Source organism: Portunus trituberculatus, chromosome 46 (assembly GCF_017591435.1).
Source record: "Portunus trituberculatus isolate SZX2019 chromosome 46, ASM1759143v1, whole genome shotgun sequence".
Taxonomy (NCBI): domain Eukaryota; kingdom Metazoa; phylum Arthropoda; class Malacostraca; order Decapoda; family Portunidae; genus Portunus; species Portunus trituberculatus.
The window spans coordinates 1157947-1293717 of record NC_059300.1 but is presented as its reverse complement, the minus strand read 5'-3'; the positions used below and the strand labels follow the sequence as shown (position 1 = coordinate 1293717).

The following is a 135771-nucleotide window of genomic DNA, read 5'->3' as shown; positions in this document are numbered from 1 at the left end:
ATATATATATATGTTTATATATAAACAATAATAAGTTATAATAATATTAATAATAATAATGACAACAATAATAATAATAATAATAATAATAATAATAATAATAATAATAATAATAATAATAATAACAATGATAGTAATAGAATAAAGGCAACTGTAAAATAGAAGAAACAATTAATCTACTTGCGGATTAAAGTGACATGTACCGTTTCGGGGGAGTTGAGGTTCCCCAAAAAGAAAGGTATGAAGAAATGTACATGGTACCTATTCATTAATTTATTCTTCTCAATATTTGCCTGAAGGACTGTGAGAGGGAGTGGACCCAGATCCAGTAAGGAAAACTATAAAAAAAAAAGAAGTATCTGTGGATCGAATTCATATTGTCAATTAACATTGAGAGGAACTGCATGCTTGAATTTTTTATTGATGATAAACACAAAAGCTTGAGAGAGATAGAAAATCAGGATATCAATGCTGTAGACCTATAGTCTGATCAAGTGGAAACGGTTTTCCTATAAAAAAAAAAATTGGCATGTTGAAGAACAAATTTGGCATGATTTCGAAAATATTGGCTATGAATTTCAAGATATGGAAACTGAGGTACCGCTAAGGTTCACTCTTCTACTCGTATGTTGGATAATACGAAAATAGGATAAGTTATGTCAAGATTCATTAGCTTTGTTATTATTAATTAAAGAAAGTGCATTGAATGTATGATTGCATATCGTCGCAACAGACAATCAACTATGTCATGTGCTCTGCTTAAAGAGATAGACCCTTGACATGAAAATAATAGTAATTCCAGGAAAAATCAAGACAGCACCATATCAGGTCTTTCTATCTGGCAGAAACGTAATGCTAGTAACATTTTTGAATATCTAAATGTACTAGCTACATAAGTAGCTTTGATTTGGTTTGAGAATAAGTAAGATAGCAGGGAAAAGAAAGAAGTTCAAGAATGGGAGAAGTGCAGTGGTTCTACATATCTAAACTCAAATTTAATATCGTTAGAGGAGTAATCACGATACCTAGAGCTAAGATGTACTGAACAGGTTGGGTTGAGGCCATCATCCTTCCAGATAGATAATAATAGTAACAACAACAACTACTACTACTACTACTACTACTACTACTACTACTACTACTGCTGCTGCTGCTGCTGCTGCTACTGGTGCTGCTGCTGCTGCTGCTACTGCTGCTGCTGCTGCTGCTGCTGCTGCTGCTGCTGCTGGTACAACTATTACTACTACTACTACAGCTACTACTACTAGTAGTAGCAGTATTAGTAGTAGTAGTAGTAACAGCAACATTAACAACAACAATAACAACAACAACAGCAACAATGCCATAACCGTGATGGTCATCAATATCATTATAGCTTCACCATCATCATTTCTTTTTTCTTGCAACCATGATAAATCAACTTCTACATATCTTTCTACATAACATAATGACAAATCTACAACAAACTTTTACTAATACAAAGTTCAAACGCACACACACACACACACACACACACACAAACACCGCGTAGTGTAGTGGTTAGCACGCTCGACTCACAGTCGAGAGGGCCGGGTTCGAGTCCCGGTAAGCGGCGAGGCAAATGGGCAAGCCTCTTAATGTGTGGCCCCTGTTCACCTAGCAGTAAATAGGTACGGGATGTAACTCGAGGGGTTGTGGCCTCGCTTTCCCGGTGTTTGGCCAAGCGCACATTGAGATATAGGGCAGAGCAGAGCAGAGTAGACACAGGGTAGGGTAGGGCAGGACAGCACAGGGCAGCATTGATGTGGTGCGCACATTGAGAAGCAGTCTGTCGTCCTGTGCTATAGTGTTCATCATGGCAACAGAAAACCTAGTCTCCAAGTCGTATTTGCAGTTTTCATACAACAATAGCCTATCAACAGAAAACCTAATCTCCAAGTCCTATTTGCAATTTTCACACAGCAATATCCCATACTCACCATCTTTTAATTGTAGAATGCATGCAATGTGAGCCCATAGTACTCGTCCTTATACGTTCCTCTCATGTAATCAGGATGACTAGTGTCATAGTGTCATACAGCACTCAAAGTGCTGTATGACACTATGAGTTGCTCCGTGGACGACATTGTGAGTACTAACAGAGTGAGTTGCTGTCATTTTTTTTTTTTTTTTTTTGCTATGCCGCACGTGACACAGGAAACTGTGTTCGAACGACTGCGTCGCGCAGGCCGACACAGGTCTGCATTTGTGCTGTGCTGTCCTGCGTGTCAATATGCGTGTTTAGGTTTAAACCAGTGAGATGCAGTTTTCTGCCCTGCTCTGTGCTGTGTCGCCTATGTTGCCTGCGTCTCAATGTGCGCCCGGCCTGTGTTGTGTGTTGATGTGGTCTCAGTCCTACCCGAAGATTGGTCTATGAGCTCTGAGCTCGCTCCGTAATGGGAAAGACTGGCTGGGTGACCAGCAGACGACCGAGGTGAACTACACATATGCCTAGCCGCTCCCGGTTCGAGTCCCAGGCCCGTATTCTGAAATACTGTTGACTTCACATCCACTATTTTCAAAAGGCCCTCGTTGAAGCTACATTGATTTTCACATGTGTTTTTGAAATTCTAGAGGTAGATTGACAAGATTTTTACACTATAAATTGGCGGAACGCTTTTGAGAACTCAGCTGACGATCTTTGTGGCCTTTGATAGACAGTCGTGGTGAGAGAGCAAAGTATTTCTGAATACGGGCCCCAGGAGCGGCGAGGCAAATGGGCGACCCTCTTAAAGTCTAGCGCCTGACCACCTTGCAATAAATAGGCATGGGATGTAAATCTGTGGGTTGTGGCCTCGTTGTCCCGGTGTGTGCTGTGTTGTGTGTGGTGTGGTCTCAGTCATAACCGAAGATCGGTCAGTATGAGCTCTAAGCTCGGTTCCGTAATGAGGAAAACTGGCTAGGCGACCAGTAGGCGACCGGTGAATTAAGAATGAATCGGAATCCATTCCTGCACATGAGGTTATTAGAACGTAGAAGACATGCCCAAATCGATCACACGGGATCTGATGTATAAGTATATCTGTGTCTTTCCTTACGAACTTTAGTACTGTACATCATAATAACATCTCGCGGAGGTTTTTTAGGAACTCGCAGCGTTCCGAGGGAGTGCATCTATAAAAATTTCCATTTTAGCCTAACATGCGTAACCCTTCTTGTTTGCTTTGCAGATATTTCTAGGTAGGTTCTCATCACAGCGTCCATCCATTCCTCACATGTAATTCAGTTATCCATTTTTAGTAAAAGCTCGAGATCTTCATCTATCCTCTCAACTATAGGCCTAGATACTCATAATCATGATACTTCTTGCTTTCCTTGATCACTCAACTTTTTCTGTTTTCATTAATTTTTTTTCCTACACCTCATTATCTCATGTTTTCTATATATTTTTTTTCTACGGCAACTCATTTCCGATATGTTCGGTATTCTCTTCTTTTCTTGATTTCATGTTTAATGTTACGTTTCGTTATGTCCAATTTAATGTTCTCCCTACGTCTCAGACTATAAAAAAAACAATACATAAGAACAAATCTAAAGTACAAAAACAACTCGTAGTTTTATATACAACGACTGATTCCATCACAACGTATTCTTACACCTAATACTTCTTGTGATATTTCTTTTCACAGCTTCTCGAGGAGGCGCATTTCTCCTTCATGTGCGGTAACCAGACCGTCTTCAGTCAGGACACTCTGACATGTACCGCGCCGGAGGAGGCCTATCCATGCAACCAGGCAGAGAGTCTTTATGATCTTTCCAATGCTGACTTTGGTCGCATCCCAGAAATCCCGGAAGAGAATAATCTTGATTCCGAACAGTAATTTATGAACTCCATGCTGCTATCTTAACCACTCCACATTTTCCATTTCTTATTGTTATTTTCAGCTCAGAGAAAGGGTTATTATATATATATATATATATATATATATATATATATATATATATATATATATATATATATATATATATATATGATTGGTTAAGTGGTTNCCCCATGCTGTTATACTGTCATGTTTCCAAATTTTCTATTTCACTCACTGGTCTTGTAGCCACAATTAAACCTACAGCAGCTCAGATTAGGCTAGTAAATGATCGACCGGGCTGTCAAGTTCGCCCTACCAAGTTACCAAGTAATGCACTATGTAAAGCTGCTGTCTCCCATCTTAATAAAATACGAATTTCAGAATTTTGTATGTCATCTTTTCCATTGTTCTACCTCCTCTGAGTTTTCAGAATTGTGCACCATATTACTAGGAACGACACAATTATCCTTTCGCTTGATTTGTGTGTGTTGTGTATATTTCTCTCAACTATGTAGAATTCCATATCTCATTATTGTTAATGTTATTGGTAGTAGTAATATTTTCTGTTTAGTCCAGAGCTGGGCAAGCGCTCTCAGTATTAAGTTCCGCCCAAACTCCTCCGCTCTTTCAGGCTAGAGACCCTTACGCTATCACTCATCTGCTGATTCATGGGGAATTACCAAAGCGCTCGCGCTTGCACTCTCACTTCCACTCAAGCTTCCCCTCTCCACTCCCAGTTCCGCTCTCCGCTCTCACTTGCTCTCTTTGCGCGCACTGGCACTCTCCGCTCATAGTCACGCTGTCCCGTGATATAGTGTGGCTGTGACAGTGTTTAGATGCGTCTTCTGCGCATGTGCGGCCCGGGAGTAGACGCCGCTGCAGCCTGTTGTGACAAAGTGTGGCATGGAAGCATTCAACGGGATTATGGAGAAGGTATGTGTGTTTAGTATGTACATTTACGAACAATTATATATCTGAGTGTTGTATATTCAATAAAGAATATTGTGTATTGAGAAAAGTACGAGGCTCTAATCTTTCTACTGACACACATTTCAAGGCTCAAGTCTTGTGCATTATTGAAAAATTACATACGTACATTAAATCACTTTGTTTTGACTCACACACTTTTTTTTAGCAACCCATATGATACAGAGTGTGATTTTCTACTTTATAGTTATCTTTTTCATGCTATGAGGCAATAATCTTTCCTATGATACATATTTCAAGGCTTAAGTCCTTTGTATTGTTGAAAAATGAGCTACATAAACACTATTTTGACCCACACTGTTTAGGCCACCCATATGATACAGAGTGTGATATTTCTGCCTTATACTTGTGTGTATTATATAACGAGGCACCAAACTGTCCACTGACATACATTTCAAGGCCCATTTCTCGCGTATCATTGAAAAATTAGCTATATTAACACTGTTTTTAGTCACAGCATATTTTAGGCCACCCATATCAAACAAATAGTGATATTTCTGCTCTTTGGTTCTTTTTCTAACGTAGTGAGGCACTAGTCAAGATGATGCTCCATATTAATGAGATAGCGAGTGCAGGGGCAGTCGTGAAGGACAAGAGGCAGACACAGGAACTAACCCGACTTGATTCGCTCCTGGATGGCTGAACGTTTCCTCGAAATGTAGATGAAGCGAGAGGTGAGAGCAGCCATCTTGACATCTGCTGCGTCCCGCTGGAGGTGGAAAACCTTGGTGACAGCCAACAGCCAGCGGAATTTAATTTCAATATATGGGTTTCCACTGAAAGCGAGCTTGACGTAGCTCTCATGGGGGAGCAAACGCTGGAAAGGTAGGCGAGGGTCGAGAGGAGGCAATGGGAGAAGCACCAGAAACAGACGGAGTAGAAGGTTAACTATGTACCTACAGTTGAAGTACCCGTAGCGGACTTGGCAGAGGGAGGCAGACACTCCCCAGTACCAGAAGCAGCTACGGGAGTCATCAGCAGGCTGCTTAGCAGAGGAGAGTGAAGTGACCAACTGGCAGGCCCTATGCTGAGAAACCGGTGGAAGGTGATGAAGAGACGGCGCAGGACGAGGAATAGTTCCGGCCAGTGGTTCACAACAACAGAGTTGTCGGTGTCGGACAACGCCAAGTCTTCCTCCAAGACAGAGGCTGCATCGCATCAAGAGCACTCCATGGAGGAGGGCACGGTCGGCCCCAGGAAAGGCAAGCAAACCAGACATCCAGTAAACTGCAGTAGCTAGTGAAGAGGCGAGCGCAGAGTCAAAAACGTCCGCCGCAGTGAACAGCATCGGAAGCAGTGCACTGAGGCAGACAGAGGTGAGACTGTACAGAGCGCAGAGCAAGCCACGTCCTGTCTCAATGAAAGCCGCGGCAAGAGAGAGAGAGAGAGAGAGAGAGAGAGAGAGAGAGAGAGAGAGAGAGAGAGAGACATGAGAAAAATGGGGAGGAGGGATACGGAGGGAGGTGTGAGTGGGGAAAAGGAGGAGGCATAGATCAGAGGCAGAGGGATAATAGATGTCACTGTTGTTTGAATTATAGGTAGGAAAATGTTTCGTCAAGTAGGGCGTTGACTGTACATATGTAGTACGTAGTACCTTTATGTAGGATATTTTTATGGTGGCTACTGGCATCTGGGGAGGCGATAGCATCAGTTAGACCTTGATCCGCCAGTCACCCAGTCGCGCGACCTAGTACTTTTTCAATATAGGCAGACAACGGCATCTTGAGTATCTTCTACCTGGCCCTCTTACATGGCGTAGTGACCTTGAACCTACTCTTCAACATGCTGCTCCAACGTCGCTCTGGTCTAACTCCACAGCGCTGCCCGGCAAGCTCGGCAAGCCGGCTCTCCTCGTCCCTGGTCTCCCAAGCTCAGTCTGCCTTCATGGCACAGCAAGAGGCCATCGCATCACTGCAAGCTAGCCTGGCGTCGTTGTCCACCGCCAACCTGCAGTGTCCCCCAGGAAGGGCCCCTGCTGGAGCTGCACTCGAGAAATGTCTGCTGGAGATGTCTTCGGCAGGCTTTAAGACGTGGTGACGCTCTGTGGAAACATGACTGTCCCTCTCAAGATGGCCGGTTCAAGAAGCCGTGCTCCACATTCGCCTGCTGTGTGTTGCTGATCTGCAGCGAGCCCTGGATGTCAAGTTCACCATAGTTCAGTGGGAGGCCATGTCCACGAAGGATACACATTGCACAGATGCGATCAGGAGGATTGTGTTGCGGGCATCGAATCAGGCAGTGCGCTGGTCTGACTTTGGTGTTTGTCAGGCCATCGATGAGCCTGTTGGTTCTTTCTTTGTGCGGTGTGCCCAACACGCTATGGAATGCGATTTCCAGTGTCCGAATTGTGAATGTAACCTCTCAGAGTACATGCTGCTGCGTAAAGTGTTGGTAAGTTTGCGTGACTCGGCCCTGAAACAAGAAGTGTTTCGACAGTGTCATACATTTGGTAATGTGAAGAATCTTAGATCATTCTGTGATTCGTTTGAAGCGACACAGCATAACTCTTCCTCCACTCGGCGGGAAAAAATGCGCGCGAATACGAGTCGGCGGGCACTGACGTCATGCTTGATGACGTCAGCGATGATGATGTCGCCTCCTGCCAGCCTACAGTTGCCGCCTCGCGCCACAGTGCTCTTGACACCCACCAATCGTGTTACAATTGTGGGTATAAGCATGCTCCCGACAAAGGCTCCTGTCCCGCGCAGCATGCTACCTGTGTAGCATGCGGGAAACCTGGTCACTTCAAGAAGAGATGCAGGAGCTCCAGGAAACGCGAGGCTGGCAAGACCATAAACAGTGTGACCGTCGGCGCCGCCGGGATCGCCCCAGAGCCGCTCTTGCAGATGCAGCTCGCGTCGCAAGTGGGTGGTAAGTCGTGCATCACCAAAGCGGTGGCCGACACGGGGGCCCAGGTGTGCGTGACTGGCTCACCCCTGATGTCACCGATGGGTCTCCGGCCTGCGCTGTTCCAGCATCGGGCTGGCCTCAGAGACCTAGCCAAGATACTGTTGGCCAACCTTGAAGCGGCACCCTGCCGCATCAGCATCTCAGGACGCTTAACACTGCAAGAGGCGCACTTTGTAGAGTCAGTGGAGCGCCTCTATCTCTCGTGCACCACCTGTAAGGACTTGAGACTGGTACACAGCGGCTTCCCACTCCCACAGGCGTCTGTTGCTGCAGCGGAGATGATAGAAGATGGTCCCGCGTGCCCGACAACCAGGCCTCCCTCGCTGCCATTGCCGCTGCTGGAGGAAAATATCCCACGGCTAGAGGAATGGTTACTGGGGCAGTTCTCGTCCACAACATTCAACATTGACAGGAACCCGCTGCCTGTTATGGAGGGGGCGCCGCATCACATCCACCTGCTGGATGGCGCACAGCCCCACGCCTGCCACACCCCCGCTTCTGTCCCGAAGCATTGGAGGGCTGAGGTTAAGCGGCAGCTCGACGACGATGTCAGAAGAGGTGTGATTTGCCTAGTCCCAACTTGTGAGGCCACGAAATGGTGTCCACTCATGGTGATTGTGGCGAAAAAGTTGAGCAAGCAACGCAGGACTGTCAACTTTCAGAAGCTGAATGCACGGTGTCGCCGAGAAACACACTACACGCCGGCGCCCTTCGACATGGTGTCCGATATCCCTCCACACTCCTACAAAACAGTGTTGGATGCTCACTGTGGGTTACACCAAGTCGAGCTTGATGAAGAGAGTAGGCGCCTGACAACCTTCATTACCCCATGGGGTTACTTCCAGTACTGCAGAACACCTGGTCAGCAACAGATGTGTACATGAAGAGATTCGACGACGCCATCAAGGACTTCTTCCGGAAATATAAATGCATTGACGATACTCTGCTCTATGATGCCAGCTTCGAGGAGTCTTTCTGGCACACTTTTGACTTCATTGAGTTGTGTGCCAGAAAGGGCATCACTCTGAAGCCAGAGAAGTTCCGGTTTTGCCGTCGCGAAGCCGAGTTCATTGGCTTCCACCTCGACTGGGACACCTACAGGCCTGTGGATGATCGTCTAGCTGCAGTCAAGAAGTTCCCATGCCCGAGCAGCCCGAATTCCTCTCGAGATACCCCGCACTCAAGGCGCCATCTGATGGGCAGAATGAAGAGCAGGTGGAACAATTGACGGGTGCGATGGCTGCAGCCACAGTGGCAGCCCTGAACTTCGACGACTGTCACACCCTTGACAAGGAATGGGTCCTCCAAACATCACACCAGGACCCAGTATATCAGCTGTTGGTGGCCAAGGTGCTGGCAGGCAACTGGCATCCCCACAGAGCCCAGGAGATTGAATGCCTGCGGCCGTTCTTCAGCGTCAGGGACAGGCTGTCGGTGTCACGTGGCCTGGTGACCTACACATACGACCAGGGACACGTGCATCTAGTTATTCTTGAGGGGCTTTGCCATCAAGTGGCAGCAAACCTGCATGCAAGCCACCAGGGCCTGGATTCCATGCTGAGAAGGACCAGGCAGATGGTGCACTGGCCAGGCCTGGAAGGGGACTTACAGTACCACCAGTCTTCCTGCGACGTTTGCAACGCCCACACACCATCACAGCCCCCTGAGCCACTGATCCTCACGCCAGCCCCTGAGTATCCTTTCCATCAGACAGTGGTGTATGTCTTCCAGCTGGACGGGTGCTCGTACTTGGCTTATACTGACAGGTTGACTGGTTGGGTAGAGGTAGCGCAGCTGCCCAGTAGTACAACCTCGAACAAGATTATGAGCCAGCTGAGGCTCTACTTCGTGAGATGGGGCGCGCCAGAGCAGGTATCAACAGATGGCAGGACCAATTTGGTGAGTGAGGAGATGACGGAGTTCTTCAAGAGATGGGGTGTCACTGTACATCCTTCCTCAGCTCACTACCTGCAAAGCAACGGGCGTGCAGTACCATTATCATGCCCCTGCACAATCTCCGAGGGAGGGAAATTGTAGGATATTCTTATGGTGGCTGCTGGCATCTTGGGAGGTGGTAGCGTCAGTTAGACCTTGACCCCCCAAGGTCCAGATATACAAGGTCTTCCATCCACGCATCCACGGTCACGTGTCTATATGACTCATTTGGGCCCCAGGTCGGTGTGATGCAGGGCCCAGCTCGCCAGTCAGACCCAGACCTCTGCCTGTGTCATACGCGCCCAAGCAACCGTGCGCCAAGCCATAATCTGACCTCGCCATCTTAAGACCAATTTTTATTTTCTCTTAATAATGCCCAATAGTTGTGCTGTGCGTTGCTGCCATAATACTAAAAGAAAGACAAAACAATATCTACATTGCACTTTTCCATACACTCATATAACTCATCCAGAATTAGCTCAAAGTAGTTATTTTGGTTCATACGGAAATTCTTAGGTAAAAACACTGATTTTCCAAGACCATAGTAAGAAAAACAACCTCACACCATCAAAGAATGTGGGTGCTTTACTAAGTGTGTTGTGTAGCAAGTCTATTGGTTAGGTGAGCATTAAGGAAGTAAGGTTTTGAAACTGCACGATAACTCCGGTATCCCAAGGTTCACATATCTTCGCACAGTCCTTTCACTCACTCTAGCCAGTAAAGCAGTGTTCCTGGCCTTAAGTCTCTTGCTGTGTATGTGAGGGTTGGCCTTAAGCTGTCTTCGAATAATGTTCAGAGTTCTCTGGGTCACACTGCACTTACGCCCTTGTGAGTTGGTGGCGAAGCGTTTCTTCCTCCCTCACGATAAATTTTGGTCCAACGTTGAACAGTTCTGAGAGCTATACCAGTGTTTAGGGCAATTTCTTGATTTGATTTATTCTCCCTCACAAAGGCACAAATTACTGAGATTTGGGTCTTACCAATTAGTTTTCTAGGTCCCATAATAAGTAGTAACAGGGCAGAATGGTAACCTCACGCATCCACAAAAAAGGGCCGTGAGGGGGAGTGAAAGAAAATTCAAATTCAAGTACACGAGCGACAGGCGAACGTTGACTGGAGCTCACGTGATGTATATGCGCGGCCGAGACCAAAATAAGCCAACTGGATGGAAGACTACCTTAAGAGATTCATAAATCAGTCATAATTAGTTACTCTCGCCGTTTTCCCAAGCAAATGAGAAAACAAACGGGAGCACTACCCTCCGAAGAGGACGATGGGGGAGCAGCCTAAAACTTAAGCCGGTGTCACACTAGCACTTTTTCCGTCGATTAATGCGATTTCCGTCTAGTTTTCAACGTTCCGCATGAACTTATCGCATGAATTTGTCAGACGATAGGGATCGTTTCCGTCTGCAAATTTTCCGCCTTTGTTTACATACCAAGACCAAGACCACAAGACTTGCCGCGTCTCCTCAACCTGCTTCTACGTGCATTGGTTCTACCACTAACCATGAACGCATCCATGCACGCTTTTTGGCTTGTTTAGCTCGTCTAAGTTCCGTAATACACAGTATTACGTTCAGAGCAGTGTATCTTTGCCGCAGCGTGGCCTCCATGTTTGTTTACATTGTCGGTCTGTGTTGGCGGGAAGTGATGACGAAACACCGTTTGTGTGTGACAGGCCGCAGCCAAAATATTGTCGATTTTCTGAAAAACGAAGGAAAAGGTGCTATTATAGTGTGGCACCGCCTTTACTCTCTCATGGACACCCCCATTTAAGGGGGCACGACCGAGGAGAGGCCTATCTCGAGGGGATTTGATACCCAAAGGGATTCGGAGATGGGGACGCCAACCTCTCTCCGGCGGCCTGGCTACCCAGCATTAGGGCCCACCGCTATGAACTACTTGTATTCGCAAGGATGATGCTCCCTGCTAAGCACCTCCAAGAGTGCACACCGCTGGCAGGTCAACAATCACCAGCGGTAGCACATCCCGGGGGGGATTGGGACCTCCTCCACCCGTGTACCCTCTTAAACTTAAGGCCATGCACCCATGGCGTGCATATGGATGGGATAACCACTACCCAACACACCAAGGACCGCCATCCCGGTAGCGCCGACACAGACTACTGAAAGCCGGAAGTAGTGGGTTGCAACCAGCAACCAGCAAATCTGGTCAATGGCCCCCGGCATACAGGGATATGGGACCACAGCATGCCGGGAGACACCGGATCAATGAAGCTGTTAAGGGTATCTGCCTAGGCACACCCCATTGCTGTATGAGTGCCATACGGAAAGGGACAGTGGATAAGTAGCCACAGCCCTTGGCCCCGACACTCTGGGACTGTATTTGGCTGAGCTAATCTCATTACCAACGGGAACCACGTGGAGGTAACAGCCCCGTAACTATGCTTTAAGGTACTTTTGCACTAGGTACTGCTGGCTGCAGTAAACGTAGGATACCTTAAGAGAGTCATAGTTACTCCCTTGTATATCTGGACAGTGGACCCGCCAGTCACCTAGACGCGCGCGACCTCGTACTTTTTCAATAAAGGCAGACAACGGCATCCTGAGTATAGGCGTTTTCAGTAGCGTCACCGCAAGGCCAAACATGTTTGACTTCACGCTGAACAGGACAGTGCTGAGGACACCGTCGGTGGTGCCAGACGACCGTGTCACTGTGATCTCAATCCCTGGGAGAAGTTATCGTACACATCAGTCCCCTGCTCCAGCACTGTGGTCAAGACGTAAACACAGCAGCATAGTGGAAGAGTTTGGAGATTTATTCCTTGATGGGGAGTATTATAGGTCACCAGTGTTTCATCATTTGTATATGCCGAGGGCCGAGCAGCGCAATACTCATAAAAAACAACAGGTCTTCAGTCCTGGAAGTGGTTTGATCTACGCGGGCTTGTTTTGAAGGTGTTCCATTGTAGATGTATGGCTGCGGTTTTCTGACGCCTATATAATTGAATTACGTCAATAATTAGCAGATAATGTATTTTACCATCATTCATTACTTTATGATATAAGAATTTGCAAAAATATTATCATTTTTCACCTAATAATAGAAAAGTAACTCCATTATTGTATCGAAGTCACGACTAGAAGTATGGAATCGGACAACACCCACAAGAAGGACGGATAGATGCGACATGTCACGAGCTACCACCAGCTCCTTAATTTATTTCACGCCGTATTTTTTATATCGGTTCTCTCCAGTATGCCGCACAATATGTAAACGTAAATCTACATCTACAGTACCCACTTCTATGGCATAACATACATCTAACTATTCAGTTTTATTCGAAATGTAACTCTTTCTTGATCTCATTCCATGAGGTTGATGGGGTTGCTCCACGCTGATTGGCTAAAAAGCGTTTGCCAAACGCGAGCAAATGCTTTGGAAAGGCGTTTGCTCGCGTTTGCGAAAACTTGCCTCCATTTGACTCCGTTTGCCCGCAGCCGCGCCACTACTGAAAACGCCTTATCTTCTACCTGGCCCTCTTACACTTTATAACGGTGGTCTGATGAGCTAATGCAAGGGTTCTCCTTCTTTTTCTCGTTAAGAACCATCAACCCAAACCTCCAGTAATCTGACATCGAACAGAATGTTAATTTAGTGATTGACAGAACTCCATATGCAGTGGTACTGCAAAGGATATAATTTGACCAGCCATCCATGTACCCATGGAAAATCTTGTGGACTCCTGGGGGTTCGCGAATCCCAAATTGAGAACCACTGAGCTAATGGGTTAACTAATTCGAGTGAAGCAATCAAGTGCCTGTTTGAGGTTCGTTTTATGTAGCGATCATTTCCACCTGCATCGGATCGAATTGATCCCCAAATGAAGATCCGCCATGGCAACTGTAGAAGGGGTAGCGAATCTTGTTATCGCTCTCCTCGCTTATATTACGGCGGGTTCACACGTGTCAATATACGACTGAATTTGAAAGTCGCTAGAAATATCGTCTGAGTCCTTCTAGTCGGAATACGTTCACACATAGCGATTGGAAGTATCGGCTGGTTGGTGGGAAGTGAGTGTAAACAAACAACTACTCAACAAGGTGTTTTTCTCTGGTGTCGATGACGATTGCGGTCAAATTAAATCCTGACAAATATTCAATCCTTACCTCCAACAACACCCTGCAGATAGGGAAACAGTTCTTGGAGAGTGGCAGCTATCTCGTACGTCAATTTGCGCAGTACGTGGCGTCGCCTGACTCCGGGCAGACACATGTACGGAAGTATAGGGGGTTCTTCTTGAAAAAAAAAAAAAAAAAAAAAACTATGTGCTTTCTTTAGCCTTGTGGTGACTTCAAAATGTATCAAAACTAATTGTATCATAATGATAGATACAGGATGATGCACGTATAGATAACATATGGATGAAAGCAAAAAAAAAAAAAAAATAAAATAAAATAAATAAATAAATAAATGAATAAAATAAATAAATAAATAAATAAATATTTTGACTGAAGCGAAGTCATATTCCCCATCTGTAAACTACAACTTCTTTTTTCTTTGGTGGCTCGTTAAAATACATTTCAGTGTTATATTTCTTTTTAAGTTGAATTATTCGGGGCTAAAGAAAAGCCCCAGTGGGCTCAGCCACGGCCCCGTGAAGCCCGCAATGTCTTCAGTCCCTGGATTTGCGTTTTTTTTTTTTTTTTTTTGCTGTATGATTCATTTTCAGGGTCTCAGATGTGCTCTTTTTGCCTCATCAACTTCAACATCTTCTCTACATCTAGACACCACACATCTTCAAACCTTTCTCTGTGACGTTACAGCGTAAACAAAGTCGCAAATAAACTGAACAAGACCAACATGTAGGTTTTTATTTTGCGACTGGTTTTTCCAGTCGCTAGGCATCAATATTCAATCGGAAACCACTGATTTGCAATTTCAGTCGTATATTGACACATGAACTCGCCTTTAGGAGTACAGAAATAGTAGATGAATTTAGTTTTGCTCTACTTTCTCTCTCTCTCTCTCTCTCTCTCTCTCTCTCTCTCTCTCTGAGATTGCCTGTGTGTGTGTCTAGAGAGAGAGAGAGAGAGAGAGACAAAAATAGAAAAAAACGAGGTTGTCCGCAAGAGGAAGAAGAAGAGCGCCACGAGTCGAATCAAAACAAAGTTGACGGAGAGCCACGAAGGGACGATGAAGGGTGACGATATTGTGTATTTGAGTTTATTGGCAGCCTCTATAGGGTTTGGCCAAGTGTACAGGAGGATAGAGGACATAGAAACAAAGAAGTGGATAGGCACTGTAGTGGGGATAATAGTGACAGTGGTGGTGTCCGGCTGGCATACATTGCACCCACTATTTCTCACTGCTGCTAACATTTTGATTCTTATCTACGTCTCTAAAAGGTAAGAAAAAGTGTGGTAGGTGTCAAAATAGTTGAAATACATACGATCCTCGTTTTGTGAAGATAATGACCATAAAGTGAACCGATGCGGTAAACAATTTATTGCAATATGCTGTAAGTCAATATTACAAGTAAGGTTTGTACAGTATGTAACACCTGAATGCATATTATTCCAGAATTACTACTAAATAATTTTGGCACTGTCCCCAAGAAGCCATCCCGCGCGCTCGCCTCGATTCCCGGCTCCCCCTCCGCAGCTCCTCCACCCAGCTGATTTGACGTCACATTAAATGAGAAATATATGGTATATAAATTTGTTTTTGCATAGGGGTTCCTTGAGACGTGATGTATCTGAAGGGTTACGCAAGGGTAAAAAGGTTGAGAAACGCTGCCTTATTCATTGCCATATTTTCTCTCTCTCTCTCTCTCTCTCTCTCTCTCTCTCTCTCTCTCTCTCTCTCTCTCTCCCTTTTCGTTTTCACATTCTTTCTCCTTATTCGTTATCATTCTCTCTCTCTCTCTCTCTCTCCTTATTCGTTTTCACATTCTCTCTCCTTATTCGTTATCATTCTCTCTCTCTCTCTCTCTCTCTCTCTCTCTCTCTCTCTCTCTCTCTCTCTCTCTCTCTCTCTCTCTCTCTCTCTCTCTCTCTCTCTCTCTCTCTCTCTCTCTCTCTCCTTATTCGTTTCACATTCTCTCTCCTTATTCGTTATCATTCTCTCTCTCTCTCTCTCTTCTCTCCTTATTTGTTTTCATATTCTCACTCTCCTTATTCATTTCATACTCTCTCTATCTCTCTCTCTCATTCGTTTTCATATTCTCTCTCTCTCTCCTTATTCGTTTTCATATTCTCTCTCTCTCCTTATTCGTTTTCATATCTCTCTCTCTCTCTCTCTCTCTCTCTCTCTCTCTCTCTCTCTCTCTCTCTCTCTCACTGACCAATAGCGTGGCTTCATATATGTGACGTCAAATCAGCTGGGTGGAGGAGCTGCGAAGTGTGAGCCGGGAATCGAGGTGAGCGCGCGGGACAGCTTCTCGGGGACAGTGTCATAATTTTTACTTTCATGATGTGTCTCATAGGCTAGAGCTCCTCGTGATGAATATTTAAACACCATATATGAGTGTCGCAAATTTATACTAACACAGCCATTTTTTTTTATTCATTGGGTTTCTTTTTGATGTGTTATTGTTAGGTTAGTATAGATTGGGTTAGGTTAGGTTTGGCTTGGTTCGTTTAGGTTATGTTAGATATGGTTTTGTTTCCTTATGTTAGATAATGCCAGCAGTGATTTTGTAGCTTCTTCAGGGAAATATGGAGACAACCTAAGCCTCTTCTCCCAAGGTTAAGAATTACATTTCTGATAAAATTAAGGTAAAATATCATAAAATATTTATTTATTTTTATTGCATAAAAAGAAATGAAAAAACATGGTAAAAGGTTGGTAAATATTAAGAAAAGATGTATGGCCCTGTTGTTCTTGTTGTGATGGTAGCCATCTTTTTTAGCTTTATATTACTGTTAGCAACCTAACCTAACTAATCCTAACCAAACAAGGAGCTTCAGGCTCTTTCTCACTGCTGGAATGTTGCATTTCTTGCTATCTTCTGTTATTTTCATGCTAACTGCTCGTCTGATCTTGCTAACTGCAGGCCTCTCCTCCTGTGGCTTTGCTGCACAAGGCTTTCCTCTTCCTCTCTCACCCCTACTCTGTCCAACTCTAATGCAAGAGTTAACCAGTACTCTCAATCAGTTATACCATTCTCTAGTAAACTCTGGATCACCATACCTTAATTTAAGACATTCCTTTGAAGACATTTATCCTTTTTTTTTTTAATGACTCTCTCTCAGACCTGCAAGGGGACTGGCAATCTAGTAGGCCTTTTTTTTTTTTCATTTTATGTTGCCCTTGGGCAGCTTTCCCCACTTATATTAAAAGTTAAGTTTTAATAAGGTAAGGTTATTCACAATATGATTAAGATAAAGAACATGACAATCATTAGCTACAGCAAGAATAGCAGGACTGTGAAACTCTTTATAATATTTACCAACATTTCAACTAGTTTTTTATCAATCTAGGGAGAAGAGGCTAAGGTTATCTCCATATCTTCCTTTTTTCACTTCTTTATTGGGAGTACTGTTGTAACTGGTCTAAAGTATTTTATGCACAGTGTTGATGAGGCTACTAATTGTATTTGCAAGGACATACATAATTATTTTTCTCTTGGTAGTTGTGATGCATTTTCACTAAGTTGTAATAAGTTTTTTTTGTTATGAATTACTGTTCCTTATGGTAATGAGTGGCATGGGAGGCAGAGATAAAATCAGAGTGATTTACAACAGAGTCAGAAAGCAACATATCTAAACTTAACAGAAAAATAGTTCAATCTTGCATACAAGGTTTGTTAGGAAACTAGAAATTTACTAATGCAGGCAGTGTATATATATATATATATATATATATATATATATATATATATATATATATATATATATATATATATATATATATATATATATATATATATATATATATATATATATATATATATATATATATATATATATATATATATATATATATATATATATATATATATATATATATATATATATATATATATATATATATATATATATATATATATATATATATATATATATATGTATATACAGTGGACCTGCAGACTTAGAACACATCTGACTTGGAACAGAAATTTCAATAATTCTTACCCTTGGAATTGGAACAAACTTGGGTGGCAGTAGTGCCGTTGGCAGGAGGTAAAAATCAATTCCTGCTTTGTTTTGATTCCATGTTATCACCTTGTTCTTGTTCCCAGCTAGGGTCAGGACATTTGACCAGAGTCACTTAACCAGGTAGGATGATTGAGTAATATTTCATATAATTACACTGATCTCGTAACTAAGAAAAATATTTCTTAACTAGCGCAGTGACAAGGTGTAACAGACATGAAAGAAAAGAATCGACGTAGAACTAACTGACTATGCTAATGGTAGTGCTGCCACTACCCAGTATATTCTTAATACCTGGTTAAGTGACACTTGTCGTGAAGCTCTCTATGAAAAGGTAGGCATATAAGACGCACGGGCATATAAGGCACACCCCAATTTCAAGAGGACAAATTCAGTAAAAAAAGATCTTTAGTATATTTAAGCATATACTGTTGAAAACAATCTAGCAGCACATTACACAAGCAGAAAGCAATATCATCCTCAAGTTCTGGTCAATGTTAGGCTGGGCAATGAAGATTATATTTACCTTTCCTTGCACTCTTCATTTGGTCTTCTTGCTGCTGTTTTATTGTCGTGCTCCTTGATATATCATTTGTAGTTTATAGGCAATTGTGTAGCTCGATCTTTTTCTCCGTCATCAATAATAGTGAGGGTGTTGATGTATTTTATTATGATCAAATCAGATTGGATGTAGAGTCGGGAGATAGCCTTTGCAATGGCTCCTCTGATGCTGTTTTCTCACTTTTGTTGATGTTGGTTTATCTATTTTCTCCTTTTTTCACAATCAACTTTTTTTTTTTCTTTTCTTTCTCTATCAACTTTATGATCATGAATTTGGTGCAACTCCTCACTGTCAGATGGCATCGAGTCAGTGTTCTGATCAGCTGATATTTAGAAACATGGGTCACAGCCTCACAGGTTAGATTGCTTTCATTTTTATGATAATTGATTTTTAGTGTAATAATACTGGTAGTGATGATAATACCAGCAATGAAATAATGATGCGTGCATTTAGGGTAGGGTAGAGGTACTGATCTTGAGCTAGGTTAGTGACTGTTATGGAGAAGATTAACATACAGAAGGTTTCAACATTGCATATTAGACGCAAGGTGATTGTTTGAGCCAAAATTTTAGGAAAAAGGTGTGTCCTATATGCCATCAAAAACTGTAAATGATATAATGATTTTACATAGTTCAATTCTTATTTATTTAGATAAAAATTTGGGGTCTTGGAATGGATTAGAATGATTGCATCGTTTCCTATTGGGAAAACGGTTTGGGACTTCAAACAATTTGGACATGGAACATCCTTCTGGAATTAATCATATTCGAAGTCCGAGGATCCACTTTATTTATGTATATGTATATATATTTATTTTTCTGAGGTGCCTTTCTGCTATTATCCCAGAAGAGTCTCGGTTGAAAGGAAGGGAAAGTAGAATTATGATTCCTCTCCTTGTTGCTTCTTTCACAAAATTTTCACACTGCAGGTGTCATTCATCATACAGTTCATCAAACTCTGTATACATCTTGTACAACAATTTTACAGTCAGTTCCATATTGACAGCCCTTGTGTTGGGGGAGTCCAATAAAGTAGACACTTGCCATCCTATACAACTCTCTTTTCTATTTATCTATGAAAGTACAAAAATCCGTAACATTTTGTCCTAACAAAAGCACAACTAAACTGAAGATAGGTGAATTTGATTAGTGTTATAGGTACCCAACTTCCATTTTATTCTAACACCATTGCTTTTCTTTAATTAAGGCTCAATACATCTCCACTACACCACATCTGTAATGCTGCCCCCTGTGTAAAAGTGAATACCCTCGGTCATCAAACACAACTTTCAAACCCTGAATTCACAGCATGTTTATTTCAGACATCACTATTCCTCAGAACATAGTCTTAAGTCCACAAAAGTGCCTATTGATTTCTATGTGGTTTAGGATCTCCTATAATCTGTCCGTTTTGATTATCTTAGAGCAAACCGTGTGTTCGGTTGGCAGCCCTGCCTCACCTCTGCTCTCGCTCAGCCCTGCTGAGACGCAGATTCATTAACAAACATTTATATTTATTCACTTTACTCCGTGGCGTGTAACGTGTTACTGAGTAAAGTGAATAAATATAAATGTTTGTTAATGAATGCCTCAGCGGCTGAGTGAGAGCAGAGGTGAGGCAGGGCTGCCAACCGAACACACAGTTTGCTCTGAGATAATCAAAACGGACAGACTATAGTATTTCACTTAATGTGCAGGGGATTCCTCCAGGGTGCACTCCATGTTTCTGTTCAGCAACAGGGTACCAAGCAAAACTGGCCTAGGCTCAAACAATTCCTCAGGAGTGTAGTCCTCCTCCTCTTCTCCCCATCTTCATTCAGCCTCTCTTACTGAAACAACTTCCATAAAGTTTGATATTCTGTGTTGCCTATCAATTTTTTCTTTTCCTCATAGATGCTAACTCTACATAGGAGGCTTATTTGGTTTTGTAAAGAATATATGAGGGTATCTTCTTTCACATTCTTTCAAAGGAAGCCAAATTCAGAAAACATTTTACCTCTAACTCATATTCCATTACAGTTTTGTATCTCATGATATCTTTTGCTACTACATGTATTTCTAATGTTACTGCACTTCTAACTTTGTTACAGTAAAACCTCGCTTGACGAACGTCTCTAAGGAGGAACAATTTGGGAGACGACCAAAAAATTTGTCAATATATTGACCCAGAGGACGAACGATATTTCGGGGGATGAACGCGGTTAAACGGCGAGCCGTTTGTGTGATAGCCGGGTTGGCTATCACACAACAACAAAACAAAACATAAGCACAAAAGAAAATAGATACAGGAACATACGAAAAAATATTACATAACATAATCTCCGTGCCACCACGATTTTCTCCTGTTTTTCCTGTGCATGGTGATGTTACCGGCACGCTCTACTGTAGCTTCCTCGGCGTTATCCTCTCTGCTATAATGGGGCCCCACACAGCGGCACTGACTTGTGACGCTACACACCTGTTGTGTTGCTGTGGCACGCTGCGCACATCCAAAGTCCTCTCTCATGACTGTCTTCTCGGATCTTGTCTGTCTTCCTTCCCATCCTCCTCTCCTCCATTCCATCATGCCATCAACGTCCAGTCTCTCAAGTAAATAACCTTTTCTTTTTTATTCATTTTATTATAATTTTGATAGCATTTAGGTAAGTAAAACAATTTAGGCTTTTTATAATTATTTTGTTCATGTTATGCATACATTAAAGGTCTATTTTGAATGGGTTTTATGGACAAAAGTATGATTTTTTGGAGGGCTGGAATGGATTAATGGTATTTGAATACATTCTTATGGGAAAAATTGATTCAGGGGACGAACAAATCGGGTGACAAACAGGATTTAGGAACGAATTATGGTCGTGAGCTGAGGTTTTACTGTATTTGTTTATGTCTCTCCTGGTCTCTGTGGTCTTCCTGATCAAGACATTCTTTTAACACTATGCATTGTCTATTTTATTAATCCCATCTTTCTAGATATGCATATTTAGATATGCATATCTAGAAAGTGGGGTACCTCCTATCTCAAAGCCCACCCGTTAGGAAACCCTTGCTCCGAGTGAGGAAGCCCAACCTACACTTGGACCGTGGACAGGATTCGAACCCTTGTGCTTGGAGACCCCTCGGACTCCAAAGCACGCATGATTCCACTGTACCACGGCGGCTTTTAGAGTCAATATTTACCATACATATTAAGCATCAGTTATTATGACTAATTGATTGTATGATGAAGTAATATTAAGTGTACTGCAGTATAATGAATCCTATAAATCAAGTAAAAAAAATAGTATCCTTGAAATCTCAGTCTCCATTTTGAGTGTACCACATAATTAGTCAGGACATTTTACATGTACACTACTGTGATCCTTTGTAGGTGGTGTCCATTATATGGCAGTCTGTCAGCAAAAGACTGTATTACTGTAATATGAGTATTTTTGGTTTTATGAATTTCTAACAACACTGTGAACCTGAAAAGTAATGAAAATATACATTCCTAGTATTTACTTTAATGATTTTTTCTGTACCTTTTTATAAGATCAAGTTTAGAAATATGCAAATGAGCAGGTAACTTGTAGGAAAGAATAACTCAGTGTTTTCAGTTGTGTTATCATCACAAAATACTTTTTTCCCACAGCTTGTGTCACATTGTGAGCTTTTGGTTCAGCTTCGGATATTTGTTGTTCTTCCGACTAAGTCATTATGTTGGTTTGGATATGGTTCCATCTCACACAAATGCTGTCCAGATGATGATTACTCTTAAGGTAAGCAATTTACTTAAGTATTTAGTTTGTTGTTTAAGTATTTATTTGTTACTTGAGTATTTATTTGTTATTTATTTACTTTTGTTATTTTTTGCAACATTAAAAAAGAAAAGGAAAAAATAATGGAACATGCTTATGTATATCGCATGACATAGTAACTTAACTAACACGAAAATAGGAAAAAGTGACTTCACATGAGTGAAAATATAGTGGAGATTATTTTGTTATGAAATATTAAACTAAATATGACTCAGTAAACACACACACACACACACACACACACACACACACACACACACACACACACACACACACACACACACATACACACACTGCGTAGTGTAGTGGTTAGCACGCTTGACTCACAATCGAGAGGGCCGGGTTCGAATCCCAGCGCAGTGAGGCAAATGGGCAAGCCTCTTAATGTGTAGCCCCTGTTCACCTAGCAGTAAATAGGTACGGGATGTAACTCGAGGGGTTGTGGCCTCGCTTTCCCAGTGTGTGGAGTGTGTTGTGGTCTCAGTCCTACCCTAAGATCGGTCTATGAGCTCTGAGCTCGCTCCGTAATGAGGAAGACTGGCTGGGTGACCAGCAGGCGACCGAGGTGAATATCACACACATGGAGACAGGACACTATGAGCCCCGTTCAAACCCTGTATAATACAACTAGGTAAATACACACACATGGACACACTTTTTTTTCATACAGGAGGGGCAACTGGCCAAGGGCAACAAAAAAATGGAAAAAAAGGCCCACTGGGTTGCCAGTTCTCTTAAAGGTCAAGTGAGTTATCCAAAATTCATGGACATATGTCTTGAAACTTGTGTTATGTATATGAAGAAAGGCAGAATGGGTTGGATGTGACATCATTAGAAGAAAAAAGAGGCATGATAACAGTATGTAGAGCAATAGCAGGAATGGGATGAATTGACAAAAAAAGACTGCTTGTTAATATAATGTAAGAGGATGTGATAATGTGCATAAGAAAACAAGCTATATAAAAAAACAAAGAGATACAGTTTTGTTGATAATTGTATTGATAGATGGATGCAGTTGGGATAAGGAGATCATGAATGCAAAGAATATTTGTGTTTAAAGTAAAGATCAACCAAATGAGATTTGAAAGTTGAGCTTCATTACTAAATTTACAAAAGTTCATGCACCCCTCCACACACACACACACACACACACACACACACACACACACACACACACACACACACACACACACACACACACACACACACACGCCGTCGCCGAGAGAGGACAGCTCGTCTCTGGCTGTGGACGGGAAGAGGAGAAACTACCTATGGTGTTACAGGGCCCGGGTATCTCTGTGTTAATGTCCTATCAATGTCCTACTGTCGCATAGTGTACAAAGTGGGCCATTTTCAAGCGGGATATGGAGAGTGGTCCCTGAGTGGAGAGTGTGGGCGGTGATTGTTTTGGCCGTAATCAGCTGACGATAACAATCATGGCGTCCACGCCTAGACAAGCCCGGGACTTTGAAGGGTTCGTAACTACTCCAAGAGGATTGGAGAAATTAGATATGGATGCAAGAATTCAGGCATTAGAAAGTAAGTTCCTAAACATTTTATCAATAGAAGAAAAACTGGATAGAGTCATAGCGAGAACGATTCCTTCAAAAAAGAGATCTATTTGTTAACGATAGAGAACAAAGAGCTATTGAGGGAAAAAGTAGAAATGGAGAAAGAAAACCAACAACTAAGGAAACAATGTGAAGAGATGAAGGCTAAACTCATGGAAATGGAGAAGAAAATATCCGAAAGGGACTTGAGGAAGGAGGAATGCCTTAACCTAATTGATGCCAGGATGAAAGAAGTGAACCATGAACATCAGGAGGTACAAAGGTCCTTTAGGGAGATAGTGAAAAAGCAGGAAGAGGAAAATAAAGTGATTACGCAGAGTGAAATGGTAAAGGCACTAAAGGAAAATGAGTATGTGGTGAGAGATATTGCTGAAAAGAAAAAATGCGTGATCATAACAGGATTGAGGGAGGAAACTAACAGGAACTGGCAGGATAGGAGGGATAAGGAAAATGACAGGATTAAGTCTTTACTGAATAAGATCTCAGTAGAGGAAGAGGACCTATATGCTGAGGTAGAAGAAAGTGTGAGATTAGGAGCTTTTGAGGAAGGCAAGAATAGACCATTAAAATTGAAATTAAAGTCTCAGGTGGCAGCTGAGGCCTTGCTGAGGAGGGCTTGGAAACTTAAGGACTCTGAGGAAACCAAAACAATTTACATAAGAAGAAATATGTCACAGGATGAACGAATGAAAATGAAAGAGCTTGTAACTGAAGTGAGAGAGAGGAATGACGAAAGAACAGAGGAGGAAAAGACCAAGTTTTTGGAGGATGAGAAATGGGAGGCTAAAGAAGTGGTGGATAAAACAGACGGAATAGGCATTACATGGAAGAATGAGACTAGGAATGGAATACAAGTGACTTACATGAATATAGATGGATTTCTGTCTAAGAGGCTAGAATGTATGGATTACCTAAGAAATAATGAACCGGACATAATGTGTGTGGAAACAAAGCTAAGGCCGAAATAAAGCTAGATTGGTTTGTTGTAAAACACTACAAAGTATGGAGAAATGATAGAAAAAATAAAGGAGGTGGTGGTATAATGGTTCTTACTAAGGAAGATCTGATAGTGAAGGAGGTGAACTATAGTAAGAGAAATGAGGAAGTGATAAGTATGCTTATAACAGATGGCAAGAGGGACATTAATATTATAACAGTATACATACCACCCAGAACCAGTGCTTGGGAATATGAACAGTATCAAATGGTGATGAGAAATACTCTAGACAGAATGAAGCAAGAACTCATCAGAAAGGATAGAGTGATGATAGTCGGGACTTTAATTGTAAAGAAATAGTGTGGGAAGACTACAAAGTGGTGAACGGTGGTGAGTGGGCAGAGGAATTGTTAAAGGTAGCAACAAATAACTTGATGACACAGTGGGTGAGATCACCAACAAGGTGCAGGGGACAAGATGTTGCAGCAAGGTTGGATTTGGTATTTACCAGGGGCATCTCTCTAAAGAGGAAATTGAACATGAATGTCCCTTGGGGAAAAGCGATCATGATGTCCTAAGCTTTGAGCTGGATACGGAATTAAGCACGAATAAGATTGTGGAACGCAGGGAGGAAAAATTAAATTATATTAGGGCAAATTATAACCATATAAGGGAGTTCTTTAATGAAATTGACTGGTCCGTGGTATACCAGGAAAGGGATATGCAATTGAAATACGATAAATTTATGGATTTGTATAACTCTGCTGTGAAAAAGTTTGTGCCATATCACAGAAAGAGGACTTTAAATAATAAACAGTGGTTTAATAGAAATTGTGAAGAAGCAAAAAAGAACAAAGAAAAGGCATGGAAGAAACTTAAGAAAAACAGTGATGTATTATCAAGAGAAGTTTACAAAACAGCAAGGAATAGATATGTTGAAGTAAGGAGAACAGCACAAAAGGAATATGAACAGAGGGTGGTGGAAAACTGTGATAGTGACCCAAAATGTTTTACAAATTCATAAATGGAAAACTAAATATAAGGAGGCAATAGAAAAGGTAAAAATGGGAAGAAGTATATGAGGATGCTAGAGATATAGCTGAAATTTTGAATGACAACTCTTGCAAAGTGTTTACAAAAGAGGAGCATTTTATAGGAGAAAGGCCTAGGGAAATAAACCAAATGCAGGACATCATGGTTACTAAGGAAGATGTAAGGAAAATTATAAGTAATTTGGATATTAATAAATCAGTGGGGCCTGATGGCATATCTGGGAGGTTGCTAAATGAATGTAAGGATCAATTGTTGAACCCCGTATTTCATATTGTGGAAACCTCCATACGAACAGGATTAGTCCCGAAAGAGTGGAAAAGAGCTGACATTGTGCCTATATATAAGAATGGTAGTAGAATGGAACCGCTAAATTATAGACCAGTATCGTTGACTAGTATATTGTGCAAGGTATGTGAAGAAGTAATTAAAGCTAAGTGGAGTGAGTATCTAGAAAGTGAAAACATTCTGAGTGAAAGACAGTTTGGTTTCAGAAAAGGAAGATCGTGCGTATCCAATTTATTATGTTTTTATTCAAGAGTGACTGACATACTACAACATAGAGAGGGATGGGTGGATGCTATCTACCTGGACTTGAGAAAGGCCTTTGATAAAGTACCACACAATAGACTGATGTGGAAACTAAAGAAGATTGGAGGAGTAAATGATAAACTAGCAAAATGGATGGAAAATTACTTAGTGGGAAGAGAAATGAGAACAGTGGTGAGAGGAAGGAAGTCCGAGTGGAAGAAGGTAACCAGTGGAGTTCCACAAGGGTCAGTGCTTGGTCCCATCATGTTTTTGATTTATGTTAATGATATGCCAGTAGGAATTGACAGTTACATGAACATGTTTGCGGACGATACTAAAATTATGAGGAGAGTAAAGAATGTGGAAGATTGTAACAAGTTACAGGAAGATCTTGATAAAATATATGAGTGGAGTAAAGAGTGGCAGATGGAATTTAATATAGACAAGACCCATGTTATGAAAATGGGAAGAAGTAGATACAGACCAAACTGGGATTACAGGCTGGGTGATGAGAAAATTAAAGAGACCAATGAGGAGAAAGACTTAGGAGTAACCGTGCAAAACACTTTGTCACCGGAGAAACACATTAACAAGATATTTGGAAAACATATAACATGCTTCAAAATATTGGCCTTGCATTCCACTACCTAGATGAAGGAATGATGAAGAAGATATTATGTACCTTAATAAGACCCCAGTTAGAATATGCAGCTTGTGTCTGGTCACCGCATATGAAGAAAAATGTGAAGAAGGTGGAAAGGGTACAGAGGCTGGCAACAAGGATGGTACCAGGACTCAGGGAGTTAGACTATGAGGAAAGACTGAGGAAGCTGGGGCTGACCACATTAGAAGAGAGAAGAACAAGAGGAGACATGATAACTATGTATAAATTGGTGAACAAGATTGACATATTGGACAGAGAGTTGATAAAGGTGACCACAAGTAATCATCTTCGGGGACATGGAAAAAAATTAATAAAAGACATCTGTCTGAATGACGTGAGAAAATACAGTTTTCCGCATCGTAGTATTGATAAGTGGAATAAACTGAGCAGTGATGTCGTTTACGCAGTGTGTGTCAATCAGATGAAAGAGAGATATCACAAGAGTGGACAAAGACACAAGACACAGAGAACTTAGCTCGGGCCCTGTAATACACAAATAGGTAAATACAAATAGGTAAATACACACACACACACACACACACGCACACACACACACACACACACACACACACACACACACACACACACACACACACACACACACACACACACACCCGGTAGCTCAGTGGTTAGAGTGCTGGCTTCACAAGCCAGAGGACCGGGGTTCGATTCCCCAGCTGGGTGGAGATATTTGGGTGTGTCTCCTTTCACGTGTAGCTCCTGTTCACCTAGCAGTGAGTAGGTACGGGATGTAAATCGAGGAGTTGTGACCTTGTTGTCCCGGTGTGTGGTGTGTGCCTGGTCTCAGGCCTATTCGAAGATCGGAAATAATGAGCTCTGAGCTCATTCTGTAGGGTAACGTCTGGCTGTCTCGTCAGAGACTGCAGCAGATCAAACAGTGAAACACACACACACACACACACACACACACACACACACACACACACACACACACACACACACACACACACACACACACACAAAGATGTGTTGAGACTTGGAACAGTTTGAGTGAGGAAGTGGTATCAGCAAAGAGTGTACATAGTTTTAAAGAAAAATTGGATAAGTGTAGATATGGAGACGGGACCACACGAGCATAAAGCCCAGGCCCTGTAAAACTACAACTAGGTAAATACAACTAGGTAAATACACACACACACACACACACACACACACACACACACACATTTGCATATGATATGTTTAATTTATCATAGTTGTGTATGTAGAAATTTCTCTTGCAGTTGATTGGAATTTGCTTTGAGGTTCATGACACTTGGAGAAAACAGGGAGAACTCAAGAAGGAAGATGATAAAGACAAAAAAATTAAGCTACAACTGGAACTGCAGCATGAGGAAGTTCACCCATCATCCATGGACATTTTCCATTATGCATTTTGCTATATTGGTGTTCTCACAGGTCAGTTTCTTTCACTCTTTGTTTTGTTTGTAGAGTTAAAGGTGAATAATATGTTTTTTTTTCACAATTTTTCTTTGTGACTATACCCCTTGATAGGATTACTGTTATTCTCAGTTTGGTGAAATCTCTTTATATCTTTCATTGTCTTAGTCTGACATCAGAGGAAATTGCACATTAGCTAATGAAAGAATAAAAGAAGTCAATAGAAGGGAAAGATGTAGGGGTAATTATGACATAAGTTATCATGAGAGAAACACAAACAAAATAACTGGAGAAATATATAATAACTTGTTCAGAAATATGAGAACACCCCTCACACACCTGTATGGAAGATATGGTCTAGGGTTAATGAGTTTGATTCTAAATGTAAGCAACCACTTTACTCACAAGCGAGAATCAAGATGGCGTATGTGCCATCAATACAGTGCACCACAGCTGATTTCCCTGGAATAAGTGGTGAAGATTAAAATATCTGCCTGATGAATAGAAGACTGGAAAGTAGAAGAAGATTATGTAAGATTGAGAGAGGTGATGAGATAAGTGACTGGTGCAGTGAGAAACTGGAAGTCTGACAGAAATGGGATGATATGAAGAGTATTTTAAGATAATTGAAGGCTATTAGGATAAGAGAAGAGAGGGAAAGTGAAAATAAGAAATTGAGGAAAGAGGTACAAACACTTGTGCTCCAGATTAATGAAAATAAGGCCAAGATTTCAGCTCTAAAGAGAGTAAATGACCAATTGAAAAATAGACTGGAAAGAGAAAATAAAGAAAGTGAGAATGTCTTGAGAGGTAAAGTGCAAGGTATGATGATACAGAAAGCCTACAAATGGAAAGGAGAGGAAAAAAACAAAAGATTGATATGTAGGAAATGTTGAGCAGAGCTAGCTGTGACTTAATTTTTTTTAAGTGTGACTTTGCTGGCAAATGTGGTGCAACTGCAACTTTGCTGTTGAATCTGGTCCAACTGTGACTTCGTGACTATTTTTGGACCCCCAGTGTTACTTGCAACTTTATGAGTTTGACTTTTATTCCTTTATTTTAAAAGAAAGTCGTCTTTGTTTCTGTTCAAAATCACAGAAAGTGGTGGTGCAACTTTGCTTAGTCTGACCTTTTCAAAATCTTTTGCAACTTTGAAATTCATTGTGTGACCAAGTTGCAGAGTCGCAAAATCACAACTTGGTGCCATAACGCCTACCTGTGATATTGAAGCAACGAAAGGAGGAACGAGATGAGCAAATTGAAAGAAAAGTGGTTCGGATATTAAAGGAAAAGGAGTTAATAGTAAGGCATGCAGTACCTAAGATAATGTGTGTTATGATATTTGGAAATAAAGAAAAGAAATTATCCATTAAGACTATAAGAGAAAGAGGAGCTTAAGAGAGCAAAGGAGATAATAGTGGCAGCAGTAGTGAGTGATGAAGGGGAACAAATAATGGAGCAAATAAATGAAATATAGAGACAGTGGAAATATGTTGGCATTGATGTGAGACCTCTAAGAATTAGATTTAGAACTTAAAAAGCAGTGGAAACTGTAATTGCGTGGACATGGAAAATGTCAAAAAGAGATCCAGTCAACTCTTGATTAATGCAAGTTTGAATAATGCAATTTTGATTTAATGCAACATGATATTTAAGGAGATATAATTAAATAACGCGATTTATTCACTTTAAAGTGGGTTAACTTGACTTAATGATCTCATGTGCAGCCATGCTGCTTCTGGAAGGGGAACCACCTGAGATGCTCTTGGAAGGGATTCTTAAACAATACCTTCCACCTATGTCAGTTGAAGGATACTGTCCGGGAGAAATCGGTTTTCTAAAGGGAAAAATTCGGTGGATTTGATAAAAAATTCTTGAAAATATAATATTTGGCATCTGACATTGTTTCTCTCATCCTGAGTTGTGGCAAGTGTTTGGCAGGCACAAGATGCATTTCTCACCTGGTTATGGTGGTTTAAAGGGCCAGACCTTTAAATGGCTGAGCTCCTGCTCTCTTAGGCTTTCATTTTCTTGCATTTTATCTTTTTAACTTTTTTTTTTATTTGTCTTCTGATGAAGCAGTATGATAGTTTGGAGGAGCTTGTGATTTGAACGGAAACCCAGTAGTGTTGCCATGTTCACTCCCCAGGCCCACAGTGCTCCATCAATTTGGTGCACATTTTTTTTTTTCCCTTCTAAAATTGACAATGCTACGCGTAAGTGCTAAAAGAAAGGTAAAGTGTGAAATAAGTCAGCAGAGTGCCTTGAAAAGGTGGAGGACTGAGGAGACATGTGATTCAGCTGCTTCGTCTTCCTCCAATCTCCACATAAAAAAAAAAAAAAAAAGTCTGGAGCAAGCTACAGGCATAGCATATTACCACAGGAGGAGAGACTGGCCTACCAAAAGAGTGATGATGGTTCTCTGGTAATGATATTGGAAAGGTTACAAAAATTGGTCAATCTTATGAAGTATGAGTGTGGAAAGAGTTACCTCAGAAATGATGAGTAATAACTTCAAAATAGGTTCTACCTTGCCACAGTGAGGTGGGTTGGCATCAGTAACACCCATAGAATATGTTATTTTCATAATGGATATATATCAATTATATATTATTCAGTTATATTAATATAATAAAAACAGGACCAGGAGGTAGAAGCTTACCAGACAAGGGAGAACTCACCTTGTGTAGGTATTTTTTTATATGGTATACATGGCCTCATACTATCAGTACAACCACTACCAACCTCCAAGAAGATCTCAAAGGATTATGTGAATAAATATTTGTATTTGGTATGTGTTGGAGGGAGTTATATGGGTGTACTGAGGATGTTCACAGAAAAATGCGTTTCTCCAAACTTTCTCTTTTTGTGCATATATTGTTGAATAACTTTTTCAGTAATTCACCAATTTAGAATTTTTTTGAAGCAAAATGATCATCATCCACATAATTATAAACATGACCATGGCCATGATCAAATTCCTTTAAGTAAATTCAAGGCAGATTTTTAAACTCAAAATATTGAATTAAAAAAAAAAGTATTATTTTGTAGTGTGCGGAAATTGTTATAACTTAGTTTATGTGTACACTGAAAATCACATTTGTTGGTTGTTATGTCTATTACCTAGGATCAAGAGGATATTGCCATACTACAATTAGTTATGATTTTATTTCGTGATTTTGAAAATCTTTTTTCATTGCCAAAAAATAGTTTTTGCCCAAAAAGTAGTTGAGGTATCTATATCACATTTACGATATAAAAGCAATGCATATTAATACACATTGTGTATGAATATTATTCAATTAGGTGAAAAATAAGGATAGGAGAGCCAAAAACCGATACTGCATCACGAGAACCGAGTTTCTCCCTTAAGAGCGTATGCTGCCTTCCCACACCTTGGGAAGGCAATGATCAGGCAGGATTTACCTTCACCATGAAGGTGAACCAAAACCCTTTCCACAAATTTTGCCGAAATACCTGTTATTATTAGTTTTTCATGAACTACCGTATATATATATATATATATATATATATATATATATATATATATATATATATATATATATATATATTTCTTTATACATAGGGAAGAGGGCTTTTTTTTTTTTACATAGGGAAGAGGGCCAGCCAAGTGCAAAAAAAAAAGAAGAAAAAAAAATCCCACTTGAGTGCTGGCTCTCTAAAAAAGTGTAAAAGCGTCAGCCAAGCAAATGCCTCGATACCTCCCTCTTAAAAGAAGACAAGTCACAGGAATTCGGAAATACAGATGCAGGGAGAGAGTTCCAGAGTTTACCAGTGAAAGGGATGAATGACTGAGAGTACTGGTTAACTCTTGCATTAGAAAGTTGGACAGAATAGGGATGAGAGGAAGAAGAAGGCCTTGTGCAGCGAGGCTGCAGGAGGAGGGGAGGCATGCAGTTAGCAAGATCAGTAGAACAGTTAGCATGAAAATAGTGATAAAAGATAGAAAGAGAAGCAACATTCCGGCGGTGAGAAAGAGGCTGAAGACAGTTAGTCGGAGGAGGGGAGTTGATGAGACGAACAGCTTTTGATTCCATCCTATCTAGTAAAACATGCGAAGAGTACTCCATACAGGGATGGATAAAGCCCTTATACAGAATAAGCAGTTGGAGGGCCGAGAAAAACTGGCGGAGACGCCTCAGACCACCTAACTTCATAGAAGCTGTTTTAGCAAGAGATGAGATGTGAAGTTTCCAGTTAAGATTATGAGCAAAGGACAGACCGAGGATATTCATTGTGGAAGAGGGAGACAGTTGAGTGTCATTGAAGAAGAGGGGATAGTTGTCTGGAAGATTGTGTTGAGTTGATAGATGGAGGAATTGAGTTTTTGAGGCATTGAAAACTAGTATATTTTCTCTGCCCCAATCGGAAATCTTAGAAAGATCAGAAATCAGGCGTTCTGTGGCGTCCCTGCGTGATCTGTTGATTTCCTGAAGGGTTGGTCATCTCTGAAAGGACGTGGAAAGATTTAGGGTGGTATCATCAGCGTAGGAGTGGAAAGGGCAAGAAGTTTGGTTAAGAAGGTCATTAATGAATAATAGAAAGAGAGTGGGTGACAGGACAGAACCCTGAGGAACACCACTATTAATAGATTTAGGAGAAGAACAGTAGCCATCTACCACAGCAGCAATAGAGCGGTCGGAAAGGAAACATGAGATAAAGTTGCAGAGAGAAGGATAGCAGCCGTAGGAGGGGAGTTTTGAAATCAATGCTTTGTGCCAGACTCTATCAAAAGCTTTTGATATGTCTAACACTACAGCAAAAGTTTCACCAAAATCTCTAAAAGAGGATGACCAAGACTCAGTAAGGAAAGCCAGAAGATCACCAGTAGAGTGACCTTGATGGAAGCCATACTGGCGATTAGACAGAAGATTGTAAAATGACAGATGTTTGAGAATCCTCCTATTCAGGATAGATTCAAAAACTTTAGACAAGCAAGAGATTAAAGCTATAGGACGGTAGTTTGAGGGGTTAGAACGGTCACCCTTTTTAGGAACAGGCTGAATGTAGGCGAACTTCCAGCAGGAAGGAAGGGTAGAAGTCGATAGACAAAGTTGGAAGAGTTTGGCCAGGCAAGGTGCAAGCATGGAAGCACTGTTTTTGAGGACAATAGGAGGTACCCCATCAGGACCATAAGTCTTCTGAGGGTTTAGGCCAGCGAGGGCATGGAAAACATTGTTATGAAGAATTAAAATTGTAGACATGAAATAATCAGAGGGAGGAGGAGAGGGAGGGACAAGCCCAGAATCGTCCAAAGTGGAGTTGTGAGCAAAGGTTTGAGAAAGAGTTCAGCTTTTACAGACAGAAGAGATGGCAGTGGTGCCATCTGGATGAAATATAGGAGGGAAAGATGAAGAAATGAAGTTATTTGAGATGTTTTTGGCTAGATGCCAGAAGTCTCGAGGGGAGTTTGAGTTTGAAAGATTTTGACATTTTCTACTTATGAAGGAGTGTTTGGTAAATTGAAGAACAGACTTGGCATGATTCTGGGCAGAGATATAAAGTGCATGAGATTCAGGAGATGGAAGACTCAAGTAGCTTTTGTGGGCAACCTCTCTATCATGTATAGCACGAGAACAGGCTGAGTTAAACCAAGGTTTAGAAGGTTTAGGTTGACATAAAGAATGAGGAATGTATGCCTCCATGACAGACACTATCACCTCTGTTATGCATTCAGCACAAAGAGATGGGTCTCTGACATAGAAGCAGTAATCATTCCAGGGAAAATTAACATAATACCTGATTAGGTCCCCCCAGCTGGCAGAGGCAAGATGTCAGAGGCACCTTTGCTTTGGGGGATCCTGTGGAGAGATTGGAGAAATAGGACAGGATATAGAAATGAGATTGTGATCGGAGGAGCCCAACAGAGATGAAAGGGTGACAGCATAAGCAGAAGGATTAGAGGTGAGGAAGAGATCAAGAATGTTGGGCGTGTCTCCAAGACGGTCAGGAATACGAGTAGGGTGTTGCACCAATTGCTCTAGGTCATGGAGGATTGCAAAGTTGAAGACTAGTTCACCAGGATGGTCAGTGAAGGGAGATGAAAGCCAAAGCTGGTGGTGAACATTGAAATCTCCAAGAATGGAAATCTCTGTGAAAGGGTAGAGGGACAGAATGTGCTCCACTTTGGAAGTTAAGTAGTCGAAGAATTTACTATAGTCAGAAGAGTTAGGGGAGAGATAAACAGCACAGATGAATTTAGTTTGAGCGTGACTGTTAAGTCAAAGCCAGATGGTGGAAAACTCAGAAGACTCAAGAGCGTGGGCACGAGAGTAAGTTAAGTCGTTGCGCACATAGACGCAACATCCAGCTTTGGAATGAAAATGAGAATAGAGAAAGTAGGAGGGAACAGAGAAGGGGCTACTGTCAGTTGCCTCAGACAGTTGTGTTTCGGTGAGGAAAAGAAGATGAGGTTTAGCAGAGGAGAGGTGGTGTTCTACAGATTGAAAATTAGATCTAAGACTGCGAATGTTTCAGAAGTTAATGTATAAAAAGTTGAGGGAGGTGTCAAGGAACTTGGGGTCATTATCAAGAGAGGCGTCCGACCTGGGGACATTTTTTATCCCCTCCCCAGAAGGGGACTCCGAGGCGTTATTATAATGAGTTCCCATTTTTCTTTTAAATTTTTATTTTCAAGAGAAGGGTGTATGTGTGGTAAGTGCATGTAGTTTTGTGTGAAGAAGGAGAGTTGTCTTTAGAGGGTAGGCTGTGACTGCCCCCTTGAGTTGTGAGACACAAAGGGAAACGTTCAGCGAGATCACAACTACACTTAACCCTCGGCTATCGTGCCCAATTGGGGCCGAAATAGCCGCTATAGCCAGCGATAGCGAATTGAACAACTAATGGTGAAAATTGTTATTGGGACTGCAACCACAAATTTTACTCCTAATATCCCTCATTTTTACTTCTTTTTAAATTACTGTATAATCCATTGGTACCAATTAAAACATGTCAAGGTTATAACATAAAAAAAAATTACATCAGCTCATTGTATGTACCGATGCATCGGTATCGGTATCGAATCGTGATCGGCCCATTTTTGGGTATCGGTATCGGCTTATTTTATGCCGATACTTACGATACCTAAAAGGAATTTACTACTTAGTGATATATTCGATATAAGATATTGATTACTGAGTAATTTACCTTTGCAAATGGCTTCAAAAATCTTCTAGAATTGCTCCTATTTCACAAATGTTCTCAGAAGGACTTACAGCATCCTCCAAAACAAAGCCTCCCATCTGATAACGATCGCCGTCCACCAATTCATCCTGGTGTCCAGTGCAGTAATCACTATAAGTAGTAGTATCGGTATCGGTGGTATTGGTATCGATAGTAGTATCGGTATCTGCCCAATTAGGTGGTATCGATATCGGAATCGGCCAAAATTCTGGTATCGGTTTTGGCCAATTAGCGCTCAGATACCCCATGACGTCATGGCTGGGCGCGCGATAGCAGGCATCTGAGGTCGCGATAATGAAATTTTAGCAGCTTTTCATGGGTGCGTGATAGCAATAAAACGCGATAGCTGAAGTCGCGATAGCCGAGGGTTGACTGTAGCTTTAATGGAAGGTTCACAGCACCCCCTGAACTAGTGCTATTAGATCTCACTGGGAGTAAGATAATGTTTCGGTAGGTGTCTACTACTACCTCCCTGTATTTGATGGCTCATAAGACACATGGGCTAATAATAATAAGATGCATCCAGTTTGGCAGACATTGAACTGAAAATAGATAAATTAGCAGATTTAAGCTCTGAATATGAAGTGAAGGATTTCACCTGAGATTTAAAGACTCTCACATGCATTTAGATCATTATTAGATCCCAATATTTTGTATTTTAAAACTTTAATATATGCCAGTAGCCTACATACCAATCCTGTTGTGAGGTGTAAACATTACCATTGTTTTCTATGGGAAAATTAGAAAATATACGAGACTTACCTCCGGTTAGTTGAATTATGCTTAGAATTTTATGAGTCAAATCACCTCTGCCGTAGTGGAGATTTCACATGAGATATTGCTGCCACTCACCAGCTGTCAGACTTTGTAGTAACGAACACCCACATGACACTAACTAACAAAAACTGATCATAATACATCAATTAAAAAAGGGTGGGAAGTGGAGGGCATGTGAAATCTCCACTACGGCAGAGGTGATTTGACTCATAAAATTCTAAGCATACTTCAACTAACCGGAGGTAAGTCTCGTATACTTTTTAATTTTACCTCGTCAAATCACCCTCTGCCACGTTGAGCATTTCACATGAGGCTTTAAAGCCATGTGGGTGTCATGCCTATATCAATTGACCCCACATAAGAACTGTAAGAAGGGATCATAAAACTATGATTTCACAACTGTAATCTGCATTGAACATATAGATGGATAGATCACATGATGCATAATTGCCATAACAGCATAACCTTTCCCCAACATTGCATATAATGCATAATAATCAAACTCAAAATTTAATTCACATATGCATAACTCTGCATAATGGCAGTGAGTTCCTGTCCATATCCACACTGTGTCCTAACCATTTGACATCCCAAAGTAAGTAAAGAACAGTATCAAAATTGTGTTACAGGAGCTACATGAGCACGGCCTCCTGAAACGGGTCCACTTCTGGCACAATGTGCTTGTCATAAATTTTTTTGCAAATGTACTATCCTGTGTCCACCCTGCTTTAGACATAATAAAAGCAATAGGTACTGACATAGCCTTGGCCTTTGATACTGCCGCTGACCTAACACTACCCGCTGTAAACTTGGTTGTGTCTACTCCCGACCTTTGAAGCATTGCCTTAACCCACCGGGCAATGGTGTCCTTAGTGACAGACTTGTGTGGCCTAATGTAGCTGAGGAGTAATCCATCATCCTCTTGGGAAAGCCCGTGTCTGAGCTCCTCCGTTCTTGCTAGGTAATGCTGTAATGTAACACATACACATAAACTCGTGTCCCTGGAATAGGCTTAAAACTTAACTGAATGGAAGTGGGCCTGCACTGCTTAACGTTACCCCTTAACTGAACTGAAATAGAATCTTGTTCTATGTGAATGCCATTTTTAACCAAAAGATGTAAAGTTTGAACTCTTGCAGGTTGGGTCAATGCCATTAACATAAGTTTAAATGTCAAATCCCTAAGGGTTAGTGTGTGCAACGGGTACATAGATTTCAATTCCCTCAGAACTGGTTGAACGTCCCATATTTCCGTGTATCTAGGTAAGGGTAGTCGCAAATTAAACACTCCTTTCATGAACCTGAGGACCAAGGGATGATTACCCGCTCTGCAGCCATTCACCACAATGCCTAATGACGAGAGAGCACTTCTTGCTGTGTTGATGGTTTCATAACCCACTTTCCTGTTAAAAGTTTCAGACAAAAAATGTATAATGTTTGAGACAGTGGGATTAAAGGGACTAACGTTCCATTTATCACAAAATTGTGTCTATCTCTTAAGGTGTGGTCGGTATTGTTTCTCGGTACCTGGTTTCCAAGAGGCCAAGATGATGTCTGTACCCGCTTCTGAAATTCCTCGGTCTCGCAAGTCCTCCCAGAAAGTAAGCACGCCATCAGTTGTGTGTGGCGCATGATCAGGTGCTCCTCCCCTGATGACGGGTGTACGAGCACCGCTTTCCTCTGCGTAATGAAGCGAAGGTAATTGATGAGCATCCTGAGCAATGTGCCCATCCATGGTTGTGATAGCCACAAGAGAACAACCATCCACACTCTCGCTCCTTCTACTTTCAACTTCTGCAGGCACCTAGCAATTAATGAAAATGGTGGAAATATGTAAGAGAGCTTGAATCGTGCCCAATTTAAGAACGCATCCAAATGTGTTGCCCCTGGGTCTGGTTTCCAGGAGCAATAAGAAGGTACTTGCTTATTAACCGCTTCGCGCCGGATGTTAAAAAAGCCCGCCTGTATGATATACGGGTGGTAGTGCCTTGCCCCGCGCGGGAAACTCGTGCAAGCTTGTCATACTTGTCGTCTTTGTGTATTATGCTGCTATTTTTTAGTCACTATATCGCCTTCGAAGAGGAAAGTGGGCGCTTCTCTCTTGGAGAAAGAGAGAGAGAGAGAGAGAGAGAGAGAGAGAGTGTGGCATTTGCTAATATTTTAGACACAAGCGGGCGCATGTAGCTTATCTTCGAGAGGAAGAGGGGAGGGAGGGAGAGGGAGGGAGGAGAGAGAGAGAGAGAGAGAGAGAGAGAGAGAGAGAGAGAGAGAGAGAGAGAGAGAGAGAGAGAGAGAGATGGGAACAGTCTATGCCATTGGGTAATTTTAGACACAAGGAGGGACGCATGTAGCTTATCTTTAGTGATTGGTGGAGACAAGGATGGTGGGAGGAGCACTAGGATTTCAAAGACAGCATACGGCGTGTGTAGTTGGTATCCAACACACTATACGGGACAACTGAACTGAAGAAAGCTCAGAAAAGAAATATGACGCTTACGTAGGTGTCACCATATTTGCTACTGGGGCTTCATGACGCCTACATAGGCGTCACCGTATTGAAGGGGTTAAGCCTAGAAGCAAACAAGTCAATAACTGGTGTACCAAACACTTAACACAACTGTTGAAAAATATGTTCATCAAGTTTCCATTCATGCCTGTTGTTAACCAAGCGTGACACCATGTCTGCCAGAGTGTTAACCTTACCTGGTATATGTGAACATGTGATCCAAGCATTTGAATTTAGGCACCATTCCCAGATTTCGGTAGCAATCTCATTGCAAATTAAAGACTGTACCATCCATTTAATTCACATACATCATTGTAGTGGTGTTATCACAGTAAACTTTAATGTGTTTTCCTGTAAGTGTTGGTGTAAATCCTTGCAACACCAATAAAATGGCTTTAAGCTCCAAAGCATTAATGTGCAATAACTTTTCTGCTACTGACCAACTACCAGAAATAGACTGACGATTCACGTGGCCCACCCAACCTGTGGTGGAAGCATCAGTGTAGATGTCAATGTCAGTGCCAGGACGAAAAATTTTCCTATCTTGTGTTGAGATGTTGTCGATCCACCATTGAAGGTCTGTTTTCATTCCTTCTGTAATTTCCATATAACTATTAAAGTTACCTTGTTCACACTGCGGGGCGTAGGGCTGGAACTGCGCTGCATGGCTCCGAAATGTGGTTTTACCTAAGAAGCTTCTGGGTCTGCCACTGGTGGATTTTCACGGGAAAGGAGTCTTCTTGGTAGTAATCTTGTTTTTCAGTTTTCAGTTTCCTTGATCTGCTTGGCTGATTGAGACATCATCACCAAACAAAAACCAGGTCATAGGAACTTTGTCCGAACACAAATGGGCATATTTCTGGTTAATCTCACGCTTCATAACGAAGTGCCTCGCCAGGTTGGTCCTATGGTTAGCATGACCCAGTAGCGCCAAGGCACCATTAATCTTGCCCACTTCCTGTGCAACCACTGGGTTCCCATTCTGTGCCACCTTATCCAGCACTAAGAGGGACTTGGTGATAATAGAACCTGCAGAAATAATGTCAGCACTTACTTCCTTCAGTTTGGAGTCGGCTTTCCTTGTTTCAGAGTTCGTTGCAAGTTGCAATTGCGCTATCTTAGGTGAAGACTTATTCTTACCGTAGGTAATATATCATACTGTTTTGCATTTTCTAATTTTAATTCAACTAGAATTAAATACACCACTTCTCAATGCTTCCAATAATGTCTCACCACTTCAATCAATATCCTTAGAAATGTCTAGGCTTATCTCCATAAATCCTTCACCAATATTAATCACATAACACTAGAAATTCCACGAATTCATCACGTGCCAATTTCACAGCTGATGCATCCAAATATCAAAGCAATGCTTGAACTCAACTCACATATATATATATATATATATATATATATATATATATATATATATATATATATATATATATATATATACATATACAGTATATACCACAATATGTCATATGTAAACAACTCCTCAATATGAAATAATGCATCAACTGTCAAAATTGCACTACACATACATAAAATCTTAATACAACATCCTAGTAAATACACATCCTATATTTGTTTCCTCCTTTCACTTAAATAACACATACAATGTCTTAGACTGCATTATCAACTATAGAGCTCTACTCACTAATACAAGGAAGAGTCTGTCCATGACTCAATGGTTCCTCTCCTCTCGTGACTAGAACCGCAGCCTCTCGGCTTCTGTCTCTCGCTCTCTTCTCTCATCTGCCGAACTTCTTCTTTCTTGTAGGTCCAGCCTATTTTATACCCAATGTCTCACACTTTTTTCTTCCACGCCTAGTTTACCATCCACCATTCAGAGATCCCTCCACGTGGGGGTCCACGTATGAACAACATAAGGACGAAAACACATACAAAATACCATCAAATAATTCTTAAACATAGTACAGCTCCAGAAATACGACATCATCCTATTGGCGTTTCAGAAGTTCATGTTTTCCTTACAACAATAGCAAGTTCCTTATTGGTCTAACTATGATATTCAGGTTGTTTATTGGTCATATTTATGTACCAATCATGGGTCACTCCACGTGGTGTATATACCTACTAAGATGGCCAATTTCTTATTGGTCTGATCAGGATAACCAGGTTGCTTATTGGCCAGTTAAGTTCACCATCCATGTTTAACTCCACGTGGGGAACCATGTGTGACTTACACTACTCCCCAAGGTCATATACTACTCCCCAAGGTCGTTTAAAAGTCATTTGGTCTTGGACATCTGCCTGGGTCAGCTCCTGGTTTGAAATCTGATCCACGGCAGCCTATTCTCTTGTTAGTGGTTTCTTGACCCACAGCATCTTGACCCAGCTGGCTTCTATTTATAGCAGGGTCAATGTCACAATTCTCCCGTAGATATGTTTGTTTTTTCATGTGTTGCTTCTGCTGCTGCATCAGGTTATGACACTTGCATCCGTCTTCAAGGCTCCCAGGATCTGTGGGTTGCACTCCACTGGTGCAAGTGCAGGACAATTGTTAGGACGTCTGGTGACCGGGTCCTCCGCAATCGCCTTGTAGTCCTCCTCCTGCAGACCTTTATCAAAGTAGAAGTTAACCATAGCAGCCACCTGCAGGTCAATATCCTCTGAGACACTGTCAAGGGGCCCAAAAGCCTTGGCAGCCTGCAGCAAAACACTGCTGCCCGGTGAAAACTCCTTAACCTCCCGTCCTCACTACTGGAGTCCACAAAGCCCGAAAAAGCAGCGGGCAAAACTGAGGGCTGTAGTCTTGAAGTGTTCGCCTGGAAATTCATTTGTTGAAGTTGTGGAGAAGGAGCCCTGTTAGCAGTCAGTTTTGTAACATCACTTTTCAAACATGCCAATTCGTCCAACACCACTTGCCAGGATGGTACAGGCAAACCGTCCCGTGTAGGGGATGCCTGGGGCCGAGCATGCTCCATGCGCTGACGTGGGTTGTTCACACTGTGGCGGCGACTGTGACCCGCCTGCCACCTCGTCGGGGATTCACTGGAGCTACCGCTACCAGCATGGGAATCTGCCCTTACTGGTGGTACTCCTCCTACTAATGCTATAGCAGGGAACCTCAGGTGGAAGGAATGCGCGGTGCTCTGAACCAGACATGGCTGCTGACCTGCACCAAAACAAGCCGAAAGCCGAAAGCCAATGAATTGTAGCAAATTGGCAGGCTCATCCAATATCAATGCCCTATGGCAGGCCCAACCCATACCATAGATCCAACCTGAGTATAAGGCAACGTACCTGTGAGAGAATTGCCAAGTCCGGTGAATCACATGCTGAACACGGTGAAAAATGTCCAAACAGCACGAGAACGTTCCAGCGACTGACAGCTGGTGAGTGGCAGCGATATCTCATTTGAAATGTTCCACCTGGCAGAGGGTGATTTGACGAGGTAAAATTATGTTTGAATAATGTGATTATGAATAACATGACATCTCCAGGGACATATCCCTTGTGTTAATGAAGAATATATGGATAAGAAGAGGTTTAAGTGACAATAAGAGGAATAGTTTGAGAGGAATGAGGGAAGTGGTTAAAGCACCCAAAGTCAAGTGAAAAAAATTTGTATGGAAAGGTGGTGGTTGAAGAGTGCGAGAGAAAAGGAACAACAATGGAGAGGAAATATAGCAGCTGCAGTATTGAGAAGAAATGTAATATACTGAAGGTTATGTACATAAATATAGATGGGGTTGGATTCAGTATATTGAAATTAAGAGATACAGTAAAACCTCACTTGACGAACGTCTCTAAGGACGAACAATTCGAGAGACGACCAAAAAATTTGTCAATATATCGACCCAGGGGACGAACGATATTTCGGGGGACGAACGCGGGCCGTTTGTGTGATTGCTAACCTGGCTATCACACAACAACAAAACAAAACATAAGCACAAAAGAAAATAGAAACAGGAACATACAAAAAATATTATATAACATAATCTCCGTGCCACCACGATTTTCTCCTGTTTTTCCTGTGCATGGTGATGTTACCGGCGCGCTCTACTGTAGCTTCCTCGGCGTTATCCTCTCTGCTATAACGGGGCCCCACACAGCGGCACTGACTTGTGACGCTACACACCTGTTGTGTAGCTGTGGCACGTTGCGCACATCCAAAGTCCTATCTCATGACTGTCTTCTCGGATCTTGTCTGTCTTCCTCCCGATCTTCCTCTCCTCCATTCCATCATGCCATCAATGTCCAGTCTCTCAAGTAAATAACCTTTTTGTTTTTTATTCATTTTATTATCATTTTGATAGCATTTAGGTAAGTAAAACAATTTAGGCTTTTTATAATTATTTCGTTCATGTCATGCATACATTAAAGGTCTATTTTGAATGGGTTTTATGGACAAAAGTATGATCTTTTTTTGGTCTGGAACAGATTAATGGTATTTGAATACATTCTTATGGGAAAAATTAATTCAGGGGACGAAAAAATCAGGTGATGAACAGGATTTAGGAACGAATTATAGTCGTGAGCTGAGGTTTTACTGTATTCTAAGAGATAACAAGCCTGATATTGTATGTTTAATAGAGACCAAATTAAAAGTGGAAATACCAATGAAATTTGAAGAGAAAAGAAACAATATTTGGAGAAGACATGAAAAGGTAAAGGTGGGGGGGAGGAGTGTTGATATTGGTGAAGGAGAAAGATTTTTGTTGAGGAGGTGGAATATGGGGATGGGATGGCAAAAATTAATGATGGTTAAAAGAAAAAGAGAGATTATTGTCACACTTATACCACCCAAGACATATGCATAGAAGACAAATTAGCATAAGAAGATGCAAGAAGAGTCTGCAAGTGCTTGGAGAATACACTAACCCCTACATAAGTCGGAACAATTTTGGGGAAGGCCAATCCGAGTTATTCAAGTTACCCAGGGAATTTTTTCTTTCATATTTTACATGTCTGCTACCACTAACAGTTGAAATGTCCTGTGTAATGTACAGGGATTTCTTGGTTTATATGAGGGATGTGTTCCTGAAGGGGTTTTGTAATTTAAAAAATAACATTAAATGAACATGATTACTGAACTAAACTGTATACTGTTCGAGATTCCAATATACAGTAATACTCCGCTTAACGAACGTTCACCTAACGAATTTCCGGTTTAACGTACTATATAAAGTTAGACCAAAAAGTCCGCATAACGTACAACCACATGCGTTTTAGCAAATTTTCTGGGTTTGAATTTGCCAGGTGAGGGACCGAACGCGGTAGCTTCGCTGTGATTGGCTGGCTCCCCGCCTCTGTCTCTAGTGCTCCTGCCAGATGTGCATTTATGTTCACAAAACAACATTTCTATTAGCTTTTTACAAACTTTGCCCCCAAGAAAGGATTACCGTACTTTGTAATGCATAAAGTGAAATCTTACATGGAATACCAAAAAATAAAGCAGAGATGAGATCAGCCACAGACGAAGTGGGAGACTCGCGGCCACTCGGCCGCTTCTTCTTCTTCTTGTGACCCTTTTGCTTGCGTATTACTTTCATCATGATGTTTATGTTTTCACTCCTCTATTGCCTGCTATAATGGATATCATATCTTAGTATTCATATACGCTCATGCCATGAGGATAACCTTGACTCCGTGGCACTGAGTGATAATGAATTACTAATGAAATACCGCAGTATTTCATTAATAATTCACTATCACTCAGTGCCACGGAGTCGAGGTTATTCTCATGGCATGAGCGTATATGAATAAGAAGAGAGAGGACAGAGCTTTGTATACGACCAAATGTGCGGCTGTTTGATAGCCAGATATTTTCATAACTAATAAACCTTTGGTGTTAATGCAAGGTTATAAATTAAAAACTACAGACAAAATGCACAAGAATGTTATTCTGATGACTGCGGTAGCACAACTGATGGAGGGTGGGGAGGGAGGGTCCAGGGAGCCTTTGTTTACAACCACGTGTATGGTCGTTTGACTATCAGATATTTTTTTTAATATTAAATTGAACTTTTGTGTTCGAATATTGTAAAGTTCAAGTATTGAGTCTCCACTGTATTGTTTATTTGACAGAACATTGGAATACATTCTCCTCTACTCTTAGTAAGCATTTTTTCTTTATTTCAGGTCCTTACTATAAGTACAGAGTATACAGTGATATGCTGCGAGGTACTCCTGAGAAAAATGGCCTGGATTGTCTACATGCAATGGTTAATAGAATCTGGGTTGTGCCATTGTATGCCATTGCCTTCCTTGTGTCTGACTACTACTTCCCACTCTCAGTAAGTAATTGATACATTGATTTGGAATAAATTTTTTAACTAAGTCAACTAATCTTAATTATATACCATGAAAATAGGTCTTATAAAGGCACATAAACTTCAACCAGGACAATGTAATGTATTCTTTGTTTGCAGGCATGGATGTATTTAGACAAAGGCATGTTTGCAATAGACCACTGTTCAGTATGTCATTTTAAGGTATAGAAGCATGATTATCACATCACTTGTGACATGTCACAAAGTATGATTTTGAATCTTGCATTTTATTCTTCTGCCAAGGGAAAACATTGCATTAGAAATGTGATGTAGATCAAAATTATCTGTTTTACTCTGGAACATGTCCTGCGCACATTATGAAAATTACTTTAAAGATCTATATAATTGTGTACTCTATTTCACAATATGAAAAATACTGCAAGTTTTGAGAATTGGCCTTTATACAAGAAAATACTTGTTTTATGTTTAAACATCTTTCCCACTCAAAGTAGTCATCTTGATCTGTGATGAAGCATTCTCAGTGCCAGTGCTACTGTAAAAAAGCTTTCAAGAAATCTTGTTCTCAAAGTGTTATGAGCACTGCCTGTATGCACTAAATCTCATTAGTGCCAGACAGAAGGGCTACTCTCTGTTAGTCCTGTATGTGGTTGATCTAATCATCATTTCAAGGCTCATCACAGTGGATTAAACTTGAGTTTATAGCTACAAGTGGAAACTATGCGACAATCATTACTGTGAAATAGTCCAGCATCTCCACAACAAAGAAAGGTGAGGCAGGTCTATGACCAAGAGCATACTCACAAACTGCTTTGACATTTGCCTAAGTTGTTTACTATGAATTTGTTCCTCAGGGCCAGACTGTCAATGCCCAGTTTTATTATAATTTCTTAGGACACCAGAGAAAGAAAGAGAAGTTTAGTACCCTGAAATGTGGTGTGAGGCTAATTAGATTCTTCATGATCACAATACACCCTCTCCCTGAGCTCTTGTAGCAATGGAGTTTCTTGGTTGCAACAGTAGAATATGTTAAAGAGGATGGTGCTAAAACTAAAAAAGATAAATTATCTTGTACATTGCTGTACTCTCAGAACTTAATACTATCTTGTTTATGCATTTTACAAACACTGCTTAGACTGCAAAAGAAATCTGGAGATATGTAATAACTGTGCCATGATTTGGGCTTACTCCAAACACTGTTTGTAATAATTCAATAAAGACAGTAAGTTAACATAGATTTACAGAGAGTGAAAGTAAATTCTCAATTTGAAGGGAGACAAAATTCTCAAGGATCTCATCATCTTCCATCCTCTAACAGATTGCCATAAATTTGATATTTCTTTGTTCTTGCACATCACATAACACTTATGTTCAGTATATACTGTCACAGAGGGCCAGTATTGTGTACAGTGGTACCTTGAGGTATAAGTTTAATTCATTCTGTGACGGAGCTCATATCTCAAAATGCTCGGATCTCAAAACAAATTTTCCCATTAAAATGTATTGAAATGCCATTAAACTATTCCAGCCTCCCCAAAAAGAACATTACAATTTTTGTTTAACTTCTTTTTAGGTAAGAAAAAGATATTTATAAGTAATAATTATTGTATAGAAACATAATAAAACATTTCAAAAGAGAATATAAATAGATAAACTACTTTTATAAAGTATATTGATCTCAGAGGAGTGCATTCCATAGGACGTTACCCTATCGCATCCCCACTCACACTTTCAGGGCTGGGTGGTGTAGTTGGTTAAGTCGGCTCGTGTTCGGGCCTCTGATCTAGGCGGCCCAGGTTTGAATCCTTGCCAAACCTAGTTGCCTGGTGGGAGATGCAGTGTACTCCCATTAACACTATGCCATATGACCTAAGCTGTTGCAGCGCCTAATGGAGTTATTTCCATTTCCCACTCACTTGCATCTGTTGATCAGCTGGAGTGTACAAGTATAGCCACCCAGAGAAGACTGGCTACACTAATAATCACAGAAGAGCTTGTTGGCAGCCCTGTAAACATTATTCATAGAAAAGATGAAGTTTTAAGTAGGCAAGAGAGAGAGAGAGAGAGAGAGAGAGAGAGAGAGAGAGAGAGAGAGAGAGAGAGAGAGAGAGAGAGAGAGGCCATGCCACTGCTGCCACAGAGGTTTGTTTATGTTGTTCCCCCCCTTGGTGATAAGCGTCGGTGGAGGAGGTAGGTGGAGATGGGAGAAGTTTGATTTGCCTTTCAGTTACATACATATGTATACTTTATCAATCCATGAAAATATAGAAAATAAGAGCAAAAGTTTATTTAGTGTTCTTACCTTGGAGACAGAAGTTTTCAGCTAGTTTTGGTGAATGGCAGAGCAGGAAGGAGGGAGGGAGGAAGGAATGCAGGCACCATTTACACATAAACATTAAACATAAAACTGAAGTAAGTAAATAGCGTGAAAGTGATGAAAGAACAATCATAGTGCATGAGATTTGCGTGAAACACATAGATACTAACTCAGCTGAGGCTGGACCAATGCGCCGAGCTGCTGAATATAGCGGCAACATTCCCAAGCATGATTCATATCTCAAAATTTAGCTCGTATCTCAAAAAATTAAATGAAATAAATAACTGAATAAATAAAATAAAAACAAAACAAAACAAAAAAACAAAGATAAATAAAAAATAAGATATATGTAAAAAAGGACCAAATCATAGCTCATATCTAAAAAAAACTTGTATCTCAGGTAACTTGTTTCTCAAGGTACCACTGTACCAGGATTGTGGTATTTGCATCCTTGATTATTGTGGGATTTTCTTAAGTCTATAAATCACTGTCTTCATGTTCTACCTTCAGTCTGCATTTCATAATCTATTGAAAATTTCTTGAAGATTAGTGTTCGGTGTTCAAAAGATTCCTATTCTTTTATCTAAATTATTAAGTGTGGTATGTTAATGCATGTACATACAGTCAGGTCACTGTTAATGTGGAATTAAGGTTCCACAAACATTCCACATTAGACTTAATTTATGTTTGTTTTAATGAAAGCAATGGCAGAAAATTATTACGGTCCTGACTTGGCTGAGATAGACTTCCTAAAAGTTAAGATGAAATATTTCCTCACTACCTGCACCCAATTCTTATAGATATAACTGAAGAAAACAAATACATAGGAATTGATAAAAACATTAAGAGTAAAGTACAGTATAGTGACAGTCATTAAAAACCTGTGTCAGGCCATTGTTTACGCACATACACACACACACACACACACTAAAAGAAAAAAAATATAAAATATAGACCAAGAAGAGAAAAAGAAGAAATGAAATAAGTCAAAGACTTACTAAAAAATCTAAACGATGAAGATAGGCAGAACTTAGAAGAGGAAGTAGAAGAAATAAACAGAATGGGACGAAGGAACAACGAGACCAATTAAGGTACTACTAAAATCACGAAGCAGCAACAGAAGAAATGTTATATAGAACAACAAAACTCAGAGAAACAGAAGGCTGCAAGGATATCTTTATAAAGAAAAATAGAAATGAGGAAGAAAGGAAGAGATACAACAAACTGGCGGCAGCAGTAAGGGAAAAAAATAATGAAAGGTCAGAAGAGGAAAAAAAGGCATTTTTTTTTGGAGAATTCTAGGAGACAGGATAAGGAAATGGTATATAAATGAGAAGGAAGAGAAAAAAGTGGAACAAGTTTAACTAAAAATGATAAAGGCAAGAGACTAAAAATTATGTAAACGAACATAGACGGGGTTTTATCAAGTAAATTAGAATTAAGAGATTACATAAAGAAAGAAAACCAAGATATTGTATGCCTGGAACAAAACTAAATGAGGCAATCAAAATAGACTTGGATAATATGTATAATGTATGGAGAAGAGACAGAAGGGGTAAAGGAGGAGGAGTCGTGATAATGTTAAGGAAGGAGATGGTGATAAACCAAGTGGAATGTGGGGAAGGAAAAGCAGAAGTACTGTATGTTAAGATGCATATTAATCAAAAAGAGTTAACTATCATTGGAACATATGTGCCACCAAAACAAATTCATGGACCAATCAAGAATATAAAGACATGATAGATGACACAATAAGGAGTCTAACGAGAATCGTTAAAGAAAGGAGAAAAGTGATATTAGTAGGAGATTTCAACTGTAAAGAAGTGGACTGGGAAAATTATGAAAGTGGTATGGGGAAGAAGCCTGGGAGAAAGATTCCTGAACCTAATGATAGAAAATATGATGGACCAGAGAGTAAAGGAATGCACAACATTCAGAGGAAACGACGAGCGAGATTGGACCTAGTTTTACAAGGGTATGCAAATGAACGATGATATAAGATATAAATGCCTATTAGGAAAGAGTGACCATGTAATATTAGAAATGGATATAGAAGAGGGAAAGAAGATAGAGACGATTCATACAAAGGAGACCAATTAAATTACAGAAAGGCTGATATTGAGAACCTCAAGAACTATTTTAAAAACATAAACCGGGAGGAGATGGAAAACTCAGAGATGATGCAAGAGAAGTATAACTTAATTTTGGAAATATACAAAACAGGAGTCAGGGAATATGTCCAAAAATATAGACCTAAAGAAGAAGGAAAGAAAGATTGGTTTAATGCAAAGTGTGCCAGGGCAAAGGAGAAAAGAGATGGAGCATGGAAAAGGTGGAGGAGAAATAGAAATCCAGTAAATAAGGAAAACTTCAAGACAGCGAGAAATGAATATGTTCAGGTTAGGAAGGAAGAGGAAAAGAACTTTGAAAAGGACATTGTCGAAAAATGTAAGGAGCAACCAAAATTGTTCTACAGATTCATAAATGGAAAAATTAGGCAAAAAGAAACAATAGAAAGGTTAAAAGGTGAGAACGGGATGGTGGAAGACCCCATAAGTATGGCAGAACTATTAAATAATAAATTCCTGGAGGTCTTTACTAAGGAATCCAAATTTGAAAGACCACAGGGTAATAGAGAGACAGTCTATATGAAAGAGGTTAAAGTAACCAAGCTTGAAATAAAAGAGTTAATGAAGGAACTGGATGAAGGGAAGGCATTGGGACTGGATGAAGTCTCAGGCAGAATACTGAAAGAATGTAGGGAAGAACTAGCAAGTCCTATATACAACATCATGAAATGCTCAATAGAAAATGGAACATTACCAGTAGAATGGAAAAGAGCTGAGGTGGTTCCCATATATAAGAGCAGAAGAAAGGAAGAACCTTTAAATTACAGACTGGTATCACTAACTAGTGTAATATGCAAGATGTGCAAAAGAATAATAAAGAAACAATGGATCGAGTTCCTTGAAGACAACAAATTAATATCAGATAGCCAATTTGGTTTTAGAAAAATACGGTCGTGTGTAACTAATTTATTGAGTTTCTATTCTAGAATAGTTGATAGAGTACAAGAGAGAGAGGGATGGGTTGACTGTATTTATTTGGATTTAAAAAAGGCATTTGACAAAGTGCCACATGCAAGATTACTATGGAAGTTAGAGGAGAAGGGTGGCTTAAAAGGAAGCACATTGAGATGGATAGAAAATTATTTGAGGGGGAGAGAAATAAAGATGGTAGTTAAAGATATGAGGTCCAAGTGGAGAGCAGTAGAAAACGGAGTGCCGCAGGGATCAGTATTGGCACCAATACTTTTCCTAATTTATGTTAACGACATGCCAGAAGGAGTGAACAGTTACATAAATCTGTTTGCAGATGATACCAAACTGTGCAGAGTTATAAAGCAAAAAGAGGATTGTGAAATACTGCAAGAAGACCTAAATAAGATCTGGGAATGAAGTAAAAAGTGGAAATGGAATTCAATGTGAACAAAAGCCATGTCTTGGAAATGGGAAAGAGTGAAAGACGACCCGTGGGAATCTATAAGATGGGAGATGGAGTAGAACTGGAGGAAGTAAAAAAGGAAAAGGACTTAAGAGTGACAATGGAAGAAAACAATCAACTGGTAAGCCATATTGATAGAATTTTTAGAGAGACATATAATTTGCTAAGGAATATTGGAATACCATTTCACTACATGGACAAAGAAATGATGAAGAAATTGATAAGTACTATAATAAGACCCAGATTGGAATATGCAGGAGCAGTGTGGACCCCTCATAAAAAGAAACGCATAAGGAACTTGGAGAGACTACAAAAATGGCTACAAGAATGGTTCTGGAATTTGAAGGGATGACATATGAGGAGAGACTAAAGTCTATGGATCTACCAACCCTGGAACAAAGAAGGGAAAGAGGGGAACTGATACAAGTTTACAAATTGATCAACGGAATGGACCAAGTGGATAATGAGAAACTGATCCTGAGAGATGAATATGACATTTGAACCACAAGATCGCATAGTAAAAAGCTGAGAAAAGGAAGATGTCTGAGAGATGTTAAAAATATAGTTTCCATAAAGATGTATTGAGACATGTAACAGTTTAAATGAAGAAGTAGTGTCTGCAACGAATGTGCATACTTTTAAAGTAAGATTGGATAAGTGTAGATATGGAGATGGGGCCACACGAGCATAAAGCCCAGGCCCTGTAAAACTACATTTAGGTAAATACAACAACTATAGTCCTGCTCCTCCAACAATGTGGATTGGGTTACACTGTGTTGAACTCACAGTGGTGCTGCATGTCTCATAGCCAGCGATGCAGCAGAGTTCTAATATTAGTAAAACTTTAGCAAATATGGTCAGCAAATATACATATGCATTTAACCTTAGTATTACAACGTATGAGAGAACAGTAAACTTATTATTAATAATATATTCATAAGCCTGGCAAGAAACGTGGCATACATATTTTACAGTGTTGCTAAAAATAAATAACATACTTATAAAGAGGTTTCCTTGCGGTTTGGAATGGGTAAATAGTTCCATAGTTATAATTAGATTATATCGTGAAGGAAAGTACTTTAAAATAAGCTGATATAAGTAAGAAAAAAAACTACATTCAAATCCTCAGGAAACACCAATCAGATCCATACAGGTGATGGGAGGTCAGCTGGTGTCCTTGACCAGGAAGAAAGAGAAGGAGGAATTAGAGAGAGGGAGGAAGAGGGAGAGGGGGAGTAGCCAACGAGGGATTAAAGATATGGCAATGCTGTACTGCTATTTATGGAGTGAAATCCACATTGTTAGACGAGCAGGACTATATAGGTAAATACACACATAAGCCATATAGATAAAATCTTCAGAGAGACATATAATTTGCTAAGGAATATTGAATTAGCATTTCATTACATGGACAAAGAAATGATGAAGAAATTGGTAAGTACTATAATAAGACCCAGATTGGAATATGCAGGGGTAGTGTGGACCCCCCATAAAAAGAAACACATAAAGAAGCTGGAGACTACAAAAAATGACTACAAGAATGGTTCCAGAATTTGAAGGGATGACATATGAGGAGAGACTAAAGGCTATGGATCTACCAACTCTGGAACAGAGAAGGGAGAGAGGGGATCTGATACAAGTTTATAAGTTGATCAACGGAATGGACCAAGTGGATAATGAGAAACTGATCCTGAGAGAAGAATGTGACAGTTGAAGCACAAGATCACATAGTAAAAAACTGAGGAAAGGAAGATGTCTAAGAGATATAAAAAAAATACAGTTTCCCGCAAAGATGTGTTGAGACTTGGAACAGTCTGAGTGAAGAAGTGGTGACAGCAACGAGTGTGCATAGTTTTAAAGAAAAATTGGATAAGTGTAGATATGGAGACGGGGCCACAGAAAGCCCAGACCCTGTAAAGCTACAACTAGGTAAATACAACTAGGTAAAATACACACACACACACACACACACACCAGTGGGAATCTATAAGATGGGAGATGGAGTAGAACTAGAAAAAGTAAAAAAGGAAAAGAACTTGGGAGTGACAATGGAAGAAAATAATCAAGTTAGCCATATTGATAGAATTTTCAGAGACATATAATTTGCTAAGGAATATTGGAGTAGCATTTCACTATATGGACAAGGAAATGATGAAGAAATTGATAAGTACTAAAATAAGACCTAGATTGGAATATGCAGGAGTTGTGTGGACTCATAAAAAGAAACACATAAGAAAATTAGAGACTACAAAAATGGCTACAAGAATGGTTCCAGAATTTAAAGGGATGGCATATGAGGAGAGACTAAAGGCAATGGATCTACCAACCTTGGAGCAGAGAAGAGAGAGGGATCTGATACAAGTTTATAAATTGATTAACGGAATGGATGAAGTGGATAATGAGAAACTGATCCTGAGAGAAGAATATGACTTTAGAAGCACAAGATCGCATAGTAAGAAACTAAGGAAGGGACGATGTCTGAGAGATGTTAAAAATTTAGTTTCCAAAGATGTGTTGAGACTTGGAACAGTTTGAGTGAGGAAGTGGTATCAGCAAAGAGTGTACATAGTTTTAAAGAAAAATTGGATAAGTGTAGATATGGAGACGGGACCACACCAGCATAAAGCCCAGGCCCTGTAAAACTACAACTAGGTAAATACACACACACACACACACACACACACACACACACACACACACACACACACACACACACATCGTCGATGGCGGAGGTGGTCGCTGAGCTCAGAGCAATCATCTCTAATTCTACAGTTACCATTGCCTAAGAGTAACCAAGAGGTAAATTGAAAAGCTGTTTGAAAAGTATGGGTGCCTGGAAACGAGTTATGACAATGTAATGAAAGAAAGACTGTGCCGATATGAAGAAGGAAAATGAAGCACTGAAAGAGGAAGTTAAGCTAATTAAAGTGAATTGCGAAAATGTGGAGAATCTCTAGGAAAAGTGATGGAGAAGCAGGCTGAATGGAAAAAAGTCAGGAAGTGGAAAGAAAGGAGGTAAATTACAAAGTTGCAAGTCTGGAAAAGGAAATCAAAGAGTCTGGGAGAAAACTTTGGGCCTTGCTGAAATTATAGATCAACAGATCATAGAAGAGAAGATTGCTGAGAAAGTGGTGAAGGTTATTAAATCAAATGAGACATTGGTGAGGGAAACTGTAGACAAAAGAGATGTGTGGTGATATTTGGTGTGGAGGAGGATAAGACACCGAGTAAAATGGAGAGAGAAAAACATAAAAAGGTGATAAATAATATCATTAATGTGGTGCAGGAGGAGGAAAAGACCTAGTACAAGAAATAGAGGACTTCCATAGAATTGGAAAGTTCACAAGAGAAGGTATGAGGCCAATAAGAATCAAACTTAAGTCACAAAAGGATGTAGATGAATTGGTGGAGAAGTCATGGAGGCTAGCCCAGCAGGAAACAACAAGGAAGATTTGGTTGAGAAGAGATCTCGGTGAAAAGGAAAGAGAAATGTTAAATGAGTTGAGAAAGGAGGCTTTGAAAAAAATGAAGAGAGGACAGAAGAGGAGAAGAAAGAGTTTTTCTGGAGAATCTTGGATATGAGACTGAGGAAGTGGTTCATAACCCAGAAAAGTACAGCAAGAAAGGACTAAAGAAACTTACATATGAGCGAAATGTAATGTATTCCAACATAAATGGAGTGATATCGGGATTTTAGAACTCAACGATTACTTGAGGGACAAGAACCCAGATATTGTGGGTCTTACTGAAACAAAACTGAGAGAGGAGAAGACCTGATGATGGTTGGAGAAGGAAATATAATGTTTGGAAAAGAAATAGAGTAGGTAAGATGGGAGGAGGAGTGATGTTGCTGGTTAAAAAGATATAAAGGTGGATCAAGTGAAAGAAGGTATGGGAAAGGCAGAAGTGCTAAAGATCAGAGCAGAAACTAATGAAGGAAAAAGAGGCACTACATAGTGGTGTACGTACCACCTAAGACAAATGCATGGTCAGTACAGGAATATGAAGAAATGATAAGTGATACAGGAACATGTCTGGAAGAAATGTTGGGTGGCTGTGAACGAACTATAATGATGGGAGATTTTAATTGTAAAGAGGTGTGTTGGGAGGACTGGTCAATGGAAGGATCAGAGACAACATGGGAAATACACTATTGACACTGGCAATGGAAAATGTGTTAACTCAGTGGGTCAAAGAAGATACTAGGTTTGGAGGAGAGGGAGCATCGTCAAGACTGGACTTGGTCTTTAGTACAGAGCCAATGGTCATTGAGGAGATGAGGGTGGAGTGCCCTTTAGCAAAGAGTGATCATGCAGTTTTGGAGTTCAAGGTGATAGATGAAGAGAAATCTAGAAGAAATGAAGAATATAAAGTGGGAAGATGGAATTATGCCAAGACAGATTTTGGAAACCTAAAGAAATTCTTTCAAGAGACAAATTGGATGAAATTCAAGAGTGCTAAGGAGCAAATGAAAAGTGGAAGGAATTTATAAAAATATACAAAGAAGGTGAGAAAAATTTGTACCAATAAGACAACATAGAGAAGTTGGAAAGCAGGACTGGTTTAACGATAGATGTGAAAAGGCTAGAACAAGAAAAGAGGATGCATGGAAGAGGTGGAGAAGGAAAAGACGGATTAAGCAGTGGGAAAGTTACAAAAGAGCAAGAAATGAATATGTGTTGATTAGAAGAGAAGAAAGAAAGAAACAAGAAAAGGATATAATTGATAAATGTAAAGACCAACCAAGGCTTTTTACAGACATGTGAACAACAACATCAAAAATAGAGAAAGTATTGAAAGTTTAGAAGTAAATGGAGTATGCAGTGAAGATCCCAGGAAATGGCAGAGGCTATGAATGGATGCTTTCGGAAGGTATTCACAAAGGAGACTGCTTTTGACAAACCACTGGTAATGGAACAGAAAGGGATTATGAAGGAGTTTCAAGTAACTGTGGAGGAGATCAAGAATATGATGGGGAGTTTAGAAGTGAGAAAAGCTGTGGGACCTGATGGGGTATCAGGATGGATTTTAAGAGAATGCAGGGAGCAACTGGCAGAAAAAGTTTGTGAAGTAATTGATGCCTCATTAAGGGAAGGTGTAGTGCCCCAAGACTGGAAAAGAGCTAACATTGTCCCAATCTATAAATCAGGTAACAAGAGAGACCCATTGAACTATAGACCAGTGTCACTTACAAGTGTGGTAGCTAAGATGTGTGAGAGGGTGGTGAAGAATAGATGGACAGACTTCTTGGAGAAAATGACATACTTTGTGAGTGTCAATTTGGTTTTAGAAAAGGGCGTTCATGCACGACAAACCTGATATGTTACTATTCGAGGGTGATAGATGTAATACAGGAAAGAGATGGTTGGGCTGATGGAATATATCTGGATTTAAAAAAGGCCTTTGATAAGGTACCACACCGGAGACTGATCTGGAAACTTGAAATGGTAGGAGGAGTGCATGGCAGTTTACTAAAATGGATGGAAGACTTTTGGTAGGAAGAGAAATGAGAACAATAATTAAGGACAGACCATCAGAATGGGGCTTGGTGGAGAGTGGAGTTCCACAGGGATCAGTGTTGGCACCAGTAATGTTCGCGGTCTACATAAATGACATGGTGGATGGGGTGTCCAGTTATGTGAGCCTATTTGCAGACGATGCAAAATTGTTAAGAAAAGTGAGATGTGACAAAGATTGCGAACTACTCCAGGAAGACTTGGACAGAATATGGAAATGGAGCTGTACATGGCAAATGGAGTTCAACACGACAAAATGCAAGAAAATAGAGTTTGGCAAGAGTGAAAGAAGAATCAGGAGTATGTACAAGATAGGAAATGAAGACATAAAACCAGTCATGAAGAAAAGACCTTGGGGTGACAATTACCAATGACCTATCGCCAGAGAGACATATAAACAAAATAATTGGAGAAGTATTGAACTTATTGAGGAACATAAGAGTGGCGTTCGTATATTTAGATGAAGAAATGATGAAGAAAATAATTACTGCAATGATAAGACCGAGGCTTGAATATGCAACAATACAGTGGGCTCGAACTTAAAGAAACACATAAGGAAACTAGAGAAAGTACAGAGGGCTGCAACAAAAATGGTGCCTGACTTAAGAGATTTGACTTATGAAGACAGACTGAAAAGAATGCAACTTCCAACCCTGGAAAACAGAAGAGAAAGGGAGACCTGATAGCAATATACAGAGTGATGATTGGCATGGAAAAAATGGATAGGGAAGATCTGTGTATGTGGAATGAAAGAATGTCGAGAGGGCATGGGAAAAAACTAAAATGGCCACTTATAGGAGAGATGTGAAAAATATAGCTTCCCTCATAGAAGGGTGGAAGCATGGAATAGTTTAGACGTGGAAGTGGTCAACGCAAGGAATATTCATGATTTTAAGAAAAAGCTGGACATTAATAGATATGGAGACGGGACAACACGAGCATAGCTCTTTTCCCGTATGTTACAATTAGGTAAATACAATTAGGTAAATACACACACCGAGCATAGCTCTTTTCCCGTATGTTACAATTAGGTAAATACAATTAGGTAAATACACACACACACACACACACACACACACACTTGAAAAAGATATTGTAGACAAGAGTAAGGAACATCCAAAATTGTTTTACAGGTTCATAAATGGTAAACTTAAAAAGAGAGAGTCCATTGAAAGGTTAAAAGGAGAGCAAGGGATAGTAGATGACCCTAAAAATATCGCGGAATTGCTAAATAATAGGTTTCAACAAGTATTTACTAAAGAAACAATGTTTGTAAAGCCTCAGAATGTAGAAGGAAATGTGCACATGGATGACATTAAGATACCTAAAAAGGAGTTATATAAAATGTTGGAGGAACTTAAAGATGATAAAGCGATGGGACCAGATGAAGTTTCAGGCAAATTATTGAAGGAATGTAGAGAAGAATTGATAGATCCATTATATGATATTGTAAGGTGCTCATTAGAAACCAGGAAGTACCGGTAGAGTGGAAAAGAGCTGAAGTGGTGCCCATTTATAAGGGAGGCAGTAAGGAAGAGCCTCTTAACTATAGACCTGTGTCTTTAACAAGTGTGGTCGGTAAGATTTGTGAGAGGGTGATAAAGAAATATTGGATACGGTTCCTGGAGGATCATAAGTTATTATCGGATCATCAATTTGGCTTTAGGAAAGGGAGGTCATGTGTAACAAATCTACTGAGCTTTTATTCAAGAGTGGTTGACAAAATACAAGAGAGAGGGGGATGGATGGACTGTGTATATTTGGATTTGAAAAAGGCTTTTGACAAGGTACCTCACATGAGACTGCTATGGAAATTAGAGATTTATGGAGGACTGAAGGAAAAGTGTTAAAGTGGATGGAAAACTACTTGAGATGGAGGAGATGAGAACGGTAATAAGGGATGCAAAGTCGGACTGGTTGGTGGTGGAGAGTGGAGTCCCACAAGGTTCAGTGCTGGCACCAATACTTTTCCTTGTCTATATTAATGATATGCCAGAGGAGTAAACAGTTATATTAATTTGTTTGCGGATGATGCGAAGTTGTGTAGGTGTGTGAAGAGTGAAGAAGATTGTGAAATTTTACAGGCAGATCTGGATATGATTTGGGAGTGGAGCAAGAGGTGGGAGATGGAATTTAATCTGAGCAAAAGTCATGTAATGGAGATGGGGAAGAGTGGAAGACGGCCAAGAGGGTCATATAAGATGGGTGAAGGAGTAGTGTTGAAAAAGGTGGAAAAGGAAAAGGATTTGGGAGTGATAATACAAGACCATGGGCAGTTTGAGGCTCATATTGACAAGATGTTTGGAGAAACATATAATTTGATTAGAAATATTGGATTAGCCTTTCATTATATGGATAAAGATATGATGAAGAAATTAATTAGTACGGTAATTAGACCAAGATTGGAATTTGCTGGGGTGGTTTGGTCCCCTTATAAAAAGAAGCATATAAGGAAGTTGGAGAGATTGCAGAGAATGGCAACAAAAATGGTTCGGAATTGGCAGAAATGACCTATGAGGAGAGATTAAAAGAAATGAATTTGCTTACCTTGGAACAAAGAAGAGAAAGAGGAGATTTAATACAGGTTTATAAACTCTTGAATGGTTTGGATGAAGTGGATAATGAACAAATGATGTTGAGAGAGGAAATTTTAAATAGAACTACGAGATCGCATAGTAAAAAGATAGCCAAGGGAATATGCTTGAAGGATGTGAAGAAATATAGTTTCCCACAGAGATGTGTGGAGGTGTGGAATAGTTTGAGTGAGGAGGTGGTGTCAGCGAGGAGTGTGCATAGTTTTAAAGGAAAGTTGGATGTGTGTAGATATGGAGACGGGGCCACACTAGTATGATGCCCAGGTCCTGTAAAATTACAACTAGGTGAATACACACACACACACACACACACACACACACACACACACACACACACACACACACACACACACACACACACACACACACACACACACACACACACACACATAGTTGGGGCAGTGGTAGCAGCTCATTCCCTTTCCTCAATCAGTCACTAAACTGGTATCACTGTGGACAATGGCAGTGGAATCTGCCCAGTGTCTCATGTGACATTGTTACCCTACTTTGCATTTACAGACTTGTCAGCAACTTGCTTTGGCCCATCCCCACATTCACGTTTTGAATTTTATGTGTTTCAGCATCATTGGGAGGTAGATTGATTCTCATATTGGATGCAGTTTGTGTTAGCGTATTGCATGTTAGCAGTGATTTGACTGTAAATCTAAATTGGGAGATGCTCAGTATATTTGGATGTATGCATGCAATGTCTATGGGCAAAATTTTCTTGGATTTCCTTTTGCAAAATATTATTTGATTCTTGGTTTCATTGTTTAATTTTTATAAACCTCATGTATGTGTTAATGTGAAGTTAAAAGTTAAACTTGACTCAGTAGTAGTAGAGTTTGGCACACTATCACACTATCTCTGAAATAGTTATTCTTAGAGTAGAGTCTCTTTGTTACATCAGGAACTACAAAGATTATATTCCATAATTAAATGTTTGGGAAAAAAAAAACTTAGCTATGCTACTAATATAGTATGTCCTTGTAATATTCCTTGGAGTATTTTTTTTCTGACAATGGTTGGGCTCTCCTTAGTAAGGATAGATGCCTTATACCAAACTTTTTTTTTCAAGATTGCAGCTGGGCTGATGACCTGCCTACCCTTATCCATTGTTCCTCTTTTCCAAATATTGATAGAGATTTACAGATACAGTGTATATTTACCCCTTAGGCTTTACTGGGCTTCTGTGGATAAGTGTCATTTGTCATGGGCCATAACTCAATTGTTGATATGTTCAGCTATGGAGTGCACTCATTTGTCTGACTGGTGTGGTATTTTTGTACAGGATTATGAGGCCTTGTTCACACAGGGTGGTTTGCACCGCACGGTGGGAAACATGCAGTAGCATTTTCAGTGATAGCCTATGGAGTCGTTCACACTCAGTGGTTTGGAAACGCAGCTGTTTCCAAACCGCTGGAAGATTTTCCTCGCCACCGCATGGCTTGCCAGCGTGTCGAAATACACACAAACATATTACATCGTTCACGCAGGGCGGTGCACCGCGCTGTTTGAGGCCACTGAGCGACATTATTGGCTGTATGCCACTCAATGAGAGAACAGGATGTGCGTTACTATGACAATCTTAGGCTCTGCCCGTGATGTGTCACGTAATACCATTCAGTGACTGCAGTACCGCTGTCTGCTTAGGAGTGGAGAGGGATCAGTTTGACACTTATTTATTAATCAGTGAAATTGGAAAATGCCCTTTGACATGTTTGGCACTGAAGGAAATCGTACATACGTATGTGTGCTATGGAAAGAGCATACTAGTATATAAAGTGCGTGACCTTTATTTTTTTCTTGCTCTGTATTTTCACTTCAAGAAATGAATATTTTGTTTGTATCCAATTTACTGGCAACTGGAACTTTATATGTCACTTTTTTTCTTTTTGGTTTTATATATGAATATTTTTTTTAGTAAAACTAAAAATAAAGGACATCTTAATGTCATGACAAGTTTGTGTTGTGGGCAGATGGAATTCGTCATCCTAGTGTTGCTTGACGATACATCCTCTTGATTAGTTCTAGCAAGTTGTCAAATGATTTCATGCTGTCTCGAGGAAGGATACAGGGTGATAAACATGCCGTAAGTCTGTCATGTAGAATTGGATGAACCCAATGTTACCTTTGCCTCTGCTTGCACTGTTTCAAGCGGCAATGCAACAACCAAACACACACTACTTCCTCCACATTCATCCTGACACTGTATAATATGCCTGCAAAAAAAAAAGTGAGTCAACTGCCACGGTTACGCCGCGGCGTAAAACGCCTAGTGTGAATGATACCAGCGTAAAATGCATGGCAGCCGCTGTGGTGGAAACCGCCTTGTGTGAACAAGGCCTTAGGAATGGGAATATTTTGTTCCCACTTGACATAAATTCTAATTTTATTTAGACACCTTTGAGATTTGCTGTGGGTATTGATGCCCTACTAATGGTGGACCTAGATATGGGGATGGTATTTGGTATGAAAATGAAGAGGTTTGATTCTAAGATATCAAAATTACTCAGCCCAACCAGTCATCATGTATATGTTATATCTAACACAACCACATCATAAATGTTATTTTCTTGGTTTACTGTCAGCATAACTGTTCTAGTATGTTTTTCTAGCTGTCCTTTTATGAAAGACATTCACAACAACAGTTCCCAAGTGCCAAATCAGAGTCCTTCATTAGGAAGTACTATCCTATCCTTGATTAGACTAGGAAAACCAGACAGAAAACTGAAAAAGAAAGAAGTTTGGTTTATGTAGTTTAAGGCTTGTGTTAATTTGCATAACCTTCAGGTGCAAGGACACCATGTGATCTCAGTGTTGTGGCATCTTCCTTTGATTGATTACTAGTGATATGGAAGCAGCAAGTTAATTCTTATAATGTCGGTAAGCACAGAGTAAGTCAACAAAGGCAAGGGACTGTTCTCTTCAGTAGCATAATGTTGGTGCTTACTAGGGTGGTTGCAATTTCTAGTGAAATTTGGCTTATGACACAATCTAGGAATGGAATTTAGCATAACATGAGGATCCCCTGGATACTATATTGCTATCCCTAGGCTGGTATTATGCTAATGGCGATGTCCATCGCTCTTATAATCCCTTCTTACTGTTTAAGGGATTTGTCTTGAAATGACATTGTGAAGCTTCAATATTGCTAATATGACTGGCTTTGAGCATGGTGTCTCTGAGGTAGTGGTCCAAACCACCATACAGGATTTAGTTTAAGGTTTTACCAACCATCTTGCTTTAGATTTTGCATTTTTATACAATTTCCATTCCTTATAATAAATTACATGATTTTCTATATTGAGAAGAGAATGGAATATTTTACATCTATCATAAAGAAGAGTAAAGGATGACTGACAGATGATTATAGATTAAAAGGAAGGAATTACATATAAATCTTCCTACAGACTAGTGTAGTTATATGAGAACAAACATATACATAAAGAAGCTAAACAGCCTTGGTTTCAAAACATCTATATGTATATAGCTCATCTACCTGGAGTGGATTGATCACCAACATTCAAGATTCCTAATTTCAATTTTTTCTAGATTACATAGACTTATTTTTGTATTTTCAGGTGTTTTAAGAGTCATTTTTCATTTATTAATTTAATTTAATGAATTATCTGTTTATTTTATTTTATTGATTTTTCAGACTTAGATTTTGGGTATGGTTTTGCAGAATCAAGTAAGCATGAAACTTGGTACACTACTGTACATATGAATGATGTACATATCTATTTTTTCTGATGTGTCTATTTTTTGTGACTGTACTTAATTAACCAATTTTTTTTTCATTAGAATTTTTTTATTAACTCAAAAGAAAACATGTATAGTAGTTCACATTACATTTATTAACATCTCTTCCTCTTCCCATTTCTTTTTGCCCTCTCGTTCTGTGATCTCAGAACCGTTGTTACTTAGAGGGTTTAGGCCATGTACAAGGAACACCATCCTGTGGGAAGGTGAGAAGAAAGTAGACATGTGCTGTATTGTGCTATTTTTATGAGGTTTTATTAAAATGATAGTTAATTTTTGTAACTGGAGCATGTGTATTTGTAGAAAATATAAAGGTAACATGTAACACAATCAAGTTTACTAGTCTATACAGGCAGTATTTGTAGTGCTAAGAACATCCACTGAGAAGGTTTGTTTTGATCACATACCTTTTTGCATCTACATGAAATATTTGTAGCCAACAAAAATGCAAAGTAGCTTAGTTTCATTATTCATGTGTAGTATCTGTAAGTCTGATGGTGTTCTTTGACCTCCTGATTGGCTGAGGTTGAAGCTCACTAAGTTTTTTTGGGGGGCTCAGCTCTTTTCCTTCTGCTGGTTGGTTAGCAGAGCATGTAGTTCATTGTTGTTTTGCAGTAAGAGATGGATTATCTGGTATATCTTATGCCATTTTGAGCTGACCTCCACTCTGTACATGTAAGACTTTTCTCACTTGGGCATGGCTATGTTGCTAAATACTTGATTTGCCTCATTCACTAATTGACAGTTGAATGTTTATGGACTAGAAATTTAATAATTGAAGTTGAATAGTACTGAATGTATTCAAGATGAAAGAAATCTACTCTAGAGGATAAAGTATATCTTTATCCAAGTTTTAAAATTTCATGTTGTTTTGTTCGGACTGATCAAGTCATGATGAAATGAAATATCATGTTAAAAGAGATGCTGGGTTTTTTTATTTATTTATTTTTGTATTTGATTTTATAAGAAGCATGCAGTCCTCCTATGCATAAATTTATGCCATCCTTTATGTAAATTATCTTTTTTTGCAGAAAAAAAGTAACCACATATTGTCTCTAATCAGAAATGTGGTAACTTCATATATTCAAGAGGCCCTTTTTCATCCTTATTTACTGCTGCCTCTATCCATATATCAGAAAATTTTACAAAAGTTGAAATGAGTCCAGCTTATCAACTCCCACAATCAGTAAGCAAAACCTCTTCAAGTGACAACTTGTTTGATGTTGGATTTTAAAAATTTGTCACTGCTTTTGCCTTGAAGGAAATCATGTTGTCTAAAGAATATCAATCAAATATTTCAGTTTGGAAAGCTACTCAAAATTTAAAAAGTTAGGTGACAATTCAAATCTTATAAGATAAAATCCTCTCTTGATCATGCACTTTCAGTACATGTTTAGATGCAGTAGGCTCAATACTTATGTGATAATTCATTAGAGAAACAAACATACATAAATGGAAAACACATAAATGGAATTAGAAGTCTCAGAGAAAAAGTTGAATTTGGGAGTAAACACAATTATTTCTTATATTCATAATCATTGCAACATTAGTACTCCTGCAATATTAAGAACCTATTTTTTCATAGAAAATTGTAGTTATCAACCAAAAAACAATTTAGAAATAGATGTTAATAACAGAAGGAAACATGGCATGGATGGTATTTCATGGCTGTCTATGATATCATAAGGTGTTTTCAGTAGTGTCACGGTAAGGTCAAACGCTCCAGTGTCCACGTTGGACAGACACTGTTGTAGCTGCCAGATTACTGCCATCTCAATCCCTGGTAAAAGCTAATGTACACATCAGTCGACAGAGTGAGCGCTGTGGTCAAGATATAAAGTAGCGAGATGGAGGGGTTTGAAGATTTATTCCTTAATGAGGAATATTATAGGTCACTAGTGCTTCATCCTTTGTATATGCTAAGAGCAAGCAACCCAGTATTCCTCAAAAACAGCGGGTCTTCAGTCCTTGGAAGATGTACAATGTTTTGATCTGCTTGGTCTGGTTTTGAGGGTGTTCCATCGGAGATGTATGGCTGCGGGTTTCTGACGCCTGTACGATTGAATTACTGCAACATTTAGTAGATAATATGTTTTAATATCATCTATTATTTTATGCTATAAAGATTTGCAGCAATCTTATTATTTTATTCACTTAATAATAGAAAAAAAGCAATTATTGTATCAAAGTCACGATAAAAAGCATGGAATTGGACAACACCCACAGCAAGGATGGCTACCACCAGCTCATTATTTTATTTCATGCCTTATGTTTGATTCTGGTTCTCTTCAGTATGCCACACAATATGTAAACTTAAATTTTTATCTGTAGTACCCACTTCCATGGCATAGCATCTCTTATTATTCAGTTTTATTTGAAATATAACTCCTTTGTGATTTTATTTGCCTGGATTGATGGAGTTGCTGCAGGCTGATTGGCTGAAATACGTTTGCCAAACATGGTCAAACACAAAGCAAATGCTTTGGAGAGGTGTTTGGAAGTGTTTGCTATAACTTGCCTCTGTTTGAGACTGTTTGCCCCCTGCCTCTCCACTACTGAAAATGCATATAATGTCCCACCAATTTTTGGATCCTCCTGACTCCATTTGTCAGTCAGATTATCCATTGGTATTGCTCCAGAATACTTTATTGTATCTACACCTCGAATGTAGCCTTCAAAATTGAGATATCTCATAATAGATACAGCATCATCTTGATATTGCAGTTTTGGCCATGACTTTTGATTACAACTCAGGTTAGGTTGGCTGAAGAATTTGAGTTAGCAGGCCACTATGAATGAGTTTCATTATGAGTATTGACTTCTTGTCATAATTCTTTTTTTACATGTTTTACATGTTTTGTTTAATATAGTAATGAATGTTGTTGATGGCTTATATAACATGTTATATGACACTTTCCTATAGCTTCTCTATCTATCCAAGATGACACATGTCTGTCATAGTTCCCCTTCTTTATTGACATGCTTAGGGCTTGGTACTTAAGACAACTACATTTTTACATAGAATAACACTTTTACATTTTCCTCCTTGGCTTATAGGCATGATAGGAAAGGAGAGGCATCTCAGGAGCTCAGGCTGTCTAATAGGAAAAAAACAAAAAAAATGTGGTAATCAGTAGCTGACAGTCAAGGACAAAGTGAACTAGATTGCTGTGTTGAAATTAAAGTACCAAACATAGAGAGGATTTTATAAGATTGTAACTGAGTGTCAAGTGATGTGTAAAGCTTTGTGGATCATCACATTGATGAATTCTATTCTGTTCACACCAACAACTATTGGAGTTTGTTGTCACCATTACCTCTGCATCATATCGTTAGTGTAACCAACACCACAAGCACCTTAGTATCACCACTGCCACTTAATTCTATCACCACCATTCCCATAACATTTTCTACCACCTCCATACATTGTTTTAGTAGTGACAATGGAGGAACAGATTAATTACATTTTTTTTATTCACAGCTTAGAGTGAAACCACTTGTAGTGTGAAATATCTATTCACTGAGTCACTGGGAACAATGATCCCTTGGCAATGCTGTGTGGCAGGACAGCCATGCTCATCTACTTTGTGAAACCTGCATGGTTTTGGTTTGCATGTTATTTCGTACCTTGCCATTTCTTTTTAGTTTGGTGTGCAGCGTTTGGTGGATGTGTAGTCCAGTGTGATGGCTAGGAGGGTTACTATTAGGGAGAATGTAATAGTTGTGGTTGTTTTCTCAACAAATTGCTTTAACTTCTGATGGACACAAACACACTCATGCCTGTGTGAGCCAATATCTGCTTGATGGGAATGCCTGTCTTATACAAGGCAGTCACAATTGTTATGCTCTCCCTAGTAGTATTGTTCCTGGCCATCACACTGGACTCTGCTCACACTAAATGTCATGGATCAAATAAAAAAAAAAAAAAAAAAAAAAGAAAGAAAAATGGCTAGGCACAGGCAACACTTGAACCAAAACATCTTTTCTCTTCTCTCCTACTTTACTTTCTTTGCTTTCAATATAAAACTGGATTTGCTAAATTAATTGGCATCCTACTTTTATGAATCATACATTCAACAACCTGACATTATTTTGATACTCAATCACTCTTCCATGTTCATTATTGTTGCATTGGATTTCAAAGTATGAAGTCTTCATGTACATAAACAACTGCAATTAACTGCATACATATGTCCAGCATAGCAACACATCAACATGGTGATGTAAAGTTAGATGAATTTCAGTTATTTTTTATTTATTTATTTTTTTTCATTCTTTGTGCAAGTGCATGAATGTAGTGGGAAGATAATCAGAAAAGTTTTACAGAAAGGAAAGTTGTGGAAACCTCATGACAATGAATTAAGGAGGGTAAGCATGGCAGTATGTAAAAGAAGCACAGTGGGATAATGGAAGTAGAGTTTGGGGGTATATGCTATAGCTGTGCATGGCCTCAGCTCTCATCTTGTCTTATTGACTTTTTGTGCCTGTGGTGGTTGATATCTTTTATTCTAGGACAAGGTCATTGTAACATTTGGTTTTCACAGTTTGCCCTCCTGATGTTTCCTCCGATAATGATTTATTGTCCAGCCAGAAGGAAGGATGATTAGCTGGGTAAACTGTGCCAACAGTCTTAGCCCAGATTCAAACCAGGGCCAGCAGATTTGTAGCAAGGCACATTTGCCACTGTACCACTAAGATGCTTGAAGGACAGTTAAATGCATAATGCCACCATTTAGCAAGAATATCCTTTAAAAAAATCAGACTTGTGTTTGTGCAGTAAGAGATAATTGCTCAAGACGTACTGGAATAGATAGCAGAATTTCAGATAATTTTATTGGAAAGTTTTGTAGATTTAAGAAGAGATTAAGTATGGATTGTTGAGAGTCATGCATGCAGCATCAGGTGAGGTTGGGTGAAAATGAGATGATAAAAAAAGAAAGAAAGAAAGAAAGAAAGAAAGAAAATGACGTGGATGTGACAATCTCTTTGTAAAACAGAAGATTAAAGTGTTACATAATTTTAGAGTCAAGAGTAAAGCAAGAAAACTAGTGTGACAGCAGCAACTGGAGACTACTCACTTGATTATTCCTTTGAAGGAGCTGTAAGGAATCTAATTCTTCAACAGATTGTAGTTGTACTTTTATGCACTTGAAGTATTGGTATTAATGTTTAGGTAGTATGATATGTAAAATATGAAATTTTCTTTATTATGTTTTTCTTACAGTTTGCTGAAAGTGTGGAAATATTCAGAGATTATGGCTTCTTTTATCGGATATGGTACATGACCCCAGTTTTCTTCAACTTCCGCATGCGCATCTACGCTGGGTTTGTCCTCTCTGAGTGTGTATGCATCATGGCTGGCTTGGGAGCTTATCCTAGTGTTTGTGAGCCCAAGCCTGGCCGAGGTCCTACCAAGTATCAGCCCTTGGATTCATTGTAAGTGTTTGTCCTATTCATTGTTGATCTGAGTTTCATGATGTGTATCTGATAACTACATTACCATAAATATTGAAATAAGAATTAAGTTTAAGTTTTCAGAGGTAGTAAAGAGACAAATTCAGGAAAAAACGAAAGACATTGTTATACAAGTAATTAAAGAAAAGGAAGATCTATTGAGAGATACAGTGGATAAGAGGATATGTTTCTTGATTTTGGGGATGAAGGAAAAGAAAAATCCAAATAAGTTCAGTATGAGTATGAGTATGAAGAGAGAGAATTGGCTAAAACTATTATCAAACAGGTCCAGGAGAGCAACCAGGAGCTGGAACAGGAGAGAAGTGATTAGGTTGGGAAGATTAGTGAGGAGGGTAGGAGACTAATGAAAGTGAGAATGAGATTTCAGGTGGCAGTAGAAGAAATTATGACAAGGAAAGGGAAGCTGGCCAATGATACTGAACATCAAGATATTTGGATCAAACGAGACATGACCCTAGAGGAGAGAGAAAAAGAGAAAGTGCTAAGAAATGAAGCTAAGGAAAAAAACAAGAAAAGGACAGAAATCGAGAAAAAGAATTTCTACTGGAGGGTTCTGGATAGGAGACTAAAGAAGTGGTATCTATGGAAGAAGGAAGAGGTCATGGAGGAGGCAAGAAATTAAGAGTGACTAATAATAATATTGGTGGGTTGTTATCCACCATGCTGGAGGTTAGGGATTATTTGAAAGAGAAAAAGCCGGATGTAATATACATTGTTGAAACAAAACTAAGAGCGGAGATCCATGTTAATTTTAAGGAGGAGGGATATAATAGCCGGAGAAGAGACAGGAAAGGTAAAGGGGGAGGAGGAATGCTAATAGTGGTTCATGATAATATATGTGTGGAGGATGTGCAGTATGATGAGGGCAAGGTGGAAGTAATGGGAGTAACAATAAATCAAAACAGGAATTGAGAAAAGAAAAAAACTTAGTTACATATGTGCCACCTAAGACAAATCCATGGGGAACTGAGGAACATAAAGATATGCAAAGAGAGGTGATTAAGTGCTTAGATGATATGTTAAGAAGAGATGGAAGAATACTTTTAGTTGGAGACTTTAACTGTAAAAAAATAAACTGGAGAGAGATCAAAGTAATGGATAATGCTGGACAGTGGAACGAAGAAGTGTTACAGTTGACTATGGCAAATACAATGGACCAGTGGGTGGAGGAGTCAACAAGGTACAGGGGAGAAGAAGAACCATCATTACTTGACCTAGTATTCACAAAGAAACCAGAGCCCTCTCCCAGCATACAATACCTTAGTCCAATGGGAAGAAGTGATCATGTGACACTAGAGTTGGAAATACAGGAGGAGGATGGAATAAGTTACAGGGATGACTAGAAAAAAGAGAGATTGAATTATGCAAGAGCAGATTTTGAAAAATTGAGGAACTTTTTTGCTGACATTGAATGGAGAAACATTATGTACAAAAAGACAATATGAGGAAAATATGAAATATTCTTACAGAAATATAATGAAGGAGTAAAGAAATACGTACCTTTTATAGAGTTCAGAAAAAAAATTCACACCTGGTGCAATGCTAGATGTGCAGATGCAAAAAAGGCAAAAGATAAAGCTTGGAAGAAATTCACAAAGCAGAGAAATGACAATAACAGATGGCAGCATAGGGATGCGAGAAATGAATATATTAGAGTAAGGAGAGAGGAAGAAAGAAACTTTGAAAAAGATTTGGTGAGTAAAAGCAAATACTAACCCAAGCTTTTCTACAAGCTCATAAATGGCAAAATGAAGAACAACGAAACAATAGAAAAAATAATAACATAACATAACATAACATAACATAAATAATAGGATAACAAAGGGCCACCAGGGCCCATCTAGGTTATCCTGTATCAGTCGCACAGCGACCTCGTCATCAGTACTTAAAGATACACTTACAAGTACACAATACATTATATACTAATTCTAAATATTTGGCCCATTAACAGGGGATCATGTCTTGTTTAACTATAGTAAATTTCTTATAAAAACTATCATGCAGTGCTATACATAATTATAAATCTAATAGATTTAAATGCTTATCTAATCTGTTTTTAAACATTGTCAAACTAGTGCTATTTACAACCCTCTCTGGCAGTGCATTCCAGAAGTCTACCACCCTATGACTAAAGAAATATTTTCTTATATCTAACCTGCAGCCTTGCTTTCTAATCTTCCTGCCATTATTTCTAGTCCTACTTCCCTCTAAGGTAAAGAAAGATTTCGCATCTATGTAGTTTGTATCTGAGAACATTTTAAATAACTCTATCATATCCCCTCTTATACATCTCCTCTCAAATGAAAACATGTTTAATTCCTTTAATCTATCTCTTTACTCCAGGTGCTTTAATGCTGGTATCATCTTAGTTGCTCTTCTCTGAACTGCTTCTAACATGTTGATATCCTGCCTATAATGGGGTTACCGGGCCTGTATGCAATACTCTAAATGGGGCCTAACATAGGAATTATATAAGCTACGCACCACTTCCTTACTTTTATAACTAACATTTCTATTTATAAAACCCAGGATCCTATTTGCCCTATTTCTTGCTTCTAAACATTGCTTTGAAAATTTCATAGTCCTGTCTATCACTACTCCTAAATCCTTTCCCTCCTCTACTGCCTCTAGCCAACATCCCTCCATCTCATAGCTAAAGTTTGTGTTGTCTTTACCTAAATGCATAACCTGACACTTTTTAAAATTAAACTCCATCTGCCACCTGTCTGCCCATGCTATCAGCCTGTCCAGGTCTTGTTGTATTCTGTAATTGTCCTTTTCACCCTGTACTGCACATGCTATCTTAGTATCATCTGCAAACTTTGATACTTTGCTACTAATTCCTATATCTAAATCATTAATGTACACCAAGAAAAGAAGAGGTCCTAGCACTGATCCTTGGGGTACCCCACTAACCACTACCTTCCACTCAGACATATTAAAGGAGGGAAGACATACCAAACAGAGAAGGAAATGTGTGAAATAATGAATGAGAGCTTCAAGACGGTGTTCACTGTTAAAGATTTTACAGAACCTATTAGGACATTACATTGCCATGAATTACAGGAAATCACAGTGCACAAAGAGGATATTATAAGATTATTGGATAATTTAGATGTCAGAAAAGCAATGGGGTCGGATGATGTATCAGGCTGGGTGCTAAAAGAATGTAAAGAGATCCAATTTGGGAAATAAGTACAAGTTCACTAAATGAAAGGAAAGTTCCACTAGAATGGAAAAGAGCCAACATAATACTGATATTTAAAGGGGGAAAAGGCAACTGAGCCATTAAATTACATACCGGTATCACTTACAAGCATTATGGGAAAGTTGTGTGAAATAATTATCAAAGATAAATGGGTTAAACATCTAGAAGAAGAACAAGTCCTAACAAACAGACAAATTAGGTTCAGGACAGGACGGTCATGTGTGTCGAATTTATTAAGCTTCTACTCGAGAGAAATAGAAAGACTGGATAACAGAGATGGATGGGTGGACACAGTATACCTGGACATAAAAAAAGGCTTTTGATAAAGTCCCTCATGGAAGACTACTTTGGAAACTAGAGAACATAAGAGGACTGTGAAGAACTTTGTTAGAATGGATAAGGGATCTTGGGGTAAAGTAACAAGCAGAGTGCCACAAGGGTCAGATTTGCAGTTGGAGAAACAGTTCATTAGTATATTTGCTGATGATGCAAAGCTACTAAGAGTTATCATAACCCGTGAGGACTGTTTGCTGTTACAGGATGATATAAACAAGATCTATGAGTGGAGTAAGAAGTGGAAATTGGAGTTCAATGCCAAGAAATGTCATGTAATGGAACTAGGAAAGAGCAAAAGAAGACCAGTATGGAACTATTTGATGGGAGAGGAACAAGTAATGAAGACTAAAGAAGTAAAAGATCTGGGAGTGATTATAAAGGAAAATCTGAACCCCCAAAAACACATAAGCATGATATTTGGTATATCATGTGAAATGTTGACTAATATAAGAGTGTGTTACGTTCACCGGTTAAACTGGTAAGATTGGCATCGGAGAGCCGGTGAACAATAACAATAAAAAAAAAACTGCAGGTTCAACTGGTGAGGAAATGCAAAAGGGGGTCACTTTAAAAAGCTAATTTAATAACCCATAATGAAATTGACACATATATAACAAGAAACATGAAACACAGATATATAACATGAAACACAGGAAAATGACATACACATATACATATAACACAGTAATAAATACAACAATAAAGAACCCAACTTAATACCTAACAATAATCCTAATCCTATATAGAGGCAATGTGGAAAACACGGACAAGGGGAAGTGATACTTATGCGGTGTCGCATTGGTGAAATGCTGGGTGATGGTTGATCCCACGAGGCGTTGTGTTCACTGGTTGAGGCTTGGATCTCAACTTCCAATCCAGAAAACCAAGAGCTGGCTCAACACTTTCGGTTGAGTCGAAAGGGGCCGCGTGAATCCAACTTCGGGACAGTAGCGGGGCTTCATGAAACGGTGACGTGGAGGGTTCATGAAACGGTGGCGTGGAAGGGGAGGCGGAGAGGTGACGAACGAGGTAACAAGCGGAGGAGGTGATGGTAGTGGAGTATGTTACGGGCGGGCCGTAACATTTCCTCCCCCCTAAGACCTCCGTAATGGGCTCATGAAGGAGGTGAGACGGGAGATCTTGATAAGGCGTCGGCGATGATGTTGTCCACCCCCTTGATATGGTGGACTTCCAAGTTGAAGGGTTGAGTTAACAAGGCCCACCTAAGAATGCGTTGGTTTCGGTTCCTCATGGCGTAAAGGAAGGCCAGAGGATTGTGGTCGGTGAAGACCTTCGTGATGTGAGGACCAGGATGAAGATAGCACTCAAAACGTTGGAGCGCCAGGACGAGTGCCAGAGCCTCCTTCTCGATGGTGGAGTAGTTGAGTTGATGGTGTTTCAGTTTCGCGGAGTGATAGGCGATGGGATGGAGGATGCCGCTTGTAGGGTCCGTTTGTAGTAGGACAGCACCCACTCCAACTCCACTCACGTCCACTTGTAGATGGAAGGGGCGGGAGTGATCCGGCGTCCAGACCACTGGTTCCGAGGAGAAACGCCTTGAAGTGTTGGAAGGCTTGGTCACAGGTCGGGGTCCAGTGGAAGGGGACGGAAGTGCTGATAAGGTTCGTCAGGGGGGCGGCCAGGGTGGAGAAGTTCTTACAGAAGCGTCTGTAAAAACCAGCCATCCCCAAGAACCTCATGAGAGCTTTCCTGGTGGTAGGAACAGGGAAACCAAGGATGGCCTCCACGTTAGCTCTCTTGGGGTGAACCTTGCCGTTCCCCACCACATGTCCCAGGTAGACCACCGTAGACTTCCCGAAGGTGGACTTGGCCAGGTTGATTGTAAGCCCGGCTTCCTGCAACCGACCCATCAGCCTCCGAAGACGGGTCAGATGTGTCGCCCAGTCGTCTGCAGTCACCACCAGGTCGTCCAGATATGCAGATGTTCCCTCCAAGTCCTGAGTGATGTAATTTATAGCCCTCTGGAAGGTGGCGGGAGTATTAGACAAGCCAAAGGGCATCACCGTGTATTGGTATAGTCCGAAGGGGGTGATGAAGGCGGATATTATTTGGGCCTCGTCCGAGAGGGGAATCTGGTAGTAACCTTTAAGCAAGTCTATAGTGGTTACAAATTTGGCTACTCCTATACTATCTATAAGGTCCTCTATCAAGGGCAATGGGTAGGAGTCTGGCACCGTCACTTTATTTAATTTCCTGTAGTCGGTGCAAAATCGACTACTACCATCTGGCTTAGATGTTAACAGGCAGGAGAAGCCCAGGAGATATACTAGGTTCTGCAAGGTGATGACAGAGCAGATAGTCTACCTCTTTTTCATCAAGTCTCTTTTAATGGGTGAAATGCGATAGGCTGGTTGTCTTATAGGCTTGATGTCATTAGATATTAATGTTATGTCATGTTGGATAGTATTACAAACTCCTGGAAGGTCACCTGTGATTTCAGAAAAGTCTAGCAATAACTTCTTAAGATCAGACTGTTGTGAAGGTGTTAAGGAAAGAAACACCTCATCAAGGTTGGACATGATTTGGCTGTTTGAGGGGCGTCCTTTAGGTGACGAGAAGAGGAATTCGATGTCGGACTCTTCCTCGGGGGGCACAGGATCAGACTCCTTCCCTACCAGACATACAGATACAGGTCGTCCTCTGGTTCTCTGGAGTGGTAAGGTTTCATTAGATTATTATGAACTAGTTGGGAATCCTTACGACGGTCAGGAGTGTGGACCACATAATTTAATGGACTTAGTTTTTGAGCCACAATATAAGGTCCCATGAACTTACTGTGAAGAGCATTGCCTGGAGTGGGGAGAAAAAGTAAAACCTTGTCTCCTGGTTTGAAACTTCTCATGACAGATTTGGGAAGAGAATTCTGTTGCATTTTAGTTTGAGATTTGAGGAAGTTTGATTTAGCAAAAGATCTGACTTCACTGATTTTATTCTTAAGGTTACTGATGTAGTCAGACACACTGAGGCTTGAAGGAGTATTTTGAGTAAACCATTGATCCTTTAATATTTTGAGAGGCCCCCTGATCTGTCTACCATAGAGTAATTCAAAAGGGAGTAACCTAAAGAATCTTGAGGAGATTCTCTTAAAGCGAAGAGAAGGAAAGAAATACTTTCATCCCAGTCTCCTTGATGCTCCAAGCAATACTTCTTCATCATGGATTTTAATGTTTGGTGAAACCGCTCCAGACAGCCTTGGGATTGGGGGTGGTAAGCCGAGGAGGTAACATGGTCAATGTTTAGCTCATTCACTATCTGTTGGAAAAAATGGCTAGTGAAATTGCTACCCTTGTCAGACTGAATTTGTTTTGGAATTCCTACCGAGGTGAAAAAATTTATTAGATGTTTTACAATGGTCTTTGATGTGATGTTCTTAAGAGGGAATGCTTCAGGGTACCTGGTAGTGGGATCCATGAGGGTTAACAAATACTGATTCCCTCGTTTGGTTTTGGGTAAGGGCCCTACGCAGTCTAGAATGATCTTTTCGAAGGGCTCCGTCTGAACTGGAATAGGCGTCAGAGGAGCTGGCACAAGGCGTTCGTTAGGCTTACCCACAACTTGACATATGTGACATGTTTTTACATAGTGTGACACATCCTTTTCATTCCTGGCCAAAAAAATGTTGAAGAGCCTTCTTGTAGGTTTTTTGGATGCCTAGATGACCTGACAATCCATCATGAGCTAGTTCTATAATGGCTGGTCTTACAGACAAGGGATGACAACTTGATGTGTTTCTGACCAGGTGTCTAGTTGTTTCAGTTCAGGAGATCTGTAGGCACGCATCAGGACTCCTTCCTGATAATAAAAACAAGGCAATTTAGACATATCCTTTGTCTCACTGGCCACATGTCTGATCTTAGCCAAAGTGAGATCCTGTTCCTGAGCATTAATCAAATTCTCCTTTGAAATGATGTTATTATACAAGTTGTCAGTAGAGGCAATCATTGGTGGAGGAGGTGATGAAAGGACTTGGACTGAGACCTGGTGACTGCACACACTGGGAAGAAGTGAGGGATGTTTCGTCCAGGGTCTTAGTGGGACTTTCTGTTAAGGGAGAATCAAGAACAATTAAGTTTGGAACAGCCAAGTTACCCGCAAGATCATTACCCAGTACAAGATGTACCCCCGGTACTGGCAGTTCACCAGGTTTAATGGCTACCTCAACCTCTCCTGAAATGAACGGGCACTGTAAGCTAATATTAGCCAAAGGATAGGAGAGCTGTGATTCGAGACCTGTAAGGATCACCTTCTCCCCAGTGAAAGCCTGTTTGATGTTAGGGATGACATCTTCCCTTAAAATGGATTGGGCAGCACCTGTATCACGCAGAACCTTGATATTTATTGTCTTGTCTTTACCATCAGTCAGGGACACTTTACCTTGATACATGTACGAGTCATAAAGTTCTAGAGGAGAGTTGACAGGGTTAGCTAGGACCACTGGTTTCTTGTTCTCAAATGTGTTAGGTCTAGGGGACACAAAAGAAAATTGACGTTGAGAACCCTTGCAATTTGGGTGTCTACATTTCTGGATCGTGTGACCTGGCTTCTTACAGTATGTACACCAGGGGGAATTATATGCATTTGGCGAGAATCCGGTTGGCTTACCACCCGCCCCCAAAACCTTCCCCAAAGGAGGACCTAACATTAGACAGTGAACCACGACCTCTACTACCCAGGGATCCCATCAACAAAGCAAACGCATCAGCCACTTTAGCGGCAGACATAAGATCACTCTCTCCCCGTTCTTCCACATGCCTCAGAATATTAAAAGGTAACTTGTTCTTCCATTCTTCCAGGACCATTAGATTGAGCAACTCCGAAAAGGTGGTAATGTTAAGGGCGGCTAACCATTTCTTAAATTGTCTTAGTTTCTCACTAGCGAATTCAACATAGGTGTGAGAGTCTGGTTTTACATATTTTTGAAATTGCTGTCTGTATCCATCAGAAGTGATAGAGTAGGCGTCTAGAATGTTACCTTTGATCTCTTCATATTCTACCTCATCACTAAGGCCGTTGTATACCCTATAAGCTTTTCCTACTAGCTTAGGGACAAGGAGAGACACCCACTGATCCTTGGGCCATTTATTCCTATTAGCAATGCTCTCAAAAGCACGAAATGACCTGTCAACATCAGATTCATCAAAAGGGGGAACTAGCGGAGCAGCTGTAGCAGGATTAAAGCTTGCTAACTGTTTCTTTATATCTATTTCTTCCCCTCTAAACTTAGCGTCATTTCGTAGGGCTAACTCCTGAATTTCTAACTCTTTCTCCTGCCTTCTAAGTTGTAACTGAAATTCTCTCTCTTTATCTTCTTTTTCTGCCTGTAGTTGCATTTGTCTTTTCCGTAATTCTCTCTCTTCTTTTTTTTCCCGTAGTTCTCTCTCTTTATCTTTATCTTCTTTTCTGCCTGTAATTGCATTTCTTTCGCTTCTTTTTCTGCCTGTAGTTGCATTTGTTTTTCATGCAGCCGGTATTCTAGTCTAAGCTTCTCAATTTCCCATTGACTTATCCTACTCTTATACTGTTCTTCCTGGGGACTGTGTATTATAGTCCTCGTAGAGGCTGACATGGGAGTTAACTCTTCTATGGCATTTCCTAGCAACTGACCTTCTTGCACTAGATGTTCAACAACTACATTCTTAATGACCTCTTTAGTCATCTGAGACATGATGGGAACATCAAAATGTTTAGCGATGGTCTTCCATTGGTCCTTCTTTATATTAGCATCTTTAAGTTGTTCCAGAGAAGGGTCGGCACAAAAATCTTCAACATTAAACTGAGCGGAAGCCATCTTAAATAGATGTTAAACCACAAAAAAAAAAAAAATGATAAGCGAATTACTTAAGTGAGGAACTTGGCAGAGTGATAATAAAGGCAACCTTGAAATTACCTAGATTATACTTAAGTAAACACTTATGAGTACAATCACTAATGAGGGTAAACTAGAGTTACGGCATTAAGAGGATCCGGATTACTCTAGTTACGAGACTTGAGAGTGAGGAGCGAATGTACTGAAACTTGTTATTGATAAGGAGGCGGATTAGTCTGAGAGACTAGTTAAAATGGCCGATTCTAACTAGCGAGAAAAATGATCCGCGAAGTGAGGGATTGAGGGTTCGCATGAACATATGATGATCCCAACACTTGGATAACACTTATTACACACCTGCCTATGTGCAAAAATAGAGATAAGTGCTATCGGTGAACACGCCTTTCTACCTGGTTTCCTGCTCTACCACTGCTATGCGATACCAATGAAAGTCACGAAGCACGTTTAACCCAAAAGGAGCCACTTGATCGCACAAAGGTAAATTTAAACCACACGCAGAGTAAGTCACAGAAAAAACACATCAGAGTCACAACACCACAGAAACACAAGCAATCACAGAAAAAAAGTCACTGGAAAATGGAACACTGAACATGGGTTATAATGGTCCTGTCACGGTCGCCAATTGTTACGTTCACCGGTTAAACTGGTAAGATTGGCATCGGAGAGCTGGTGAACAATAACAATAAAAAAAAACACTGCAGGTTCAACTGGTGAGGAAATGCAAAAGGGGGTCACTTTAAAAAGCTATTTTAATAACCCATAATGAAATTGACACATATATAACAAGAAACATGAAACACAGATATATAACATGAAACACAGTTAAATGACATACACATATACATATAACACAGTAATAAATACAACAATAAAGAACCCAACTTAATACCTAACAATAATCCTAATCCTATATAGAGGCAATGTGGAAAACACGGACGAGGGGAAGTGATACTTATGCGGTGTCGCAGTGGTGAAATGCTGGGTGATGGTTGATCCCACGGTAGACCCAAGAGGTGTTGTGTTCACTGGTTGAGGCTTGGATCTCAACTTCCAATCCAGAAAACCAAGAGCTGGCTCAACACTTTCGGTTGAGTCGAAAGGGCGTGAATCCAACCGGGACAGTAGCGGGGCTTCATGAAACGGTGACGTGGAGGGTTCATGAAACGGTGGCGTGGAAGGGGAGGCGGAGAGGTGACGAACGAGGTAACAAGCGGAGGAGGTGATGGTAGTGGAGTATGTTACGGGCGGGCCGTAACAAGTGGCATTTCAATTCATGGACAAAGATATAATGAAAAAAATCATCACAAGCATGATGCATCCAAAGCGGGAATATGCAGCTGTGGTATGGTCTTTGAACTCTATAAAAGATATAATAAGATTAAAACAGATACAGAAGATTGCAATAAAGATAGGACCTAACATATGAAGAGTGGCTGAAGGAAATGGGACTACCAACCTTACAAGATAGAAGAGAACAAGTGGATCTAATAACAATGTACAAGATAGTCAATGGCATTGAAAAGATAGACAAGGAAGACCTGGTGCTGTTGACAGAAGAAGATGGAAGGACAATAGGTCATGTAAAGAAGATCAGGATGAGGCACTGTGTGAAGGATATTGGAAGATACAGTTTTCCACGCAAAACATTAATAAGTGGAATGCATTGAATAATGAAGTTGTTACAGCACATAATGTGCATAATTTCAAGGAAAAATTGTATAGATGGAGACATGGAGACAGGACACTATGAGGCCTGCTTGAACCCTGTACAATACAACTAGGTAAATACAATTAGATAGATACACACAGAGGACCGGGGTTCAATTCCCCGGCCGGGTGGAGATATTTGGGTGTGTCTCCTTTCATGTGTAGCCCCTGTTCACCTAGCAGTGAGTAGGTACGGGATGTAAATCGAGGAGTTGTGACCTTGTTGTCCCGGTGTGTGGTGTGTGCCTGGTCTCAGGCCTATCCGAAGATCGGAAACAATGATCTCTGAGCTCGTTCCATAGGGTAACGTCTGGCTGTCTCGTCAGAGAGTGCAGCAGATCAAACAGTGAAACACGGAAGGAAGGAAGAACCTTTAAATTACAGACCAGTATCACTAACTAGTGTAATATGTAAGATGTGTGAAAAAATAATAAAGAAACAATGGATCGAGTTCCTTGAAGACAAGAAATTGATATCAAATTGCCAATTTAGCTTTAGAAAAAGATGGACGTGTGTAACTAATTTATTGAGTTTCTGTTCTAGAATAGTTGATAGAGTACAAGAGAGAGAGGGATGGGTTGACTGTATTAATTTGGATTTAAAAAAGGCGTTTGACAAAGTGCCACATGCAAGATTACTATGGAAGTTAGAGGAGAAGGGTGGCTTAAAAGGAAGGACGTTGAGATGGATAGAAAATTATTTGAGGGGCAGAGAAATAAGGACGGTAGTTAAAGATATGAAGTCAAACTGGAGAGCAGTAGAAAGCGGAGTGCCACAGGGGTCAGTATTGGCACCAATACTTTTCCTCATTTATATTAACGACATGCCAGAAGGAGTGAACAGCTACATAAATCTGTTTGCAGATGATACAAAACTGTGCAGAGTTATAAAGCAAAAGGAGGATTGTGAAATACTGCAAAAAGATCTAAATAAGATCTGGGAATGGAGTAAGAAGTGGGAAATGGAATTCAATGTGAACAAAAGCCATGGAAATGGGAAAGAGTGAAAGACGACCCGTGGGAATCTATAAGATGGGAGATGGAGTAGAACTGGAGAAAGTTAAAAAGGAAAAGGACTTAGGAGTGACGATGGAAGAAAACAATCAACCAGTAAGCCATATTGATAGAATTTTTAGAGAAACATATAATTTGCTGAGGAATATTGGAGTAGCATTTCACTACATGGACAAAGAAATGATGAAGAAATTCATAAGTACTATAATAAGACCCAGATTGGAATATGCAGGAGTAGTGTGGACCCCTCATAAAAGAAACACATAAGGAAATTGGAGAGGCTACAAAAAATAGCTGCAAGAATGGTTCCAGAATTTGAAGGGATGACATATGAGGAGAGACTAAAGGCTATGGATCTACCAACCCTGGATCAAAGAAGGGAGAGAGGAGACCTGATACAAGTTTATAAATTGATCAATGGAGTGGACCAAGTGGATAATGAGAAACTGATCCTGAGAGAAGAATATGACATCCGAAGCACAAGATCGCATAGTAAAAAGCTGAGAAAAGGAAGATGTCTGAGAGATATTAAAAAATATAGTTTCCCGCAGAGATGTATTGAGACGTGGAACAGTTTAAATGAAGAAGTAGTGTCTGCAATGAGTGTGCATACTTTTAAAGTAAGATTGGATAAGTGTAGATATGGAGACGAGGCCACACAAGCATAAAGCCCAGGCCCTGTAAAACTACAACTAGGTAAATACACAGACACACACACACACATAGACGGGATTTTATCAAGTAAATTAGAATTAAGAGATTACATAAGGAAAGAAAATCCAGATATTGTATGCCTGGCTGAAACAAAATTAAATGAGGCAATCAAAATAGATTTGGATAATAGGTATAATGTATGGAGAAGAGACAGAGTGGGTAAAGGAGGAGGAGGAGTCATGATTACATTAAGGAAAGAGATAGTGATAAATGAAATGGAATGTGGGGAAGGAAAAGCAGAAGTATTGTATATTAAGATGCATATTGATAAAAAAGAGATAACAATCATTGTAACATATGTGCCACCAAAAACAAATTCATGGACCAATCAAGAATATAAAGACATGATAGATGACACAATAAGGAGTCTGATGAGAATCGTTAAAGAAAGGAGAAAAGTGATATTAGTAGGAGGTTTCAACTGTAAAGAAGTGGACTGGGAAAATTATGAAAGTGGTATGGGGGAAGAAGCCTAGGGAGAAAGATTCTTCAACCTAATGATAGACAATATGATGGACCAGAGAGTAAAGGAATGCACAAGATTCAGAGGAAACGACGAGTCGGCGAGATTGGACCTAGTTTTTACAAGGGGTATAACAAATGAATGACGATATAAGATATAAGTGCCCATTGGGAAAGAGTGACCATGCAATATTAGAAATAGATATAGAAGAAGGAAAGGAAGATAGAGACGATTCATACAAAGGAGACCGATTAAATTACAGAAAGGCTGATATTGAGAATCTCAAGAACTATTTTAAAAACGTAGACTGGGAGGAGATGGAAAACTCAGAGACAATGCAAGACAAATATAACTTATTTTTGGAAATATACAAAACAGGAGTCAGGGAATATGTCCCAAAATATAGACCAAAAGAAGAAGGAAAGAAAGATTGGTTAAATGCAAGGTGTGCTAGTGCAAAGGAGAAAAGAGATGGAGCATGGAAAAGGTGGAGGAGAAATAGGAATCCAACAAATAAGGAAAACTTCAAGGCGACCTGTGGGAATCTATAAGATGGGAGATGGAGTAGAACTGGAGAAAGTCAAAAAGGAAAAGGACTTAGGAGTGACGATGGAAGAAAACAATCAACCAGTAAGCCATATTGATAGAATTTTTAGAGAAACATATAATTTGCTAAGGAATATTGGAGTAGCATTTCACTACATCGACAAAGAAATGATGAAGAAATTGATAAGTACTATAATAAGACCCAGATTGGAATATGCAGGAGTAGTGTGGACCCCTCATAAAAAGAAACACATAAGGAAATTGGAGGCTACAAAAAATAGCTACAAGAATGATTCCAGAATTTGAAGGGATGACATATGAGGAGAGACTAAAGGCTATGGATCTACCAACCCTGGAACAAAGAAGGGAGAGAGGAGACCTGATACAAGTTTATAAATTGATCAACGGAATGGACCAAGTGGATAATGAGAAACTGATCCTGAGAGAAGAATATGACATCTGAAGCACAAGATCTCATAGTAAAAAGCTGAGAAAATGAAGATGTCTGAGAGATATTAAAAAATATAGTTTCCCGCAGAGATGTATTGAGACGTGGAACAGTTTAAATGAAGTAGTGTCTGCAACGAGTGTGCACACTTTTAAAATAAGATTGGATAAGTGTAGATATGGAGACGGGGCCACACGAGCATAAAGCCCAGGCCCTGTAAAACTACAACTAGGTAAATACACACACACACACACACACACACACACACACACACACACACACACACACACACACACACACACACACACACACACACACACACACACACACACACACACACACACACACGAGAGCCATCGTCGAGGATGGACGTGTCTGAACAGCTCACAGAGAGTGCTACAAAAGGACTGGACCCAGGCCTAGATGTATGTACAGGGGGAGGGATAGCCATAGTGTTCTCTTTTGTCCAAATGAAATAAGTGTTAGATTATGTATAGCCAAGAATAGATAAAGTGAGAGACATGGATCCAGGTAGCGCTGCTAGGCGCATGGAGGAACCAAAACATACACTGGCCGAAAATCAATGTTATATAGAAACACCTATTGGTTTAAGAAAACTGATTGAGGATACTATGGATAAGGATTTCTCGGGTTTCCGAGATGAACGAGGAAATACGAGGAGACTTGTAAATGTAGAGAGAGAATTAAGATATTTGAAGAAGGCGATGTCCAGTCTCATGGACAAACATGACCGACTGGTAACAGAAAAAATAGCATTGAAATTGAGAATAACTGAATGTGAAAAGGTCAGTGGAATAAACCAGGAATTAAAAGAGGAGATTTTAGAAATAAGGAAGCAAAATGACGCTCTAAAAACCACATGCCAGAACTAACAGGATAAAGTGCAGCAAGGGGTTACAGACAGGATTGAAGGTGGTCTAGGTGAAAACAAATTGAAAGAACTAAGAAATGAATGGAAACAAGAACAAGAGGAGGAAAAAGTCAAATTTTCAGAAGTGGTAAAGAGACAAATTCAGGAGAACACAAAAGTTGCTGTAATCAAAGTTATCAAAGAAAAGGAAAGTGTAGTGCGGGATGCAGTAGACAAGAAAAAAAGCTTTGTGATCTACGGGATGAGAGAAAAGAAAAATCCAAATAAATTCACAAGAGAACATGAAGAAAGGGAAATGGCCAAAACGTTTATCAAAATGGTTTAAAACAGCACACAAGAATTTGACCAGGAGATGGAGGAAGTTTTTAGGCTGGGAAGGTACACTGAAGGGGGTAAGAGACCAATGAAGGGGAAAATGAGATTTCAAGTGGCTGTAGAAGAAATAATGGGTAGAAAAGGAAAGTTAGCCGATGATGCCGATCACAAGGAAATATGGATAAAAAAAAATAGGAACTTAGCCTCACTTCTTAGCACTTTCTCGTTTTCCCTTTCCTCTAAGAAGTGAGGCTAAGGAAAAAAACGAGAAAAGGACAGACATAGAGAAGAATTTTTACTGGAGGGTTCTGGATATGAGACTAAAGAAGTGGTACTTAAGGAAAAAAGAGGAGATCGTGGAGGAGGCAATAAATTAAGAGTGACTTATACTAACATAGATGGTTTGTTATCAAGTATATTGGAAGTTCGGGATTATTTGAAAGAGAAAAAGCCAGATGTAATGTGTATCGTTGAAACAAAACTGAAGAATGAGATACATGTCAACTTTAAAGAGGAAGGATATAATACCTGGAGGAGGGACAGAAGGGATAAAGGGGGAGGAGGAGTGCTAATAATGGTTTGTGATAACATTTGTGTGAAGGATGTGCAATATGGAGTGGACAAAGTGGAAGCATTGGGAGTAACAATCAGAACAGAAGATTTGAAGAAGAGAGAAATTATAGTTACATATGTTCCACCAAAGACTAATACATGGGGATCACAAGAGCATAAAGATATGCAAAGAGAAACGATATAGTATCTGGATAACATGATAAGAAGAGATAGAAGAATACTCTTAGTTGGAGACTTTATCTGTAAAAAAATAAACTGGAGAGAGATGGAAGTAATGGACAATGCTGGGCAGTGGAGTGAGAAAGTGTTACAGATGTCTATGGTTAATACAATGGACCAGTGGGTAGAAGAGTCAACAAGATACAGGAGGGAAGAGGAGCCATCGTTACTTGACCTAGTCTTCACAAAAAAAACCGGAGTCCCTTCCAATCATACAATACCTTAGTTCAATGGGGAAAATTGATCATGTGACATTAGAGATGCAAATGCAGAAGGAAGATGAGATAAGATACAGAGAGGACCATAAAGGAGAGAGATTAGATTATGCAAGAGCAGATTTTGAAAAACTAAAGAGTTATTTTGCTGATATTGAGTGGAGTAATGTTATGTGCAGGAAGACTGTACAAGAGAAATATGACATTCTTACAGGAATACAATGAAGGAGTAAAAAAGTTTGTTCCTGTTTATAGAATTCAGAAAAAATACATACATGGTACAATGCTAGATGCTTACAAGCAAAAAAGGCAAAGGATAAAGCGTGGAAAAAACTTTTAAAGCAGGGAAATTACTATAATACTCGGCAGTACAAAGATACTAGAAATGAATATATTAGAGTAAGGAGAGAGGAAGAAAGAAAGTTTAAGAAGGATATAGTGGATAAAAGCAAGGATGAATCCAAACTTTTCTACAAGTTTATAAACGGCAAAACAAAGAATAAGGAAACAATTGAAAAAATAATTAAAGAAGGAAAGACATACCATAGAAAGAAATGTGTGAAATAATGAATGAAAGCTTCAAAACGGTATTCACTGAAGAAGATGACTTCACAGAACCTAATAGGACATTGAATTGCCTAGGATTACAGGAAATTGCAGTTCATAAAAAGGATATTGGAAGATTACTGTAGAAGTTGGAAGTCAGAAAAGTAATGGGGCCAGATGGTGTATCAGGCTGGGTGTTAAAAGAATGTAAAGAGCAATTACTGGAGCCAATTTGGGAAATAATTAAAAGTTCAATAAATGAAGGGAAAGTTCCACTAGAGTGGAAGAGAGCCAATGTAGTACCAATATTTAAAGGAGGAAAGGCAAAAGAACCACTAAACTAAGACCAGTGTCACTTACAAGTGTCTTAGGGAAGTTATGTGAAATATTTCAATCATCAAAGAAAAATGGGTTAAATTTCTAGAAGAGGAGCAGGTCATATCAAACAGATAATTTGGGTTCAGGACAGGGCAGTCATGTGTATCAAACTTATTAAGCTTCTACTCCAGGATCATTGCAGGACTTGAAAACAGAGATGGATGGGTAGACACAGTATACCTGGACATTAAAAAGGCATTTGATAAAGTCCCTCATGGAAACTTCTTTGGAAACTAGAGAACATAGGAGGAATGCGTGGAACCTTGCTTGAATGGACAAGAGATTATTTGAAGGATAGAGAAATGAGAACTGTGATCAGAGATACATACTCATCTTGGAGTAAAGTAACTAGCGGGGTGCCACAAGGGTCATTATGTTTCAAGTTTATGTAAATGACATTCACCTTGGTGTAAACAGCTATATGAATTTATTCGCTGATGATACAAAGCTGCTAAAAGTTATCAAAACCAGAAAGGACTGTATTCTGCTACAGGAAGATATAAATAAGATCTATGAATGGAGCAAGAAATAGAAATTGGAGTTTAATGCCAAAAAATGTCACATAATGGAACTAGGAAAGAGTAAGAGAAGACCAGTATGGAACTATCTGATGGGAGAGGAGCAAATAACAAAGACTAAAGAGGAAAAAGATCTTGGAGTGATCATACAAGAAAATCTGAGCCCTGATAAACACATAAACAAGATATTTTGACTATCATATAGGATGTTGACTAATATAAGAGTGGCATTTCATTACATGGATAAAGATATGATGTAAAAATCATCACAAGCATGATACGCCCAAGGCTGGAATATGCAGCAGTGGTATGGTCTCCGAGTTCTAAAAAAGATATAAGAAAGCTGGAAAGGATACAGAAGATTGCTACTGTAGCAGGGCGTAACTCAAAACACTGTTCTCCCAATTGCAGTTTATTACAGAGCACAGAACTAGCAGCACAGCAGGCACCACAGTCTTGGTGATCACACGTCTCCAACGTCGTGTCTCCCTCCTCTCATGGCCGTCTCCTCCACTGGCACGGCGGCAACACATGTAGGGAGTCCCACGCACTCGTAAGGGCCCACAACTCGCCCACACTGGCTCCTCATGCTTGATCCGTCGCTCGTGCCTCTCCTGCGGCACGACCTCGCACACAATCTTCGCTGGACAGAACAGGGGTAGTGGTGTGTATGGCGGTTGGTGTCCGTCTCGCGCTGTGCTGGCTAGCCCGGAAAACATCGCCTCCTCTCATAGCTGCCGGCAAGAGCCACGTCAGTTTGGGGGGTAAACTACCTTAATTTAACCACAAACGAGCGGTAGTGAGCCAACAACACTCCGTCAGTCCACACTCCCCCCTGATATCTAAATCACCCAGGCACTCAGTCACCCATCTTCCACAAGCCCTCAATCACACAGCAGACACCTGGTAGATTGTTTGATTCTAGCAGAACGCCTCAGCACCACACTCCCAACATCTTCACCGTTTCTCTCGGGTCCTCCTCCTCACGCTGCTCTTCTGGAGTAGGAAACGTAACCACCAGATCCTCGCAGTTATTGTCCGAGTTGCCTACTACTCTGTCCTGGTGTCTTGGTGGTGAAACGCGATGTCGCAGATCACGAACGTGACGAGGTGTACCATCAACTTCGGCGACTTGATCCGATACCACTCCAGTCACGACGCCCTCTTTGTATTGCTCGTCGCAGCGCACGCCGGGAGGCTTTACCCAAACTTCTTCTCCTGTATACATGGTGAGGGTTGTTTTCTACTGCAGGGTTGCTTCTGCTCGCGTCTTCTCCCCGCACTCTCACCGAATACCCGTACAACATGCTCGCAGGCGCAGAGGTAGGCGAGCAGTCATCCCCGGGCGTGATGTTGTAGAGGTACACCGCTTCTGCTATGGAGCATCCTTTTCTTGCCGCGATGACCTTCACTGTCCTGTGACACCTCTCAACGACACCATTTCCAGACGGTGAATATGCTCCCCGGAAGTGCATATTCACGTTCCAACGCAAGGCAAACTGAGCGAACAACTTGCTGCGGAAGGCGGTGTCATTGTCAGTCAGAATCTCATCCGGGCCCCGCTCACAGAAAACTGCTTCCAACTGCTCGATGATGTTATCGCTCGTTTGTAGCCTCAGCGGGCGCCAGATGGTGAAGCGAAGGCCCGCAGTCGATGGCGTGAGATATGACCTTCCTCTACAGTGCGTGATATCCATCCCAACCCGCTGCCAGATTCCCTCCACCGACAGGTTGCCTTTACTCCACTTCACTGGCGCTGGGTCTATAGACTGGCATATCTGGCAGGAAGCGACAACAGCACGCACCTGTTCTTTCGTCACTGCCGCGTTGACTCGTTTACAGTACAGCGTTCTTCTTACCCCAGGGTGGCCACGGAATGGTGGATGTCCGTCACTAATTGGTCAAGGGACGTTTCGACAGCTGCCACACACACTGGCGGTGGTTCCATGACGTTGGCCGCGGACGTCCTTAACCATCGCTGTGGCACGCGGGTGAGGACATCTGCCTTGTTCTCGCTTGAGGGCACCAGAGAAACTGTGAGGACGAGTCCGCACTCCTTAACCAGAGACATCACGATCTCGAGTCGTCGGCGAATCAGCATCTCGCTGGCAGCTTTTGTTTTTAGCCTTGCTCGTCCAGTGAGGCAGTCATTAATCCAGCGGTGGACAGTAGAGGAATCAGTCACCAATTCAACCTTACTCATCTTCCATGCCAGAGCAAGGTTGAGTCCTTTGATGACCGCATCAAGTTCAGCCATGTTGATATGGCTGGCGCCGTCAGGACGCAACCAGCAGGCGTCCTCGACGATCTTACCTTCCACCTCGACTGCTGCTCCCATAGCTAAGGAGCTAGCGTCCACCCACACTTTTGCCTCTGTTCCTCCTACATCCCATCTTCCTCGAACAGGGTCGTCCTTCAGTAACTTCCCTGCTATTTCCTCCAGGATACTTCGCAGGCCGGCATCGACGATGATGTCATCCCAGGTGTGCGTAGCCGCCTCTTCTTTTCATGTAGGCCGCTGCCGCTCTCAGCCAGCCACACACTGGAAAATGGCCAGTTAACTTGCCGCAGTAAGAAAATGCTGTTCGCCGCGTCAGGCGGGTAGGCACACCACCCACCTTGCCATCACGTCCCCAGAGCAGCATGCCACTCTCCCCCCAGACCCTCAGGCCCAGCACTCGAGCGCCCTCTGTAACGCTCATAAGCCTTGGTGGTTAGGCCGTGGCGATGAAGGTGCTCCGCCACCCGACGAGCCGTGGCGATGTCCTCGTTAACGTGACGTCATCAATGTAGGCCGAGGTCCCACGTTTCACGTCGGGGTCTTGTGATAACGCAGAGCTGAGGACAGTCTTCATTATTAAGGGGGCGACGTTCAGACCAAAACCTAGACGTGTGAGGCAGTACTTTCGCCCTTTGTACATAACAGTCTGATATGGCCAGAGCGACTCGTGAATGTGCACTTGTAAGTAGGCATGCTTAAGATCTATGATGGACACATTCTTACCTTGCTTCCGCCACTCTCTTAGTCTGTCGGCGCAGACATCAGAATCTGCCGTGTAGGTGTCTATATGAGTGTTCAGCTCCCTGAAGTCAAGAACAGGCCTCACCTTTCCTTTGTTGTGCTGCACAACTGCCATAAGAGGAATCAGTCCTTTTGCAGGACCGTGCTTGTACTTGTCGTGCGGCACCAACCATCCATCTGTTATCCACTTATCCACCTCCTCCTCATACCGCGATCTTATTTCACTTGGCACAGCGTACTCCTCCACCTTGTTCAGCAAGACGCCGGGCTCGTCTCCCCCCGACCACTTCCACGCCGCCGTCCAGGTGTTACTTGCAGTATCATAGGCAACACTGAAGTCCTGTTCATCCACTTGTATGTCAGTGGTAGCGCCGGCAGCGCGCAGATCGGCGCCTTGACACCGAACCGTGCTTGCCGGTGCGCATTGACAGCAACTCCCCCCAACGCCACAACACCGTTCATCCCTAACACGAACGGGAACCCCAGGGGCTTGTCACTCACCACAAACACTTTTACGTCAACAGAGGCACCGCTGTCAAGTTGGGCGCACGACACCCGTACCCTCGCATTTCTGCTCCTCACCGCTTATGGTCAAAATAGCCACATCTTCTTTTCTCCACTTTTTGCAGCACGAGACGTGAGCCACGCACCGCGAACACCCAGTGTCCACCAGTACTGCGCGGTTCCTGTCCAGCCACACCTCAGCGATGGGTAGCGCCTCATTCACTGCTTGTCCAGAGAGGAGGCTGGCGCTGACGCCTCCCCTCCACGGTCGTTTCCGGGCATGCCAGCGATGTGGCCCAGGACACCACAGCGGTAGCACCTCACACCACGTCTTGAAGTGCGTCCAGCGCTCCTCTGGCTCCTGCCGCTATAGGTGTCTTGACGAGCCAAGCAGTCTCTGGCAAAGTGGTTCACACCATTGCAGACGAAACACCGTTGATCTGGGCCAATGTCCGTATTCCCAGCCCTGGCGCCGAGACATACTTCATGGACACCACCGGCACCGATGTCACAAACCAATGCCCTCGTCCGCGCCAGGATTTGAGGCAGGTCAAGTGTCTCCATCCGCGAGCCCGCTCTCAGTAGTCGCCTGATGCCTTCCGGAAGACCAGCGAAAAGCACAGGCGAGTCCTTCTCGGACATACCTCCGAACAGTGATGCCAGGCGGCGTAACTCCGCCAAAAAGACATCCGGACTCTCACCAGCTTGTAGTTTCCGGCAGATGAACTGTTCAGTATGCGATATCTGAATCCACGGCAAAAGCGCCCACAAGCGCCACCTTGATCTTCTCAACTTTCTTCCTGTCCGCCTCTGCAAGCTGCAAGTATCTGGCGAATGCACCTCCCGACAGACGCAGAGGGATAACACTGGCCACATCACTGACGTTGCGCAGCTTACAGATGAGCTCGAGCTTTTCTATCCATTCCACCACAGACTGCGCGCCTGAGCCGTCGTACTCGGTATCAGTCTCAGATCAAGGGAGGGCTGGTCTGCCATAATGCCTAGATAGCTTGTAGCAGGGCGTAACTCAAACACTGTTCTCCCAATTGCAGTTTATTACAGAGCACAGAACTAGCAGCACAGCAGGCACCACAGTCTTGGTGATCACACGTCTCCAACGTCGTGTCTCCCTCCTCTCATGGCCGTCTCCTCCACTGGCACGGCGGCAACACATGTAGGGAGTCCCACGCACTCGTAAGGGCCCACAACTCGCCCACACTGGCTCCTCGTGCTTGATCCGTCGCTCGTGCCTCTCCTGCGGCACGACCTCGCACACAATCTTCGCTGGACAGAACAGGGGTAGTGGTGTGTATGGCGGCTGGTGTCCGTCTGCCGCTGCGCTGGCTAGCCTGGAAAACGTCGCCTCCTCTCATAGCTGCCGGCAAGAGCCACGTCAGTTTAGGGGATAAACTACCTTAATTTAACCACAAACGAGCGGTAGTGAGCCAACAACACTCCGTCAGTCCACAGCTACAAAGATAGTGCCAGAATTAAAGGACCTCACATATGAAGAATGACTGAAGGAAATGGAACTGCCAACCTTACAAGATAGAAGAGAATGCGGGGACCTAATAACAATGTATAAGATAGTAAATGATATTGAAAAGATAGATAAAGGATGGAAGGACAAGAGGACATGAAAAGAAGATCAGGATGAGGCAGTGTGTGAAGGATGTTGGAAAATACAGTTTTCCAAACAGAACGGTGGAAAAATGGAATGCATTGGATAATGGAATTGTTGTAGCACATAGTGTGCATAACTTTAAAGAAAAATTAGATAAATGGAGATATGGAGACAGGACACCATGAGCCGTGCTCGAACCCTGTACAATAGTACTGATTACACTTAGAAATTCAATAAACGAGTGAGTACAAATGGTGTTCTGCCCACAAGCAACTCTTCCTCTTTGCAATGCAAAAAACAGAAGTCTCTAGATGTCATGGTTACCAAAATATCACAGGTTGAATGAGGTAGTATCATAGGTTTATATGGCCTTGCGTCTGATTGGGTTCAGCGGCTTTGGCTAGAGCGATAGAAAATGGGCCCCTTGTATCCTCTCTCTCTCTCTCTCTCTCTCTCTCTCTCTCTCTCTCTCTCTCTCTCTCTCTCTCTCTCTCTCTCTCTCTCTCTCTCTCTCTCTCTCTCTCTCTCTCTCTCTCTCTCTCTCTCTCTCTCTCATTCAAAAGTTGTCTCCTCGTAACATGGCGAGAGACCCGAGGTATAGAAGTAAGGTGCACGGGAGAGGTGGCGGAATCAGACACAGTGAAATCACTGTCGCTCCTACCATCCATCGTTGGTGACACAGTGACAAAGAGCATATGTTTACTCCTGATGAGTGTTGTCAGCTCACAAGCAAAGAAAACGGGAAGAAAATAGTCAAAATATAGCCGAGAAAAGCCTAAACATCCATCGACGTGTCCCGAGTCTTGCGTGATGAACGTCTATTAATGTGTCCCGAGTTTTGCGGGTTAAGTTGTTATTTTGGGCAATATAGTTAATTTATATCATGCATACAATAAACATTGTATTTATCTGATGTTAAATCTATATTTGGTTGGTATTGAAAGCATATTAATTTTTTTGGGGGGTAAATTCATATCACAAGAAAGAATAAATTCTATTTCCACTAATTTCTATGGGAAAAATTGATTTGATATACAATTTTTTTTATATACAACGATCGTCACGGAACAAATTAAATTTGTATGTGGAAGTACCACTGTATTCCTCTTAAAATTTTAGGTAAATTAATTTGTCTAAACTGCTACTATTACAATTAATATTATTGAACTCTTACAGCTGTTTATTCTAAGAAAAGAATTGTCAGAACTTATTTATTATGCAATAAATACAGCATATTTGAGGGAGATCTCATTCATAGTCCTTATACTATCTTGTTTACAAATCATACTGGTAGATGATGGTGATTACATAGGCTGTTTACCTGAATTGTTGGACTTTCAGATTCACTTCCTTGAAAATGCATCTATCTTTAAACAGTGTGCTGTATAAATTAGCACTGAGTGCCATGTCTTACATTTGAAAATGTAGGCACTAGGTACAGCTTAGTCTTATAAGCTGTTTATTTTAGTATCCTTCATAAAACAATGAATTAGTATTATCTAATTAAAGTATTTAGTAAGAACCAAAAACCTAAGCCTCTACTCTAAACAAAAGATTAGCTATTCATCAAATTTGTTTTTTCCCAATGACAGATGGCACCATCTTAAGCAACACAAACTTTTTATCTATTTCTTTTACCATTTGAGATTCATGTAATTAAGCTTTAGCATGTGTGGTATGCACCAGCTCTGTTATCCTATGCAATGAATATCTAAATTCAAGTTTTCTTAAACGTAGTAATTAATTCATTTTCCTTAAATATTTATAATATTTAAGTTAATGTATATTTTGATGATAAATGGCTTAAATGGTTGAGAACAAGTGCCCAAAGCTAGAATTAGCAGGATTATAGTGTACTACTTGTATTCACTAATATGTGTAATTCTGATCAGATTCCATAATCCATTTTTGTACAATATGTATGTTAATAAATTTGTCAGGCAAATTCAGTTTTTATGTTTTTTTGTTAAAAATATTATTCATTAATCACTTTCTTTCAGATCAGAAGATTCAAAGATTGAATATAGTTTTGAAACAATTCACAACATAGATGAATATGGAGCAGACTTCACTCCAACAGTTCGAGCAGGGATGAGGTGTTGGAACATGACTGTTCAGTACTGGCTAGCTAATAATGTCTACAAGCGTTTGAAACTCATAAAGCCAGTGAGGTAAGTGTTCTATATTATTGTAAGTGATTTTATGAATTCATTTGTATTATAGAAATATTTAATATTGTATTTTATTATAGTACTTTACATTACATGCACTTATTATTATGTGATATCACATGACATTCAGAGTCTCTACCAGGGGTTGGCAACCTATGGCTTGCAAATCAAATCTGGCTCTTTTGACTGCATCTGGCTTGCAAATAAATTTTTAGCTGACATTTCTTAACATGATAAGTAATGAATGATTCTGCTGTTATTTCATAGCATGTGCCATCAGGTGGGAGTGGGACATGTGATTGAGTGTACTGGTGAAAACATGTTCTTTCCTTGCATGTTATGCTCCAAAGATATATGAGGAAGCTACTCTTAAACTTGTGAGCACCCCACCATTCAGTGAGGTTTTGCTAGATGACTTGATCTTGATCTTGATACTATAGGTGTTCCCAGGATTTCTCCTTAGGTAGGCCTTAGTATCGGTAGCTCCTGTAGGGGACAAAAAGAAAGAAAGAAAGAAAGAAAAAGAAAATAAGAGCAAAAACATAGACCAGACACCATGTTTCATACTACTAATTCCTGCATCTAGCACACCAAATTCTCTCCTGGAACTCCTTCATAGCTTCAATCATTCTTTCACTCATCTTGTTGGCATTGGCCAACAAAACTTTGCAGTAGACCTTGATCTTGATCTTGACTGTACAGGAGACCACTGGGATATTTTGCAAGAAGCTATTAATTGGAATCCCTACTTTTAACAATATACAATGTAGATGGAAGAAACTATGAACTCAAATAAAAATACCTGAAAAATTTATATAAGTACGTTTCTTGTATCATATTTGATGGCTCACAAGCCGCATGGGCTCATAAGATGCACCCACTTTTGGCAGACATTGAAATGAAAAGAAAGATAAATGAGCAGGTTTAAGCTCTGAATATGAAGTGAAGGATTTCACCTGATACTTGAAGACTCACATGCTTTTAGATCATTATAAGATCCCAATATTTTGCATTTAAAAACTTTGATCTTTGCTAGTAGGCTACACACCAATCCTGCTGTGACTTGTGAGATGTAAACATATACCTGGCATATGGAGTTAGCAGAGACTGAGAGAGTCAGAGACTACAAGGCTAATATTCATATATATATTTTTTTTATAATCATCTTTTTACATGTATGAAAGGTAAGAATGTTTAAAGATAAGTGCAATTTGAATTGTATGAAAGTGTGTCTTACTTCAAGGAGTAATGGCATCACAGTAAAGAAGAATGAAGCTTGCCCGTGTCAAGATCAATATCACCAACACTGACCGCGTTTTTTTTTTTGGTTACCAGTAAATATGACCTATTATATATTGTTACCTTGAAAGAAAAAGTTGTTTTGTGGTGTAGTACTTATCATCACTTTGTTTACATCTGCAAAGATGTCTGTGGGTTTGGTTTTGAGCCTCTGTTGCCACCAACCTCTGTTTCATAACATAACATAACATAAATAATAGGATAACAAAGGGCCACCAGGGCCCATCTAGGTTATCCTGTATCAGTTGCACAGCGACCTCGTCACCAGTACTTAAAGATACACTTACAAGTACACAATACATTATATACTAATTCTAAATATTTGACCCATTAACAGGGCTAAATCCTGCAGCGAATTCCTCTACAATCTGTGATCCCCATACATGGGAATCATGTCTTGTTTAACTATAGTAAATTTCTTATAAAAACTATCATGCAGCGCTATACATAATTATAAATCTAATGAATTTAAGTGCTTATCTAATCTGTTTTTAAACATTTACAACCCTCTCTGGCAATGCATTCCAGAAGTCTACCACCCTATGACTAAAGAAATATTTTCTTATATCTAACCTGCAGCCTTGCTTTCTAATCTTCCTGCCATTATTTCTAGTCCTACTTCCCTCCTCTAAGGTAAAGAAAGATCTCGCATCTATGTAGTTTGTATCTGAGAACATTTTAAATAACTATATCATATCCCCTCTTATACATCTCCTCTCAAATGAAAACATGTATAATTCCTTTAATCTATCTCTATACTCCAGGCGCTTTAATGCTGGTATCATCCTAGTTGCTCTTCTCTGAACTGCTTCTAACATGTTGATATCCTGCCTATAATGGGGTGACCAGGCCTGTATGCAATACTCTAAATGGGGCCTAACATAGTAATTATATAAGCTACGCACCACTTCCTTACTTTTATAACTAACATTTCTATTTATAAAACCCAGGATCCTATTTGCCCTATTTCTTGCTTTTAAACATTGCTTTGAAAATTTCATAGTCCTGTCTATCACTACTCCTAAATCCTTTCCTCCTCTACTGCCTCTAGCCAACATCCCTCCATCTCATAGCTAAAGTTTGTGTTGTCTTTACCTAAATGCATAACCTGACACTTTTAGAATTAAACTCCATCTGCCACCTGTCTGCCCATGCTATCAGCCTGTCCAGGTCTCGTTGTATTCTGTAATTGTCCTTTTCACCCTGTACTGCACATGCTATCTTAGTATCATCTGCAAACTTTGATACTTTGCTACTAATTCCTATATCTAAATCGTTAATGTACACCAAGAAAAGAAGAGGTCCTAGCACTGATCCTTGGGGTACCCCACTAACCACTTCCTTCCACTCAGACATTGCCCCATTTAATACTACTCTCTGTTTCCTATCAGAAAGCCATTCACTAATCCAATCAACTAACCTACCCCTATCCCATGTAGTCTCAATTTGTACACTAGCCTCCTATGCGGTACCTTATCAAACGCCTTGCTAAAATCTAGATATATAACATCTATGCTATTTCCATCATCTAACTCCTTGGTAATATATTCTAAGATATCTAGCAAATTTGTAAGACAGGACCTCCCTGATCTAAAGCCATGTTGGGTATCTCTAATTAATCTATTCTCATTTAAATGCTCCCAAATACTACCCTTAATGATTTTCTCTAGTATCTTACATACTATACTAGTTAAACTGATCGGTCTATAATTATTTGCATCATCCTTCTTACCCTTTTTAAATATTGGTGTAACATTAGCTAACTTCCAGTCCTGAGGTATCTCAGCAAACCTAAGTGATCTTTCAAAGATTAACTTAAGTGCTTCAGAAATACTGTCTACACCCTCCCTAAGTACTCTGGCATGTAGCTCTTCAGGACCACTGGCTTTCCTATCTTCTAGTTCAAGAATAAATTTCCTAATAATTCCCAGTTTTATATCAATATTTTCTAAAGCTCTAAACTGCTCGTCGCACTGTTTGTAACAGGATTTCCTATTCTTTCCCTAGTAAATACTGAAGAAAATTGTTCATTCAATAATTCTACTATGTCTTCATTTTTATCCACTACTACACCATCTTTTCTGAGTGGTCCAATCCTATCCTTATTTCTTTTATCACTGACCTTGTAATAACTATATAATTTTTTGGGATCTTTACTCCCAGCTCTAGCTAGTTTTATCTCTGCCTGCCTTTTACTTTTTTATAACCTTACTCAAATCATCCCTGACCTGTCTGTACCTAATCAAATCTACATCTTCCCCACTTTTCTGCAACTCTCTATATGCCCTCTTCTCTCTGATCTGTCTACCTATCTCGTGAGTCCACCATAATGGCTTCCTGTTTCTCTGCCTTATATCTTTGTAAGGGATACACTGCATCACTATACCCTTTACTACAACCTTAAAAATATCCCACATCTCCTGTGCAGTTTTATTTCCAAAACTATCTTCCCAGTTTACCTCTCCTAATAACTGACGTAACCTACCATAATTGCCTTTCTGATAGTTTGGGACTCTAGTCTTATTCACTATATTATCCCTACTGGAATTAATGATAAATCTAATTATATGATGGTCACTGTTTGCTAAAGTCTCTCCTACCTCAACTTCCTTTAAACAATGCTCAATATTTGTTAGTACTATGTCTAAAACCTTCCTCCCCCTAGTAGGTTTATCTACCATCTGCACTAAATAGTTATCCTGAAAACTTTCCATAAACTTATTTTCACTAGCATCTCCTACCATCCTCTCCCAGTTTACTGACTTAAGATTAAAATCCCCTAAGATAATTGTCTGACTAGTACACCCTCTATTTATCTCATCTACCATAAGGTTGTCTACATCTGCTGACTGGTTAGGTGGTCTATAAAAAGCTCCTACTCTAATAATCTTACTTTTGTTTACTCTAACATCCAGCCATAAGGACTCTATTCTGTTGTCTACCTTAATACCATTAACCTGACTGGAAATGAAGGATTTTTTTACATAAATAACTACTCCTCCACCTATCCTACCAATTCTCTGGTGTAAATACATAATGTATCCATCTACTTCATATTCTTTCCTATTTTCCCTAAACATTTCCTCATTTACCCATGCCTCTGTGACACATACAACATCTAAGTCCTCCTCAACTATATAACTAGATAACTCATCCTTCTTGTTCCTAAGACTCCTGGCATTTACATAAAAACATTTAAGTCCTGCTACCTTCCTAGATGCTGTCTCTTTATTTGGAATCCTAATCTTATTCTCTCCTATTTGCAGCTGGAAATCTTTCCTAATCTTTTCACTATCTCTGTTTATCCTATCTAATTTATGTCCAACATCTTTCTTCTGGAATGCATTTGTTACCTCACCCCCTACACTCCATCCCAATTCCCCCCTCCAGACATCCACTCAGCACATCCACACCCTTCCTACTCAGATGCACACCATCCCTAGCATATAAATCCCTTCGCCCATAGAACCTATCCCATACATCCACAAAGCTGACACCCACATCCTTACACATCCCTTTTACCCGATCATTCACACCAATGGCTCTAGACAATCATTCCCTGCTAACATACACACGAGGCAAGATTCCTGACACTACACACCTCCTACCACTCTCCCTTATCTTCCCTAACATATCTCGAAATCTTGCCACTAACTCCTCCGACCCACCTGCTCTGACATCGTTCCCACCTATGTGCAAAACTACTACACCCTCCCTCTCCATCCCCCCAACCCTCTTCTGCACCTCCTCACTCACTGCCTTCACACCTGCACCAGGCATACACACGTTCATCCTCCTATCCCTGTCTTTCCCACAGAAAGTGCTATCTAAGTACCTAACCTGAGAGTCACCCACCACACACACCTGAGGTGTGCTAGGCACAACCCTCCTCCTCCTCTCCTCTATCCCCTTCTCTCTCTTTCACTCACCACAACCACCTCATTCACTCCACTCTCACTCTCCCCTTCCCCCTCCAACAAACTGAACCTATTTTCACACTCAACAGGTTTGGTCCTATCCTCCCTAACTGCCTCCGCTTTCCTTCCCCTCGCAACCTGCCATCTCTGCCCATCCTGACTACTATCTTTCCCAGTCTGGCTCACCTGCTCCTTCTTCTTCAATACTGAACCTTGGCCTCATAAGATGCAGGGTAATTTCCTGAGACATTTTTTTGGAGAAAAAGGTGCATCTTATGAACCTTCAAGTATGGTAAGGGAAAAATGGGAAAAAATATCACAACAAATATGTGAATGCTTCATCTGAAGCACGTTCATCTATGACTCTCACAGACACATGGTGTGTTTATCTAAGGCTCTCACAGATGCATGGTGTGTTTATCTATGGATCTCACAGAAATACATTTGAAAATATTTTATTTTCATGGCTCTCTGTACCAAGAAGGTTCACAATACTTGGTCTGTGCAATGCTTGGTGGCAAAAATATAAACTGTTGAGATATGTAACTTTCCTGAATAGACTTGTACTGTGTATGAGCAAGAACTGTGTATACAGTAGACTGCCAGACCTTGAACTCCTTGGACAATTTGGACTTCAACCAAAAAATTCAGTAAATTATACACCCGAAGGTTGACCAAAATCTAGACTGACCGGCAGACATTGGCCAATCAAGGTTGAGAAGCAACAGTTTTGCGTCTCTGGTCAGAGGTAGTCACAGTGGCTAAGTCTACCATTAGTACTATAATCGAAAACAATGATGCTATCAAAGCAGCAAATGTTGCCAAAGGATCAATTTTAGTGTTTAAGCAAAGACTCCATCACTGGAATTAAAATTAGTTGGGACTGCAAAGTCTGTTGTGCCCTCTTTGTCTGTGGAATGTTATCCGACTCCTACATCTTGCCTTCCCCCCCATTCCTCCAGGTTCAGGTTCAGGTTGTTTATTGGGAGTATTGCCTTTGCATCGGCACTCCTGACTCCCTTATGTTTCCTTTATTGTGGTGCCACTGCCTATTTTTTATTTTTCTTTCCCTTATTTTCTAGAACTTATAGAGTGTACTTTTATGTTCTATATTTTTTCCACAAAAAGGCACTTTTCCTATTAAATTTTCTTCGTCTTCTTGATAGGGTTACTGTAGTGCACTTGATAGGGTTACTGTTCCATGCAGGTTGGGCAGTGCAGAATAAGATGATGCAGCTCTTCATTATCACTTTCACGTATCATACACCTCATGTCCTCATTTTGAATTCTCTTCCTGTCCCCTAAATTTGGATTATTTGTTCTGCACCTAAATATGACTACTAATGCTTTTTGTTATCATACACATTATCCTGTCCCCCTATCTCGGTTCTCCATTTTCTTTATACTTTCAAGCTTGTCTTTTCCAGCATCTGTTGCTTCCATTGATTTGTATCCCACATTCTAATTCTTTCTCTTATTTCCTTATTTGTTATGTCTTTTCCTCTATTTCCGGCCATTTTCCTTTCTAGTATTGCCTCATTTCTCCACCTATTCTTTTTCCCTGCCCTCATCTCTTCCACTATCCTTCCCAGCAAACCATTACCTTCCTCTCTTAGTATATATTGTAAGTATTTTAGTTTCCCTTCCATTACTCCTGCCTTCATGCTTGAAATTCCTATTTCTCCCATGAGTGCTGCTTCTTGTGCATACCTTGGTGGCCCCAGCATCTAATAAGAGAGAAAATGAAAGACACAGTCATACAAGTGATCAAAGAAAAAGGAAGAATTAGTGGACAAAAAGAAGTGCATTATTATGTATGGACTAGAAGAAAAAAAGAATCCTGTGAAGTTTGTGAGGGGAAGGAGGAGAAACGTAGAAGAAATATTAGTGATGACTGAAAAGCTGCTTGGTAAGGCAGAACATAAAAATATTTAGATGAATAGAAGGATGAATCAGGTAGAAAGGGAAAAGGAGAGAGGACTGAGAAGTGAAGCTAAGGAAAAAAATGAGAGGACAGAGATTGAGAAGAAATTCTACTGTAGAGTGCTAGACATGAGGCTGAGGAAATGGTATTTTTGGGAAGGGAGAAGAGAAGGAAAGCATTAAGAGTCATGTTTACAAACAGATGGATTTATATCAGGATGCTTGGAAATTAGAGATTATATATTGGAAAAAGGATCAGATGTGGTATGTGTATAACAGAAACAAAGTTGAGTGAAGAGGTCCAAGTGAATTTTAAAGAGCAGGGATATAATGTTTGGAGGTGAGACATAAGGGAAAAAGCAGGAGTATTGATAATGACTCGAGAGGATATGTACATGAAGAAGCTACAGTACAGAGATGGATTGCCAGAGGTTTTAAACATAACAATTAAGACCAGTGGGAGGGAAGAAAGGAAGTATCATAGTTGCATATGTGCCACTGAAGACTAATACATAGAGGCTTGATATACATAAACAAATGCAAAGGGAAGTGCTAAATTGCCTTGGCAATATGTTAAGGAAGGACAGAAGGGTATTACTTTTGAGAGATTTAAACTGTAAACATGTTAATTGGGAAGAAATGAATACAATCTCTTGCTAGACCCTGGAGGGAGGAAACACATTGGACCATTGGGTGAAGGATTATACAAAATGTAGAGGGGAAGAAGAACCATCATTGCTGGATTTGGTTTCGTCGTGTGAAAACCAACGATACATCGAAACTCCTGTTGGTCTAAGGAAACTAACAGATGATATTATGGACCAGGATTTTTCTGGATTCAGGGATGAACAAGGTAATATGAGAGGGTTAATCAACATAGAAAGGAAATTAAGATATATGGAGATGATGTCGAGTCTAATGGACAAACAGGACCGCCTGATAACGGAAAACACTGAGCTGAAATTGAGATTAGTAGAATGTGAGAAGGTCAGTGTAATCAATCAGGGATTGAAAGAGGAGATACAAGAAATAAAGAAACAAAATTACGTACTAAAAGCTACATGCCACGATTACAAAAGCTCCATAAGGAGCTTGCTGGTTAAAGTGCATGACGGGATTGTGGACAGGACAGAAGGTGGATTGGGTGAACAGAAGCTGAATGAACTAAGAAATGAATGGAAGCAGGAGCAAGAAGAGGAAAAAGTAAAATTTTCAGAAGTTGTAAAAAGACAAATTCAGGAGAACAAGAAATTTGCTGTAATTGAAGTTATTAAAAAGAAAGAAGATCTGGTGCGGGATACAGTGGACAAGAAAAAAAGCTTCGTGATTTTTGGGATGAAGGAAAAAAAAAATCTAAATAAATTCACGAGAGAATGTGAAGAGAGAGAATTGGTCAAAACTGTTATCAAACAAGTACAAGACAGTACACAAGAACTAGACCAGGAGGTGGAGGAAGTGATCAGGCTAGGAAGATACAGTGAAGGGGGTAGGAGACCAATGAAGGTGAAAATTATAACTATCTTGTACATACTCTTGATTCTTCTTTCACTCTTGCCAAACTCTAATTTCTTGCATTTTGTCGTGTGTTTTTAGTTGTCTCGACATTCTTCCATTCCACATACACAGATCTTCCCTATCCATTTTTCCATGCCAATCATCACTCTGTCATTTCCATATTCTGTCCAAGTCTTCCTGGAGTAGTTCGCAATCTTTGTCACATCTCACTTTTCTTAACAATTTTGCATCGTCTGCAAATAGGCTCACATAACTGGACACCCCATCCACCATGTCATTTATGTAGACTGCGAACATTACTGGTGCCAACACTGATCCCTGTGGAACTCCACTCTCCACCAATCCCCATTCTGATGGTCTGTCCTTAATTATTGTTCTCATTTCTCTTCCTACCAAAAGTCTTCCATCCATTTTAGTAAACTGCCATGCACTCCTCCTACCATTTCAAGTTTCCAGATCAGTCTCTGGTGTGGTACCTTATCAAAGGCCTTTTTTAAATCCAGATATATTCCATCAGCCCAACCATCTCTTTCCTGTATTACATCTATCACCCTCGAATAGTAACATATCAGGTTTGTCGTGCATGAACGCCCTTTTCTAAAACCAAATTGACACTCACAAAGTATGTCATTTTCTCCAAGAAGTCTGTCCATCTATTCTTCACCACCCTCTCACACATCTTAGCTACCACACTTGTAAGTGACACTGGTCTATAGTTCAATGGGTCTCTCTTGTTACCTGATTTATAGATTGGGACAATGTTAGCTCTTTTCCAGTCTTGGGGCACTACACCTTCCCTTAATGAGGCATCAATTACTTCACAAACTTTTTCTGCCAATTGCTCCCTGCATTCTCTTAAAATCCATCCTGATACCCCATCAGGTCCCACAGCTTTTCTCACTTCTAAACTCCCCATCATGTTCTTGATCTCCTCCACAGTTACTTGAAACTCCTTCATAATCCCTTTCTGTTCCATTACCAGTGGTTTGTCAAAAGCAGTCTCCTTTGTGAATACCTTCCGAAAGCATCCATTCATAGCCTCTGCCATTTCCTGGGATCTTCACTGCATACTCCATTTACTTCTAAACTTTCAATACTTTCTCTATTTTTGATGTTGTTGTTCACATGTCTGTAAAAAGCCTTGGTTGGTCTTTACATTTATCAATTATATCCTTTTCTTGTTTCTTTCTTTCTTCTCTTCTAATCAACACATATTCATTTCTTGCTCTTTTGTAACTTTCCCACTGCTTAATCCGTCTTTTCCTTCTCCACCTCTTCCATGCATCCTCTTTTCTTGTTCTAGCCTTTTCACATCTATCGTTAAACCAGTCCTGCTTTCCAACTTCTCTATGTTGTCTTATTGGTACAAATTTTTCTCACCTTCTTTGTATATTTTTATAAATTCCTTCCACTTTTCATTTGCTCCTTAGCACTCTTGAATTTCATCCAATTTGTCTCTTGAAAGAATTTCTTTAGGTTTCCAAAATCTGTCTTGGCATAATTCCATCTTCCCACTTTATATTCTTCATTTCTTCTAGATTTCTCTTCATCTATCACCTTGAACTCCAAAACTGCATGATCACTCTTTGCTAAAGGGCACTCCACCCTCATCTCCTCAATGACCATTGGCTCTGTACTAAAGACCAAGTCCAGTCTTGACGATGCTCCCTCTCCTCCAAACCTAGTATCTTCTTTGACCCACTGAGTTAACACATTTTCCATTGCCAGTGTCAATAGTGTATTTCCCCATGTTGTCTCTGATCCTTCCATTGACCAGTCCTCCCAACACACCTCTTTACAATTAAAATCTCCCATCATTATAGTTCGTTCACAGCCACCCAACATTTCTTCCAGACATGTTCCTGTATCACTTATCATTTCTTCATATTCCTGTACTGACCATGCATTTGTCTTAGGTGGTACGTACACCACTATGTAGTGCCTCTTTTTTCCTTCATTAGTTTCTGCTCTGATCTTTAGCACTTCTGCCTTTCCCATACCTTTTTTCACTTGATCCACCTTTATATCTTTTTTAACCAGCAACATCACTCCTCCTCCCATCTTACCTACTCTATTTCTTTTCCAAACATTATATTTCCTTCTCCAACCATCATCAGGTCTTCTCCTCTCTCAGTTTTGTTTCAGTAAGACCCACAATATCTGGGTTCTTGTCCTCAAGTAATCGTTGAGTTCTAAAATCCCCGATATCACTCCATTTATGTTGGAATACATTACATTTCGCTCATATGTAAGTTTCTTTAGTCCTTTCTTGCTGTACTTTTCTGGGTTATGAACCACTTCCTCAGTCTCATATCCAAGATTCTCCAGAAAAACTCTTTCTTCTCTTCTGTCCTCTCTTCATTTTTTTTCAAAGCCTCCTTTCTCAACTCATTTAACATTTCTCTTTCCTTTTCACCGAGATCTCTTCTCAACCAAATCTTCCTTGTTGTTTCCTGCTGGGCTAGCCTCCATGACTTCTCCACCAATTCATCTACATCCTTTTGTGACTTAAGTTTGATTCTTATTGGCCTCATACCTTCTCTTGTGAACTTTCCAATTCTATGGAAGTCCTCTATTTCTTGTACTAGGTCTTTTCCCTCCTCCTGCACCACATTAATGATATTATTTATCACCTTTTTTATGTTTTTCTCTCTCTGTGTGTGTGTGTGTGTGTGTGTGTGTGTGTGTGTGTGTGTGTGTGTGTGTGTGTGTGTGTGTGTGTGTGTGTGTGTGTGTGTGTGTTTATATTTACACTGAATGTTACAAGGCGGGACGCATGTAACTTATCTTCGAGAGGAGAGGGGAGGAGGAAGGAGATGGGAGAGGAGGAATGGAGAGAGAGAGAGAGAGAGAGAGAGAGAGAGAGAGATGAGATGAACAGTCTATGCCATTGGGTAATTTTAGACACAAGGCGGGACACATGTAGCTTATCTTTAGTGATTGGTGGAGACAAGGATGGTGGGAGGAGCACTAGGATTTCAAAGACAGCATACGGCATGTGTAGTTGGTATCCAATACACTATACGGGACAACTGAACTGAAGAAAGCTCAGAAAAGAAATATGACGTCTACGTAGGCGTCACCGTATTTGCTACTGGGGCTTCATGACGCCTACATAGGCGTCACCGTATTGAAGGGGTTAATTTCATCCACCTTAATGTCCAGGTGACAACCAGTAACAATATCCAAAATGGCTGGGTCATTCATTAAGTAGTGAAGCCTGCCAGCCTCAAAAACTTTACTTGCCTCTACTGCTGCTGGAGCCGATGCTGGCCCCTGCTTCTGGCGTTTTTTGGAACGGAGTCCTGGCGTGTAGTGTAGTGCTGCTGAGCACCTCTAGCCCCGTGCCGCAGCTGACCATAAGGCTGGTACCTGGAGAAACTCTTGTGTGAAGGCGAACCTCAGTAACCTCTTGTTCTGGTCCCCGTGTAAGGCCACATAGAGGTGAGCTTCTTGGCTATGAACTTGTTCTTCCATTTTTCAGAGTCTTCAATTTGCTTGGCAGACTGAGACACATCATCACCAAACAGGAAACGAGTAAGTGGCACCTTGCTGGAACAAAGGTGGGCGTACTTGTGGTTCATCTCGCATTGCATGGCGAACCGCCTTGCCAAGTTGTTCTTGTTATTAGCATTACCCAACAAGGCCAATGCTCCATTAAGCACACTCACTTCTCGAGCTACCTCTGACAGGTCTTTGTCTTGAGCAACCTTATCCAGCATGCGCCAGAAGGGACTTCGTGACAATTGTTGCTGCCCGCAGAATGTCCTTGCTAACATCCTGTAACTGGTGATCCGTCTTCTTTGCGTCACTCCTAAGTGCATCCAAAACCTCTGGATTGCACCACTGGAGCTAGGGTGTGGCAGTTCTTTGGCTTCTTAGTAATATCATCTTCACAAATAAGATTGTAATCTTCACCATGCATTTCATCGGTAAACAGAAAGTTCACCATTTCTGCTACCTGTTAGTCAATGTCCTCAAAGAACATATCCAGAGGCCCAAATACCTTAGCATTATGCATTAATACACTGTCACTAAAGTTCTGCTCAGTGAGAGCACCAGCTTCACAGATAGGATCAGGGAATCCAGCGAAATTGTGAACAGGTGAAGCATTGTGCTGCGTACCTTGAGAAGTACTTACTCCCTCATTCACCCTGCCTGGCGTGGGGGCAGGCGGCAGTCTGTCCCTTTTCAACTTGTTCACCTCATCCCTTAACTCTGCAAGGTCTGTCAAAACCACATCCCAAGGGGCGGCATCCTATGAGGTAGGTAAGTGTAGCGAAGTGGAGAGCTTATTAACATCTACAGGCCCAAGTGTGCCATGGCCCGGCGAGTGGTTAGCCTCCCGCAAACTTCCAGGCCAGGGAGGACTACTGGCAGAACAACCTCCCCTAACCTGACTATGGGCATTCCTGCTGGTCCTGGAACCCAGGGAGGAGCCCAAGGAAGGTCCAGCAGACTCCTCTCCAGAGGAAGATGTGGCTGTCACTCTGTGGTACAATAAGAGCTGTAAGCTTGGTACATCTGCCACACAATAAAAATATAGCCACTTGTACGGCTCTACCCACTCCAAGGATTGGATAATGGGTAGAAGGCACTGTCCCCGCATAACGGGCGACATGGCCTTACTCAAAAAGGGGAAAAACACCAAAACAAGTTCCCGCACAACAAATGTCTGCCCTGCGTGACGTGGCAAAGTGTATCTCATGGGGAAGCTCCACTCCACAGAGGATGACTTGGTGAAGTAAAATTAAGGATCTATTTTGCGGATATTGAGTGGAGTAATATTATGTACAGAAATATAATGGAGTAAAAAAATTTGTACCTTTTTATAGAGTTAAGAAAAAAAAAATACATGCTTGGTACAATGCAAGATGCATACAAGCTAAAAAGGCAAAAGATAAAGCATGGAAGAAATTCATAAAACAGAGAAATTATTATAACAGACAGCAGTACAAGGATGCCAGAAATTAATATATTAGAGTATTAGAGGAAGTAAGAAACTTTGTGAAAGATGTAGTGAATAAAAGCAAAGATGAACCCAAACTTTTCTACAAGTTTATAAATGGCAAAACAAAGAATAAGGAAACAATTGAAAAAATCATTAAAGAAGGGAAGACGTACCAAACAGAGAAGAAAATGTAAGAAATAATGAATGACAGCTTCAAAATGGTGTTCACTGCAGAAAATGACTTTACAAAACCTGATAGGACATGGGATTGCCAAGGACTACAGGAGATTGCAGTGCACAAAGAAGATATTGGAAGATTATTGGAGAAGTTGGATGTCAAAAAAGCAATGGGGGCCAGATGTGTATCAGGCTGGGTGTTCAAAGAATGTAAAGAGCAACTACTGGATCCAATTTGGGAAATAATTACAAGTTCGCTAAATGAAGGGAAAGTTCCACTAGAATGAAAGAGAGCCAATGTAATACCGATATTTGAAGGAGGAAAGGCAACTGAACCACTAAACTACAGACCAGTGTCACTTATGAGTGTCTTGAGGAAGATGTATAAAATAATTATCAAAGAAAAATGGGTTAAATTTCTAGAAGAGGAGTAAGTCATATCGAACAGACAATTTGGGTTCAGGACAGGGAGGTCATGTGTATCAAACTTATTAAGCTTCTACTCGAGAATTATTGCAGGACTGGAAAACAGAGATGGATGGGTGGACACAGTATACCTGGATATTAAAAATGCTTTTGATAAAGTCCCTCATGGAAGATTACTTTGGAAACTAGAGAACATAGGAGGACTGCGAGGAACTTTGCTAGAATGGACAAGAGATTATTTGAAGGATAGGGAAGTGAGAACTGTGATCAGAGATACATACTCATTTTGGGGTAAAGTAACTAGCAGAGTGCCACAAGGGTCAGTGTTAGCTCCCATTATGTTTCAGATTTATGTAGACGACATTTACATTGGGATAAAGTTATATAAATTTATTCAGTGATGATGCAAAGATGTCTGCTGTTGCAGGAAGATATAAACAAGATCTATGAGTGGTGCAGGAAGTGGAAATTGGAGTTTAAAGCCAGGAAATGTCACATAATGGAACTAGGAAAGAGTAAGAGAAAACCGGTATGGAATTATTTGATGGGAGAGGAACAAATAATGAAGACTAAAGAGGAAAAAGATCTGGGAGTGATCATATAGGAAAATCTGAGCCCCGAAAAACACATAAGCAAGATATTTGGACTATCATATAAAATGTTGACTAATATAAGAGTGGCATTTCATTACATGGACAAAGACATGATGAAAAAAATCATCACAAGCATGATACGTACAAGGCTGGAATATGCAGTAGTGGTATGGTGTCCAACCTCTAAACAGAATATAAGAAAATTGGAAAGGATACAGAAGATTGCTACAAAGATGGTGCCGGAATTAAAAGACCTCACATATGAAAAACAATTGAAGGAAATGTGACTGCCAACCTTACTAGATAGAAGAGAATGTGGGGACCTAATAACAGTGTATAAGATAGTAAATGATATTGAAAAGATAGACAAAGAAGACCTGGTGCTGTTGACAGAAAAAGGTGGAAAGAGAAGAGGACATGAAAAGAAGATCAGTGTGAGGCAGTGTGTGAATGATATTGGAAAATACAGTTTTCCACAGAATGGTGGAAAAATGGAATGCATTGGATAATGAAGTTGTTATAGCACATAATGTGCATAACTTTAAGGAAAAATGAGATAAATGGAGATATGGAGACAGGACACTATGAGCCCTGCTTGAACCCTGTACAATACAACTAAGTAAATACAACTAGGTAAATACACACACACACATGTATAAATGTATAAAGCAAATTACTATTTATGATTCTATTTGTTTTGACAGAGAAGCTTTGACAATGCTGGCATCTGCATATTGGCATGGAGTGCATTCAGGCTACTACCTCTCCATGCTGACAGTACCTTTCATCCTCGCTGTGGAAGATTATTATGATCGCTTGCTGAGGAAGAAACTTGGAGACACTGTGAGTTTTATTTTGCATTATAGAGGTATCTGATAAATAATAATGTTGAAATGTGTAACTATCATGGCATCTTTCAACTTTTGTGTAATATTTTTTTTCTTTTGTTTAGAGCATAACTTTTTTAGAACATAATAACATAATTAATAAAGTAATTTCGTCATAGTTTGATATAATGAAATAATGCATTTGAAATAGTAAGTAGAAATTATATGAAATCGAATATGCACTTGACCTATGTAGCGTAGGCATCACTGCAATGAAGAGGTTAGAGCAGTGGTTCCCAAACTTTTCTTGAGGAAGTATCACTTGGAGGTTTCATACAGTCCCTGTGTACTAATTGGTTCCAGAAAAACTCAATTCCAGCAAATATCAGTTTATTCACAAATAGAATATACAAATGACTGATAACAAGAAATACAACTCAATTTAATGAGAGGGATGCATCTGTTTTTTCTCCACCAGCTGATTGATGCCAGATTATCGTGTGTTAGTCAATAATATTTTTTTTTTCTGAGAAATTTGTTAATTTAATTTAACTAATAATATGATCCTGAAATTGATCATGTACCATATGGAAAGCCTTCACGTACCACAGGTTAGTTACCACTGGGTTAGAGAAACTAATTAGTTACCAAAGACTTAATTCCTAAGGTTGGTAAAAGTTTACTGCTTTGCATTTCAGTAAGGCAAATTTGCTCCAATATATGATTATGAAGTGAGTTTATTTTTTTATATGGTTATAAAATGGTATTTTTTGTGAAGCAGCCTTTTCTTTGTATTTGTTTTGTGTCTATGTGTGATTGCAGGAGGCACTTCAATTTACAAGTAGATAGATAGGAATCAGCAGCAAGCAATGAGGAAGAGGATAGTAATATGGATAAACAGGTTACAAGAGAATATTAGGACACCAAAAATTATGATGATCAATTATTTCCGAAGCTATCTTGTAAAAATAATTTAAAATTAGTAAATTCATGTTTTACATATATTACAAAAGTCACTGTATTTACCTTCTTTCATTTGTAAGCTTTGTAAAATAGAGAAGTAATGTTATAAAATGTTATTTTTTTAAATATTGTACAGAGTAACCATCACTAATCTGGCACTAATACTCACTGATGTAATTTAAAATTTCCTGGATTGTTTCATTAATATGCTATTGCTACTGTCATTTAGTGCTATGTAATGAGCTGACATCAATTTCAAACAGAGAAACCATTCCAATTAGATTTTATCTTTTTTTTTTTTTTTTTTTCTTTATTAAACTAGTTCAATTTTAGCTCCAGCTTGTTGTGTTATTCATAAAAGATAAGGTTAGATTAAGAAAAAAATGACAACTGCATGTCTATGTGAAGCTTATGTGAATCATGCAGCACTTATTCTTTGATAGTTTGTCATAAAGAAACGGAAAGAAATTTCTCAAATTCTTTGCCAACATTGTTGGCTGTACTGATACTATCAGTATTGGCTGGATATTGAATACAAATATCATTATTGACACAAAAGTGCTGTTGGTACAACTCTACATATAGATAATTTTGTAATGATTTCTTGGGTACAATTTCAGTGGTACAATGAGTTGGTTAACTCTTTGGTTAAGAGTACACTCTAATCTGCTGATCTCTCTGAAAGCCAGCAAAATCACTAAATTGGCACCCCACAGGTCTCACTGATGCCAAACTAGTGATGGTCAACCTGTATATGTTTTCCAGAATTTTTAGTTAACTTCTTGTATTAGTTTGATGATCGGTATCCTCTGATAGCGTAGCTAAATTCTTGGTGGTTTGTTTTCTCAGACAGTCATACTGAAAACTTATGCTATAGCGATGTTTCTTTTGCTTGTGTTGTTTGAGATTATATCATGTTGATTATTCCTTGTTCAAAGTTATTCAGTATTCAATTTAGGAGAGGTGATAGATTTCCTTTTTTTTTCCTTTTCAGGGAAAATGCCTATATGACTGGTTCTCATGGTTTGTGAAGATGCAGAACTTTGCCTATATGGGCATGGCATTCTTATTACTGCGTGTGGATACCACTCTTCATTATTGGCATTCTATTGGATACCTTTATCATGGCCTCATCATTGTCATGCATTGCATTGCTCAGTACATCAATCTCATCCTTGGCAAGGTGAGTTTATGGTGGCTTTCATTGCATTATTTTAATTATAATTAAAAATAAAACAAGGGAAGAGTATTATCTATAAACTCACATTGTAACAATAAAACTGATAATATTATCAGTTTTATTGTTACAATGTGAGTTTATAGATAATACTCTTCCTTTGTTTTTCATACCTGTTTTCCTATCTTAACTGGACTGCATAGAAAATCAAAAGGCTTATGAAAGCAATATGAAAGTTAATTTTGCCAATATTTAAGATATTGAGTAAAAGATGTCATGATTGATCTAAGTTAAACAATTTAGTGTATGAAAGTATGGAAGAAAGTCAACACTGGTAGATGCTGGGAATATAATTTGGTATTTGCAGGATTAGCAACAATGAATCTTTACATGTGAGTAGGATGAAAACTGGTTTATGATAATGATACATTTCCAGGGAGTGCTACTTAGAATTAACCAATGGTCATCATGTGGCAGGAGTTAGGGAGGGGATGGAGGTGCTTAGAGTGCACTACTATTTCTGGCTATCAGGACACAACATAGATGTTAGTTTGTTTGTTTTTTTTTTTTTTTTTTTTTTTTTTTTTACGGTAAGGCCTATAACGCCTGTAGGCACACTTGAAGAGTGTATGGGAAGCGCTGTTCAGCTTCCGCCCATTAGTGGCGCAGGCAATTTTATTTATAGTGGTACCCATATTAGGGCCCATATCACCACCCAAGCTCATCTTGAGTGTAACCACCTAGAACCTGGGTATCATGGTGACATGTAGGTAACTTTAAACCACTCGACAAATGGCAAAGTGTTTTAAGGCTGTACATGGTGGGATTCGAATCTACGCATGGATGTCTGCCCGATCCCACGCTCACCACCTTATCCACTGCGCCACCGCCCTCCCTAGTGTTTGGTAGTTGTACAATATGTTCATCAAGGTGTGATAAAAGAAGGATCGCAGCTCTGTATTGCATAGTAACAGCAATGTGTATGAAAAGATCAGAATGAAAGCCTATATAAAGCATTGGTGCAAAGATTGGTTAATGAAATGAAAAGAGTGAAGCAGTCATGTGACCATACTTTGGGAATTGCAAAACAGTTATAAGTAAAACTTTATCGATTACCTGAGAAGGAATCCGAATATACTCCATATTCTCCTTGACAAAGTAATATCATGCATCATCAAGCAGGTCACCATTATGTGGAATAGCATAATACCAGAAGCTTAGTTTGAGTATCTCTTGATGTTTCTGTCAAACTGATGCAGCTACAGCATCCTCTGATATATAACAAGGATTTCAAAGTTGAGCTTGTTCAACATCATACTGGATACATGTCAAGCTATAGTATATCACAGTCTAAAGAAAGAATACTTACTGGTAAAATGACATGCTTTTTTACAATAGATGTTTCTATTTATGTCATACTAGTATGAGGATTTCACAGAGTGGGTGAGCCTGATGTTGAGTCAAATCTTGTGATAATCAAGTTTGCTACAAACCACCACTTGTAATTGTCCATTATTTATAAAGCAGCTGAGATTATGTAGAAAATTATTGATGATAAAGTATCAATGAATTTTAAAAATGAAATTAATTATATGTGTAGTGCCTCATGAGATCAGGGTTGCATGAGTAAAGTGAAGTACTGTTGAATCTCGATAATTCGGACCCAGAGAACTTGGATTTCGCAATAAGTCGGACTCTGACTGACCCAGGAACTAAAATGGGAATTGAACTGCTCTCTCTCTCTCTCTCTCTCTCTCTCTCTCTCTCTCTCTCTCTCTCTCTCTCTCTCTCTCTCTCTCTCTCTCTCTCTCTCTCTCTCTCTCTCTCTCTCTCTCTCTCTCTCTCTCTCTCTCTCTCTCTCAAAAGTTTTGTTTACTTTCCTGTATCTTGTTTTCTGTTGACATAAAAAATCTAATTCCAACAGAAAAATTGCATTTTAGTTGTAGTTTAAAATGATTACAAACAAAAGTCAATCAGAGTTTATACTGATTTTGTAAAAAATTTTGCAGTGTAAAAAAACACAGATATTCATCCTAAAGATTTTTCATAATTTTGTCCTTGTTTTGCTATTTGCATTCATCTGATCGACATGAAATTTTCACACATGATTGTATATACATTGGTGACTTCCTGCAGTGTGATAGGATAATAATGCATCAGATCCCCACTTCTCTAGATAATATTATTCACTCGTACCTGAGGGTTCGGAAGGAGCCATCAGCAGCATCATGGTAATCTGCTGTTTTACATGTGAACTGGACACTCTCTGAGTCATTATTAGTGTGTTGAAGTGAGATAACAATACTGTGAAGTAATCATTACTCATCTGCTCCAGCTTTATACCTGTCTCAAAATAATATTTTGTAATAGTTTATTGTGAGAGTTATGTGATGTATAGTTGTCATGATGAAGGTAGTGAAAAAAAACAGTGTTTGAAAAGATCATAGCTGTCTTATGGTATAGTGAGAAGCTGGAGAAGTGTGGCAGTTAGGCGTGGGGTGAGGTGAGGGTCTCAGAGGGGGAGATAACACACATGATGGGCATGATGGACGGGAGGCAAGGGTTCAAGGTCCAGCGGTCAGCCACAGCTGTCTCGCAATGATATGTTTGTTTCTTGTTGTTTTCTCTTCTTCTTGAAGTTTCTGATTCTAATTCTCATCAATTTATGCTTGTAAGGACGTTATTTCTGAAGAAGCAGAGAGCTAAATGATGCACCTCCCCTCTTGATGCCTGGGCATGTACTGTGTAGGGCTTGAGTCAGGCTATGACCTCAGCTCTTTTCCACTCCGCTGGCACTGTTCCATTTTCTATTGAGCATTTTATAGAAAATGGAACAGTGCCAGCGGAGTGGAAAAGAGCTGAGGTGGTTCCCATATATAAGAGCGGAAGGAAGGAAGAACCTTTAAATTACAGGCCAGTATCACTAACTAGTGTAATATGCAAGATGTGTGAAAAAGTAATAAAGAAGCAATGGATCAAGTTTCTTGAAGACAACAAAATATTATCAAATAGCCAATTTGGTTTTAGAAAAGGTCGGTCATGTGTGACAAATTTATTGAGTTTCTACTCTAGAATAGTTGATAAAGTACAAGAGAGAGAGGGATGGGTTGACTGTATTTATTTAGATCTAAAAAAGGCTTTTGATAAAGTGCCACATGAAAGATTACTATGGAAGTTAGAGGAGAAGGGTGGCTTAAAAGGAAGCACATTGAGATGGATGTGTGTGTGTGTGTGTGTGTGTGTGTGTGTGTGTGTGTGTGTGTGTGTGTGTGTGTGTATTTACCTAGTTGTATTTACCTAGTTGTAGTTTTACAGGGCCTGGGCTTTATGCTCGTGTGGCCCCGTCTCCATATCTACAATTATCCAATCTTACTTTACAAGTGTGCACACTCGTTGCAGACACTACTTCTTCATCTAAACTGTTCCACGTCTCAATACATTTCTGCGGGAAACTATATTTTTAATATCTCTCAGACATCTTCCTTTCTCAGCTTTTTACTATGCGATCTTGTGCTTCGGATGTCATATTCTTCTCTCAAAATCAGTTTCTCATTATCCACTTGGTCCATTCCGTTGATCAATTTATAGACTTGTATCAGGTCTCCCCTCTCCCTTCTTTGTTCCAAGGTTGGTAGATCCATAGCCTTTAGTCTCTCCTCATATGTCATCCCTTCAAGTTCTGGGACCATTCTTGTAGCCATTTTTTGTAGCCTCTCCAATTTTCTTATGTGTTTCTTTTTATGAGGGATCTACACTACTCCTGCATATTCCAATCTGGGTCTTATTATAGTATTTATCAATTTCTTCATCATTTCTTTGTCCATGTAGTGAAATGCTACTCCAATATTCCTTAGCAAATTATATGTTTCTCTAAAAATTCTATCAATATGGCTTACTGGTTGATTGTTTTCTTCCATCGTCACTCCTAAGTCCTTTTCCTTTTTGACTTTCTCCAGTTCTACTCCATCTCCCATCTTATAGATTCCCACAGGTCGTCTTTCACTCTTTCCCATTTCCATGACATGGCTTTTGTTCACATTGAATTCCATTTCCACTTTTACTCCATTCCCAGATCTTATTTAGGTCTTCTTGCAGTATTTCACAATCCTCCTTTTGCTTTATAACTCTGCACAGTTTTGTATCATCCGCAAACAAATTTATGTAGCTGTTCACTCCTGGCATGTCGTTAATATAAATGAGGAAAAGTACTGGTGCCAATACTGACCCCTGTGGCACTCCGCTTTCTACTGCTCTCCACTTGGACTTCATATCTTTAACTACCGTCCTTATTTCTCTCCCCCTCAAATAATTTTCTATCCATCTCAATGTGCTTCCTTTTAAGCCACCCTTCTCCTCTAACTTTCACAGTAATCTTGCGTGTGGCACTTTGTCAAACGCCTTTTTTAAATCCAAATAGATGCAGTCAACCCATCCCTCTCTCTTGTACTCTATCAACTATTCTAGAATAGAAACTCAATAAATTAGTTACACAAGACCGTCCTTTTCTAAAACCAAATTGGCTATTTGATATTAATTTGTTGTCTTCAAGGAACTCGATCCATTGTTTCTTTATTATTCTTTCACACATCTTGCATATTACACTAGTTAGTGATATCGGTCTGTAATTTAAAGGTTCTTCTTTCCTTCCGCTCTTATATATGGGAACCACCTCAGCTCTTTTCCATTCTACTGGCACTGTTCCATTTTCTATTGAGCATTTTATGATGTTGTATATAGGACTTGCTAGTTCTTCCCTACATTCTTTCAGTATTCTGCCTGAGACTTCATCCGGTCCCATTGCCTTCTCTTCATCCAGTTCCTTCATTAACTCTTATATTTCAAGCTTGGTTGCTTTAATCTCTTTCATATAGATTGTCTCTCTATTACCCTGTGGCCTCTCAAATTTGGATTCTTTAGTAAAGACCTCCTGGAATTTTTATTTGATAGTTCTGCCATACTTTTTGGGTCTTCCACCATCCCGTTCTCTCCTTTTAACCTTTCTATTGTTTCTTTTTGCCTAATTTTTCCATTTATGAATCTATAGAACAATTTTGGTTGCTCCTTACATTTTTCGACAATATCTTTTTCAAGTTCTTTTCCTCTTCCTTCCTCACCTTAACATATTCATTTCTCGCTGCCTTGAAGTTTTCCTTGTTTGTTGGATTCTATTTCTCCTCCACCTTTTCCATGCTCCATCTCTTTTCTCCTTTGCCCTAGCACACCTTGCATTAAACCAATCTTTCTTTCCTTCTTCTTTTGGTCTATATTTTGGGACATATTCCCTGACTCCTGTTTTGTAAATTTCCAAAAATAAGTTATATTTGTCTTGCATTGTCTCTGAGTTTTCCATCTCCTCCCAGTCTACGTTTTTAAAATAGTTCTTGAGATTCTCAATATCAGCCTTTCTGTAATTTAATCGGTCTCCTTTGTATGAATCATCTCTATCTTTCTTTCCTTCTTCTATATCTATTTCTAATATTGCATGGTCACTCTTTCCCAATGGGCACTTATATCTTATATCGTCATTCATTTGTATACCCTTGTAAAAACTAGGTCCAATCTCGCTCGTCGTTTTTCCTCTGAATCTTGTGCATTCCTTTACTCTCTGGTCCATCATATTGTCTATCATTAGGTTGAAGAATCTTTCTCCCCAGGCTTCTTCCCCCATACCACTTTCATAATTTTCCCAGTCCACTTCTTTACAGTTGAAACCTCCTACTAATATCACTTTTCTCCTTTCTTTAACGATTCTCATCAGACTCCTTATTGTGTCATCTATCATGTCTTTATATTCTTGATTGGTCCATGAATTTGTTTTTGGTGGCACATATGTTACAATGATTGTTATCTCTTTTTTATCAATATGCATCTTAATATACAATACTTCTGCTTTTCCTTCCCCACATTCCATTTCATTTATCACTATCTCTTTCCTTAATGTAATCATGACTCCTCCTCCTCCTTTACCCACTCTGTCTCTTCTCCATACATTATACCTATTACACTGGTCAACAACAAATTTGTTGTCTGCGTTTTTTCAGGTGATTTAGAAGGAATCTGATGCGCTGAATCCAAAAATCATATTGGTTTTGCTCAATCAGGTCAAGTTTTTAAGCAATGGCCACATGTCGTTTTCTTCGTTTTTGTTCACATGTACGCATGTGTGGAGCATTTTAGAAGAAGTTGGTGTGCATTCCTTTACTCTCTGGTCCATCATATTGTCTATCATTAGGTTCAAGAATCTTTCTCCCCAGGCTTCTTCCCCCATACCACTTTCATAATTTTCCCAGTCCACTTCTTTACAGTTGAAACCTCCTACTAATATCACTTTTCTCCTTTCTTTAACGATTCTCATTAGACTCCTTATTGTGTCATCTATCATGTCTTTATATTCTTGATTGGTCCATGAATTTGTTTTTGGTGGCACATATGTTACAATGATTGTTAACTCCTTTTTATTAATATGCATCTTAATATACAATACTTCTGCTTTTCCTTCCCCACATTCCACTTGGTTGATCACTATCTCCTTCCTTAACATTATCATGACTCCTCCTCCTCCTTTACCCACTCTGTCTCTTCTCCATACATTATACCTATTATCCAAATCTATTATGATTGCCTCATTTAGTTTTGTTTCAGCCAGGCATACAATATCTGGATTGGTGTGTGTGTGTGTGTGTGTGTGTGTGTGTGTGTGTGTGTGTGTGTGTGTGTGTGTGTGTGTGTGTGTGTTTGTATTTACCTAGTTGTAGTTTTACAGGGCCTGGACTTTATGCTCGTGTGGCCCCGTCTCCATATCTACACTTATCCAATCTTACTTTAAAAGTATGTACACTCGTTGCAGACACTACTTCTTCATTTAAACTGTTCCACGTCTCAATACATCTTTGCGGGAAACTATATTTTTTAACATCTCTCAGACATCTTCCTTTTCTCAGCTTTTTACTATGAGATCTTGTGTGTGTGTGTGTATGTGTGTGTGTGTGTGTGTGTGTGTGTGTGTGTGTGTGTGTGTGTGTGTGTGTGTGTGTGTGTGTGTGTGTGTGTGTGTGTGTGTGTGTGTGTGTTTACCTAGTTGTAGTTTTACAGGGCCTGGGCTTTATGCTCGTGTGGCCCCGTCTCCATATCTACACTTATCCAATCTTACTTTAAAAGTATGCACACTCGTTGCAGACACTACTTCTTCATTTAAACTGTTCCACGTCTCAATACATCTTTGCGGGAAACTATATTTTTTAACATCTCTCAGACATCTTCCTTTTCTCAGCTTTTTACTATGCGATCTTGTGTGTGTGTGTGTATGTGTGTGTGTGTGTGTATTTACCTAGTTGTTGTAGTTTTACAGGGCCTGGGCTTTATGCTCGTGTGGTCCCGTCTCCATATCTACACTTATCCAATTTTTCTTTAAAACTATGTACACTCTTTGCTGATACCACTTCCTCACTCAAACTGTTCCAAGTCTCAACACATCTTTGCGGGAAACTAAATTTTTTAACATCTCTCAGACATCGTCCCTTAGTTTCTTACTATGCGATTTTGTGCTTCTAAAGTCATATTCTTCTCTCAGGATCAGTTTCTCATTATCCACTTCATCCATTCCGTTAATCAATTTATAAACTTGTATCAGATCCCCTCTCTCTCTTCTCTGCTCCAAGGTTGGTAGATCCATTGCCTTTAGTCTCTCTTCATATGCCATCCCTTTAAATTCTGGAACCATTCTTGTAGCCATTTTTGTAGTCTCTCTAATTTTCTTATGTGTTTCTTTTTATGGGAGTCCACACAACTCCTGCATATTCCAATCTAGGTCTTATTTTAGTACTTATCAATTTCTTCATCATTTCCTTGTCCATATAGTGAAATGCTACTCCAATATTCCTTAGCAAATTATACGTCTCTCTGAAAATTCTATCAATATGGCTAACCGGTTGATTATTTTCTTCCATTGTCACTCCCAAGTCCTTTTCCTTTTTACTTTTTCTAGTTCTACTCCATCTCCCATCTTATAGATTCCCACTGGTCGTCTTTCACTTTTTCCCATTTCCATGACATGGCTTTTGTCCACATTGAATTCCATCTCCCATTTTTGCTCCATTTCCAGATCTTGTTTAAGTCTTCCTGTAGTATTTCACAATCCTCTTTTGTTTAATGACTCTGCACAGTTTCGCATCGTCCGCAAACAGATTTATGTAGCTGTTCACTCCTCTGGCATGTCATTTATATATACGAGAAAAAGTATTGGTGCCAATACTGATCCCTGTGACACTCCGCTGTCTACTGTTCTCCACTTGGACTTCATATCTTTAACTATCGTCCTTATTTCTCTCCCCTTAAGTAATTCTTCATCCATCTCAATGTGCTTCCTTTTAAGCCACCCTTCTCCTCTAACTTCCATAGTAATCTTTCATGTGGCACTTTATCAAAAGCCTTTTTTAGATCTAAATAAATACAGTCAACCCATCCTCTCTCTCTTGTACTTTATCAACTATTCTAGAGTAGAAACTCAATAAATTTGTCACACATGACCGACCTTTTCTAAAACCAAATTGGCTATTTGATAATATTTTGTTGTCTTCAAGAAACTCGATCCATTGCTTCTTTATTACTTTTTCACACATCTTGCATATTACACTAGTTAGTGATACCGGCCTGTAATTTAAAGGTTCTTCCTTCCTTCCGCTCTTATATATGGGAACCACCTCAGCTCTTTTCCACTCCACTGGCACTGTTCCATTTTCTATTGAGCATTTTATGATGTTGTATATTGGACTTGCTAGTTCTTCCCTACATTCTTTCAGTATTCTGCCTGAGACTTCATCCGGTCCCATTGCCTTTTCCTCATCCAATTCCGTCATCAACTTTTTATTTCAAGCTTGGTTACTTTAATCTCTTTCATATAGACAGTCTCTCTATTACCCTGTGGTCTTTCAAATTTGGATTCCTTAGTAAAGACCTCATGAAATTTACTATTTAACAGTTCTGCCATACTTTTGGGTCTTCCACCATTCCGTTTTCTCCTTTTAACCTTTCTATTGTTTCTTTTTGTCTTATTTTTCCATTTATGAATCTGTAGAACAATTTTGGTTGTTCCTTACATTTTTCGACAATGTCCTTTTCATAGTTCTTTTCTTCTTCCTTTCTCACCTTAGCATATTCATTTCTTGCTGTTTTGAAGTTTTCCTTATTTTCTGGATTTCTGTTTCTTCTCCACCTTTTCCATGCTCCATCTCGTTTCTCCTTTGCCCTAGCACATCTTGCATTAAACCAATCTTTCTTTCCTTCTTCTTTAGGTCTATATTTCGGAACATATTCCCTGACCCCAGTTTTGTATATTTCCAAAAATAAGTTATATTTCTCTTGAACCGTTAATGAGTTTTCCATCTCCTCCCAGTTTACTATTTATAATAGTTCTTGAGATTCTCAATATCAGCCTTTCTGTAATTTAATCGGTCTCCTTTGTATGATTCATCTCTATCTTCCTTTCCTTCTTCTATATCCATTTCTAATATTACATGGTCACTCTTTCCCAATGGGCACTTGTATCTTATATCATCGTTAATTGGTATATCCCTTGTAAAAACTAGGTCTAATCTTGCCGGCTCATCGTTTCCTCTGAATCTTGTGTTTTCCTTTACTCTTTGGACCATCAAATTATCTATCATTAGGTTCAGGAATCTATCTCCCAGGCATCTTCCCCCATACCACTTTCATAATTTTCCCAGTCTACCTCCTTACAGTTGAAATCTCCTACCAATATCACTTTTCTCCTTTCCTTAATGATTCTTGTAAGACTCCTTATTGTGTCATCTATCATGTCTCTATATTCTTGGTTAGTCCATGAGTTTGTTTTGGTGGCACATATGTTCCAATGATTGTTAACTCCTTTTTGTTAATATGCATCTTAACATACAGTATTTCTGATTTTCCTTCCCCAAACTCCACTTGATTTACCACTATCTCCTTCCTTAACATCATCATGACTCCTCCTCCTTTACCCACTCTGTCTCTCCTCCATATATTATACCTTTTATCTATGTCTATTTTTATTGCCTCATTTAACTTTGTTTCCACCAGGCATACAATATCTGGTTCTTCTTTCTTTATGTAATCTCTTAATTCTAATTTACTAGATAAAATCCCATCTATGTTTGTATACATCATATTTAATCTCTTGTTCTTATCATTTTTAGTTAAACTTGCTCCATTCTTTTCTCTTCTTTCTCTTTTATATACCATTTCCTTATCCTGTTTCCTATAATTCTCCAAAAAAAATGCCTTCTTCTCCTCCTCTGACCTTTCATTTTTTTTTCTCTTGCTTCTGCCACCATGTATCTGTGTATCTGTGTGTGTGAATGGGGGGGGAATTTATATAAGTTGAACATTCACATTTGTTGTATCAACCTTTTCCCCTATTAGTCCGAGTTAACGAAGGTCAACAGTATCTTGTTTCAAAATGTTATATACTTTGGTAATGAAAATGAACAAATTGATATTCATATTATCTTCTGATTCATATTCATAGCATTTGTCAATTCTTTACACAATAAAACATTTTATACTTCTTTATAATTATACAGTATCATGATTCACAGAAAGGTTTGTTAGATTTTGTTTGTGGGTGTACTGCATGTGTTACAGATATATGAGTAGGTCTATCTGTTAACTGCAATTTTATATATATATATATATATATATATATATATATATATATATATATATATATATATATATATATATATATATATATATATATATATATATATATACATACATACATACATACATACATATATGAATACTTGATCCATTTTGCTCTCATTTAAAAATTATTATTAGATTGGTTTGTATAGTTTGGCTTGCAGTGGAAGCACTTCATGGACCACTGACAGTGTCTGGTGTATTTGTTTACCATGTATCACAAAGTTTGACTTCAGATAGGGGCAGTGTGTCTGTTGCTGGCAACATTTCTCGCATGTGTGTATAGATAGTATATGCTTGTAAAGACAGGCCTTTAGTTTTCATCAAGATTTAGAAAGTTAGTAGTGACTTAGGATTTCTTATGAGACAGTTTCAATCACACAGTTACATTACACTACACACCATAACTAGCCACATAACAACCACATCACACTCAGTCACACCACACCCACCCACACTTTAACCAACATTACATCTATCTGTATCACATTCCAAATCTGATCCTATACACCATACCAAACACAACACTGAACCACACCAGATCTCATGTAGCACCCTGTCACCATGGAGATAAAGCCACATCTTGCCACGTACCAGCCTCACAAGAGCAAATACCCACTTAGACTCAACATCTCATATCACTCCCACCCATACTACTTATTGCATTACAAGGACCATAAAGCAATTCACATCAATCATGCCGTATAGGCTAGCATTATTGAGTGTCAGGAACCATACCAAGAGAGAGAATAAACTTTTGATTGAACTCCACTGGCTACCTGTTAAAGCAAGGATAATATTTAAATTGTGTGTCTTAACACATCGAACATGGATTACAGGCCATCTACCACATTTGAGAGAATTATTACATATAATGCAACCAGGTAAAGTTATTGATACTTATAGAACCACAGCAAAAACTACATTATAGACCAAGGTTTTCTTCAAATATTGGATTGCCTGCCTTCAGTTTTGCTCCCCAAAGATTATACAATGAATGCTACTTGACATCAGAAGCACTATGGATCTTAGCTTTAAGAGAGAATTAAAAATACTTTTATTCTCCGAGTGCTGTGACATGGAAACTGTGACAATTAACATGGTATATGCAGTGCAATTATTACTGACATTATATGAATCAAGATGTGTGAGTCCTACAAAGCACTTTGGGGAGAGTGGGATCAGATAAACAAGAAACAAAATAAAGATGGAGATGTGTGTTTTGCAGCACCAGTGTTATCTTGATCTTAATGTGCAGATGGTTCAAGACTGCTCTTGAGCCATGCTTCTTGTTTGTATCTGTCAAAGTTTTCAATTTGGATGTTTTGAATGTTTGTAAATTGGTAAATCAACATTCATAATATTTTTTTTTTTAGAATATGTTCAGGTAATTCACATGAACAAATGGTGGTGAGTCACAACCCAGCTCATACACATGCAGTGCTTCAGAGGAGTTGACTGTTTTACATAGGCCTCAGCTAACCTTTCATCATATTCCAATAAATATTTGACATCCACATCAATATGACTGTGTCTCAGGGTAAAATAAAAACCTGGGTGAAAGTAAAGGATATTTTGCTTAGTATCATGTCAGTATCAACCTTTGAAGAAATTTAGGAAAGAGAAAAGATAGAAGCTGGTTATGGACAGGATACTTTCATAGATCAGCTTATTATCTTTTGTAAGGCTTATTGTGCTTTGAGTTTAGTCTAATAGTTTTCCAATATTTAAGCATTTGTTTGTAAAGTAATGTAGTTTTAAAAATAGACTAATATTAATGTCTGTTTGAAATTACACTCAGGCTGAAGACAAACTGAAGAAGAGCAGAGCAACAGCAGTGATTGATGATTACACGAAAATGCGCTTCATAAAGACCAAAGATCCAGTTGTAGATGGAGGAGTCCAATCAGCAAAGCTTCCAGGTGACAGTAAAGTTGTTGGAGCCAGCAAAAAGTCACAAGATTAACACAAATTAGAAAGGCATATCTATTGGAATTCAGATTATGTAGAAGTACAATGATATAAACTAGAGTATTAATGAGTGCATTGTGTGTATGTAAAGTAATCAAGCTACTTATAGTATAATGCAAAGAACAAAAGCAATTATTATATGCAGCCTAGTTATTCTCAGTATATCAGTATAAGAGGCTCTACATACCTAGTGCAATATTTTGTATGGTTATACATTTATAAGATTTCTTCCATCAATTAATTTTCATGTGTCTTATTTTGTAGCATCAATGTTATATCAATGATGAAAATTATGTTACCTAGTCACTAATATTAGATGTATTAAAATCACAAAAAAATAAATACGTACTACTCTCTGTTGGAGCAAGACTGAAAAGCATTGTTATGTTAGCTTACAGCTGATCAATGGAGATTCTTAAATGCCAGATCATTTTGTTTCTCTTAGTTTAATAGAATTTCATGAAATATTATACCTGAAACAATGCAAACCTGACTTTTGAATATGAAAAATTTCTTGTAAAAAAAAGTTTTCAAATGTAATCACACAAAGAATATTTACTGCTGACAAAAATCATAATTTTTGGAGAAACAGTAACATTAGAAGTGCTTGTGTTGTAAAGTTACTAAAATTACAGTAAAAGTTCATTAATCCAATGAGCTGGGGACCAAGAGTGTGCCAGATTATTGGTTTTGTTGGATTATCAGGATGTAGCTATCCTTGAAAACACCACTGTGACAGGAACTTTGGACAATTTTAAGTTTCACACATCCAGTGATTTTCTCATTTTGGTTATGTTTCTCTGGTGAGGCTATTATTGAGTTGATTGATATTTTACATAATTTCTGTTGTTAATGGATAGTTTTCAAGTTATGACTTTTTAGCTTGTACCTATTTCTCATCAACCAGTGATGTTGGGGGATTTATGGGAAAAATTTTTGGGGGGATGAGTAATGTGCATTACAGAAGAGGTTGGAAATCAACAAAATCTTACAAAAAGATCTCGGAAAATACATAAATGTGGAGCTTATGATAATCAATAAAAATACATGTTACCGGTCACAATAAACAACAATGTGATCCCTCATATACATGCACCTAAAATCCAATACTTACAGTACATGTAATTCAAACAACACATTTATTTATAGAAATTCATTAAAGTATTGCACTATTGTACTCAGTAGGTAGGGGAGCGTCGTTAGAAGCATCTACTTCCACCCATTGTCATTAAGGTGCATCTGGTGCCTGATTTAGATTTGCTCAGAGACCTAGTTTTGACCATAAATTAATTTCACTCCATCTTAAAGAATTTAGACTCATGGGAAATTTAAATTATTGGTGGTCAGATTAATGGACTTTTCCTGTACATACATTTTCAAATTAAGTAGGAGCACAAATGGTGGATTACTGTACCATCACCATTCAGTATTTTAAATGGTACATTATCCATTGATAATTTGTGGAAATACTGGATCTGTTCTCTTTTTATTATGTTCTATTAACTTGAATTTTTATTGCTGTTTATGAGAACCATGAAATAATTGGAACACAAATATCTCAAAATTAATCTTGGGGTGTGATGATTATCATGCTCCTGATATCAAATGTGCTGTACTAATTGTGTTGGTCAGGGGCTCTATCCCCAGCCACTTCCTGATGTGTCTAAACATTTATCTTGTCTTCGGGTAAATTTCTCAAGGAAGGGCAACTGACTGATACAGTTGGTGATCATCTTTGTGTTTACTCCAGTTGGGCATTCACATAGAGTGCTCAGCACAGGGTGCTTGCATTGGAGCTCCTGGGAGGGCACAGTCCCCTTACCACACACTGGGACAAGAGCCCATCACACTCATCTCACTCTTGTCCCTGAGGTCTTGTGGTGATACTGGTAGGTCCTCACACACACCTCCCTCTAGCCCATAGACCACCATCTGCTTGAGAGCCAATCTCTGCAGTCCCAGGCTAGTCCAGGTGTATGTGGAAGGGAGGGTAAGAACATCTCTCCAACTCATTGTGAACAACAAGAAGACAGGAGGGTTACCAATGAGAGCCTCCATGAAGGCTCAAACGTATGGCATGTTGTAATACGCCACTTTGCGTGCATGTGCCACGTCCAGGCTGCCCACGATACTTGGGACTGTTAGCGCATGATGGGTGTGGTATCCTCTGTGCTGGAGGGAGATGTATTTCTCCAAAAGTTTGTTATGTCTTACCAACAGTGCACCTGTGGTGGCTGGACACTGCTGGAGGATGTGTCTCAGGGTCTTGAGCCTGTTGCTGTAGCAAAGGTCATAGTTGACCATGTATGTCCCTTTGCTACTCCCTTGTGCTGCAGGCCACTGTTGGCAAGTTCCCACATAACTTGATTTCCTGCATGTAGGCTCCTTCCACGCATGAGGGTTGTACCATACATCCCTTCAGTCCTTTACTATCTTGGGACGATAACATATGGTTTTGCTAGTGTGTTCTTTCCTCTATCTGCTGTAACCAGGGGGAAGATATGGGGGGAAGAAGTAGGGCTCTACAGCAACACTTCTAACTAACTGATCTCCAGAACCAACCAGTCTCAACATTGAATTGTGCCTGAAATTAGGGATCCACATAGTAAATGAAGTTACATCCACAACACCATCTTTGATCCCTGCATGAAATTACCCAATGGGCATATCACCGGGGAGATGGAGGGCTGTCCTGAGAAACTTCTGCATTTCCCAGTCCATCATTTGCAGGGTGTACTTTTCACTTCAGTGAAGCATAAGGTAGAGTAGCTGTGGGAGAAGCATCTGAACAAGCATCCATATCTTTTGCTGGGGCTTTGCTGGACACCATTGCAGGTGCTGCAACCCCATGACCAACCTTACCAACAGGAGTGAGGGCCCCTCCACCAAGTGAGTAGATCCCACCTGAAACCCGAGGTAGCAGGAAAGCTTTCTAGAGGCTGATGAGGCTGGCTAACAATGTGGAGCTTTAACTTAGACTGGACCCATTTCTTCCCTTTACTGTCCACTGTAGTCCCAAGGGTGCATGCTTGCCGAGCTCTACCTCCAGGCAGAGAATTTATGCTTGAGATGCAACTGCCTCAGCACTCAGCCCAACTAGGCTGGATGCCAACATTACTACATCATCAACAAGTGTCAAGTAGCAGAAACAGGTCCTGCCTAGGTCAACTCCAACAGCCTCAGGGACAGTGGACAGGGCCCAGTGTAGAGTCACATTAAAGTGAAGGGGAGGTAATGGATTCCTCCTCCCCCTGTATGATACCTTTAGTTATTGGCACCCTGATCCCAAATAAAATTGGCTTTAGCTTGGACAAAATTATTCCTCACATTGGCAGTAAACTTCTCCCCTGAATCCCACTTTGGGCAGGCTGTCCTGATAGCAGATTGTCCCATAGAGTCAAAGGCCTTCCTGAAGTCCAGGAAGGCTAAAAAAAGTGTTGAGGTCTGCCTTTGCTCTTTGGATGGCTTTATGAACCAAAAGCAAGTTGGCCACACAGCCCTCTTCTGCCTTAAAGCTCCTTTGGAAGTGTAGGCTGTCACTCACTCTAAGTCAATATCTGATGAAGAATTCTCATCAGAATCAAAGTGATGGTATGGGGGCAACAGTCTGATTGACTGGTAGACTTGTCAACTTTCAAAAGGATTACTGACCAGCTCTGGGTCCAGCTGACAGGTGTGCAATCAAGATACAAGATGGCATAGGAAACTTGGTAAAAGCCTCCACATGAAGCAAAAACTTATATACCACCTGCTTCCTCTTTTCCTTTTATAACCTCGATGGAACAGTGAGGCAACATCAAAGCATGTATCTGCTCATTTATATCCTGCTTGCCCATATGGTCCCTTTCCAAGTCCTCCATAAGGCAGGTCTCTTCTTGGTTCCACTGGGCCTTTGGACAAGCTTTCAGGGTGTTTGGCATGCTCATGTACACATCTACCATTGTAGGAGGTAAACATGACACGGCAGATGGTGCATGCACATAGGTGAGTTGTGTGGTGCGCCCAGAGCAGTCACTCCTCCATCATATTTCACAGAAGGAATTCAGAAGGCCACATTAATTTACAACTGGTGCTTCCACTACATCTGGTAGCTGGCTGAAGAATGCATTTTGTAATAATGGGACCAGCCAAAAAGCTTTGGGTGATGGGGGACACCATGCTTGAGAGTTCTAGCAAGACTTTGAGAAGGTGACACTCTCTTAGCAACTATGTTCTCTGTATTATACTTTGTTGCTCACATAGGGCGAGGGAAAATATCATTGCCATGAGTCACTTGTCATTGTATGATATTTTGCTGATAACTTTTGTGAGATACACACACACACACACACACACACACGCCCGGTAGCTCAGTGGTTAGAGCGCTGGCTTCACAAGCCAGAGGACCGGGGTTCGATTCCCCGGTTGGGTGGAGATATTTGGGTGTGTCTCCTTTCACGTAGCCCTGTTCACCTAGCAGTGAGTAGGTACGGGATGTAAATCGAGGAGTTGTGACCTTGTTGTCCCGGTGTGTGGTGTGTGCCTGGTCTCAGGCCTATCCGAAGATCGGAAATAATGAGCTCTGAGCTCGTTCCGTAGGGTAACGTCTGGCTGTCTCGTCAGAGACTGCAGCAGATCAAACAGTGAAACACACACACACACACACACACACACACACACACATTGATTAATGGAATAGATCAAGTGGATAATGAGAAACTAATCCTGAGAGAAGAATATGACATTAGAAGCACTAGATCACAGTAAGAAACTGAGGAAGGGAAGATGTCTGAGAGATGTTAAAAAATATAGTTTCCCGCAAAGATGTGTTGAGACTTGGAACAGTGGTGTCAGCAACGAGTGTGCATAGTTTTAAAGAGAAATTGGATAAGTGCAGATATGTAGACGGGGCCACACGAGCATAAAACCCAGGCTCTGTAAAACTACAACTAGGTAAATACACACACACACTTAACATATGAAGAAATTCTGAAGGAAATGGGACTGCCAACCTTACAAGATAGAAGAGAACGAAGAGACCTAATAACATACAATTTAGTAAGGAACATAAGAACTGCATTGTGCTACATGGATGAAGAGATGATCAAGAAGTTGATTGTTACAATGATTAGACCCAGGTTGGAGTATGCAGCGGTACTTTGATCTCCAAGAATGGCAAGGGATACAAGGAAGCTGGAATGCATGCAGAGGGATGCGACGAAGCTGCCCCAAACCTTGGTGAATCTGTCTTATGAGCAGAGACTGGAAAAATTGAGTGCCGACACTGGAGAAAGGAAGGGAGAGAGGAGACCTTATCACTATGTATAGGATTCTGTCTGGCATTGAGAAGTTGAACTGTGATGATCTGGTGGTGAGAGATATGAGAAGTGGGAGGAAGCATGGGAGAAAAGTGAAGATGAGTGTGTGTACAAAGGACATAAAGAAATACAGTTTTCCACAAAGAATTGTGGGGATCTGGAACGAGCTGGAGAAAGAAGTGGTTGAAGCAAAAACAATTCACGGGTTTAAGGAAAAGTTAGATAAGAGTAGATATGGGGACAGGACAGCACGAGTTTGAACTCCTCCTCCCGTAAACAACAACTAGGTAATTACAACTAGGTAAATACACACACACACACACACACACACACACACACACACACACACACACACACACACACACACACACACACACACACACACACACACACACACACCCACACCCGCACCCACACACACACCCACACACCGGCGACATCATATCAAAATGGACGTGTAAACAACACTTGCAGCAGTGGATACACTGCTGACTACCAAGCCTTGCAGACCTGGTGGTGATGTTTTGCAGGGGGAGAGTGGGCTAGGCTAGTGATCTTTTCTCCTAATTTATATTGAATTGCTTGTGTTGAAACCAAAAAAAGTAATGGAAGGAGGATGGGAGTGTAGATGGCACTGCTATCAATGTAAAAGTGGAGCAAGACCAAGGAGTGAGACCCAAACAGTAGAAATACCTTTGGGATTATGGCACATGGGAGGCTGGAGTAAGAAAACAGAATTTTCCAGCTTTAAAGGGGAAAAAAACAAGCATGGAAAGGATGATATCAGTAGAAAAAGAAATTACGTGTATGAGGGAGATAATTGCTGGTATATTTGAGAAGCAGGATCAGCTGTTTACATAAAACTAAGAACTGAGAGAGAAATGTGATAAATTAGAGAATACTCTTAAAGTGAACAATGAAATGAAGAAAACTCAGGAGGAAATAAAAAAGGAAAACAGTGTTCTTCAGGACAAGTGTAAGGACCATGAAGTAGTGCTGGAGGGACTAAAGGAATAGTTAGACACTAATGTGAGGGCAGAGCGATAAGTGAAACAAAGCTGGAAGAGTGGAAGGTCTGACAAAAGAACAAAAGGATGAAAAAGTGAACTTTGCAGAGATAGTTGAGCAACAAATATGAGAAAAAATGATGGCAACAGTTATACAAGTGATCAAATCAAAGAAAAGGAATAGCTAGTGAGAGATAAAAAGAAATGTATGGTTATATATGAACTACAAGAGAAAAAAAAAACAGTGAAATTTGTGAGAGAAAAGGAGAAAGAGATGGTTAAGCAAATTATTCCATTGGTTCAGGATGAAGAACAGTCTAGAAATAGAAATAGAAGAAATATATAGACTTGGAAAATATAGTGAAGGACCTAAAGTTAAAAGTTAAAATGAGATTGCAAGTGGGGATAGAAGAAATATTAATGAGATCTGGAAAGCTGGCTGGAAAGAAAGAATATAACAACATTTGGATAGAGAGAGATATGAACCAGGAAGAAAGGTAAAAAGATAGAGAACTGAGGAGTAAAGCTAAAGAAATAAACAAGAGAAGGACAGAAAAGAAGAAATGCTACTGGAGAGTGATAGACATGAGGCTGAGGAAGTGATATATTTGGGAAGGGGAAGAATGACCCTAAGAATTATGTATACAAACATAGACAGATTAGTATAAAAAATGCTGGAAGTTCGAGACTATATATTGGAAAAAAGACCAGATGGGTTATTCCATCGTGAGGAACGTTACATTTGGAGACAACTTATTGAACTACTCTGAGTTATATTACTAAAAGTGTGCTACATATATGAATGGCTATTGTATGCTATGTTACCAATACTTCAGTCTACCGCATGCCACAGTCAGTTTGTTTATTTGTTTTGATTTAGATTTTATATATATTTTCAAAAATTTCATGAGCAACGTTACCGTGATGCTACCTCATCTCTGAATTTGCCTTCATAATTTCATAATCTCTTTGATTCAACTGGATCAGTTAAAGAGTGCTTCATATAAGTAATAGATGAATATACAAGCAATGTATTATAGCCATAAGATTTAGTTGTTCTTCATGATTATTGTGCTATGAATGGAAATGTGACCGTTATACACAATACCGGAAAAGTGAGACACATTACTTGTGTGATTTTTATTGAAACAAAAAGAAAACATTAAACATCCCCTCTTCTGGCACTGCACTGACTCAGTGACTGCAACATAATGTTCAGATGTTTTCTAGCTCTTCTTAGTTGTATACTTAGTTGTATATCTGGTATTGGTTTGACACCTGTAGACTCTGGTGTGGTCCTTGTCTTGTTGCTGTTTGTATTCATTTGATTGGCATGAAATTTTCACATATGACTGTGTATATATTGGTGACTTCCTGGAGCATGATAGGATGATAAAGCATCAGATCCTTTCATGTCTAGAAAATATTGTAGATGTGGATTCGGAAGGCGCCATCGGCAGTGTCACGGCAATCTATTCCAGCCTCCCTGAAAAGAGCACCCCAATTTTTATGTGTGTTTTTAGGTGAAAAAAAAGTTTTTTAAAGTTAAAACTTTTTTTGTGAATATGCTTACCCATATGCCTATATGCCATTATTCCCACATTCAGCATAGAAAATCAACCAGCACCTCTATATAGAGATTGTGCCTATAAAAGTACCACGTCACCCCTGCATGCATGGGCACCGGGAACCACCATCCCAGCAGCCACCATACCTCAGATCCTTTCTGCCAAAATTGACAGAAACAGAGGGGAGGGAGGAAGGGAACCTCTTACTATGTAATTACATATGGGTAAGTATATTCACAAAAAAGTCTTTACTTTAGAAAACTATTTTGTTGCTACACATACTAGATACCCATATGCAATTACATATGCCAGATTCCCAAGTATGGGTGGGAGGGTGTAACAGAAACCCGAAGATGGAAGACACGATCTCCAAAATCGCAAAAACCCTGAAAACGGAAAAATAACATATCCTTAAATTTTGTGGCTGACAATAAGAGAAAACCAAAACAAAACTAAACCAGCATCAGTGAACAACCCTCAGTGCCAAAACTATAGACCCAGGGGAAAAAGTATCTAAATACCTTTGAGTAACATCCCGTAGGTAAAAGGAGGCAAAGGTGGTCATACTCTTCCACGTACCAGCCTTGAGGACCAAGTCCAGACTCTTAACTTTTCTAAAGAGAACACTGGTTGCAATAGCCTGAACCTCATGGGCGTTCACTTTCAGAAGGCTCAACTCCTCCGAGACACTCTCATAGGCCCTCTGAATCACCTGACAAATCCACTTAGACAAGGTATGAGGGTGGACAGCTCGTCTGGGATCCAAAACTGTGACCAATAACCTAGAGCAGGCCGGCCGACAATCCCTAGTCCTGCGAAGATACGGACCACCTAAACTGGACAAAGAAGGCGGTCTACCTTGTCCTCTCTGACAAAATCAAGAAGACCAGGAAAAGTGAACTCGTCGAAGGAATGCTGGCCCAGACACTGAGTCTTAGCCAGGAAATCGGGGGCGAAGGAAACAGTCATGGATGTCCAACATTTGGAGTGACGCACCTCAGCCGACAGGCCGTGTAGCCCACTAACCCGACGAGCCAAAGTGTGCCAGAAGAAATACGGTCTTAAGGGAGACATCTCTCAGCAAGGCTGTCCACAAGGGCTCATAAGGAGGACGTAACAAGGACCGAAGGACCAGAGAAAGGTCCCAGGCAGGTTACCAAGGTGAACGAGGTGGACAAGAGACCACAAAGGAGCAGAACAGAGAAGAAAGGTCTGGATCGGAGGAAAGGTCTATGCCTGACTGATGCAGAACAGGAGCTAAGGCACAATGATAACCCCTAATCGCTGACACTGACAGGCGCTTAGACTCAAAAAGGAAAAAGTCTGCCAGCTGCACTACAGAGGTAGAGCACGAATCCAAACCCCTCGACTCACACCAACCAGAAAAGACTCTCCACTTTGCCTGGTAAACTGAGGCAGAGGACTGCCTGACTGGTCGAGACATGAACTTAGCAGCCTTGCACAAAAAACCTCATGCTTGGAAGAGATGCTGGAGAGTCGCCACGCGTGAAGATGGAGCTTCTGTGGAGAACCGGGAAAGAGGGGACGGTGAGGTTGTCGAAGGAGAGACCGCCACATGAGAAGAACCTGGGGAATGTCCACGAGCAAGTCCAGCAACAGGGAAAACCAGTCTGCCTGAGGCCAAAGAGGAGCAACTAGTATCATACACACAGCTTGCAACTTGCGAAACCTCACCATAACACGGAGGATCAGAGTGAACAGTGGAAAGGCGCACAGATCCAGACCATCCCATTGAAAAGAGAACGCATCCTGTTGCCAGCCTTCCTGATCCAGAAGAGGAGATACATACAGGGGCAGACGACGAGTCAGTGCCATGGCAAACAGATCTACCAGAGGAGACTCCTGGAGAACTGGAGAACCATCCCTGCTAAGGCTAACAGAGGTTCGGAATGAGTTTGGTTGTTGTTTGTTAGGTTATTACTGTTATCATGGCTCCCCAGAAGCCTCAAAATGACCATAAACCTAAGAAGAAGGTGCAATGCCTGAGTGTTGCAATGAAGAAGGAAATAATAGAGAAACATCAGAGGGGAGTGAGGGTGAAGGACCTTGTGCAAGAGTATGACCTTCCTAAGTCTACTATTTGTACATTTGTGAAAAATAAGGAAAAAATGATGGTTGCTGATGTGGCTAAAGGTGTGGTAGGTGTTGCAGCTACCAAGAGGCCACAGGTTTTGGATAAAGTTGAGCAGCTACTTATGGTGTGGATAACGGACATGCAGCTCAAGGGTGACACCATTAGTGAGACGGCAATCTGTGAAAAGGTCAAGAAACTGTACAGGGATTTAATGGCTGAATTACCCACTACAAGAGATACCAGCCCTGAAGATTTCAAGGCAAGCAGAGGGTGGTTCCAAAACTTTTGCAAAAGAAGTGGCATCCACAGTGTTGTGAGGCATGGTGAGGCTGCCAGTGCCAATGTAGAAGGAACAAATAAGTTTGTTGGGGAATTTGCTGCCTTTGTGAAGACTGCAGGGTTTCTCCCCCAAAAGTGTTTTAATTGTGACGAAACTGGGCTCTTCTGGAAAAAGATGCCCAGCAGGACCTACATCACTCAAGAGGAGAAGAAGCTGCAAGGACATAAGCCTATGAAGGACAGGCTGACACTCATGTTCTGTGCTAATGCAAGTGGTGATTGCAAGATCAAACCACTGCTTGTTTATCATTCTGAAACTCCAAGAACATTTAATTGACACAATGTGATAAAAGCAAGCTTGCCAGTGATGGGGAGAGCCAACCCAAAGGCTTGGGTCACTAGGATGTTTTTTATGAATGGATAGTGCAGGTGTTTGGCCCAACAGTGAAGAAATATCTGGAGCAGAATAAGTTACCACTGAAGTGTATGCTGCTGATGGACAATGCTCCTGCACATCCTCCAGATTTGGAGGCAAACCTACCAAATAATCTTAATTCTATCACAATAAAGTTCCTGCCACCCAACACAACACCTCTGTTATAGCCCATGGACCAGCAGGTGATAGCTAATTTCAAGAAATTTTACACAAAGGCACTCTTTGAAAAGTGCCTCCAGATTACAAGTGACACAGATCTAACATTAAAATGTTTCTGGAAAGACCACTTCAGCATTTTCCACTGCATCCAGCTGATTTCTAAGGCATGGAATGAGGTCACCATTCACACACTGCTGTCTTCTTGGAAGAAACTGTGGTGAGGTTGTGTGCCTCAAAGAAATTTTGTAGGTTTTGGGGAGGAACCACATGAAGTGGAAGAAATAGAAGTGGAAGTGGAGAGAGACAATATGGTGGAAGAGGTAGTGGATCTTGGTATGAAAATGGGGTTGGAGGTGGGTGCTGATGATGTGGAGCAGCTAATGGTGGAACATAAAGATGAACTCACCACTGAGGAGCTTGTTCAGCTGAAGAATGAACAAGTGAAGGCTCTAGAAGAGCATTTTTCATCATCAGATGATGAGGCAACTGAAATCACTGCATGTAATACTGCTGAGGCAAAAAGAATGTGTGCCATGTGGTCTGAAATGCAGGAATTCATTGGAAAATATCATCCTGACAAAGCAGTTAGTGGCAGACTAGTGGATGGTATGAATGACCATGTTTTTTCTCACTTTAGAAAATTTATTGAGAAAAGCAAAAGGTGGACCACTATTGACAAGTTCTTTAAAAGATCCACCAGTGTACAAGAGGAAAAACCAAAAGAGGAGTAGCCCAAGGAGGGTGACTCACCATCACACCAGTAATCCACCACCTTCCCCTGCCACCATCTGTACTACTTGTGCCAACATCTCCAGCCTTTCAAGGTAATAAATCTTATCTTTTATAGTTATATCATAATAGCAGTAGTAGTATATATAGTAATAGTATGCAAAAAGTAAGAAATTAGGTGAAAAATATAATTTTTTTTGTGTTGGGAGGTGGTTTGGAACAAATTATAATTTCTTCCATAAGAATACATGTATTTTGATGTTTTGGAGTAAGAACAAAATTTTGAACAGATTAAGTTCGTATTCCA

At 40.0% G+C, this 135771-nt stretch overlaps 4 protein-coding genes across 4 annotated transcripts in view; all 4 read left to right on the top strand.

Annotated features, from left to right (window-relative positions):
• The window catches only part of LOC123520216 (U-scoloptoxin(01)-Er1a-like), a 7133-nt gene extending 3198 nt beyond the window's left edge, over positions 1-3935 (top strand). The window contains exon 3 of the mRNA XM_045282300.1: positions 3648-3935. Coding sequence (XP_045138235.1) covers positions 3648-3839 — 192 coding nt within the window. The 3' untranslated portion in view covers positions 3840-3935. The remainder of the gene's footprint in view (positions 1-3647) is intronic.
• A 5019-nt stretch (positions 3936-8954) lies between these two features.
• LOC123520089 (uncharacterized protein K02A2.6-like) lies at positions 8955-9755 on the top strand. The gene has a single exon (XM_045281978.1). The coding sequence runs from the start codon at positions 8955-8957 to the stop codon at positions 9753-9755; it is 801 nt and encodes a 266-aa protein (XP_045137913.1).
• A 4973-nt stretch (positions 9756-14728) lies between these two features.
• LOC123520215 (lysophospholipid acyltransferase 7-like) lies at positions 14729-124951 on the top strand. Its single transcript, XM_045282298.1, has 9 exons — positions 14729-15024; positions 21962-22088; positions 28125-28299; positions 44878-45032; positions 67947-68158; positions 93287-93457; positions 108963-109101; positions 111043-111231; positions 123725-124951. Exons 1-9 carry the CDS (start codon positions 14813-14815, stop codon positions 123887-123889), a joined length of 1545 nt encoding a protein of 514 aa, XP_045138233.1. The 5' UTR covers positions 14729-14812; the 3' UTR covers positions 123890-124951.
• An 8764-nt stretch (positions 124952-133715) lies between these two features.
• On the top strand, positions 133716-134477 carry LOC123520085 (tigger transposable element-derived protein 1-like). The gene has a single exon (XM_045281972.1). The coding sequence runs from the start codon at positions 133716-133718 to the stop codon at positions 134475-134477; it is 762 nt and encodes a 253-aa protein (XP_045137907.1).
• Positions 134478-135771: the final 1294 nt, after the last annotated feature.

Excerpts from the sequence above, each read along its gene's own strand:
- LOC123520215 (XM_045282298.1), top strand. The coding sequence starts at position 14,813 with ATGAAGGGTGACGATATTGTGTATTTGAGTTTATTGGCAGCCTCTATA. Across the intron at positions 28,300-44,877 it reads CTATATTGGTGTTCTCACAG|GTCCTTACTATAAGTACAGA; the intron begins GTCAGTTTCTTT and ends TCTTTATTTCAG. Across the intron at positions 111,232-123,724 it reads TCAATCTCATCCTTGGCAAG|GCTGAAGACAAACTGAAGAA; the intron begins GTGAGTTTATGG and ends AATTACACTCAG.
- LOC123520089 (XM_045281978.1), top strand. The coding sequence starts at position 8,955 with ATGGCTGCAGCCACAGTGGCAGCCCTGAACTTCGACGACTGTCACACC.
- LOC123520085 (XM_045281972.1), top strand. The coding sequence starts at position 133,716 with ATGGCTCCCCAGAAGCCTCAAAATGACCATAAACCTAAGAAGAAGGTG.